Source organism: Crassostrea angulata, chromosome 4, assembly GCF_025612915.1.
Source record: "Crassostrea angulata isolate pt1a10 chromosome 4, ASM2561291v2, whole genome shotgun sequence".
Classification (NCBI taxonomy): Eukaryota; Metazoa; Mollusca; class Bivalvia; order Ostreida; family Ostreidae; genus Magallana; species Magallana angulata.
Genome location: NC_069114.1, coordinates 12,409,111 through 12,512,439, shown reverse-complemented (window position 1 = coordinate 12,512,439; position 103,329 = coordinate 12,409,111). Strand labels below are relative to the sequence as shown.

Below are 103,329 nucleotides of genomic sequence, written 5' to 3'. Positions count from 1 at the left end.
AATCAGCCATGGTTCTTAGAAACAAACAAGATTGTTCTGGCCCTTGAGCTAAGACTACGCAATCGATGCATAAATTCGTTTGAAACCGCGTCACTTTTAACATCTTATGACGCGAGGAATAGATTGCTACGCCCTACTGAAATTCCAAGGTCTTGTTAAAATTGTTCTTCTAGCTCCAATATGTTTTCAAATTAATGTTGACGGTCTTTTTGTTGGCCCGTCTTTTCAGGTTAATGTCTTCTTCCTAATTCACAAATTATCTCAAAAGTAGTTTCACTAGAATAGTTTCAAGTAAATACAATTTTTAAGCTGTTGACAAAAGATCCCGAGCATGCATGTAAGTTTCAGGAATCCTCCCTCTCCAATTTTGTCTGATTATATAAATGATTTATGATAAAGAGTTAGAACTTACTATCCTGTTATTAAACGGTGTATATAACTAAGATGACGACCATTTGTTCTGAGTGGGGGGAGGGGGGTATAGTACCTATATGGACATAGTATTTATTTCCATTCCATCTTGGGTCTAAATTCTTATTTTAAGTTGAAAATAAACACTAATCATAGGCGTCGGTACCGGGGGGGGGGGGTAGCCCCCCCCCCCCACTTTTTTTTCGCAAAGTTAGACCTAACTATTAGGCACATAGCATCATAGAGGGTTCAGCTTTTTCTCGCAGCAAACATAATTGTTCATAAAGGATCTTTACCTTGAAAAGATTGAAATATTGAGAAGTTGGAGTCATAGGTGTACTAGACTAGCCTCCCCACCCCCATGGATTAGGATTTTCATGATTTTGGGAATTAGGTTTTTTGTTATTGCTTGTCAAGATTTTTAAAGATAAGTCTACCCCCCCCCCACTTCCAATTTGCTTCCGACGCCACTGCTAATTGATAATAGCCTTTGTCTTTTTTGTCATATTTTGTTGCTAGCTAAAGATTTATTAATTCAAATGTACCAAAAAGGAAATACAAATACTGGCCCTTAAAAGAATAGCAAATCTAATTTGAAAGGCCCTTGTTTTACGTAAATTTGCCCAGTCTCAGTTTCTAGAGCTATGGCGATAATGTTTTATCGAGTTCTATGGATTCGAATTAGACTATTAAAATGAGCATTGCTTATATAACACACATATGATTGAATAACATTTCCGTTCATTTATAATTGGGCTAAAATATATAACTTGCTTGTGTAGATAAGTGATAGTTGGCCCATACGTTGAGAGTTACATGTATATCACAATATCTTGGTTTTATCAAAATAACAAATAAACACCTGTACTTGTTACTTTGATTAGCATCTAAAATTTATCAAAATTAATAACTTTTAATTGATAGTAAGATCTCTCTCTCTCTCTCTCTCTCTCTCTCTCTCTCTCTCTCTCTCTCGGCACTTTCAAATGGAAACCATAATACGCATTTCATGTTTTGACAATGTGCCGTTATAAATACTTCAACTTGGACAATGGCTTCTATGACTGTCACCACAACCAGCTAACTGTTGTTTGAAGAATTTAAGGATTAAAGATTTTGGAATATTGTTTACAAAATAATAGCGGTAGGTGTAATCATGTGCATGTATTCTAAAAGTATTGAACAGAATAAAACAAAACTACATGTATAATTATAAATTAACATAATATATATTTCCAAAGTGATATTGTTCATAAAAAGTGTGTGTGTGGGGGGGGGGGGCGATTGTTATTGCATAACATTTATGAGTCAACTTTATCAGATAGAACATACAATATGCACTATATAGATAGTGCGGAGGTTGACAATGGGTTTTAGGCGTTTCAATTTCAACTGTTACTCTCCCAAACGGGCACTATTCGTTTTTTATACTGAATGTCTTGATTTTAAGAAAAAAACATTTTTGATAGGAATGATCTGAATTTTACGGCGAACCTTACGCGCTTAATTTACGTGCATGTAACAATTCGTTATGTTACCCTTGCCAAGTAAGTTGCTGAGGATAATAGAACGGATTATTAACTTCGTCTTAACCAATCAGATTCAGTATTTTAAAAAAAATGAAAGTTTAATAAATAAATAAAGATGGTTCACCCCTACCAACCCCGCACGACGAGCTTAAATTCCTACTGTCATCGACATCCACATCTATCAAAACATTCACATTTTGGGCAATTCAGTAACATATGAGAATCATGTGGTGTCACAAGGTAAAAGCTTGACTATGTATGATCGTATAAATTAAGAAAAGTCAACCTAATTATTGTTAATGTACATGTATATCAGTACGTGAGATAAACGAAAGAGAATCAAGAACCGAATCTTCTTGAAATGAAGTTTTGATCTGACATCATCATGACTATTTCGTTGAAGGTTTCAACCGATCAATAAACGGGACGTGTAGTCCTGTCTGTTTTTACAGAGCTATGAATTACAATCAATTTCCGAAAGAAATATAGGGAATCATACGTGGTGGATGTAAAAATATATTGCAATATAGTTTTGTTTTAACACAGTGGCGTCAGAAGATAATTGAAGGGGGGGGGGGGTGACTAATCATCAGAAATCTTGACAAGCCAAAAAAAGGCTGATTCCCTAAATCATAAAATTCCTAATCCGTGGTGGTGATGGTGGTGGTGGGGGGGGGGGGGTAAGCGTACTATACCTATTACTCCAAAAAAAATCTTATACACCCACAAAAAACTTAATATTCCCAAAATCATAAAATTCCTAATCCGTGGTGGTGGTGGTGGGTGGTGGTGGTGTAAGCGTACTTTACCTATTACTCCAAAAAAAATAAATCTTATACACCTACAAAAAACTTAATATTACCAAAATCATACAATTCCAAATCCGTAATGGGGGGGGGGATTTCCAATATCAATCTTAATATTTCCTTATTTTCATTTCAATTCGCAAATGTCAGAGCTGAGCCATTCTCGATGCTATGGTTAAACTTTGACAAAAAATGGGGGCGAGCCCCCCCCCCCCCCCGTTCCTACGCCTATGTAACACATTATAGTAAATAATAAACATGTATATGCATGGTGTTTGAACTTAACTTGAAATACTTTTCAATGTAAAAAACACACGTTTATTTCAAACCTGCTGGTAAATTAGAACATTGATAACACAGACTAAGGCAACTATTTGTGTATTTTTTTTTCAGCACAGTTTGGGTTCTAATAAACTTTGAATTTTAATGCTGTGGTTTATTTTTTCAAATGGCATTAATGCGTTGCATTTCAAGTTTTTAATTTGGGGTCCTTTCTTGGAATTTTAGCAACTTAATAATCATATACATGTAGTTATATAATCAAAATGCGTTGAAAATATTTTTATTAATACAATTTATTTTTTTCATTCGGGCGTGCAAATGTAACCTCAAAGAATATTTAGAAGTAAGATGGCGAAACTGCCCATTTGGTTTAATAGTAAAATACAATTTCAAATTTTAATTTTTTTAAAATTAAATATATGTGATATGTTATAATACAAGTTTACAAAAGGGTAATTTCTTACTATATTTAATTTGAAATTTTTCAAAAAACGATAAGAAAAAAATAATAAATCCCTAAGTTTTGGCGGTATCGAACCCACAACTTAAAAAAAAAAACAAGTTCTATAAAGCTCTAACCACTAAGCCATTTTATTCACAACAAAGTGCGTTGTTAAAATGATGAGACGTAAGTCACAAATTTACGGACTTGTATAAATTTTCTAAAATGTTCAATTGTTGGGTTACAAATATTTTTAAAGTATAGCTGGTCATCTCTCCACATTTTTGTTGATTAAAATTGGTTGAAATTCCATTAAACCGCATATAGACTATGACAAAAATATGGAGCTTTCGCATAGACCCACTCTATAAAAGAAAAGGCATTGAAGTTATAAAAATGACACTATTTGGAGGTTCTGACACGCATACGCCAATTTAAAGCAACCTATTGCAAGTACTTAAAATATTAAAGTGTTACAAACCGATGTTACGTTAATTATACATAATTGTTTTTAATTATTTTTTTTAAAGTATCAGATAAAATGATGTTTTAATTTTGTAGTATCTACTAGTAATCATTCCTCGAATGGGCATTTTACAAGCCGTATTCACCCATCTTCTTTATATCATGATACACAACATGCAAGCACCTGCCGTTATAAAATTTTCTCCGAATAAAAAAAAACCCCAATATCTAATAATAAACAAGTGTATTATTATACTCTGTCCCGAGTTTTTGCTTCCACCACTTGTCGCTTGATATTTCGATGATAAAAAATACCTTTGTGCTCAAACTTTGTTCATCCATTAATATGAAAAATGTTCAGATTATCTGTTTTGAAACACCCCCTCTATCGCTTCAGGTTTCATTACACATCCCAAAATAGAAAGTCTACGGGGATTTTGCATTGCATCAGCCATTAATAAGCCCGGATGATAACGTTGAAAAATTGCGCAAGGTGTCCCGAGTACTTCCGAATTTTGATGAGTGAAAAGGGATAATTTGTCAATGATGATATCTTAGGTATTTTCCATTTCATTGATCGCTACTGTACTTCTTTCTCTAAAAAGAGCCGTTTCTTATTTATGGCAAATGTTGATAGGACGGTAGCTGTGAAATCATTGGACCATGACATGTCCATCTTCCTCCTCTTCTTCTGAGTCACGCCTGACTTGTTGCATCTCCTGAGCTTTGATCATGGCGTATTCGTAGTAAACGTTTGCCGCCAGGCGCAGACGTAGAGAGTACCGGAAAGAATGTCGACCGGAAGTGTGCGCCATTCGGTATCGTCTGCTGGCGGAGGAAAGGTTCTCGTTGAGCATCACAATCTGGAGGCAGGCTTTCTTAAAGTAAATCTCGGAGTGGTCCAATCTCTTAGCTAACTGCATCACGTTGGCGGAAGACATTCTGCTATTGTTGTCAATTCTTTGGGGAATAATATGTTTTTTTTGTGTGTCGATACGGTTTTTAAAGATTTTTTCGGGGTTCCTTTGATAAGGCTTCCCCCAACGAGCAGTTTGAAGTACCGCGACAAATGGCGCCGGTGTCGGCATTGCGCGCCGTATCAAAGGCGCTATCTTATCTGTGAAACGCTTTTAAAAATTCTTAAGCAATGCCAGTCTTGAGATACAGTACTTATTGTATATTCAAGATATGGCCGAGAAAGTTATTTCAAAGTGAAAACCATATAAAATATTATTTTTAAGAACAAAAATTAAAACAAGGATGAAGATATGGTCTAAAAAATTGAAACAATCGAAATAATTGAAAATTTGCAATTTAGATCTGTTTAAATTGTCAAGTGTTATGAAAGAACCAGTTTTCATAATTGGATTCTTTTTGTTTATAAGACTATAAATTATACTTTTCATATTACATGTAATTTACATAAGTAGTTCCATTGATTTCTATATGTTTTTAGTTTGAAAATATATTTCATACGTATTTTTAAAACAACTTCTTTTACAATTATGCAACAAGAAAGTTAATTCTATTGTCATAAAAGCAAAATTTTAAGAATTGATTTTTCATTATATTTTTTATATTTCCATAGTAAATCAGTAACAAACCTAAAAGTCCTAATAACTTTAATCGATTTTCAAAGGAAATAGACCAGAAATGTACTTGTGGGTTTTATATATATAAATCAAACCTGTTTTTTTAGCGATGCTGCTCAAGTGTATGTATTTTTTTTCCCCACATGTTTACTCAGCAAAAAAACACCGGATGTTTGGTTTTTTTCAAAACATTGTACCTTGTCTACGGCAAATCTTATTTCTAGGTCTTTTCCCGTGCTGTAACGTTTACGCTATACGCGTATAGCTTGCCTTATATTTCATATTTTGGAAAGAAAGATAAATGATGGGGGACGTAATCAATTTCAATGATGTACTGGTAATTGAACTGTATATCTTTAACCCCCCCCCACCCAAACACCACCCCCCGTTGTCAACAAAGGCGGTAAATCATATTCATTAGTATTTTTTAAAAAGGGTTTTCAACGGACTTAATTTTTTTTTCAAAATGCGTTGTTTTCATGAAACTCAGTTGCAACCGAGTTAATTATCTGGGCAGAAAACCCCATCCCTCCTCTGTGTAACATTGACGTTCGGGACTTTTTGTTTTTTTTAATCACCCCAAATTAAATATTTCCATTGTACCTTACAAATTACCAAAAACAAACTACGTCTAAAATCACTTTAATTGTTCTTTATAAATGTAACTTTTAGTAGCCATGGGCATGCGCGGATCTAGATGAGAGTCCCCCCCCCCCCTCCTGAAAAAGTCAACCTTATTAAATTCACAAAGTAAAATATCGACGAAACGAGGTATAGGATCCTTCTCCAAACAAAGACCCCCCCCCCCGCCCTGGGAAGTCCCTGGGAAGTTATCTGAACCCACAAATGAGGATTATCATTCCAGGGGCGTCGGAAGGCATTTCATATTGCATGGGGCGGCGAATTTTAAAGAAAATAAGTTGGGGCGGGGAGTGAACCGGATTTGACTTGATATGAAGATATCCTATGATATGTACCTTATATAAAATTGTAATATAATTAACATATTATGTTAAAGTTATAATTGTAGTAGATAAATACCTTTAAATAGTTTCAGCATTTTTTACAATAATTAATATGCTCATACATTGTAATATTCTCCTTAGCGTAGCCTAGTCACGGTAGAATTATTTGTTCTATAGCTTAAGGGGGTTAAGGGTGATGGACCGCCTTCCCTGTTCCGACAACCTTGCGGGGGGGGGGGGTTACATTTCAAGTCGGGTTCGTAATACAGACATCAGTCGTCTGGATAATGCTGGTGGTAATTTTTTCTTAGTATGCTTAGTATGAGTCCCATTCTTGTTAGAAGCCTCTGCCTTTCCATGCAGGTCATATCGAATTTAGGATATCACTGTCAGCCGTCACTCATTACTGCACTTGCTTAGAGAGAGCCTCATACCCCATTTCTGCACTGACCACAGACAGGCAGTATAACTAATCTGTTTCAACGAAAACAAATTGGTACCGGTACTTATATGTACAAACTTTGTACTTTTATTTGATAAATATAATTCCTCTCCCTCTTTTGAATTAAATTACTTGTAAGCATGACAATTGGACAATTGCTGACCTTGCAGGCGCCACACTTCTGACGCCATCGTGTGGTTAATGTTGATTTAAAAGGCGAGTTGCTGATAACAATACATTGATTTCTTTGTTTAAAGTTTTATTAAAAAAACAAATTATCATCAATCATTCATAAGCAGTATCATGTATAGTTATGTCAATATACTCATTATCTAAATACATTTTTAGAATCTTGTAAGGAGTTCTGCAAAATCTTTCAGATAAAAACAACAAGGGAAAAAATATCCCACACAAAACGATTCTATTAAGTTAGAACAAAAGATACAAGATTAGCAGTAAATCAAAAATCTACTCTAATTCTAAAGGTTTAAAGGTAAGTCAAAACAGTTGTCTCATTGGATATGAATTTTGATTAGGTTGATATACTGGTATCACTCCTCTATATAAGTAAAATGGCCTCAGTCCCTTTGTGGCCTCGCTCCATTGCTGGTAAAGAACTGAGTGCTACCTGTCTGTTAACCCATTTTGTGTAATTAAAACATGACACACAGAGTTTGCTGATTACCACATGTAACAAATACAGTCCATTCATTCTAATGTAATGAAAACAGATTATAGGCACAGTAAAAACAGTCACTTTATATACATCTAATAGAAAAAGGAGTTTGTCTATCTATAATATACATGTACATGTATGGTCAATTGATATACATATGATACATAAACACAAACAGTTTGTTTACATATAAATTATAAACATCGTCTGTTTTCTTGAGATGTAACATCAATTTAAATGAACAATTTGTTTACATACAAACATATGATATCAAAACAAATAAGGTTAAAGGAAAGGAATGATTAAACTCATGTAAACAGATACAGATAAACAGTCTGTTTACATCTTGTAGACACGGTCAGTTTATGTGTGATACATTAAATTATCCACACACAGCGTGTTTATATCTTATACAAATCAAATGATGACATGTAATGTGTATAGTTTGTTTACATTATGTTTACACACAGTATGTAATGTATACTTCACACGCTTTGTTTACATATAATTGATACAGTTAGTTGATTTACATGTAATATTGTATTTTCTTCACTTTACCTGTGTGCTCCTCAGCCACAAAGAGGTTGTCTCTGGTGTCCACGCATAAACCCCATGGATACTGTAAATGACAGTTGTCAATGTAGCGGAGGAACTGTCCGTCCTGATCCAGGATGTGGATACAGTGGTTGTACCAGTCTACTGTCAGAACCCGACCCTGGCTGTCTGTTGCGATGCCGCGTGGATTAAATGATCCCTTTTTATCAGAGGGAGAACCGTTGTAGGTAAACCGGAGTTTCCCGGCCTGATTGACCACTACTACTGCACGGGCGTCACAGTCTGACACACAGATATCCAGGTTCCTGTTCTCACTGATGTATTTAGTGTCACCAGATGAATAAAGAGGTTGTCCTTTGTCATTGAACTGAAGACTTTGTTTTTCTGTGGAGCCCGAGTAGCGCACAACTTTTGTTGGTTTATCATCATCACTGACCATGACAACCAGGATGTCACCAGAGGAGGCACTACAGACACCAAGAGGTCTCCACTCCAGTAGTCTGATCACTGTCTGTATCTGTGTATTTTTCACTATGTTAACAGTTCTATAACCCATATCAGTATAAACTAGATCCCCGTTTGTTGTCACTACTATGTCTTTTGGAGCATTCCCTGACTTGGTTATGATAGATTCAACTAGTTTACCCTCCATGTTGAAGAGTTTCATCATTCTGTACATACCACGCATCCAGATCTTTGTATCATTCAGACACGTTACACCATATACTCTATACTCATGCCCTGTGGCTATAGCTGTGATTACCCGGGGTTCATCCATCAATGACCGGTCTGAGGGAGAGGACTCGGCTCCCAGGGGCGGCATGCTGTAGTCTTGTTCATCTGTTGTAAAAGATAATGCTGACAGAGAACCAAACTGTTCAATCAGCTGATCTGTGTGGATTTTCTGAGGCCTAAAGTTTGGTAAGGATATTTTGAGTTTAGGAGGCAATCTTCTGAATTCAGCATTCCTGGATTTGTACTCGAAGAGAAGGTAGACATCTTTGGAGTTCAGTAACTTCTTCAGTTCAGCAATGGTCTGTGTGATTTCAGAAATGGTGCGTGTGATTTCATCTTCCTGCTTATTTAGGATGTCCAGATGTTTGGATTCCATTCCCTCCACGTTAGATTTCAGGTTTGTGATAATGGTGTCTATTTCTCTGTGCCAGACTTCTCCTTGTTTGTCAATTGCTGTTGTCAATTTCTTGGAGTTTTTACATAAATCAGCTTTCTGCACTGGGATGTTGGATGCAATCTCTTTGTATTTAAGGTAAATGGATTTTTCTAATTCTTGCAAATCTTTTTGTAAAATTTCTGTTTTACTTTCAAAGCTTTGGAAAATGTCAACTATTTTATGTCCTGAATGCTTTTCTGAGGAAATACACTTTGCACAAATAGGAATGTTACATTGTTCACAATGGAGTTCACATAGTTTGGTGGGGTGTTTCCTACATTTAGGATTGTTCAAAGTGGTTAGATATTGTTTAAGTGGCACCACATTATGAACTTTAGAGGAATCAGAGAAATGTTTCTCTACACAGTCTTTACACAGATGTATATGACAAACTTCACAGTACATAGGGGCCACAGAGTCCTGACACAGGGTGCAGCGTACAACATCCTGGGCACTGTTCCTGGGGTCCATGGTTAGTGAACCCTTGTAACTATAGGGGAACTAAACCTGGAAAGTAAATTCAGTATCATCTTGCTTTGATTAACATGTACTTATATATAAGATATATTCCATTTCATTTAGAGTCATAGTGTAGATTCATACTAGTGCTTTGTTATTTTCTATAAATGATTACAAAAAAAATGAATTCAAGCATAAAAAATATTTGTCCAAATAATTTTTGACTACCGGTATAAAGAAAACACAATAAGTAAGTGGATTATAAAACTTACCTAACGTTACCCCATTGGTAATCTTCAGGTCTTCATGATCCAACATGGCGGGTGTCAGGTGTTTATTCTTCCTGGTCGGTTGCTACATGTTCATGTGCAAAATCACGTGAATGAATTTAATGCCAGGTTGTAATTTGTGCTTCTATATGTGTTGGTTTAATATCGGGGTTACCCATTGTTGGAAGGTTTAAATAGACCTGACATTTTTATCACTATAAGGTAAAGGACTTATATTTTTATTATAAGAAAAATGTATAATGTCAGGTGCCTGTATGCTGAACATATTCAATTCAGCTTTAAACTGTAGGCTATTTTTAATTTTAAAGAAATAGATTTTGTTTCGTATGACTAGAGATCCTCTTCTTAAAACGACATTTGTCTTGAAAAGCTGGTGTGGAGTAATGGTGCACACACTCCTTTGGGAACGAAGAGTGGGTTCAAATCCCATCATCAGCATACAAATATAGAGATTGATATAAATGATTGTTAGATGTGTAATGGTCTTAATGTAGAAAAAAATACAGTAAGGATTGCATGGTTATGTATGTTTCTAATCTAGCAGATGCGTCCTAATTATCACCGTCAATTATTTGGGTAGAGACTTCCAATACAACAAAATAACAAGTCTATCTGATTCCTGCATACAGCACAGAAGTCAGTGTAAACATACATGTATCTCTAAAAATACATGTACCTCTAAAAAAGTGGGAAGGGGGACTAACCCCCCCAACCCCCCCCCCCCTCGAACCCCCAAATCCCCGGTTCCGCTGCCTATTTACTTAGGGGTCATCTGAGTCACTTGGTAGACATATGTTGCTATATCTCTTTATATCCATTAATGCTGTTTGATAGGTTTGCCATCATTTGTGCATTCTTTGCTAAATTGCAACAAAATGGAAAATTCTTGTCCAAAATTAGTATAATATGTATGTTACCTGAGGATCAAGAGAAGGGGAGGAGAGTCATGGGCACCTAAAACTCCCAACCCCATCCCCCACTCCCTATCTTCTCGTAAAACAAATAATTTGTTTCTAGACACACATTTTTGAAAATTTTGACGATATTATTTTTACACAATGTATGATTTATACTGTTATCATGGAACTGTCTGTTTGTGAAGAAAGGTGAGTTTTTCAAAGTAACTTATTGCTTACAACTACATTTATTTACAGGTACAAAATAATTCATTTAACAAGTGATACAGGGAAGCGCATTTGTTGACAAGGTCTTTTCATTAACCTCCTCATAATGAGTACCTCATGCATCCCTTCTATCTGTACAGAAAATACACCATCTAATAGCCTCTAGATCTGGTACCTCTTCCTGGTATAATATGAATACAACGCTGTCATTTTGTTGTTTTTAGCAATAAAACAAGGTACACCCTGCATAACACATGATTAAGTACCTTTGAGTATAAATGATTATTAACATGTTTATTATAAATACAATGCAGATAATTTAAGGAAAAAAATAATGTGGTTAAAAATCTAACTTATTTCCTCCTTGATTTTATAGTTAATTTATTTATTATATTACATGAAAACATAAACACTTAACTTAAGATAAACAATAACAAAGTGCCAAATTCACCAGATGTCGACTTGTTAGACATTGTTAAAAATATCAACATTATGCAAATTTTACCCATATTAAAAACATTTTATAATATCATGATAATTTAATTATAGAATACAGATTATTTTTAAAATTAAATAAAGTTGCAATTTTGTCTAATAAACTGTTCAAGTAATACTAAAATTAAATTTTAATAATTCCAAACTCGAAGACATTACTTGAGGTATGGTAGAGAGCAGAAATTTAGATTCCGACAGGGACTCATATACTAAGTATATACGTCCCTGATTCCGAAACAGTGATTATAAATAAGTAAAAATAAATCGGGAGAGGGCTACATTATTGCAGTTATCGCCCATTGGCCTCTGGTTTCCGGAACTTTTCAATCCACTCGGTAGGTTTTTTTTTCTACACAGTCCAAAGATGGCGACTTACATTGAAAACATGCGAAAACATTTTCAGCAAAACAAGAGAATACGAGAGCACACATGCACTACGTGGCGTGGAGCTGTGACGAACGGCGCCTGGCCTCGGGGTCCTTTGACAAAACTGTCAGCGTTTTCCAGCTAGACAATGACAGAGACCGAATGGTAGGCTGCTGGACATAGCGACAGTGTTGACTAGCTGTGTTGGCATCCAAAGAATCCGGATCAGTTGGTGACAGCTAGTGGAGACAAAACAATACGAATCTGGGACGCCCAGACCAATCGTGCTGTGGCCACTGTCAATACTAAAGGTAAAAACAACGGTTGATTCTGTGATCCAGGAATAATTGAGCTGCAGAAACTGTCAATCCTTACTTTGAGATAAAACAGCTTTTAACATGGTTAATACAAATGTACAGGGACTTTTGGACACTTCTAATATGTAAACGGTGTGACCGTTGGACCGAGCGCAGATTTAACACAGTGTAGTTTGATTTGTATAATAAAATATATTTAAAACGCACAAAGTAGGATCCGCCAGTATGGTTGCCTACTCAAATCATTCGTCAAAGTTAAACTAAACGTCGCGTGCTCAGTCCTCATTATGACCTCATATTTCAGAGGTAAAACGTTCAAGTTTTGTCTTCGGAAATAGCCGAAGAGAGTTACGTGATTCCGAATTTTTTTTTATTTTTTCTTTCATTGTTCATCAATTTAATTCATATGAATGTCAATGTAATAAAATTGAATACTTTATTCAGAATCTAAAAGATCAGTTCCTTGACGTCTATGGTTTTATTTTCCATCTGATAATTGATAAGACATACATAGAACAAGTCGTGTTTCTTGATTGAAGCACTATTGAAACTTATCTGGTTTCCTTTTCAATTTCTTTTAATTCAAATTACCTTCTATTGAAACACTGGAACTTATTTAATCGAGTTTAGGGGCAATAAACATCGATAAGTACCAGTCAATCAATGATCAAACTAACTTTTTAAAAACAAAATGGCTGCCAATATGGCGGCGCCCAGGGCTGGAAGAATTTTTTTTTGGCCTTAGTACCCCTGATTCAGCGACCCAAATGCGACCCAAATGGACCCAAACGGCGACCCAAATGGCGATTAAAGTGGAAAACAATTATAATAAAATCCTTATTACTAATATTATTACTTGTTTTAGTCATTTCATGGGGTTGTTTGCCGTTATTCAGACAAGTTAAAAATGAATCATGATTAACTTGTCTATTTAATAACGTTGCCAAGCTCTTGCCACGAGGAGGCCACCCCAATAAAGAGCCATAATTTAGGGAAATTTGGAAAAATAAAAGCCGAAGGTCCAAAACAATAATTTAAATTAATCAGTATATCTTTAAAAATTGTTTTTGAAAAATGAAGATGAGCATTTTATCTCGATTTGTAAAAGGATAAAATGTATGTAATTATATTCAAATAATATAAATATATTATATAAAAATAAAACAACTGCTAAGGCCAAAATTAAAATAAGTGTTTAACGGGAAAACAATCAAATTAAATATTCATTGTTTGCTAACGCATTTTGCCCAAATAGATAACAGTTGAATCACATGTTGAATAAACAAATTAAATTAACTTAACTAATATATATCACGTTGGGTATATACACAAATTATCTTACTTAAGACCAAACTGAACATGCGCTAATGATATGAAGCCAAGTATCACAATTTACAATCATACTTTAAATTACTAAAACCAGCACTAATCTAACAAAAGCGACAACAAGTAAAAGAAAATATAATTGAAATGAGAAAACTGTTCTTATCGAGTTTTGTGAAACCCGACGCCCTACCAGGGCCCAGACTCAGTTTCTCGTACAATCGTACTTAAAATTACTAAAACCAGCACTAATCTAACAAAAGCGACTACAAGTAAAAAAAAATATAATTGAAATGAGAAAACTGTTCTTATCGAGTTTTGTGAAACCCGACGCCCTACCAGGGCCCAGACTCAGTTTCTCGTACAATCATACTTAAAATTACTAAAACCAGCACTAATCTAACAAAAGCAACTACGAATATATGTAACAGTAGCTTAAAATATCTATACTCTAAATATATACATATGTACATTTAGAATGCATTCTTCTAAAAAATTCCACATATCTCATTTAACCACAACACAATACATCTTTTGTCAAGTCCGAGATACTGTCACATTCCAGCAATGTTTTAGTCATTGGCAATTAATTTAAAATTTCGTCAAGTCCGGGATATCGTCATAATCGGTATTTCGAACTCACAATCACTAATCACAGTTTTGTCCCATTATCGCCTTGTCCGCTCAGCTCCTGGTCTTCTTCGCTGATGAGGCTTTTGGGCTATCTTGGCTGTAGGTGGGACCTGCACAATGAGAGAAGATCGTTAATTGATTAGATTGAAACAGATGATTATATAAGAGACGTCATTACGTTACATTATATTTAAAGTAGTAAAAGGATTTTCCCTTAAAACTGCACTTTGTAGAAATGATGTGGTTTCTTCTATCAGGATCCACCGGCTTCTGTGTCAGGAGTTTCCAGGTTCGTTTCTGTTTTTCGCTCTAGCTCATTTTTACCCATACGTCTGGAGACACATGATGGCGTTTCACTGTGTCATCCAAGATATAGTTACCATTACCTTGGATGGCTCGGCGAAGGTCATAAGTTGAAATGAGCTGATTTCATTTAATTTATGAATGAGATCAGGAAGCTTTTGTGGTTTCCAGTTGGTCGATTGTTTTAATCTGTTGTTAAGAGACTCGGAGTTGGTATTAGTCCACAGCTCGTTCACAGTTCCATTTTGAAGAGGAAGGAAAACATGGTCGTATAGTAGTGGTTTCAAACGTTTCTGGAAGTGGTTTTGAACATTTGGAAATTTGGCAAGAACACTATCCATATCCGCGAATTTCGATTCAAAAGAAAACGAATCATCACTATCTAAAAGTCCATCGTGGCCGAAAATTGATTTTACTATAGTCTCTCTTCGCCCTGCAGCCATCCTTGTCTTTGAGATAACGCCTGACATTGTCTTTTAGATGTTTGGTGCACAGAAGGTGACATGGTTTGTGAAAGGATTGATTTCTGGCATTTCTGATGGCTTTTTTCCTCGTCACTTCCCACTTTAAGTCCGGATGGAAAACCTAACTTTGAATTTAGATGACACAAAAACTTAAAATAACTGTTAGTTTCACCGTCCCATTGAAGAAATATTGGTCCCAGGAAAATTGGATTTTGTAATGTTTCGCGTTTGAGAATTTTGACATTTTTGTACGTTGTTGTTGTCACAAAACATGGCCCAAGATTGAAAGTTCTGTCTATTCCGATGACACTCCCGTTTGGTCCTATGCAGTTGGATTTCATATCCTCTAGTTGCTCATCTGAATACACAATAACGCTGGGAGGTTTGTTCGGTGTTAGAAATATTTCTCTCACATTATTTTCACCGTTTTGGCACATGTTTATCACGCAAAGTACTTCGTCGGCAATATTGTGAAGTGGAAATTTTTCATTGTCTGTCTTCTTGGTTTCTCGGTATACTTTGTCTCTTATTTGTTTGGCACGGGGAGCGTTGATCAAATCATTTTGCATCATTTGTTGACAGGTTGTCATTGGCATTTGGTGATGTTGCTTTGTGATGTGGGCTGCTTCTCGGAGAATGGCTGGATCTGTGCGGCGGTAGGGGACCGATGCCTTGGTGCAGTTGCCATGCGGTAGTTTTGGTGACTCCCAGGAACCTTGGTATTCCACCACTGCAATGTCTTGTTTGTCTTTGTTAGATGATGGTAATTTTGTAAAAATTGTCACTCTCCGTTTAAATTGATCCGAGCTCTTGAGTTTAGAGTAATATCGGTGGCATTTTACTACACTGTCATCGGCGGTTTGGGGCACTATCGGAACGTATTGCCGTACGTTTTGCACTTTCCTCTCGACACAGATTTGGCTATCCCTCACAACCACTGTCTTCAATTTGCCGTCTTTTTCTATGAATGTTGAATTCACAGTTGTCCCAGCACGCCCCCACACTCCACAGTCGTCTGAAAATTCTTGTTTGCTGTTGGTGGTCGTCTTAACAAGAATGTATATGTTTTCTTTGGGCCCAGTCGGTATTTTGTCTTCAATGTTTGACGGAGTTGACGCTTTTATTAGTTGGTAGGCGGCATCAATGTTCAGGAATTGGTTGTTTGGGAGTGGGTTCAATACTGGAGTGTCCTTTACATCATCATCCTCGTCAGCACAGTCCTCGTCAACACAGTCTTTATCATCTTCAAGCACAGAAAAGCGATTGGACAAACTCAGCGTAGAATTGAAGGTGGAATTTGGTGATGATATTGGTGATATACTGTGTCTCTTTTTGGGGTCAGGAGACGGAGTTTCGTCAAAGCCACGTAGTTTTTTGCACTTTGGTGATGGTGTTAAATGGATCTTCCTTTTCTGTCTCTTTTAAGGCTCAGGAGGCGGAATTTCGTCAAGGACACATTGTCGTTTTTTGCACTCTGGTGATGGGGTTAAGCTGACACCACGTGGTCTTTTCTTGAAGGTAACTGACGGTACGAATGGCGATGATGTTGGTGTGGAAGAAGCCGATGATGGTGATGTACACGGAGAAAGTGGTTGATGATCCACTATCTTTTCTTGTCGTTTCGAATGAACGGGCGTTGACTTTTTCTTCTGATGAAACATGAAGCTAAAGTTGATGTCAGGCAAGGAATTGGTGTGGGTGCAGCTATGAGACACAACAGGCACAAGATGATTGGGTGTCCACCATTTTTTGGGTCTTGGCTCAAATGTGCTGGACCACATAATCCGGATTGGGTCGTTGCTGAAGGGATTGTTTGGTCAAATTGACATATTATATTTTCTGAACGCTAAATCCTTTGTGCCATTTACCGCTGGCCCCATTATGCTCGTATACCATCCACGTGAAAACAATATCGCCTAGCCTATATGCAGAATAGCTACACAATAATCCTAATTTGTTCAAACATAAAAATTATTCATTGTTAATTCAGTCAGTGTTTGTAATTAAAGTAATCACAATTTAAGTTCGAATTTTGTCAAGTGAAATTAACCATGATAAATGGTAAGGTTAACCGCATAGAGGGCCCTGAGTTAACTCTCGCATATGACAAGCTTATTTACCAACATTTACTCACAAAATGATTTTTAGTGTAACACATTCATGCACATTAGCTTGAACAGTATATTTGTAAGGAAATAGGTTATATGTTTGTATTGATGATATTTTAGCACATATAGTTCATAACATGAAGAATTAATCTTTTATTCACTATCAATAACTGATAATGTTGATTCTCTGTACTGTGAAAACATTTGAACAGCTGACTGATATTCACCTTTATTGAACTGTAAAAATCAAAGTACAGTTGAAAGAAAAATAAGTATATCGTATACTTATAGAAAATATACCCTTTTCCGCCCTGTGCGATATAAACCAAAAATTTGCCTAGGGGTGTGATATAAACCCTAGGGGTGTGATATAAATCACACCCCTCTCCGGCAATCATCGGATGTTATATCACACCCCTTTCCGTTAATCATTGGTTATTATGACGTAGTGTTCGATATGCGTCGTTCAACTCCGATCTCCGAGTATGACGTCAAAAAGTTATGTTGACGTCAACCTAGTATACAAACATCTGGCGCAAAAATTTCATGGAAGTTTATCAAATATATAGACACGGAGCGATTTGTTAACAATAGTCATTCATCACATGATGTTTTTACTGTCTCTTTAATATTTTCTATAATTATATGATATAAAAATCATAACATGGCAATTTTTATATTGCTTTCTATATTAGCCCTCGGTCGCGGTATATCAGCCCTCGAGCCTGACGGCTCTCGGGCTGATATACCGCGACCTCGGGCTAATATAGGATGCGATATAAAAATTGCCATGTAATAATCTATATATATCATGGTTTATCGGTTGATAGAATTGCTCACATCATATTTAGATTTCATGTGATGTGTTCATTATTGTTACAAATTCTTATTTTTTTCCCATTATTTTCAAATCATGAAAAGATAAGATTTCTTAATACACACAGTTATATAAGATATGAAATTAAGTAACATTAATTTAAATTTTCAAGATGAGAATAAAATGTTGACAAGTTTCACCGGATATCAAATTTTTATTTAGAATAATCGATTTATATAAGGTTCTGTCTGTCTATGTTGCATACACTTTCATACTATGCCTATATGAATTTTATTTTTCCACATGTAGCTTCTTAAAATCATCCTTTCATAGGAGTCCTTCTTATATGTTATAAGTAATAGTACCAGTAATATCAGTTTGTTTTTTTAATACAGACTTTTAAAACCTCCAAGAGATGAGAACATCACTGGTATGTGTAAACGAGGTCATTCCTAATACAAGACACAATGCGGAAAATATAAGACTAATGTAAAGAACTGAAACCATGAGTGATGAAGAGGAGAGCTGATAATCAGATTATTGTTTCTCTTATGTTCATCCTGATAAAGCCTTTCCCGATTGATGACCTGGATCATTTATTTGGTCATTTAAGGATGACAATATTTATTTGAACATTTATGATATAATATTAAGACAATTAATAAGCAACACAACATATCCTGAAATATGAAACTGGACCAAACCAGTGATAATCTACCATTTATGATTTATTACATTTACTTGGATTTGAAAACCATTTCTGAAACTCCAAGAGTCATGAATAATTTGGACATATAATGCATACAATTGAGAATTAGTATTGTAAAAGAATATATATTATGATAATGCATATGCTATAAGAAATACAATTGAAAGATATCAGAAGTTGTTTATACTGACCAAGTGCAGTAATGAAGTTTGTAATGGCTATATACTGTTTACTGTTCATGTGGAGAAACTGGTTTTTAAAATATATGTCTTAATAAGACATAATTATAAACATAATATGTTTATAATTATGTTTAATTTGATGATTGCATAGTATATCAAATCATCATTTCTGTCTGTTAGTATCAGTCTGTCCATCTATTTATCTGTCTGAAGTCTGTTTTATTTTAAAACCCTGATGAGGTTACTGATGTAGATCAAGTTGAGATCATCATTATGACACTTATATACAACAAGCCTCACAGAAAATATCAGTCCTCTTAAATTACAGAGTTTTTGAATGAGTTATGAATGTATGGTTGAGTAAAATTTTTAATTTTAAATATTTTTTGAAATGATTTTTGTGAATAAGAATATTTTTTGTTATATATACTGGTATAGATAACTTATCTATATTTTTATAATTTTTGCATGAAAAAAATATACATATCCTAGTTAGGCCACACCAATATAATTCCTTCCTTGTCGGACATTAAGTGGAAAAGGGTACAAGCGGGCGAGCAATAAAATAATAAGATTATTATTTTTTGTAGCCGAAATTTTTAGGCGGTACATAATGATATGATTTGTAAAGTTTTATTTAAACACGAGCATGCAGGATCCGATGAAAAAGAAATTTAATTGGTGTGGCCTTCCACATTTTCTATTTTTTAGTTCAAATTGAGGCTGAACCATTGTAATATATTACCCTGTATAATCATTCTGATAAAGTCTAAATCATACATTATAAATAGCATCAAGACCAATATGGGGACCAAGGAAGGGTTCAAGTTCAAAGGAATTATAGGATTGCATACAATCATGTATATACATTAGGACAAATCATAAATCATTTCAGAATCTGCAGTGTTGTTTAGTCCAATCAGATAATATGATTTAAAGAATTATCAGGATTAAGTATCAAATATCATTTTATACCTGTAATCATTTGAAAGATTCTCCATTTTCCGACACCCATTTTAATGCAATACCTTGTAAATCAGACAAATCTTTTAAAGATTGATAGAGGAAATTCAAACTAATTACAATCAGTATATGATTTTTATGAAACCTCTGATTTATTTGGTTTGATTGTATTTTAAATCTTTCAACAAAGGCTTAATAAAGATTGTGTGTATGAAAGTTTTCATGCATGTTTTTTTTTATGTACAGAGACTAGAGTTTCTTGATTATATCAGATACACAACTATGACACTCTGTTAATTACCATTAAAATAAACTATGTAGGAAGTGAAAAAATTGTGAATTTAAAGAATCATTTTCTCTATATATGATTGGTTTTTAGAAATACAACCATTCATGGCAGTATTGACTTTCATGAAGCGCAAAGAGGGATTTTTTGTAAAAGTCAGATCAGAGAAAATTCGGATTTTCAGCCTTTTTTATTCAATTAATTTTAGTATTTGCGACACAACTCCATTAATTTTGTTCTACAAGAACTTATGCAGGTTCACAGTATAACTAGTTGAAAGAAATTGCCATTTAAAACTGAATTATGCGTCTTTTCTAACAGCATGTAGGGTTTGTAGCATTTATTTCAATAGAGGTCAGAGGAAATTCAGACGTTATTATTTTTTTTTCCAATTCACCAACATGCCAATTATTTATTATTAATTTTTTGCTATTTATCATTTCTTCAAAATTACATTAAAAAAATAAGAGTGTAATTATAGGAAATAGCATTTTTTGCCATTTTTCTAGCTCTGGTCACGTCAAAAAATGTCACTTTTTTAGTGGTCAGAGGAAATTCAAACTAAAATAGCGGATTAAATAAAAGGAATTCTTATATTCCATTTTCAGATAAATAGAGTATTTTATTAACCTTTTTAATATTTTGGTGAGAAAAGTTTTCTAGTTAATTGTAAATATGTCTTTTATGACATTTTTAATTTGCATTTAAGTTTTTTTTTCTCGTTCTAATTTTTTGAACATGGGTAAGTTTGAAGGTCGTTGCCATGGAAACGAACTCATTTACATATGCTTAAAATGTCTTTTTTGACAAAAACGAATCGATTAGAGTCTGTTTAAACAATTTTTTTCAATTATTCAATTAGTTTCATGTCAGGTTCACATATCCTTAACTAATATGTTTACGGTGTGACCGTTGGGACAAGCGCAGAAAGAACTACAGATTTCTCATCATTGTTAAATGCAACCTGTGGACTTTCCCAACCAAAAACTTTGGCTTTGTCTCGAACACCTTTACCACCACAATGAACCCGTGGTTGTCAAACATTTATTCCAATATGTCCCATCCTAGGCTAATACACTCACACAAACTACATGTATCAATGAGCATTGATAAAATGTTAAACAGACTTATTGAAATATCTTGATGTAAAATACAAAGCCGTTTTAGTTTTTTTATGTAAATATAATTATGTTTTATTTAGCATTCCTTTGCTTTTTATTAATGATCATTAAATCAGTAAACAATAAATTACGTGTCTGTGTTATTTTTCATTTTTGCCCTTGTTCTTATCTGTGTTTTAATTATTTTCCTCTGTAACATCAGTTTTGTTTTTATCTTTTTAAATTTGTTGTATGCTATATATGCGTTGTAGACATTTGTCCTCACCCTTTTTAGTGTGTGATATCCAATATTATTTAAAGATTTGGCCACATATTTAACAGTTTATTTTTTCTCATTGTTGTTTTATTCATTTATTACAAAATGACGTGGCCGCACGTAGATCTGATAATTTTCTTTTTTAATATTTTTTTATCATCTACCTAACCGTAACGTATGCATATATGATTGGATCAATATACAGTAAATTAAGCATGGAACTTGCATGGTTATTTACTAACCAAAAACAAATATCAAAACAAAACTAATCAGCTAAAAAGTCGCAATTAACACTGATACCGAGTACTTCCTACATCATGTAAAGATGCTTGATCCACATCAAGCGCGAGATCACTTTGACGTCATACTTAGCTTTCTTGCTCTCGACAGTTTTCGTAAATGTTCGGATAAATTCGGGAAAGGAAATGCCGTCATATGTCAACAAAGGTTCAGATAGGTACAGTTCTTTACATAAGCAAATGTGTTGTTTACTTCAGTGTTTTTAAAAGGATTTTTTGTTGTTAAATGAAAATGATGTATGCAATTTAGAGTTAAGAATTTTTCGTAGAAACGCTTCCTGTTCCACCATGTTGCTATGCACCGCCAAGGATTATTGGGATATGTAGAACTTTTTCACGTGGCCTCATAAAAATTTCTTTGAACAATGTGCAGATTTCAACTCGAATTTTCTCCGGATCCGCTCCTACACGTTGTCTATGGAGCTGGCTACGCGAGCGGCGCTTCGCACCGCCTCGCTGCGCTCGCTATAAATCAAAATTTAAGGTGAAAACATAAACATCTGCTGGTCACCAGATGGCAGCACTTTGGCCGTGAACAATAAGGATGACCTAATTACTTTTATTGATGTCAGAAGTCAGAGGTCAAAGGCCAAGGAAAAGTTTAAGATTGAGGTCAATGGGATCTCTTGGAACAACGACGGGAACCTGTTCTTCTAGACGAGTGGGCAAGGCAGCATAAACATACTGAGGTGGTTTTTAGACAGATCATTAGATGGAGCACGATACATTGCAGTATAACGAAGCATCAGTGAACAAATGGTTAGGTAATTGATTGTTATTACAGCTCAATGTAACGCAAAATTTTTCATATTAATTGTGTATATTTATTTTACTCAATATCTTGTGCAGCAATTTGATAATTTTAAATGCATTGAACTGTATGCAAATAGAACACCTTGTCATTGACAGCTACCCAGATTTAAAACTCCAGCACACCCTGAATGCTCACCCTGCTAGCTGCATCTGTATCGAGTTTGACCCCAAGGGAAAGTACTTTGCCACCGGTAGTGCAGACGTCTTGGTCAGTATTTGGGACGAAGCAGAGCTAGCCTGTATTAAAACCCTCTCCACGTAGTAAGAGTTGTGCACAATATATTACATTTAAGATTCACTTCACAAGTGCTGCACATTTTGTTGCATAGAAAATACACATGTACACTCATAATGGTCTCAAAAACTTACCAGATAATTTTTTTTCTTGTTTTAAAAATGGTGTAATTTCAGATCTACTACCAGCAAAATGTATCTGTATATACATTTATGTATGATAAGATCTAGAAAATTTATAGGTTTTTGATTTCTAAAGCTTAATAAAGATTCACTGATGTCAAGTTTAATATGTAGTTTATGCATTTTATATGACATTGTTCAACATGCCCAAGAAGTCATATATAAGCCATGATATTTGGTCTATGTTTCTTAAGAATAATTTATAAGAATTGCAACCATCTTTTTATCATATAAACTCTACTTATTAGGGATCTCTTATTTTTGGTCGAATGGTATTTCTGTTTTATTGCAATTACTGAAAAAACAGAGACATGGACATTTAATGTGTTGATTTCAGGTTAGGGTGGCCAGTCAGAACTCTGAGCTTCAGCCATGACGGTACAATGTTGGCCTCAGCATCAGAAGATCTAATTATAGACATAGCAGAGGTCGACTCAGGTAAAATTGTTATAGTAGATGTTATATGTGTGGTATGTTTATGTGTAACGCCATTTAACGTGCTTGAGTAAGTCATATCAGTGTAAAAAAAATGTAAATCCATACATGTACCAGTAATAGTATTCATCAATTAACATCATGAATACATGTACTTGGTGTTTTATAAAAGTTAAAAAAAAACCCAAACCAAATAACATTCTGCAAATTGCAATAATAAGCACTAGTTATCAGCTGGGTCTATCAGTCCTCCTGATGTTGAAATATTCATGCAAATTCCTGACTTGAACATGCATGCTAATGCATAGAGAGAGGCTCAAAATGCTTAGGTGTATTGCAAGTAGACTCAAAATCCCCTTTATATCATTTTTTTATTTCTCATATTTTAAAAGCCATATACACTCTAATACAGTTTTAATTGATGGCTGCATTATTCTTTACTTTCTAAAAAAATTCATCATTTTCTCTTTTTATTGATACATAGATATTGTAACAAGAGAGAGAGTGAGAGAGAGAGAGAGAGAGAGAGAGAGAGAGAGAGAGAGAGAGAGAGAGAGAGGGCTTACAGATAATAGCAATTGTCTTTTAATAGTTTATTGATAGTTAGTTTCATATTAAGCATATCTACATTGTGATCTATTTCTATATGTGTGTTTACAGTGTCACTGGTGGAAGCCGTTTACCTGGAATAAGCCTTTCTACTGGTCAACCTAGGACTGAGGGCACCTGCCGAGTTCTACTGCCAGAAAGCCGGTGATAAGGGGAGGCAATTCAAAGAGGAAGTTCGCATTCTCTTTAACTAAAATGTGTACCATGTCTGTGAATGATGGAAAGACAAGACATAAATGTATGAACTGTCAATGATTAAGAGAAAGTGAAATGATTGTCCATGTTAATTGACAGGGATACAGAGAATATTTTCAATGAACGGTAAAAAGGAACAGGTAAAAAGATGGCATTGTTTTGAACTTTTATTGCAGTGAACACAATGAAAAGACGCGAAACAATTTGTATGCATGTATTCTTGATTTATTATTTCTTCAAAGCTTCAAAAACGACAATGAATTGATCATTTAGTTATTATCTTTTCATTTAATTGCAATTACTATTTACAACAGTCTCTTAAAGAAAGGAAATGGTATGATTACCTTAAATTCCTTCCATCATAGTATTTTAATGATATTGTTATTTAATGTAATATCAAATCATGTTATAAAATTGTAATAACTTTTTGCTTTATTAATTATATCTAACCTACTAAATATATATGTTTAAATTATTTGAATATTCATGTTAAACCAAATTTAATGGTTTATATTTAAGTTTTTTTTTCTTAATTACATCTTACCACCTTAGGTCCAGGGGATGTTCTATTGATACACGAGTCGAAATGATATTTGAATCTATGAGAATATTATAGCAAAACAGTTTTAAATAAACATTTCTCTGCATTATACACATAACTCTGAGACTAATTGTAAAAACAATTAAATACACCTGTAATTGCCATGATGTAGCTTAGTTCAAGAAGGCCACTAGCAACCATTCAAACTGACTGTATTTAGCCAAAATTACCCAAACTCTCTGATAACATCACTGTTGACTACCTGGCTTCTGATTTCATGGATGAGGAGTTTGACAGTGGATATCACAGCTTCAGTGACAATGCCTCCATCAATTCCAGTGGCTCCATTTCTCCCAACTCCAGTGCCATGGACCAACTGCAACAGAAGTTTCTTGAGGATTCCAGCATGAAAAACGAGTGTTCTAATTTTGATGATCTGGTGTATGTACGAGTCCATCATGGATAGTTGTTCAAAAACCTGTGACGTTTTAGAGGCCAAGACCGTGTCGTCTGCTTTCATTGTGTCATCTGCCGTCAAGTTTAAGTACTCCAAGCACCAGTGTCCTGTGTGCGGGAAGACCTACAGAGGAAACACCAACTTGAACTATCACATGGCTACCCACACCGGCATCCGGCCTCACAAATGTTCCATCTGCGGCAAGGCCTTTACCCAGAAGTCCACTCTGCGCACACACTTCCGGATTCACACAGGCGATAAACCGTACAAGTGCAAGACCAGCACTCGTGCATTTGCGGACTACTCCACCTGCATGAAGCACGAGCGGACCCACAGCGTGGAGAAGCCTTACGCATGCCCAGAGTGTGGAAAGTGTTTCGCCCAATCCGGAAATATGCTCCGACATCGGAGACACACAGGAAAAACTGAAATTCCACAATAAAGTGCTTATACATTATAGAATAAATTCAAGAGAGTGTCAATATTTACATTCTGAATTCCTTGTGTTGTTTTTGAAAGAGATTGTTATTACTGCATGAAATCAGTATTGTTCATTATTTCAATGTACCGTAAATGTATTGCATTATGTTTCATGTATTTTAACATGTGGAATGTTTATGTAAATGTATGCAGTACTTGTAATTGTGTTTGAATGTTGTGTATTTTGTAAAAAAAAAAAAAACATCATTTCAAGATTTTCATTTATTAAAGAAATAAATATTCTATTCATACATTAATAGTTGTTGGTTTATTTTGTAAAACAGAAACACTTTTTTTGAAACAACATTCAATTAAAACGGATATTTTATTTTCCCAAAAGATTTTTAAAAGACCTAAAAAATTATATTTTCAATATCAATGAATATATCAAAATTAAAAATTAAGAGAAATTGTTTTAAAAAGTCCATTATTAGAATGAAACAAAAATTCATTTGAATGTGACATTTTCCATACAGATCTCTCCTCTGCCAAAAATTATCCACAGACCCACTACAGGTTCACTGCCCACTGTGGGGTTGTTATACCATTGTACTTTTGTGCAGTCAATCTTCGAGTTATCCGCCCTTTAATGTATAGTAATTTAATATGCGGTCTTCAAGGTTAATGTTTAAAAAATTATAGGACTATATGTGATATGGGCCTTTAATGGCCCTATAAAATGAACATCAATTTACAGTGGGTTAATCTTGCTTCCTTTGTCAAATATACATGTGAAATATTTTCATAATTTTTTCATTTAAATCATAAGCCCACAATTTTCAAAAATTACATAAAAGATTTTCCTTTTCCCACCATTTTTGCATTTTAGCGTTAAGCGGCTTGTTTTCAAACAGTTTTGTCTTACTGAAGACATTGAACGATTGCTTGAACAATAGTATTGTCATAATTATATAGTTCTTTGACAAAAAGAAACATAATACATGACTGTGTATATGTAACCATGGCAGGATCGGTATTTTTTTTTATTTTTTTTTATGGGGGGGGGGGGTTCAATACATGTAAATGCTTTCTGTTTCCAGAATGAAGGGGGAGGGGTGGGGTCGGCGCATACGTTTTTCAAAATGTACATGGAAAAGAAACTAGAATTTATTTTAAAATAAGTAATGGTACTCCCTTGATGTTTCTACCGCGTCTGCTATATATGTGTTTATAACGTTTTAGTGCGTTGTCAGCCACCGGACACAAACTATAGGACTGTCAAGTATTACAGGAGATACCTGCATGTAAGCGGGTATGACAATTCTGATGTGTTTGCAAATATTCGAATCGAAGACTCTTTACATGACGTAATATTTACATTGAGTGTATTTTTCCCCATTCGATTGAATTTGAAATCTGCAACGTGCAATAATTTCTTGTGAATACACATATCCTTTTCATGCGCCAGGAGCATAAATTTAAACGTCATCAAGTGTATTGATTATATTTATTATTGTAAAATTAAATGAAATATTCAAACTTACATAATATCCAATTTGACATGTACAAATGGAAAAAATTCGTGAAATAAAATCTAATGCGGCATTCAATTTTTCTGCACCGCTTGGTTTGTTCGAGGACCGACAACATCCAAAAATTTAAGTGCGTGCCGTTTTTTCTGATGTTGGAACCATTTTAACGAGAGCTTGGACTTTGGGTAATTCTGTCAAACAGCAATGTGACGTAGGCCTGTCTATTTCATTGCTGGACAATCAGCCATGGTTCTTAGATTTTAACAAGATTGTTCTGGCCTTTCTACACAATCGATGCATAGATTCGTTTGAAACCGCGTCATTTTTTAACTTGTTATGATGTAAGGAATAGATAACTTCGCCCTACCGAAATTCCAAGGTCTTGTTAAAATTGTTCTACTAGCTCCAATCTGCTTTCAAATTAATGTTAACGGTCTTTTTGTGGGCCCCGTCTTTTCAGCTTAATGTCTTCTTCCTAATTCACAAATTCTCTGAAAGGTAGTTTCACTAAATAGTTTCAAGTAAATACAATTTTTAAGCTCTTGAAAAAAGATCCCAAGTATAAATGTAAGTTTCAGGAATCCTCCCTCTCCAATTTTGTCTGATTATATAAATGATTTATGATAAAGAGTTAGAACTTACTATCCTGTTATTAAACGGTGTATATAACCAAGATGACGACCATTTGATTCTGAGTAGGGGGGGGGGGGTAGTACCTATATGGACATAGCATTTATTCTATTCCCTCTTGGGTCTAAATTCTTATTTCAAGTTGAAAATAGACACTATCAGATAATATTCAGTGGTTTTTTTTGTCAGATTTTGTTGCTAGCTAAAGATTTATTTATTCAAATGTACCAAAATGGAAATAAAATACTGGCCCTTAAAAGAATAGCAAATTGAATTTGAAGGGCCCTTGTTTTACGTACATTTGCCCAATCTCAGTTTCTAGAGCTATGGCGATAATGTTTTTATCCTGTTCTATGGATTCGAATTAGACTATTAAATGAGCATTGCTTTTATAACACACATATGATCGAATAACATTTCCGTTCATTTAAAATTGAAATTAAAATTGGCTATAGAAATAACTTGCTTGTTTAGATAAGTGATAGTTGATACGTTGAAAGTTAAATGTATATCACAATATCTTGGTTTTATCAAACTAACATATAAACACCTTTACGTGTTACTTTAATTAGCATCTAGAGTTTATCAAAATTAATAACTTTAAGTTGATTGTTAAATTTCTCTCTCTCTCTCTTTCTCTTTCTCTTTTTCTCTCTCTCTCTCTCTTTCTCTCTCTCTCTCTCTCTCTCTCTCTCTCTCTCTCTCTCTCTCTCTGTTCGGCACTATCAAATGGCATCAAATTTCATTTGATGTTTTGACAATGTGCCGTTATAAATGCTTAAACTTGGACAATGGCTTCAATGACATTTTACAAACCTTATTCACCGAAAGCTTCTTTAAATTATGATACACAACATGCAAGCACCTGCCGTTATAAAATGATCTCCTTATAAAACAAACCCATATATATAATAATAAACAAGTGTATTATTATACTCTGTCCCGAGTTTTTGCTTTCACCACTTTTCGCTTGATATTTCGATAATAATAAATACCTTTGTGCTCAAACTATGTTCATCCATTAACATGAAAAATGTCCTGATTATCTGTTTTGAAACGCGCCATCTATCGCTTCAGGTTTCAATACACATCCCAAAATAGAAAGTATACGGGGATTTTGCATTGCATCAGCCATTAATAAGCCCGGATGATAACGTTGAAAAATTGCTTGAGGTGTCCCGAGTATTTCCGAATGGAAAAAAGATGGAGGAAAGTTTCTCGTTGAGCATCACAATCTGGAGGCAGGCTTTCTTAAAGTAAATCTCGGAGTGGTCTACTCTCTTGGCTAACTGCATCACGTTGGCGGAAGACATTCTGCTATTGTTGTCAACTCTTTGGGGAATAAAATGGTTTTTTGTGTCGATACGGTTTTTATAAGGATTTTTTTGTTGGGGTTCCTTTGATAAGGCTTCCCACAACGAGTGGTTTGAAGTACCGCGACAAATGGCGCCGGTGTCGGCATTGCGCACCGTATCAAAGGCGCTATCTTATCTGTGAAACGCTTTTAGAAAAATTTAAGCAATGCCAAGTTCTTCAGATACAGAACTTAATGTATATTCAAGGTATGGTCGAGAAAGTTATTTCAAAGTAAAACCATATCAAATATTATTTTTAAGAGCAAAAATTAAAACAAGGTGGAAGATATGGTCTTAAATTGAAACCATCGAATTAATTGAAAATTTGCAATTTATATTTGTAAAAATTGTCAAGTGTTATGAAAGAACCAATTTTCATAATTGGATTCTTTTTGTTTATAAGATTATAAATTATACTTTTCATATTACATGTAGTTTACATAAGAAGTTCCATTGATTTCTATATGTTTTTAGTTTAAAAATATATTTCATACGTATTTTTAAAACAACTTCTTTTACAATTATGCAACAAGAAAGTTAATTCTATTGTCATAAAAGCAAAACTTTAAGACTTTATTTTTCATTTTTTTTTTATATTTCCATAGAAAATCAGTAACAAACCTAAAGAGTCCTAATAATCGATTTTCATAAGAAATAGAGCAGAAAATACTAGTGAATTTTTAATCAATAAAATGCTTTTTTTGGTGATTCATTCGGGATATGAAGGTAGGGACATTGCAGAAAAATTACAAAACCCGCGTTAGCGGATTATGAAAATTTTTTATGCAATGATCACTACCTTCATATCCCGAATGAATGAATCATCAAAGAAAACCTTTTATTGTTTATATTAACATCTTTCTTTAAACTAATTGATAAATTGATTAGGAAAAGCAAGTAATATTCATTAAATTACTGTTGATGTACGTAAGTAGGTTAGCTAAAAGAAACAGCCAAATCGTCTCCTGTGAGACTTTGAGTCTGACATCGTCATGATAATTTCGTGCAGTCCGTGATTTTTCCTAGGTCGCTATAGGTTTGGACCAATCGATAAACAGGGCGTGTCGATATCTACCCTGTAATTTTCTTGTCAGTTTCAGCCGCTGTAGATTTCGACCAATCGATAAATGGGGCGTGTAGATTTCAGTATGGCTGTTTCTTTAGAACTATGAATTGACCATAAGTTTCCTTAAGAAATAGAGGGAAGAATACTTGGGAGATATAAAAAAATATATATAAATCAAACCTGGGTTTTTTTAGCGATGCTGCTTAAATTAATTTTTTTTTTATTTTCCACAGGTTAACTGAGTAAAATAAACACCGTATATTGAAGGGGCGTACTTTACATTGATAAAATATCGATAGTTTTTTTTTTGTTATACTTATTAGTTCTTATACAAATGTAGTTACATTCAATTACGGTCTTCATATATTCCACGGGAGAAACTATTTTTTTTTGGGGGGGGGGGAGGGGGCAGTTTGGTTTTTTTCTTTTTCAATATCATTGTACCTTGTCTACGGCAAATCTTATTTCTAGGCCTTTTTCCATTATGTAACGTTTACGTTACACGCGTATAGCTTACTTTGTATTTAATATTTTGGAAAGAAAGATAATTGATGGGGGACCTTCAAAAATCCTCCTGTAATTAATTTCAATGATGCACTGGTAATTGAACTGGATATCTTTAACCACCCCCCCCCCCGTTGTCAACAAAGGCGGTAAATCACATTCATTAGTATTTTTTAAGAGGGTTTTCAACAGATTTAATTTTTGAGTTTTTAACGCACTTTAATTTTTTTTTCAAAATGCTTTGCCCCAGAGGTTCTGTTTTGTTTTCATCAAACCCAGTTGTAACCGAGTTAATCACCTGGGCAGAACACCCCAACCCTCCTCTGTGTAACATTGTTGTTCGGGCCTTTTTTTTTTTTAATCTCCCCAAATAAAATATTTCAATTGTACCTTACAAATTACCAAAAAACAAACTACGTCTAAAATCATTTTAATTGTTCTTTATAAATGTACCTTTTAGTAGCCATGGACATGCGCGAATCTAGATGAGAGTCGGAGCCCACCCCCCCCCCCCCCCCCTGAAAAATTCAACCTTATTAAATTCACATTGTGCATTTCAAGTCGGGTTCGTAATACAGAGACCAGTCGTCTGGATGATGCTGGTGGTAATTTTTTCTTAGTATGCAAAGATGATCTGCATTTGTTTCTACTTCCTTGAAGGGGTTGTAATGGTCGAATGTGAAGGTACACACAGTATTCTTGAGTCCCGTTCTTTCAATGCAGGTCAGCGATCCAGTGCAGCCTCTGCTCCTGATGTCTCCAATCTGAAGACATTTCAGCTCTTTTGCAAAATTCAAGTAGTCTGTTGGAAGCTTTCTCTCAGTCTGCTCTACAGTATGTAAGAATTGTTCACATAGCCTAAGATGCTGTTTAAATGATGAAGTTGCCTCCCTTTGACTAGATGAACATTAAGTAGATTTTTTAATAATGATGTAATTTTTAAATTTTACATACATAAACTAGCTTAATTCCAATTATCTTGACACAAGTTAGGTGCATGGATTTTAATATATGTTTCACAATCCAAAATTGAATGTAGTGAATTAATTGTAGTTATTAATGAATGGTCTCAATTTTGCAAAAGTTGAGCATAAATTAATTTTTTTTAAATGTTAATTTACAAAAATTGACTTTTGGTCTTCCTGATGTTTTGTTTCACTTTAATAAGGTTCCCTTACCATGAAGATAATGGTGCCCCCAGTCTTTAGACTATTTCTTCCTCTCTGATGCTGACGGTGGATTGTTGACCATTTTCGTCATTTCAGGAGACAATATTTTGTATGCACAAGGTATAATTCAAAAAGCTAGCTTTAATGCAACCTTATTGTGCAGCAGAGTATTTGGTTTAAAGCCATAGGAATGCCCTTTCTCAAATATTTGCATGATTCAAATAGAGCAAATTATCTCACAATTATATCAACTGCGGGGGTTAAGAGAAATGGAATAATAAATTATTTGTTTAATCAACATTTTTCCATATTCAAATTAATATAGAATATATATTCTTGCTAGTGTACTCTATCGAGAATTAATAATTTTGCATCTTAAATTGACATTTCATGATCAGTCATTTCAGCGCCTTTACTTGAAATCTGGGTAGAATCCAGCCTTTTTTTTTTGAAAGTTCAAGTATTCTAAAACAAACAATTTTTTCATATTTCATATTTGCATATATTACATGTATTTTACTTGTTACAGTCATCAAATAGCAGTCAAATCATCTCAGATATCGCTGTCAGCCCACACTCATAACTGCACTTGCTGAGAGAGAGAGAGAGAGAGAGAGAGAGAGAGAGAGAGAGAGAGAGAGAGAGAGAGAGAGAGAGAGAGCCTCATACCTCACTGCTCCACTGACCACAAATAGGCGTTATTATTACCGCTTCAACAAAGACAAATTGGTACCAATACTTATATGTACAAACCTTTTTTTATATAATATAATTCCCCTTATCTCTTTTAAGTAAAACTATAAGATAGCATGACAATTGGATAATTGCTGACTCTGCAGGCGCCATGCACTGTTCTGACGCCATCGTGTGGTTGATGTCAAATTTAAAAGGCTAGTTGGTGATGAACAATACATTGATTTCTTTGTTTAAAGTTTTATTTAAAAACAAATTATCATCAATCATTCATAAGCAGTATTATATAAATCTATGTCAATATACTCATTGTCTAAATACATTTTCAGAATCTTTAAATCAGTTCTGCAAAAACTCCTAGATAAAAACACAAAGGGACAACATATTCCACACAAGGATTCTATTAAGTTAGAACAGAAGATACAAGATTAGCAGGAACATCTACTCTAGTTCTAAAGGTTTAAATGTAAGTCACATCAATTGGCTCATTGGATATGAATTCTGAATGGGATAAAATACAAGTATCACTCCTCTATATAAGTAATGGGTCTCAGTCCCTTTGTGGCCTCGCTCCAGGGCTGGTAAAGAATTGAGTGCTACCTGTCTGTTAATCCATTATGTGTAATTAAAACATGTCACACAGAGTTTGCTGATAACCACATGTAACAAATACAGTCCATTCATTCTAATGTAACAAACACAGATTATAGACACAATCAAAACAGTCACTTTATATATGTATCTAATAGAAAAAGGAGTTTGTTTATATTTAATATACATGCACATAGAATCACGTGATGATACACATGTGATACAAGAACACACACAGTTTTTTTTACATATAATATATAAACATGGTCGGTTTTCTTGAGATGTAATATCAATATTAAAGAACAATTTGTTTACGGTACATACAAACATAATTATGATATATAAACAAACAAATATTGAAAAAATGGAATGATTAAACTCATGAAAACCTAAAACAGATACAGTTAGACAGTCTGTTTACATCTTGTAGACACGGTCAGTGTATGTGTGATACAATAAATTATCTACACTCAGCGTGTTTACATCTGATACACACCATATGATGACATGTAATGTTAATAGTTTGTTAACATTATATTTACACACAGTATGTAATATATACTTATACGCTTTGTTTACATATAATTTAAAGAGTTCATTGATTTACATGTAATATTGGATTTTCTTCACTTTACCTGTGTCACACTCAGCCACAAAGAGGTTGTCTGTGGTGTCCACACATAAACCACACGGAAGCTGTAAATCACAGTTGTCAATGTAGCGGAGGAACTGTCCGTCCTGATCCAGGATGTGGATACAGTCGTTGTTAAAGTCTGCTGTCAGGATCCGACCCTGGCTGTCTGTTGTGATGCCGCGTGGACTAAATGATCCCTTGGTAGTAGAGGGAGGACCAGTGTAGGTAAACCGGAATTTCCCGTCCTGATTGACCACCACTACTGCACGCACGGGCTCCACGGTCTGACACACAGATATCTAGATTCCTGTTCTCGCTGATGTGTTTAATGTACCCACCAGATGAATAGAGAGGTTGTCCTTTGTCATTGTACTGAATACTTTGTTTCTCTGTGGAGCCAGAGTAACGCACAACTTTTGTTTGTTTATCATCATCACTATCACTATCACTATTATCTATTTCAACACTGTCCATGACAACCAGGAGGTCACCAGAGGAGGTACTACAGACACCGAGAGGTTTCCTACCCTGTGGTCTGATCTTTGTCTCTACCTGTGTATTCTTCACTATGTTCACAGTTCTCTCACAATAATCAGTATAAACTAGATCCCCACTCCTTGTCACTGCTATGTCCTGTGGACTGTTCCCTGATTTGGTTTGGATGGACTCCACAAGATCTCCTTGCAGGTTGTAGAGTTTCATCATGATGTCACCATAACCACGCGTCCATACTTCTGTATCATTAAGACACGTCACACCGTATAGAAATTCATACCCTGTGTCTATAGCTGTGATGACCCTAGGTTCATCAATCAGTGACCGGTCTGGGGAAGAGGACTCGGCTCCCTGGGGCGGCATGTGGTAGACTTGTTCCTCTGTTGTAAAAGATAATGCTGACAGAGAACCAAACTGTTTAATCAGCTGATCTGTGTGGATTTCCTGAGGCCTAAAGTTTGGTAAGGACACTTTGAGTTTAGGAGGCAATCTTCTGAATTCAGCGTTTCTGGATTTGTACTCAGAGAGAAGGCTGACATCTTTGGAGTTCAGTAATTTCTTTAGTTCAGCAATGGTCTGTGTGATTTCAGAAATGGTGTGTGTGATTCCATCTTCCTGTTTATTCAGGACGACCAGGTGTTTAGATTCCATTTCCACCACGTTAGATTTCAGGTTTGTGATAATGGTGTCTATTTCTCTGTGCCAGACTTTTCCTTGTTTGTCAATTGCTGTTGTTAATTTCCTGGAGTTTTTACTCAGATCAGCTTTCTGCACTGGGATGTTAGATGTCATCTCTTTGTATTTAGGATAAATGAATTTTTCTAATTCTTGCAAATCTTTTGCTAAACTTTTTGTTTTAATTTCAAAACTTTGGAAAATGTCAATGTTTTTATGTCCTGAATGTTTTCCAGAGGAAATACACTTTGCACAGATAGGAATGTCACATTGTTCACAATGGAGTTCACAATTTTTGGCGGGGTGTTTTCTACATTTAGGATTGCTCAAAGAGGTTAGATATTGTTTTAGCGACACAACTTTATGAACTTTAGAAGAATCAGATAAATGTTTCTCTACACAGTCTTTACATAAATATATATGACAAACTTCACAGTACATGGGGGCCACAGAGTCCTGACACAGGGTGCAGCGTACAAGATCCTGGGCGCTGTTTCTGGGGTCCATGGTTAGGGATCCCTTGTAACTATATGGGAACTAAACCTGGAAATTAAATAAATTCAGTTTGTATTTATGATGTATACATGTATTATCTTGCTTTGATTAACATGAACTTATATGTAAGGTTCAGATATGTTCCATTTCATGGATAAAATTTACATTTGTGTAGAGTCATACATGTACAAGTATAATTTTTTTTAATGACTGATTACAAAAAAAGAATGAATTCAAACATAAGAAATATTTGTCTTAATGATATTTTTGACGATTAAGAAAACACAATAAGAAAGCGGATTATAAAACTTACCTAACGTTACCCGATTGGTAAACTTCAGGTCTTCACGATCCAACATGGCGGGTGTCAGGTGTTTCTTCTTCCTAGTCGGTTGCTTCTTGTGGAAGATCACGTGAATGAATTGAAGTAATTTGTGTCTGTGTATGTGTTGGTTTAAAATCGGGGTCACCCTTTGTTGGGAGTTTAAAGCAGATATGACAATTCTATCACTATTAGGTAAAGGGTTTATATTTTTATTATGAGAAAAATATTTAACGTCTGGTACCCGTGAGCTGAACATATTCAATTCAGCTTTAAAATGTAGGCTATTTTTAGTTTTAAAGAAGTAGATTTTGTTTTTTATGACCAGAGATCCTCTTCCTAAATCGACATTTCTCTATAAAAGCTGATGTGGTTTAATATTGCACACATTTCTTTGGGAATGAAGAGTGGGTTCAAATCCCATCATCAGCATACAAATGTAGAGACTGATACAAATGCATGTCATATGTGTGATTTAAAAGTAGGGAAAAAAATACAGTAAAGATTGCATGGTTATGAAAATGTTTAATCTAGTAGTATGGCACGCCAAATTCACAAAAATGAGCTAAACATAATTTCACAGTCGATAAACTAGGTTTATCGACTGTTAACTATAGTTTACGGATCGTAAACTATAGTTACCGACGTTAATCTATATTTCACATCTGTAAACTATAGTTTATGAATGCAAATTTATGTTTTTCTGTCTGGAAATACACGTTAACAATAGATTTTGCTGATAAATATAGATTTACATCTGTAAACTATAGTTTACATTAGTAAACTATAGTATAGATTTGATAAATATAGTTTCACGATGGAGAAACTTTATTTATCAGATTAACTATGTTTCACAATCGTTAATTATAATTTTCGGTTCTTAACTATAGTTAACTGTCATTTATACCATGCTTTACAAACGTAAAACTATGTTTATCACATTTTTGTGAATTTGGTGCCTTAATGTCTAATTAATTTGCATTCGTGAACTATGGTTTAGAGTTGTTCATCGTAGTTTCACAATGGTGAAACTATATTTATCAGATAAACTTTGTTTAACAATGTTATCGTAAATGATTGTTTTCAGTGTTAACTGTAGTTAACAGATGTGAAAAAAAGATTAACGTCGTTAACTATAGTTTTCGATCCGTAAACTACAGTGAACAGTCAATAAACTAAGTTTATCGACTGTGATAAATCTGTTTAGCTCATTTTTTTTTTAATTTGTCTTATAAATGTTGTTTCACGATTTGTGAAACTATAATTAACAACTCTTAACAATAGTTTACGATTGTAAATTATAATTAACAAATGTGAATCTATATTTATCAGCAAAATCTATGGTTATCCTTTTTTACAAATAGATAAACTGTGAATGTCATTCGTAAACTATAGTTTACATTCGTTAAATATAATTTCACAGATGTAAACTATAGTTAACGAATCGTTAACTATAGTTTAGGATCCGTAAACTATAGTTAACAGCTGATAAAACAAGTTTATCGTCTGTGAAACTATGTTTAGCTCATGTTTGTGAATTTGGCATGCCATAAGCAGATGATTCTTATTATCACTAAACTATTATTGGAGTGGAGACTTCCAATACAACAAAATAACATAAGTCTATCTGATTCTTGCATACAGCACAGAAGTCAGTGTAAACATACTTCAATCACGATGGAAGCAAATTGATAGGGGGAGGGAGGGGGGGCTAGACTTATCAGAAATCTACAAACCAGAAGTTATGTCTAACTTGCAACAAAAATGGAAAAAAATTATCAACATTATGCAAATTTGCATTACCCATATTAAATAAAGCTTTTATAAAATCATGATAATTTAATGATAGAAAACATATTATTTTTGAAATTAAATACAATTGCAATTTTGTCTAATTATCTGTTCTAGTACATGTAATACTAAAAGTATTTTCAATAGTGCCAGAATTGATGACTTTAGATTCTGAAACACAGTAATTATAAAGAAATTAAAACAACGGTAAGACTTCAACAAGACTTTCATTAGAAATTGTTAAGTCAGCGATATATCACGTGGGCCTCTGGTTTCTGGAACTTTTCAATCCACTCGGTAGGTTTTTATTCTACAAAATCAAAAGATGGCGACTTACATTGAAAACATGCGAAATCATTTTCAGCAAAACAAGAGAATACGAGAGCATACGGCGCACGACTCCAAAGTTCACTCCGTGGCGTGGAGCTGTGACGGACGGCGCCTGGCCTCGGGGTCCTTTGACAAACCTGTCAGCGTTTTCCAGCTAGACAATGACAGAGACCGAATGGTAGGCTGGAGCTGGAGTGTTGCACTGTAAAAGATAAATTCTTAGGTGTCATAATTCAGTATTTCACTGAACGTTCACGTCAAAACATGGCTGAGGCAAAGTAATTCCGGAATTCCCCTTTGAATTTGGGGCGTTTCCGCACTTCACAGGAGCTGATTTTTTAATGAGATGAAAAACAATGTGAAAGAGGTCTAACTATCCCAGTTTTGTAATAAATCGAGGTTATTTAATTTAATTTTGATGCATGTTGTTTCCGGAGGGGGGTGAAATGGCCTGAGCTTGATTTTCAAGCACATGTGTAACTTCCGAGGTAAACAAAGTATCACGCCTTGCGGGATGCTCGTGTGTGTTTTGCTAGAAAATTGTAAATGAAGTGTTGTTTAAAAAGATGTCAAGGGGATTTTTCCCAGAAATTTGTTTTGAAATTTGAATCTGTATCTAAAGTTGTGCATTTTTGGTAAGAATATATTAGTAAAATTTAATCTTGTAGTGATACCAATAGGCCTATATTCTTTTTAAATGAGGATGTTTTGATTTATTTTGACATGCTTGTTGCATAGTATAACATAAAAATCAACTTAATAATTTTTGTCATTTTGAGATAGTAAGGTCACAAAAACTCAAATACATGTATATCCGTTTTACAAATATACTGCCTTTTTATCTTCATCGTTGAAAACGTAATTTCTGAAGCTGTATCGGGTTGTTTTAGCATGATGTCAATTATATACGAGGATATATCATGCTCAAAGTTAATGTTGGAAAACAACTTAAAGATCTGTTCATGCTTCTAAACTATTTAAATTAAGGTTGTATGGGACACCTCCATATTATGACGTATTGTTTATTGAAATAAACAATAAAATGAAGTGTAATTATATAAGTAATTCCTTTCCAAATATTGTCACCTAACAGCGTAGCTCAGTGGTTTAGATGGTTTACTACAAATCTGTAAGTCATGATTTCATATCCCGCTGGGTGTGTTACATGTTTTACCTCTCCGAATACAATATATTTTCAAAAGCTATTTTAAAATTCTAAGCTGGTGAAAGTATTCTTTTTAGAATTATACTATATTTTTATCCACATTGATATTGACAGGTGTCCCATACCACCTTAATATTTTTCAAACATTGATTAGTCTGACAATTATTTTTGGATCTGTCTACAAACTCTTTAGGTTAAAGATTGCACATTTCGTGGACATAGCGACAGTGTTGACCAGCTGTGTTGGCATCCAAAGAATTCAGATCAGTTGGTGACAGCTAGTTGAGACAAGACAATACGAATCTGGGACGCCAGGACCAATTGTTCCGTGGCCACTGTCAATACTAAAGGTAAAACAACGGTTGATTCTGTGATCCAGGAATAAGTTAGCTGCAGAAACTGTCAATCCTTACTTTGAGATAAAACAGCTTTTAACATGGTTAATACAAATGTACAGGGACTTTTGGACATTTCAATAAATGTATGTGAAATTCCATTTTTGATACTATTGTTATACATTAACTATAAATCAAAATTAAAGGTGAAAACATAAACATCTGCTGGTCACCAGATGGCAGCACTATAGCTGTGGGCAACAAGGACGACCTAATTACATTTATTGATGTCAGAAGTCACAGGTCAAAGGCCGAGGAACAGTTTAAGATTGAGGTCAATGAGATCTCTTGGAACAATGACGGGGACCTGTTCTTCTTGACGAGTTGGCAAAGCAGCATAAACATACTGAGGTAGTTTTTAGACAGATCATTAGATGGATCACGATACATTGCAGTATAACGAAGCATTAGTGAACAAATGGTTAGGTAATTGATTGCTATTACAGCTCAATGTAACGCAAACTTTTTCATATTAATTGTGCATATTTATTTTACTCAATATCTTGTGCAGCAATTTGATAATTTTAAATGCATTGAACTGTATGCAAATAGAACACCTTGTCATTGACAGCTACCCAGATTTAAAACTCCAGCACACCCTGAATGCTCACCCTGCTAACTGTATCTGTATCGAGTTTGACCCCAAGGGAAAGTACTTTGCCACCGGTACGTAGTGCGGACGCCTTGGTCAGTATTTGGGACGTAGCAGAGCTAGCCTGTATTAGGACCTTCTCCACGTATTAAGAGTTGTGCACAATACATGTATATTACATGTATGATTCACTACACAAGTACTGTACATTTTGTTGCATAGAAACTACACATGTACACTCATAATGGTCTCAAAAACTTACCAGATAATTTTTTTTCTTGTTTTAAAAATGGTGTTATTTCAGATCTACTACCAGCAAAATGTCTCTGTATATATATTTATGTATGATAAGATTTAGAAAATTTATAGCTTTTTTAATTCTAAAGCTTAATAAAGATTCACTGATGTCAAGTTTAATATGTAGTTTATGCATTTTATATGACATTGTTAAAACATGCCCAAGAAATCATATACCGGTATAAGGAATGAAATTTGGTCTCTGTTTCTTAAGAAGAATTAATAAGAATTGCAACCATCTTTTTATCATATAAACTCTACTTATTAAGGATCTCTTACTTTTGGTCGAATGATATTTCTGTTTTATTGCAATTACTGAAAAAAACAGAGTCATGGACATTTGATGTGCTGATTTCAGATTAAGGGGGCAGTCAGAACTCTGAGCTTCAGCCATGACGGCAAAATGCTGGCCTCAGCATCAGAAGATCTGATAATAGACATAGCAGAGGTCGACTCAGGTACGAATGTTATAATAGATGTAATATGTGTGGTATGTTTATGTGTAACGCCATTTTACGTGCTTGAGTAAGTCATATCAGTGTAAAAAAAAATTGTAAATCCATACATGTACCATTTATCAATTAACATCATGAATACATGTACTTGGTGTTTTATAAAAGTTTTAAAAAACACCAAATAATATTCTGCAATCTGCAATAATAATTACTAGTTATCAGCTGGGTCTATCAGTCATTCTGCTGTTGAAATATTCATACAAATACCTGACTTGAACATCCATGCTTATGCATAGAGAAAGGCTCAAAATGCTTAGGTGTATTGCAATTAGAGTCAAAATCCCCTTTATATCATTTTTTATTTCTCATATTTTAAAAGCCATATACACTCTAATACAGTCTTAATTGATGGCTGCATTATTCTTTACTTTCTAAAAAATTCATCATTTTCTCTTTTTATTGATACATAGATATTGTAACAAGAGAGAGAGAGAGAGAGAGAGAGAGAGAGAGAGAGAGAGGCTTACAGATAAAAGCAATTGTCTATTAATAGTTTATAGATACACATGCAGTTAGTTTCATAGAAAGCATGCTTACACTGTGGTCTATTTCTATCTGTGTGTGGTTACAGTGTCACTGGTGGAGGCCGTTTACCTGGAATACACCAGTCTACTGGTCAACCTAGGACTGAGGGCACCTGTCGAGTTCTACTGCCAGAAAGCCGGTGATAAGAGGAGGCAATTCAAAGAGGAAGTTCGCATTCTCTTTAACTAAAATGTGTACAATGTCTGTGAATGATGGAAAGACGAGACATAAATGTATAAACTGTCAATGATTAAGAGAAAGTGAAATGATTGTCCATGTTAATTGACAGGGATACAGAGAATATTTTCAATGAACGGTAAAAAAAGAACAGGTAAAATGATGGCATTGTTTTTAACTTTTATTGCAGTGAACACAATGAAAAGACGTGGAACAATTTGTATGCATGTATTTTTGATTTATTATTTCTTCAAAGCTACAAAAAAGATAATAAATTGATCATTTAGTCATTATCTTTTCATTTAATTGCAATTACTATTTACAACAGTCTCTATAAGAAAAGAAAGGGTATGATTACCTTAAATTCCTTCCATCATAGTATTGCTAATAATATTGTTACTTAATGTAATATGAAATGTTATAAAATTTTAAGAAATTTCTGCTTTATTAATTACATCTAACCTACTAGATATCTTTATTTGAATATTCATGATAAACCAAATTTAATGGTTTTATATTTATGTGGGTTTTTTTTAAATTACATCTTACCACCTAAGGTCAAGGTGCAGGGGATGTTCTATTGAAACAAGAGTCAAATGATGTTTGAAGTTATGAGAATATCATAGCAAAATGGTTTTAAGTTTTAAATATTTTTCTGCATCATACACATATTTTAACTCTGAGACTAATTGTAAAGACAAGTAAATATATCTGTAATTGCCATGATGTAGCTTAGAAGTCAGGCACGTAGCATCGTTTTTGAAAGTGGGGGGGCCAGACCCATCCAAAAAATCTTGACAAGCAAAAAAAAAAAACTTCCAAAAAAATTCTTCCCTACCAAAAAATTTTTCCTCCAAATCTTGAAATTCCTAATCCGTGGGGGGGGGGGGGGGGGGGGGGGGGGTAGTAACCTTTCCTTACTTTCATATCAATTTTTTACTAACTTCCAAAAAAGTGGGGGGGCCAACTCCATTATGATTCATTTTTTTAAATGTACATTTTAAAAAATTTGTTCCGGCGAGAAAAAGTGGGGGGGCCAGGCCCCCCCTGGCCCCCCCCTGATGCTACGTGCCTGGAAGTTCAAGAAGGCCACTAGCAACCATTCAAACTGACTGTATTTAGCCAAAATTACCCCAACTCTCTGATAACATCACTGTTGACTACCTGGCTTCTGATTTCATGGATGAGGAGTTTGACAGTGGATACCACAGCTTTAGGGACAATGCCTCCATCAGTTCCAGTGGCCCCATTTCCCCTAACTCCACTGCTATTGAACAACTGCAACAGAAGTATTTTGAGGAATCCCGAATGAAAAAGAATGTTCTAACTTTGATGATCCGGTGTGTGTATGAGTCCATCATGGATAGTTGTTCAAAACCCTGTGACGTTTTAGAGGCCAGGAACGTGTCGTCTGCTGAAATTGTGTCATCTGCTGTCAAGATTAAACCCACCAAACACCAGTGTCATGTGTGCGGGGAGACTTACAGAGAAACTATCACATTGCTACCCACACCGGCATCCGGCCTCACAAATGTTCCATCTGCGGCAAGGCCTTTACCCAGAAGTCCACTCTGCGCACGTACTTCCGGATTCACACTGGCGAGAAACCGTACAAGTGCCGAACCTGCACTCGTGCATTTGCGGACTACTCCACCTGCATGAAGCACGAGCGGACCCACAGCGGGGAGAAGCCTTACGCATGCCCAGAGTGTGAAAAATGTTTCGCCCAATCCGGAAAAATGCTCCGACATCGACAGACACACAGGAAAAACTGAAATTCCACAAAAAGTGCATTACAATACATTATTGAATACATTCAAGAAAGTGCCAATATTTACATTCTGAATCCTTTGTGTTGTTTTTAGAGAGTTTGTTATTACTGCATGAAATAAGTATAATTGTTCATTATTTCAATGTATACAATAGACCCCTTCACGATAACTGCGGTACTGCTATCTTGCAGGGCAAAATGATATACTTTGCCGAAATTTCAGTAGATAGATAATTAAATGACGTAAATGAAACAATTGACGTTACGTTATATTTCACCAAACTATGTCATTTTGCCCTGCAAAAGAGCAGTACCGTATGGAGGGTAATCGTGTTCAAAAATCCAGACATGTAAACTTGTAAATCCGAATATGATGTGTGAGCCTGAGTATGAATATGTGTAATTCTGATCGTGTAACCTATAAAACTCGGGCATAAACACGTGTAAGATTGACACAGTTCCTTCGCATGATACACATTTTGCAACTTTATTGTTTACATAAGTTAATTAAACCTTCAACTTTGCACACTTTCAATCCGTAGTTTCTGCATTTGTAACTTCAGGCTCGGCAAAAGCACATCTAACATGATACAAATTGACAAATGTAAAGTCTACAAGTTTGTCGAATTTTGACATGACCTTATATGGTAACTGCCTTGCTGCGGGAAAAGGCATGCCGTAACCGCCGGAATGGACGAAAAATAAACATAATATTTAGCTAAACTGTTGCAATAAGCTTTTAATGAACGACACCTTTTCTATTGAAACTGGACCAAACAAGAAGCGGTTCATGTAGAAAAAAAATCGTTGCCGATGTGACGAATGCGCTAATTTCCGCAATATAATTCTCATGGTATTATAAAAGGAAATGCCTTATATCTTATTTCTCTAAAAAAAAATCTGACATGTTATTTAAACTGGAATATACGTTAATGCGTACTCTTTTCTAGAAATGAGACGGATCAAGATATTTCCTAAGGGGGTAAATATATTTTGAGCGGCATGGGGTTAGAAGACCGCCGTGAGGTCCCATGTAACTCCATTGCTTCTAAATTCTAAGAATTTTGAGAGATAATTTTTAACTGGGTTTCCGATTATTGAAATAGTAAAAATGGCGGGGGGGGGGGGGGCGAGTGGCTGTCAAAAAGGTACCCTTATTGTACCGATAACTCCTCGAACAGTTTTCAAAGTAGGAAGTTGTTCTTTTGCAGATCAATTATACATATATCAGAGGTATGCAAATTGCTAGAATTTTGATTTCTGATAATTTATGAAAAAATATCAGTTGTTGAACTTTTGGGCAATAACATTGCATAAATAGTACTCCATTTCTTTGGATAGGTAGTATTTATCAATTCAGGATTGACAAATGGATTATGGATACTGTTCACACAAAAGAAAACCCGGTTTGCTGTCACATTGACAGCTTTACTCTTGTTAATTTTCTGAATTAGTTAGAATAAACGCCCTGCAAAGATTTGGTAATTTTTCGCGGAAAAATTTATGTTACTTTACATGTATTTATAAATGTACTTTCTTTGTGTTGTGTAAGTGAAAGATAAATAATAACACAATCTTCAATAATACTAAAAAAAAAACTAGCGCATATTTTTTGTGCGCCGTAAATTGAAGTTTTACTATGGGAGGCACTGTAGCTCCCAGGTCGTCCATCTGAAGTTTTTTCAGACCGGGAGCTACAGACCTGCAGCTAGCTAGTTCACAAGTGGCTGTAAAGCTGTATTATAAAAGCTCTCCAAAAAATTTTTATCAACCAACTTCACAAAGTGAGTACTTGAACCGACATTCAGGACGCCATACTCATATCCCGTAATAATTGCTTGAAATAATAAAAAAAAAATGCCAATTTTTACCTTCATGATAGGCTTTTTTCCCTATATATTGACGACAATGCAAAGAAACATTTCTTAAAATATCTATACACATTTTAATTTCACGACAGTTAACCTTATCTTTGGAATTTTTATCCATTTTTTTAAAGAGGGTGTCGCTACTTATGTCTCATATTAATCACAATCTCAAAACCAATGTCTTTAAATAATTTGTTTTTCTTATCGATAACTTTGCAACTCAGCTGGCCGACTCCGTGTAATTTTTCGCAGGTGTGTGTGTGTGTGTGTGTGGGGGGGGGGGGGGTCTTGTCACAACTTTGTGGTAGCGATAAGGATGCATTTGGAGATATTTTCTTAATTCAGCCGAGGCCTATACTTTAACAATTTGTTGCATGTACTCTAATAACAGTGGCGTCGGAAGCAACTTGAAAGGGGGGGGGCTAAACTAATCATAAAAAATCTTGACACGAATTCCTAAAATCATAAAAATCCTAATCCGGGGGGGGGGGGGGTATACCTATAACTCCAATCTTACCTGCCCAATTTTTCCCCCCAAATCATGAAATTCCTAATCCGTGGTGGTGGGGTTTAGTATGTACCTACTATGATTCCAATTTTCAATATCACTATTAATATTTCATTCCCTTTAATGTCTTTTAATGAACAATTTTGTTTGTTGCGAGGAAAAAGTGGGGGGGGGGAGGTGGGCTGAACCCTACCTGTTACTATGTCTCTAATGGTTAGGTCTAACTTGGCAAAAAAAAATGTGTGGGGGGGGGGGGTTTAGCCCCCCTAGCCCCCCCCCCTCCACCGGTTCCGACGCCTATGAATAAAAATGCGTATATATCTTTATACACGTTTATTCAAACAAAGTCATTAAATGTAATTTTTTTCAGTTATAATAGGATATCTGAAGCCGATCGAATTGTTTTCTCGCATCTTTAATACATTCTCTTGATAAAATGTACACCAATATCATAATTTAATTTTCCGATAAATAATACTTTCTATGAAATGTTGTTATCCGGAGATAATATGATTATAGGCCTACTTAATATTTTTTTTTATTATTCCGTCCCTATTCCGGCGATTACGGCATGCCTTTACCTGCAGCTAGCCGTTTTCTATCAGTGATGTCACTGTTTCCATATATGGTCATGTCAAAATTTAACTTTGTGGTAGCGATAAGGATGCATTTGGAGATATTTTCTTAATTCAGCCGAGGCCTATACTTTAACAATTTGTTGCATGTACTCTAATAACAGTGGCGTCGGAAGCAACTTGAAAGGGGGGGGGGGGCTAAACTAATCATAAAAAATCTTGACACGAATTCCTAAAATCATAAAAATCCTAATCCGGGGGGGGGGGGGGGGGTATACCTATAACTCCAATCTTACCTGCCCAATTTTTCCCCCCAAATCATGAAATTCCTAATCCGTGGTGGTGGGGTTTAGTATGTACCTACTATGATTCCAATTTTCAATATCACTATTAATATTTCATTCCCTTTAATGTCTTTTAATGAACAATTTTGTTTGTTGCGAGGAAAAAGTGGGGGGGGGAGGTGGGCTGAACCCTACCTGTTACTATGTCTCTAATGGTTAGGTCTAACTTGGCAAAAAAAAATGTGTGGGGGGGGGGGGGGGGTTTAGCCCCCCTAGCCCCCCCCCCCTCCACCGGTTCCGACGCCTATGAATAAAAATGCGTATATATCTTTATACACGTTTATTCAAACAAAGTCATTAAATGTAATTTTTTTCAGTTATAATAGGATATCTGAAGCCGATCGAATTGTTTTCTCGCATCTTTAATACATTCTCTTGATAAAATGTACACCAATATCATAATTTAATTTTCCGATAAATAATACTTTCTATGAAATGTTGTTATCCGGAGATAATATGATTATAGGCCTACTTAATATTTTTTTTTATTATTCCGTCCCTATTCCGGCGATTACGGCATGCCTTTACCTGCAGCTAGCCGTTTTCTATCAGTGATGTCACTGTTTCCATATATGGTCATGTCAAAATTCGACAAACTTGTAGACTTTACATTTGTTGATTTGCAACATGTCAGCCATGATATTTCAGAAAACGGAAATACAAATGCAGAGACTACAGATGGAAAGTGTGTATTATAGTGGCAGGTTACATGTAAATAACCAACAGTAACAGCTGCAATTAGCATATGTAGGAAAAATTGGATGGAAGGCCTGCAGGGTTAACTCTAAAGGGTTTATCCCTGAGTTGTATAGGTAACACGATCAGATTACACATATTCATACTCAGACTCACACACCAACACGATTACATATTCGGATTAACAAGTTTGCATGTCTGGATTTTTGAACACGATTACCCTCCATAGTACCGCAGTTACCGTGAAGGGGTTAATTGCATTATGTTTTATGTACAGCGCTATAGCAAAAGTATTCGCGATTTTTCAAAATGGCGGCCGTAAACAAGGACGCGCTTCAAAATATAAAACTATTAAAAAGGTATGCAAAACTGACTTACTTTTCTCAATATTTCGTGAGATGACCTTTGGATCTTATAACAGCTTTGATCCGACGGGGAATTGATAGGTACAGGATTTTAACGTATTCAGGGGCGATGTTTTGCCAAATGTCAAGTAAAACATTAAAAAGTTCATCCTGGGTAGTGATGTCTCTGGCCATGCTTTGGAGTGAGCGCTTTATTTTCAACCAAATGTTTTCAATTATATTAATGTCCGGGGACTGTGCCGGCCATGTAATGGAAGGAATGTTGTTATTAACCTTATATTCACAAGTAATCCTGGCTCTGTGCACGGGTGCATTGTCATCTTGGAAAAGGTAAGGTTTATCAGAAAAATGCCTCGCTATAACTGGCCACAAGTGTTAGTCGAGTATGTCAATATACTTAAGAGCAATTATGTTGCCATCAACAAGACACAAAGTCCCAACACCATCATAAGTTATGCATCCCCACACCATAACTGCAACTCGACGCTTACGAGGGGGGCACATGCACTTATGTAGATACGCTTCATTTGCCTTCCTCCAGACATAAACTCTGTGATTTTCACTTGGCTTTCGTCAGAAAATATTACTTTGTTCCAATGTTGGTCTACTGTTAATCGTCGTTTCTCTAAACACCAAGATAATCGCTTTTTTCGGTTCATTTCACGAACAACCATACATTTTCGCACAACTTTTCGTTTATATCCCTGTTCTTTGAGAAATCTCTGGACTGTACATTTATGTACAGTTTCTGTACGATGTTTCCCCTCGTTAAAATTCAGTGTAATTTCATTTAAGGTCCTGTACCTGTTACTTTTGACCGCACGCAATATCCAGTTTTCATCTCTGTGTGACAACTTTCGAGGTCTACCAACTCGAGGTAAATTTTCCACATTTCCTCGTATGATATACTTATTCCAAACAGATCGATCGGTAGATTCACTAATATTCAACAGCCGAACAGTTTCACAAGTTTTGTGATTTTCAATTTTCAAAGATACGATTAGATTGTTAACCTCATTGGTAAGTTCACCAGATTTTCGATCCATTGTTAAACTCCGTATGTTTACAATCACAAAGCAAGGTGCAGACGACAGTAAATATAAAATAACGTCACTTCCTACCTAAACATAACTCAGTAAAAAAATGAACGGATAACTATAACTCTTCGTAGAGTTATCGCTCTTTTCCCAATCGTATTTTAACATGTGGAATGTTCATGTATATAGTACATGTACTGGTAATTGTGTTTGACTGTTATGCATTTTGTAAAAAAAACGGCATTTCAAGATTTTCATTTATTAAAAAAATAAATGTTCTATTCATACATTAACAGTTGTTGGTTTTTTTGTAAAGCATGCAGAAACACTTTTTTGAAACAACATTTAAATGGGAAGGAAACTAAAAATATGTTGTACAATAAATCAATTACCGGTAATTATCATCTACTATAATTGTAAATCGTTTTTATTTTCATTAAAAACCCCGGAACAATGAATAAATCAAGAAAATCGATCGCTTAATTTAAATTTCCCGCCGCCATAGGGGCTGCCATTGAACTTTAATCTATGACGTCACACCATCTATTCCGGTTTGTCTTATCAACATAACAGTAATATGTTTTACGGTGCGACCGTTGGGGCGAGCACAGCATGTGATCAAACAATGAATTATAATAAATTAACAAAATAAAATTAATAACGTGAAATTTGAATGCCAAAAAATAAAACATACCTATTTTTCAGTAAATTTTCATTATTCATAGTTTATAAGATTTGTTATAATTTATTTATTTATATGTAGAACAATAGTTTAATCTCAGATACAATGTTGTTAAATAATAAAGATTTTAATATATAAATATTCATTGCACTGCATCTCCTCTTTTAAAGTGATTGTGATTATGATTGATTGATTGATTTCCCCCTTTTTTTGCAGTAGACATTTTTTCTTAAACTTACATATAAAACTTGACTCATCATAGACCGCTCCCCCCATGCTAAATTTTTTTTCATTTTTGTTAATTTATACATAGAAAATCGACTTACCATGGATTTGCCCCTCCACTTAAAAAAAAATAATTAATGTTTAATTTTATTTTTAATTTACGCTTAAAAATATTTGCTTATCATGTTAAAAGAACATGGTGTTGTTCCCCCCCCCCCCCCCGCATGTAATTAATGGAAGTGAAAATAAAGAAACCATTGAACTGCTAAAGAGCTGAAGGATTAGAATTTTCATGATTTATTTTTCTTTTTGCTTGCAAAGATTTTTTGGATGAGGCTGCCATCCACCCATCCACCCCCTTTAAAAAAAGGCGCTGCTACGTATAACGTTACGTTTCAGGAAATTACCGTAATTATAGTGAATAAAATATTTGTGAGCATTCATCCAAATTAGTGCAATTTACAACTGTTTCCTGTATCTGAAGAAATGTCCTTATTCGTCAGCTGTTCTTTATCTTAGCCTTTGCAAGATTTTAAGAGGATTTTGGTCATTTCAGCAGATTTACAATAACTTCAATTAGAGTAATTTCCCCTTATCAGTGCTCATTGTGACGTCAAAGCTGACGTTGGTTAAGTGTCGTCTTACTCTTTAAAACTCCCCTGAGAAATAAAAGTATCCGAAGTATACTGTTTTATTTACTTAAAAAGCAATATGTTCTTAAAATTACACATCTTATAAGCTTTTCAAAGGTTTTACTTTGATTCTCGGGAGAACGTGATGTTGGAACGTGAGGTTGGAAACCATTGGTACTATGAATTGTGGGTCAAAATTTACTGACTCCGAAAAAATATATCGGATCAATGTGTAAACGTTTGTGACGTCACACGATTATTTTTGATTGAAAGTGTACTGAGGTGAACTTTAGAGGTAACATTGATTGTTATACCCCTGTAAAACAGTTACTATATAACTCTATACGAAAAAAAGTCCAGCATTTTGACTGTTGGACTGGAACTGTTAGATAGAACTGTTAAAATCGACTGTTAAAAAAGACTGTTGACCGGTGACGTCACATTCCGGGAAAACGTGTTATTGATTAGAAGGGGTATAACAAAACAGTTGTTGACTGTGTCTCGGGCAACAGTAGATCTGTCGGACCGGCTCGCAAACTGTTGCCCGCGGCCTTCGGCCTTGGGCAACAGTTTGCGAGCCGGTCCGACAGATCAACTGTTGCCCTCGACCCCAGTCAACAACTGTATACTGTATGTCGCTTACATCGTTATTGTTTTTACTGTCTAAATGTGTCTTGCTGATTCTCGTGAGAGTGTGAAGTGATAAAAATTGCCATGATTACAGGGAACTACTGGGACGATTAAAACGATGCATTACTGGTCTGATTTACTGACGCCAAAAAAATCCGTTGAATGAATGTGCAACTAGTCCGAATTTTCTATTCACACACGCCTTGCCGGTAGAGCTCGCTTCGCGCCGGCGCTGGGCGCCGGCAAGCTGCGCTCGCTAATATGTAAACGGTGTGACCGTTGGACCGAGCGCAGATTTAACACTGTTCAGTTTGATTTTTGTAGAACAAATTCAATTTATTTAAACGCACACAGTAGGATCCGCCTGGTTGCCTACTCAAATCATTAGCCAAAGTTTAACTAAACTTCGCGTGCTCAGTCTACATTATGACGTCATGTTTCAGACGTAAACCGTACACGTTTTGTCTTCGAAGAGAGTTACGTTTATCCGAACTTTTTTTTTATTTCTTCTTTCATTGTTTATCAATTTGATTCATATAAATGCCGCGGTAATAAAACTGAATACTTTATTCAGTATCTAAAAGATCAGTTCCTTGATGTTAATGTGTTTATTTTCCATCTGATAATTTGATAACTAAAGGCATACATAGAACTAGTCGTGTTTTTTTTATTTAAACACTATTGAAACTTATCTGGCGCCCTTTTTTATTTCTTTTAATTCAAATTGACTTCTATGGAAACACTGGAACTTATTTTAATCGAGTTCAGGGGTATTAAACATGGATAAGTACCAGTCAATCGATGATCGAACTAACTTTTGAAAAACAAAATGGCTGCCAATATGGCGGCGCCCAGGGCTGGAAGAAATTTTTTTTGGCCTTAGTATCCCCGATTCAACTTTCATTTTTCACTGATTTTCTTATATATACGTGTTACCATTAATCCTTGCTTCGCGAGGCGGGCTTCGCCCGCCTCTCGCTGCGCTCGGTATTAGTAAATCAGATATTCGCTGTAAATGACAAGTTCTGGAAAATTTGAAACAAAATTGATTTGAGACCGTACTTTTACCTTTGCAAACTACAAACTAACGTCAAATGGAGCATGTTCGTTGAAATCTAAAAGCGGAGGTTAGTGTCAGAGAAATCTCCGCGTAAATGTGGAAATTGTCAACAGATGCCAAGTACAGTATAATAGAAAATGTCTGCCGTCGTTATTTCAACATGGTAATTCCGACTTTAAAGAATGAAATTTAAACATCCCGATTACAATTATAACATTTATTCAGTTAGCGAAGAACTTGACTTGGAATAAAAAATTTAATCGAGGTCGTTTTTAACTTTGAATGATAGCAGATTAACAGCTTTCATTTACTTATGAAAATGCATATATTTATGCATACAATGATACATGTGTTTATTCTTTAGATTGACGTGTGAACTCAAACATTATCAATTTTGTTAAGTCGATTATTTGAGTAACAGAAAGGCATAAACCAGCGTTAATTATATTCAGAGCACTGTGTACATTCATTTGTATATGTAAACCAAACCGGAATAGATGGTGTGACGTCAAAATAATTATTTTTTTTGGTTTTTAATACAAAAGATTTCTACATCATGTCAGCCTCCAGTAAATACGATTTCTCCAACTTCAAACGTTCATTAAAGCTTGATAACGTATTTTATTTTCAAAACAGCATGACAACATGTGATAATTTACACCACTTTATTAAAAAAAATAAATTATGTTTTTGACTTTCCTTCCCCTTTAAGTAAAACGGATATTTATTTTTACAAAATAAATTAAAACCTTAAAAATGTACATTTTCAATATCAATGAACATTTTAAAAGTAAAAATTATGAGAAATTTTGAAAAAAAATCCATTATTAGAATGAAACAAAAATTCATTTGAATGTGACATTTTTCCATACAGATCTCCCCTTGGCCAAGGATTATCCCTTGACCCTCTACAGGTTCACTGCACACTGAGGGGTTCTTATACCATTGTACTTTTGTGCAGTCAATCTTCGAGTTATCTGCCCTTTAACGTATAGTAATTTAATATGCGGTCTTCAAGGTTAATGTTTAAAAAAATTATAGGACTATATGTGATATGGGTCTTTAATGGCCCTATAAAATGAACATTATCAATTTACAGTGGGTTAATCTTTGCTTCCTCTGTCAGATATACATTTGAAATATTTTCATAATTTTCATTTGGATTCATAAGCCAACAATTTTAAAAAAAAAACATGTAAAATTTTCTTTTCCAAAGTTATATTTGCATTTTAGCGTAAAACGGCTTGTTTTCAAACAGTTTTGTTTTACTGAAGACATTGAGCGATTGCTTGAACAATAGTATTATCATATACAATGTATAGTTCTTTGACAAAAAGAAACTTAATACATGACTGTGTATATATGTTACCATGGGAGGATTTGTATTTTTTTTATTTTTTTATTTTTTTTTTTTATTTTTTTTTTATTTTTTTTATTTTATTTTTTTTTGGGGGGGGGGGGGTTCAATACATGTAAATGCTTTCTGTTTCCAGAAGGGGGGGGGGGGGTCTGCGCGTACCAATGTAATTAAAATTAGTCTTGTAATTCCGCTCCTCTACGATACTCATACAAGTCTTATTTTTATTAGATTAGGCGCGTCCGTTTTTCAAATTGTACATGTAAAAGGAACTTGAATCTATTTTAAAATAAGTTATGGTATTCCCTTGATGTTTCTGCCACGTCTGTTATATACATGTATGTGTTTATAACGTTTTTAGTGCGTTGTCAGCCAGCGGACACAAACTATAGGACTGTCGTGTATTACAGGAGATACCTGCATGTAAGCGGGTATGACAATTCTGTTGTGTTTGCAAATATTCGAAGACTCTTTACATGACGTAATATTTACATTGAGTGCATAGTTCCCCTTACGATTGAATTGGAAATCTGCAACATTCCTTCATGGGTCTAAATTCTTATTTTAAGTTGAAAATAGACACTTATCATAGGCGTCGGAACCGGGGGGGGGGGGGCTAGCCCCCCACTTTTTTTGCAAAGTTAGACCTAACCATTAGGCACATAGCATCATAGAGGGTTCAGCCCCCCCCCCCCCCCCACTTTTTCTCGCAGCAAACATAATTGTGCCTTAAGGATCTTTACCTTGAAAAGATTGAAATATTGAGAAGTTGGAGTCATAGGTATACTAGACTAACCCCCCCCCCCCCCCAATGGATTAGGATTTTCATGATTTTTGGAATTAGTTTTTTTTTGTTTTTGCTTGACAAGATTTCTGAGGATTAGTCTACCCCCCACTTCCAATTTGCTTCCCGACGCCACTGCTAATTGATAATATGCATTGTCTTTTTTGTCATATTTTGTTGCTATCTAATGATTTATTTATTCAAATGTACCAAAACGGAAATAAAATACTAGCCCTTAAAAGAATAGCAAATCTAATTTGAAAGGCCCTTGTTTTACGTACATTTGCCCAGTCTCAGTTTCTAGAGCTATGGCGATAATGTTTTATCGAGTTCTATGAATTCGAATTAGACTATTAAAATGAGCATTGCTTTTATAACACACATATGATCGAATAACATTTCCGTTTATTTAAAATTGGGCTAAAGAAATAATTTGCTTGTGTAGATAAGTGATAGTTGGCCCATACGTTGAAAGTTACATGTATATTACAATATCTTGGTTTTATCAAACTAACAAATAAACACCTGTACGTGTTACTTTGATTAGCATCTAGAATTTATCAAAATTAATAACTTTAAATTGATTGTACAATCTCAATCTCTCTCTCTCTCTCTCTCTCTCTCTCTCTCTCTCTCTCTCTCTCTCTCTCTTCGGTACTTTCAAATGGAAACCATAATACGCATTTGATGTTTTGACAATGTGCCGTTATAAATACTTAAACTCGGACAATGGCTTTAATGACTGTCAAGTGGGAACTGAAAATTTCAGAATGTTGGCTAAGTGGGAATAAACCACCACAGCCAGCTAACTGTTGTTTTAAGAATCTAAGGATTAAAGATTTTGGAATATTGTTTACAAAATAATAGCGGTATGTGTAATCATGTGCATGTATTTCTAAAAGTATTGAACAGAATTAAAAAAAACTATATTTATAAATTAACATAATATCTATTTCCAAAGTGATATTGTTCATAAAATAGTGGGGGTGGGTTAATTAAGTTCACTTAATAAATTACGGTATATCACATGTGCACAATAATCATAGTGCTTATAGTTGTTGTAAGACAATTGTTATTGCATTACATTTATGAGTCAACTTTATCAGATAGAACATACAACACTATACACGTATAAATAGTGCCTGTTTGGGAGGGTAACAGTTGAAAATGACACCCCTCAATAACCATTGTTGACAATGGGTTTTAGGCGTTTCAATGTCAACTGTTACTCTCCCAAACAGGCACTATTCATTTTATTATACTGAATGTCTTGATTAAAAATTTGAATTTTACGGCGAACCCTGCGTGCTTAATTTACGCGCATGTAACAATTCGTTAAGTTACCCCTTGCGAAGTAAGTTGCTGAGGGTAACAGAACGGGTTATTAACTTCGTCTAAAGCAATCACATTCAGTATTTTAAAAAAAATGAAATTATAATAATTAAATAAAGATCGCCTCTACCAACCCCGCACGACGAGCTAAAATTCCTACTGTTATTGACATCTACATCTATAAAACATTCACATTTTGGGCAATTCAGCAACATATGAGAATCATTTGATGGCACAAGGTAAAAGCTTGACTATGTATGATCGTATAAATTAAGAAACGTCAACCAAATTATTGTTAATGTACATGTACATCAGTACGTGAGATAAACGAAAGAGGCTCAGGAGCCGAATCTTCTTGAAATGAAGTTTGGGTCTGACATCATCATCATGACTATTTCGTTTAAAGTTTCAATCGATCGATAAACGGGACGTGTAGTCCTGTCTGTTTTTACAGAGCTATGAATTACAATCAATTTCCGTAAGAAATATAGAGAATCATACGTGGTGGATGTAAAAATATATTGGAATATAGTTTTGTTTTAACACAGTGGCGTCAGAAGAAAATTGAAAGGGGGGGGGGGGGGGGTGACTAATCATCAGAAATCTTGACAAGCCAAAAAAAAGGGCTGATTCCCTAAATCATAAAATTCCTAATCAGTGGTGGTGGTGGTGGTTGGGGGGGGTGGCGTACTATACCTATTACTCCAAAAAAAAAATCTTATACACCTACCAAGGCGGGGGAGGGGGGGGGGGGTTCAATATCACTCCTAGTATTTTCTTATTTTCATTTCAATTCGGAAATGTCGGGGCTGACCCAATCTTGATGCTATGTGCCTTGCGGTTAGGTTTAACTTTGCAAAAAAAAGGCCCCCCCCCCCGGTTCCGTCGCCTATGTAACACATAATAGTAAATAAAAACATGTATGTGCATGGTGACTTAACTTGAAATACTTTTTTGAAGAAAAAACACACTTTTATTTCAAACCTGCTGGTGAATAAGAACATTGATAACACACACTTTCATAAGGTAACTATTTGTATTTTTTTTTTTAGCACAGTTTGGGTTCTAATAAACTTGGCTTTTTAATGCTGTGGGTTTTTTTTCAAATGGCATTAATGCGTTGCATTTCAAGTTTTTTAATTTGGGGTTTTTCTTGGAATTTTAGCAACTTAATAATTATATACATTGTACATGTAGTTATATAATCAAAATGCGTTGATATTACTTTTATCAATACAATTCATTTTTTCATTCGGGTCTGCAAATTTAACCTCAAAGAATATTGGGTAATAAGATGGCACAACTGCCCATTTCGTTAAATCGTAAAATACAATTTTAAATTTAAACTTTTCTATAATAAAATATATGTTATATGTTATAATACAAGTTTACAAAAGGGTAATTTCTAACTATAACTATATTCAATTTGAAATATTTGTTTTGGTTATTAAGTTTTGGTGGTATTGAACCCACAACCTAAAAGATAAGTTCTATAACGCTCTAACAACTGAGCCATTTCATTCAAAACAAAGTGCGTTGTTTAAATGCTGTATAAGACGTAAGCCACAAATTTACGGACTTGTTTTAATTTTCTAAAATGTTCAATTGTATGGTTACAAAACGACATTTTAAAAGAATAGTGGGTCATCTCTCCACATTTTTTTGATTAAAATCGGTTGAAATTCCATTAAATCTCATTTAGACTGTGACAAAAATATGGAGCTTAGACCCACTTTATAAAAGAAAAGGCATTGAAGTTATAAAAATGACACTGTTTGGAGGTTTTGACACGCATACGCCAATTTAAAGCAACCTATTGCAAGTATTTCAAATATTTAAGGGTTACAAACCGATGTTACGTTAAATATACATTGTTTTTAATTTTTTTTTTAAGAAATGAAGATAATAATTTTTCTATTGATCGACGTATCAAAGAAAAAATTGACCGGAAAACTTCATCAATGCGCGTAGCGCATTGATGAAAAAGTTTTCCGGTCAATTTTTTCTTTGATACGTCGATCAATAGAAAAATTATTATCTTCATTTCTTATCATTTAATAAAACATTTTCAAATAAAAAGATGTGAAGTGTCATTGATGAAAAATGTAAATAATGTAAATGAAGCGGCGCGTATGAATACAAAACAACAACAGCAACAATATTCAAAATGGATGCGCCTTCAGCTGATGCAGAGCTATTGAGCTGAATTAAAGGATTAAACACAAATAGTGAGTTAAAATCTGAACCGGCTGAATTGAAAACGAAAGGAAAATACATGCGATAGCTTGTGATATTATTCACTGTGCAGAAAAACTCGTAATAAAACTAGTTTTCATGTGAGATCGCTGGAATATGCAACTGGACATAACCATCCAAGAAAAGGCGATCGTGGATGAAAATAGCTGATATGTCGACAGAGAATAGTATGTATAAGCGACTTTTGTAAACGTTGTGGTAACTAGATAGCCAGTGATGTACTTAAATGGTATTTCTGCCGCTTGCAATGCGCCGAAGGAGTTGATGCATTACTCATAGCTTTTCTTTACGACGCTTATTCTGATGACAGATGGTGTATGTGTGTAAATTCAAAAATCATCGTTACAAAATTTGAACAGAAGTGTTACCGTGAAAGTTTAAAGGCCTATATGTTCGTTATAATATTCCTGGAAAAGGAACAGCCAGCCTCGCTGTAAATGTTGATCGATCTCAAGCAGACGAAATCGTGAGAAGACGCTTAATTCTCTATTTCGTGAATCAAATAATGTGTTTTGTTTATTTTTGAAGGTTAAACTTTCATGTTTTTATATTCACAAGGTTGCATTTTGTTTGCTGACAATAAAACAGACACAACTTTACATTTTGTTGACAGTGTTTATCTTGGAAATTCCCGTTCTATAAATAGTGTTAGATCAGAACAGTTGAGAAAAGTAGATCCGGCAAAAATTTTATTGATGCAGGTATCAAAGAAATTTTTCGACCAATCAGAAGCGCCGATATCTCATCAAATGAATAAATATTAAATGATTAAAGTATCAGACTAAATGATATTTCAATTTTGCTGTATCTACAAGTAATTATTCCTCATATGGGCATTTTACACGCCTTATTCAGACATCTTCTTTAACTTATGATACACAACATGCGAGCACCTGCCGTTATAAAATTTTCTCCTAATACCCCCCCCCCCCCCCCCCAGTATCTAACAAAGAACAAGTGTATGATTAGAATTGGGGTATTTATTAGGAGAAAACTTTTATGACGTCAGGTGGCTGTGTTAAACATATCTTTAGTGAATGTGTACTGTAAACACTTTTACCTTGTTCAGAGTGTGTAATAGAGACATTCTTTTCGAATAATTTGAGTGGCTCTGAAAAGAGCCGTTTCTTATTTATGGCAAATGTTGATAGGACGGTAGTTGTGAAATCATTGGACCATGACATGTCCTTCTTCCTCCTCTTCTTCTGAGTCACGCCTTACTTGTTGCATCTCCTGAGCTTTGATCATGGCGTATTCGTAGTAAACGTTGCGTAGACCCTCGATTGCCGCCAGGCGCAGACGTAGAGAGTACCGGAAAGAACGTCGACCGGAGGCATTTCTGCTGGCGGAGGAAAGTTTCTCGTTGAGCATCACAATCTGGAGGCAGGCTTTCTTAAAGTAAATCTCGGAGCGGTCCAATCTCTTGGTTAACTGCATCACGATGGCGGAAGACATTCTGCTATTGTTGTCAACTCTTTGGGGAATAATATGGATTTTTGTGTCGATACAGTTTTTATAAGGATTTTGTCGGGGTTCCTGTGATAAGGCTTCTCCCAACGAGCGGTTTGAAGTACCGCGACAAATGGCGCCGGTGTCGGCATTGCGCGCCTTATCAAAGGCGCTATTTTATCTGTGAAACGCTTTTAAAAAATTTTAAGCAATGTCACATTCTTGGGATACAGAACTTAATGTATATTCAAGATATGGCCGAGAAAGTTATTTCAAAGTGAAACCATATAAAATATTATTTTTAAGAACAAGAATTAAAACAAGGATGAAGATATGGTCTAAAAAATTGAAACCATCGAATTAATTGAAAATTTGCAATTTATTTCTGTAAAAATTGTCAAGTGTTATAAAAGAACCAATTTTCATAAATGGATTCTTTTTGTTTATAAGACTATAAATTATACTTTTCATATTACATGTGATTTACAAAAGTAGTTCCATTGATTTCTATACATGTATGTTTTTAGTTTGGAAATTTATTTCATACGTATTTTTAAAACAACTTTTGTTTACAGTCATGCAACAAGAAAGTTAATTCTATTGTTTTAAGAACTTATTTTTCATTATATTTTTTATATTTCCATAGAAAATCGGTAACAAACCTAAAAAGTCCAAATAACTGTAATCGTTTTTCATAAGAAATAGAGGAGAAAATTCTAGTGAATTTTATTATATATAAATTAAACCCAATTTTTTTTTAAGCGAAACTGCTTAGGTTTATGTATTTTTTCATTTTCTATATGTTAACTCAGTAAAATAAACACCGTATATTGAAGGGGAGTACTTTACTTTGATAAAATATCGATAGTTTTTTTGTTGTTATACTTAGTAATTCTAATACAAATGTAGTTACATTCAATTACGGTCTTCATATATTCCACGGGAGAAACTTTTTTTTGGGAGGGGGGGGGGGCCAGTTTTTTTTTCCAATAACATCTTGTCTTCGGCACATCTTATTTCTAAGTCTTTCCCGTTCTGTAACGTTTACGCTAAACGCGTATATCTTGCTTTATATTTCATATTTTGGAAAGAAAGATAAATGATGGGGACCTTAAAAAATCCTCCTGTAATCAATTATTTCAATGATGTACTAGTAAATGAACTGTATATCGTTAACAACCCCCCCCCCCCCCCCGTTGTCAACAAAGGCGGTAAATCACATTCATTACTTTTTTTAAAAAGGGGTTTTCAACGGACTTGATTTCTTTTTTCAAAATGCTTTGCCACAGAGGTTCTGTTTTGTTTTCATCTAACCCAGTTACAACCGAGTTAATCACCTGGGCAGAACACCCCAACCCTCCTGTGTGTGACATTGATGTTCAGGACTTTTGTTTGTTTTTTAATCACCCCAAAATAAATATTTCCTTTGTACCTTACAAATTACCAAAAAAACAAACTACGTCTAAAATCACTTTAAATAGGCATGCGCGGATCTAGATGAGAGTCAACCCCCCCCACCCTGAAAAATTCAACCTTATTAAATTCACAAAGTAAAATAAACTAAATAGACTAAACCAGGTCTAGGATCCTTCTCCAAACAAAGACCACCCCCTCCCCCACTTCCCCCGCCCTGGGAAATTGTAGTAGATACTTGAATACTTAAATAGTTTAAGCACTTTTTACTTAAATGAATATGTTCATACATTGTAATATTCTCCTGAGCGTAGCCTAGTAGTTCCATTCTAAAAATGTATGTATTATTTCAAAAAATCCTAGGGGTACTAAATGGTCGAATTTGGTTCCTTTTATGGCATGGATGGAAAGGAGAAGGTTTGGAAAAAAAATGCAGGCAGGAAATTTTTTAGAAAAAGTATCTTTACATGCGCAATAGAAAGGGTGTAAAGAGGCCAATGTTTACACAAATTCCAAAGTGAAAGTGAATTTTTCATGGTAGGGGTTATTTTAGTGGCCATATCTCAGTCCCCTCTCGATTGATTTTCCTGTAGTTTGGATATGTTGTTGGACTAGTGTCATTTTATAGGTATGCTGTATTTGAACTCATTTGAGCCGGTGGAATTTTTTATATGATTTATTTTTGTATAAAGGAATAAGAGGGAAAAATAATTGTGGTCTGTGTCCTCTTAGTATGCAAAGCTAAGATGATATGCATTTGTTTCTACTTCCTTGAAGGGGTTGTAATGGTCGAATGTGAAGATACACACAGCACTCTTGAGTCCCGTTCTTGTTGGAAGCCTCTGCCTTTCCATGCAGGTCAGCGATCCAGTGCAGCCTCTGCTCCTGATGACTCCAAAAGACATTTCAGCTGTTTTGCGAAATTCAAGTCTGTGGGAATCTTTCTGTCAGTTTGCTCTACAGTATGTAAGAAGGGTTCACTTAGTATAGGTTGTTTAAATGATGAAGTTGCCTCCCTTTGACTAGATGAACATTTAGTAGAATTTTTAATAATGTCGGATGTAATTTTTAAATTTTACATACATACTGACTTTAAGCTATTCCAGTTATGTAGGTGCATGGATTTTAATAAATGTTTCATAAGCCCAGATTACACGTAGTGAATTAAATGTAGTTATTGATAAATAGTCTCAATTTTGCAAAAGTTGGGCATAAATTAATTTTTTTATTAATGTCAGTTTACAAAATGTTTTTTTTTCACTTTTAGGTGCCCCCTACCAAGAAGATAATGGTGCCCCCAGTCGCTAGACTGTTTCTTCCTCTCTGATGCTGACGGTGGGTTGTTGACCAGTTCCGTCATTTCAGGAAACAAGATTTTGTATGCACAAGGTATAATTCACAAAGCTTGCTTTAATGCAGCCTTATTGTGCGGCAGAGTATTTGGTTTAAAGCCATAGGAATGCCCTTTCTCAAATATTTGCATGATTCAAATAGAGTGTAAAAATTATCTCCCAATTATATCAACTGCAGGGGTTAAAAGAAATGGAATAAATTATTTGTTTATTATAATCATCATCTTTCCATATTCAAATTAATTCATTAGAATATATTCTTGCTAAATAAATGTACTCAATTGAGAATTATTTAATTTTGCATCTTAAATTGACATTTCATGATCAGTCATTTCAGCACCTTTACTTGAAATCAGGGTAGAATCCAGTTGTTTTTTTTTTGAAAGCTGAAGTGTCTTAAAAAACAAACAGTTTTTAGCTCACCGAGCTGAAAGCTCAAGTGAGCTATTCTGATCACATTTTGTCTGTCGTCCGTCTGTCTGTCCGTCTGTCTGTCTGTCCGTCTGTCTGTAAACTTTTCACATTTTCAACATCTTCTCAAGAACCACTGGGCCAATTTTAACCAAACTTGGCGCAAAGCATCCTTAGCCTAAGGGGATTCAAAGTTGTGAAAATTAAGGACCACGCTTTTTTGCAAAAGGAGATAATTAGGAATTTATGAAAATTTTCGAGAAATTTTCAAAAATCTTCTTCTCATGAACCATAAGACCAGGAAAGCTGAAACTTATTTGAAAGCATCCTCAGGTAGTGTAGATACAAATTTGTGAAAATCATGACCCCTGGGGGTAGGGTGGGGCCACAATGGGGGGGGGGGGTCGAAGTTTAACATAGGAATATATATAGAGTAAATCTTTAAAAATCTTCTTCTCTGAAACTAATCAGCCAGGAAAGCTAACACTTGTGTGGAAGCATCCTCAGGTAATGTAGATTCAAAGTTGTGAAAATCATGACCCCTGGGGGTAGGGTGGGACCACAATGGGGGGTTGAAGTTTAACATAGGAATATATAGAGTAAATCTTTAAAAATCTTCTTCTCAGAAACTAATCAGCCAGGAAAGCTGAAACTTATGTTGAAGCATTCTCAGGTAGTGTAGATTCAAAGTTGTGAAAATCAAGACCCCTGGGGGTAGGGTGGGGCCACAATGGGGGTTCGAAGTTTTACATAGGAATATCGAGTAAATCTTTAAAAATCTTCTTCTCAGAAACTAATTAGCCAGGAAAGCTGAAACTTGTGTGAAAGCATCCTCTGGTAATGTAGATTCAAAGATGTGAAAATCATGATCCCCGGGGATAGGGTGGGGCCACAATGGGGGGTCGAACTTTTACAAAGGAATATACATAGTAATTCTTTAAAAATCTTCTTCTCATGAACCATAAGATCAGGAAAGCTGAAACTTGTGTGGAAGCATCCTCAGGTAGTGTAGATACAATGTTGTGAAAATCATGACCCCCGGGGTAGGATGGGGCCACAATGGGGGGGGGGGGGGTCAAACTTTTACATAGGTCTGGAATATATAGAGTAAATCTTTAAAAATCTTCTTCTCAGAAACTAATCAGCCAGGAAAGCTGAAACTTGTGTGGAAGCATCTTCAGGTAGTGTAGATACAAATTTGTGAAAATCATGACCCCCGCGGGTAGGGTTGGCCACAATTGGGGGTTGAAATTAAACATAGGAATATATAGAGTAAATCTTTAAAAATCTTCTTCTCAGAAACTAATCAGCCAGATGATTCTTTATAATTGTTAAGACTTTGGCCCCAGGACAATTCTTTGGCTTTACAAGAAGGTTCAGAGTTTGATGTAGGTTTATATCCCATATATAAACTATTGTTAAGGATCTTTTTGAGAACTGCAATACTCAACATATGATATGACTATAAAATCATCCTGTTAGAAAAGGGACTATTGATTATAAACACAAGAATATCCAGGGGAAAAATGGATTTTATTTATACAGGATCTACATGTATTATTGTACAATGTCCAGATATTATGTATTAATTATGACTCCATTAAGCTGATTTTTATTATACATATTGTTCCTTAGGTGAGCGATGTGGCCCATGGGCCTCTTGTTTCATATTTCACACATATTTAACTTGTTACAGTCATCAAATAGCAGTCAAATCATCTCAGATATTGCTGTCAGCCCACACTCATAACTGCACTCGCTGAGAGAGAGAGTCTCATACCTCACTGCTCCACAATTAGGCGTTATTATTGCCACTTCAACGAAGATAAATTGGTACCAGTACTTAAATGTACAAACTTTGTACTTTTATTTTATGTAATATAATTCCCCTTCTCTTTTAAATAAAACTATAAGTTAGCATGACAATTGGACAATTACTGACCCTGCAGGCGCCACAGTTCTCACGCCATCATGTTGTTGATGTCAAATTTAAAAGGCTAGGTGCTGGTGATCAATACATTGATTTCTTTGTTTAAAGTTTTATTTAAAAACAAATTATCATCAATCATTCATAAGCAGTATCATGTATATCCATGTCAATATACTGATTGTCTAAATACATTTTTAAAATCTTCTAATCAGTTAAGAAAAATCTCCCGGATAAAAACACCAATGGACAGAATATTCCACACAAGGATTTTATTAAGTTAGAACAGAAGATACAAGATTAGCAGGAAATCAAACATCTACTCTAATTCTAAAGAGTTAAAGGTAAGTCACAACAATTGTCTCATTGGATATGAATTCTGATTGGGTTGATATACAGGTATCACTCCTCTATATAAGTAATGGGCCTCAGTCCCTTTGTGGCCTCACTCCATTGCTGGTAAAGAATTGAGTGCTGTCTGTCTGTTAACCCATTTTGTGTAATTAAAACAAGTCACACAGAGTTTGCTGATATAAACCACATGTAACAAATACAGTCCATTCATTCTAATGTAACAAACACAGATTATAGACACAGTAAAACAGTCACTTTATATATACATCTAATAGAAAAAGGAGTTTGTCTATATGTAATATACATGTACATAGAATCACTTGATATATACATGTGATACATAAACACAGTTTGTTTACATACAGTATATAAACAATGTCAGTTGTTTTGAGATGTAATATCGATATTAAAGAACAATTTGTTTACATACAAACATATGATATATAAACAAATAAAGATTGAAGAAATGGAATGATTGACTCATGACAACCTAACACAGATACAGTTGAACAGTCTGTTTACATCTTGTAGACACGGTCAGTGTATGTGTGATACATTAAATTATCCACACACAGCGTGTTTACATCTGATACACACCGTATGATGACATACAGTAATGTGTATAGTTTGTTTACATTATATCTACACACAGTATGTAATATATACTTATACGCTTTGTTTACATATAATTGGTAGAGTTAATTGATTTACATGTAATATTGGATTTTCTTCACTTTACCTGTGTCATACTCAGCCACAAAGAGGTTGTCTCTGGTGTCCACACACAAACCCCATGGAGCCTGTAAATCACAGTTGTCAATGTAGCGGAGGAACTGTCCGTCCTGATCCAGGATGTGGATACGGTGGTTGTACTGGTCTGCTGTCAGGATCCGACCCTGGCTGTCTGTTGTGATGCCGTATGGATAGAATGATTTCTCGGTAGTAGAGGGAGGATCAGTGTAGGTAAACCGGAGTTTCCCGGCCTGATTGACCACCACTAATGCACGGGCGTCACGGTCTGACATACAGATATCTAGGTTCCTGTTCTCACTGATGTATTTAGTGTTAAATAATCCACCAGTTGAATAGAGAAGTTGTCCTTTGTCATCGTATTGAATACTTTGTTTTTCTGTGGAGCCAGAGTAACGCACAATTTTTGTTTGTTTACGATCATCGTCATCACTGTCACTCTCATCACTATCATCTTTATCATCACTGACCATGACAACCAGGAGGTCACCAGAGGAGGTACTACAGACACCGTAAGGTATCCACCCCTGTAGTCCGATCACTGTCTGTATCTGTGTATTCTTCACTATGTTCACAGTTAATTCATCGTAATCAGTATAAACTAGATCCCCACTCCTTGTCACTGCTATGTCGTATGGATACTTCCCTGACTTGGTTTGGTTGGACTTCACTAGTTCCCCTTGGAGGTTGTAGAGGTTCATCATGCTGTCCTTACCACATGTCCATATCTCTGTATCATTCACACACATCACACCATATATTCCATACCTATACTCTGTGTCTATAGCTGTGATGACCCGGGGTACATCCATCAGTGACCGGTCTGGGGGAGAGGACTCGGCTCCCTGGGGCGGCATGCTGTAGTCTTGTTCCTGTGTTGTAAAAGATAATGCTGACAGAGAACCAAACTGTTCAATCAGCTGATCTGTGTGGATTTCCTGAGGCCTAAACTTTGGTAAGGACACTTTGAGTTTAGGAGGCAATCTTCTGAATTCAGCGTTCCTGGATTTGTACTCAGAGACAAGGCTGACATTTTTGGAGTTCAGTAACTTCTTCAGTTCAGCAATGGTCTGTGTGATTTCAGAAATGGCACGTGTGATTTCATCTTCCTGTTTATTTAGGATGGGCAGGTGTTTGGATTCCATTTCCTCCACGTTAGATTTCAGGTTTGTGATAGTGGTGTCTATTTCTCTGTGCCAGACTTCTCCTTGTTTGTCGATTGCTGTTGACAATTTCTGGGAGTTTTGACTCAGATCAGCTTTCTGCGCTTGGATGTTGGATGCAATCTCTTTGTATTTAAGATAAATGGATTTTTCTAATTCTTGCAAATCTTTTTGTAAAATTTCTGTTTTGTTTTCAAACCTTTGGAACATGTCGACTTGTTTATGTCCTAAATGTTTTCCAGATGATATACACTCTGCACAAATAGGAATGTCACATTGTTCACAGTGGAGTTCACATTGTTTGGTGGGGTGTTTCCTACATTTAGGATTGTTCAAAGTGGTTAGATCTTGTTTAAGTGACACCACTTCATGAACTTTAGAGGAATCAGAGAAATGTTCCTCCACACAGTCTTTACACAGATGTGTATGACAAACTTCACAGTACATTGGGGCCACAGATTCCTGACACAGGGTGCAGCGTACAACATCATGGGCGCTGTTCCACGGATCCATGTTTAGAGAACCTTTGTAACTATAGGGAATAAGTGAAATATAAAACTTACCTGACGTTACCCCATTGGTAAATTTCAGGTCTTCACGATCCAACATGGCGGGCGTCAGGTGTTTATTCTTTCTGGTCGGTTGCTACCTGTGCAAGATCACGTGAATGAATTTAATGCCAGGTAGTAATTTGTGCTTGTGTATGTGTTGGTTCAAAATCCAGGTCACCCATTGTTGGGAGGTTTAAATAGTTCTGACAATTTTATCATTATAAGGTACAGAGGTTTTATTTTTATTATGAGAAAAATATTTAACGTCTGGTGCCTGTGTGCTGAACATATTCAAATCAGCTTTAAAATGTAGGCTATTTTTAGTTTTAAAGAAATAGCATTTTGTTTTTTATGACTAGAATTCCCCTATTTCTCTATAAAAGCTGGTGTGGTGTAATGTTGCACACATTCCTTTGGGAATGAAGAGTGGGTTCAAATCCCATCATCAGCATACAAATGTAGAGACTGATACAAATGCATGTTAAATGTGTAATGGTTGAATAATTAATGTAGAAAAAAATACAGTTATTAAAGGTTGCATGGTCATGAATTTTTTAATCTACATGTAGCAGTACGATCATGCGTCCCAATTATCACTGTACAATTATTTGGGGGGGGGGGGGGGCTAGACTTATCAGAAATCTAGAAAACAGAAGTTATGTCTAACTTGCAACAAAAATGGAAAAAATTGATCAACATTATGCAAATTTGCATTACCCATATTAAAAAAAGCATTTATAAAATCATGATAATTTGATTACAGAAAACAGATTATTTTTTAAATTAAATACAGTTGCAATTTTGTCTAATTATCTGTTCCAGTAATACTAAAATTAATTTTCAATAATGCCAGAATTGATGATTTTACTTTAGGTATGGTAGAGCGCAGAAATTTAGATTCTGAAACACAGTAATTATAAAGAAATTAAAACAACGGTAAGACTTCAGCAAGACTTTCATTAGAAATTGTTATGTCAGCGATATGTCATGTGGGCCTCTGGTTTCCGGAACTTTTGAATCCACTCGGTAGGATTTTATTCTACAAAATCCAAAGATGGCGACTTACATTGAAAACATGCGAAAACATTTTCAGCAAAACAAGAGAATACGAGAGCACACGGCGCACGACTCCAAAGTTCACTCCGTGGCGTGGAGCTGTGACGGACGGCGCCTGGCCTCGGGGTCCTTTGACAAAACTGTCAGCGTTTTCCAGCTAGACAATGACAGAGACCGAATGGTAGGCTGCTGGAGTGTTGCACTGTAAAACAGAAATTTATAGGTGTCAAAACATGGCTGAGACAAACTAATTCTCGAATTCCCCTTTAAATTTGGGGCGTTTCCGCACGCGAAAGAAGTTGATTTTTTTTTATCATATGAAAAACAGTGTGTAAGATGTCTATCCCAGTTTTTTGCTGCGTGTTGTTTCCCGGGGGGGGGGGGGGGGGGGAGGGAAGGTGGGGATGAAAAGGCCCGGGCTTGATTTTCAAGTACATGTGTAACTTCGAAGTAAACAAAGTCTCACGCCTTGCTGGATGCACGTGTGTATTTTGCTAGAAAATTGTAAATGAAGTGTTGTTTAAAAAGATGTCGAGAGGATTTTTTTCCAGAAGTTCGTTTTGAATGTTTAATCTGTATCTAAAGTTGTGCAGATGATTATGATTTATACAATTCGCCGTAAAAATTACAAATTGATCGTTCACTAATTGAAAAGTATCTTAAATTTCCTTGATCATAGCATAATTTGCAAAAAACTACATATGTTATGAGTTAAATTTGGCCTCCATAATTCACCATTTTTTTTTTGTGTTTCAGGTACAATAAAATGTTATGTTATGTTATATTTTAGAAGAGCTAATGTATAATCTATTTGTCACCTATTTATTTGATTTATTTGCACTCACTGGCAGTATATGATGTCAGAAATGACGCTATTTCTATAATTAAATCAAGATCAGTCAAAAATTGACATTTTTCTTATCTTTTTATGAATGGGGAATACATGTATAAAGCGCATGCTTGAACAAGGACATTTTTTTGCCACCTATTAGCCTTGTGTCCTTTACAAAAATTTAGATTATGGATAATCAAAATTTGTACATGACATTACCGACAATAAAATTAGCACCACCAATAAGGACCACTGTACAACTCGATCGACACTCGGCTGTACTATAACCCGATCAACACTCGGGTGGTAGCCCTCAATTTGGTAAAAGTAACCGGGGAAAGTCCAATCAGCGTTTCAACATTTATTAAGGACCTGACAGTAATTTTGATACAGATCGGTGATATCGGGACGGCTGTCCGATTCCGACTATTGTACAAAAGAATTTCAACAGTATATAAAACAAAAATTATGTAACATGTGTAAAACGATAAATGAATAATAGCTCAGACTATGACACCTGAGTTAATCCATAAGTAAATTACCTAGCCAATTAATTCCCTTTGAAGTATATAATGCCTGTAAATGCTTTTAGCAAAATAAAGATGACAGGTGAGGAAATTCAATTATCTAAAACTCTAAGACATTTGACGTTTTTACTATCATGAATTTAGATAAACGAGTAAATGAGATTAACCATCATTTGAACCTAACAAAAGCTTTTTCCGAACAATATAGCCATATTCAAACCCTGAGAAAGTATTTTGATTAAAATCGCGCTAAAATTTATAAGAAAAACAAAATAAACAGAAGTAAAATCTTCGACACGATAACCTGTCCTTTACAAAAATTTAGATTATGGATAATCAAAATTTGTACATGACACTTGGCTAGATTCATCTCTGATTTAAATATTTTGTTTGTTCAAGCATGCGCTCTATGTTTCCGGAAAGAAAAACTACTTGAAAACAAGCTGTTTTATGCTGAAAATGCAAACAATGGTGGGGAAAGGTTGTCTTTATGATTTTATATTTCTAAATTGTGGGCAGTTGAATCAAAATGAACATTATGTAAAAACATCACATATATATCTGTACAAAGAAAACAAAGAATTTCAATAAAATGATGATGTTCATTTCAGGGGGCCATTTTAGGTCCTTATCATATATAGTCCTTTATATGATATTAGATTTTATTGAATTGTAATAATTTAATTCATTACATCTTACCTTCAAAATACCATGACAGAATTTATTTAAAAATTAATGGAAGACCAAATGTAACATTTTATAACTTATGAGCTTATGATATAAGAAGTCAAAATCAGGACAAATCCTATATGTGAATACATGAAAATATCATATCCACAAAATGGTTTTTGAATTACAAGTACTGAAAAGATATAATAATAATAATGATAATATAAATCATCTGCTTCATTAACAGAAGTCTGGAACGTCATGAATGAAACTACCTATAATTGTCATCACATAGCAACCATTCAGACAGCCTGTACCAAGCTTCAATAACTTCCAAGTTCCCTGCATGATGACATCACCGTCGACAACTTGGCTTCTGATTTCATGGATGAGGAGTTTGACAGTGGATACTACAGCTTCAGTGACAATGCCTCCATCAATTCCAGTGGCTCCATTTCTCCTTACTCTAGTGCCATGGACCAACTGCAACAGAAGTTTCTTGAGGATTCCAGCCTGAAAAATGAGTGTTCTAACTTTGATGATCTGTGTGTGTACGAGTCCATCATGGATAGTTGTTCAAAACCCTGTGATGTTTTAGAGGCCAGGAACGTGTCGTCTGCTGTCATTGTGTCATCTGCCGTCAAGTTTAAGCACTCCAAACACCAGTGTCCTGTGTGCGGGAAGACCTACAGAGGAAACACCAACTTGAACTATCACATGGCTACCCACACCGGCATCCGGCCTCACAAGTGTTCCATCTGCGGCAAGGCCTTTACCCAGAAGTCCACTCTGCGCACACACTTCCGGATTCACACAGGCGAGAAACCGAAAAAGTGCCGGACCTGCACCCGTGCATTTGCGGACTACTCCACCTGCATGGAGCATGAACGGACCCACAGTGGGGAGAAGCCATACGCATGCCCAGAGTGTGGAAAGTGTTTCGCCCAATCCGGAAATATGCTCCGACATCGGCAGACACACAGGAAAAACTGAAATTCCACAAAAAGTGCTTATACATTACAGAATACATTCAAGAAAGTGCCAATATTTACATTCTGAATCCCTTGTGTTGTTTTTTAGAGAGTTTGTTATTACTGCATGAAATCAATCAGTATTATTCATTTTTCAATGTATATGTATTGCATTATGTTTTATGTATTTTAACATGTGGAATGTTCATGTAAATGTATATAGTACATTGTACTTGTAATTGTGTTTGACTGTTATGTATTTTGTAAAAAAAAAAAAACAACAAAAACGTCATTTCAAGATTTTTAAATGGCTATTTATTTTTTCAAAAGAAATTGAGACCTAAATATGTACATTTTCAATACCAATGAACATTTTAAAAGTAAAAATTATGAGAAATTTAAAAAAAAAAGTCCATTATTAGAATGAAACAAAAATTCATTTGAATGTGACATTTTCCCATACAGATATACCCTCAGCCAAGAATTATCCCTAGACCCTCTACAGGTTCACTGCACACTGAGGGGTTCTTATACCATTGTACTTTTGTGCAGTCAATCTTCGAGTTATCCGCCCTTTAATGTATAGTAAAATATTATGCGGTCTTCTAAGTTGATCTTTAAAAAAAATTTAAAGAACTATTAGTGATAAGAGCCTTTAATGGCATTAGAAAATGAACATCATCAATTAACAATATGTTAATCTTGCTTTCTTTGTCAGATAAACATGTGAAATGTTTTCATGATTTTCATTTTGATTTATAGGCCAACAATTTTGAAAAATGAGGTGAAAAATGTTGTTTTCCCACCAATTTTTCAATTTAGCGTAAAACCGCTTGATTCGGGAGGGGGAGGGGAGGGGGAGGGGGTGTCGATCTTTCAATATATGTAAATGTTTCTGTTTCCAGATGGGGGGGGGGGGTGCGTATGTTTTTCAAAATGTACATGTAAAAGTCACTTGAATCTACTTTAAAATCAATTATGGTACTACTCTGGTGTTTCTACCACGTCTGTTATGTGTTTTTAGCGTATTTAGTGCGTTGGCAGCCAGCAGACCCAAACTATAGGACTGTCTTGTATTACAGCAGATACCTGCATGTAAGCGGGTATGACAATTCTGTTGAGTTTTGAAATATTCTAAGACTTTTAACATGACGTAATATTTACATTGAGTGTATAGTTTCCCTTCCGATTGAATTGAAAATCTGCAACGTTCAATATTTCTTGTGAATACACATAGCCTATTCATGCGCCATGAGCACAAATTTAAACGTCATCACGTATTTTGAGAATATTTATTATTGTAATATTAATTGAAATATTCAAAATTACATGAACAATTTGACATGTACCAAAGGAAAATGATCGTTTGATAAAATCTAACGCGCATTATATTCAATTTGTCTGCACCGCTTGGTGTGTTATAGGACCGACAATATCCAAAAATTTAAGTGCATGCCGTTTTTTCAGACGTTACTTGCTCCTATATATTAACGGTCTTTTTGTGGGCTCCGTCTTTTCAGGTTAATGTCCTCTTCCTAATTTACAAATTATCTCACCAATAATTCCACTGAAATAGTTTTAAGTAAATACAATTTTGAAGCTGTTAAATATGATCCCGAGTATAAGTTTTAGGAATCCTCCCTCTCCAATTTTCATTTTTTTCTGATTATATATATAAATGATTTATGATAAATAGTTAGAACTCATTTTTCTCTTATTAAACGGTGTAAAAAAGTAAGATGACGACCATTAAATTCTGAGTGGGTGGGGGGGGGGGGGGGTAATAGTAAAAGTGCCTAAAGATTATTCAAATGTACCATCACGGAAACAAATACTGGCCCTTAAAATAATAACAAATCTAATTTGAAAAGCCTTGTTTTACGTACATTTGCTCAGTCTCAGAGGAATGAATAATGGTAAATTTGTGTCTAGAGCTATGGCGATAATGATTTTAATGAGTTCTATGGATTCCAATTAGACTATATATTAAAATGAGCATTGCTTTTATAAAACACATATGATCGAATAACATTTCCGTTCATTTAAAATTGGGCTAAAGAAATAACTTGCTTGTATAGATAGTGATAGTTGGCCCATACGTTGAAAGTTACATGTATCTCACAATATCTTGGTTTTATCAAAATAATAAATAAAAACCTGTACGTGTTACTTTGATTAGCATCTAGAATTTATCAAAATTAATAACTTTAAATTGATTGTAAAATCTCTCTCTCTCTCTCTCTCTCTCTCTCTCTCTCTCTCTCTCTCTCTCTCTCTCTCTCTCTCTCTCTCTCTCTCTCTCTCTCTCTCTGTTCGGCACTTTCAAATGGAAACCATAATACGCATTTGATGTTTTGACAATGTGCCGTTATAAATACCTTAACTTGGACAGTGGCTTCAATGACTGTCACCACAACCAGCTTACTGTTGTTTTAAGGATTCAAGGATTAAAGATTTTGGAATATTGTTTACATAATAATAGCGGTAGTTGTAATCATGTGCATGTATTTCTAATAGTATTGAACTGAATAAAAAAAATATAATTATAAATTAACATACATGTAATATCTATTTCCAAAGTGATATTGTTCATACAATAGTTGGGGGAGGGAGGGGGTGTAATTAAGTTCACTTAATAATTACGGTATATCACAATAATCCTAGTGCTTATAGTTGTTGTAAGACAATTGTTATTTCATAACATTTATAACTTTATCAGATAGAACAAACAACACTATATAAATAGTGCCTCTTTGGGAGGGTAACAGTTGTAATTGACACCCCTCAATAACCATTGTCAAGCCACGCGAAGCGGAGGTTGACAATGGGTTTTAGGCGTTTCAATTTCAACTGTTACTCTCCCAAACAGGCACTATTCATTTTATTATACTGAATGTTTTGATATAAAAAAAAAATATTTTTGGTAAATTAAGATGGTTCACCCCTACCAACCCCGCACGACGAGCTAAAATTCCAACTGGCATTGACATCCACATCTATCAAAACATTCACATTTTGGGCAATTCAGTAACATATGAGAATCATTTGATGGCACAAGGTTAAAGCTTGACTATGTTTGATCGTATAAATTAAGAAAAGTCAATTAAATTATTGTTAATGTACATGTACACCAGTACGTGAGTTAAACGAAAGAGGCTCAAGAACCGAATCTTCTTGAAATGAAGTTTGGGTCTGACATCATGATGACTATTTCGTTTAAAGTTTTAATCGATCGATAAACGGGACGTGTAGTCCTGTCCGTTTTTACAGAGCTATGAATTACAATCAATTTCCGTAAGAAATATAGGGATTCGTACGTGGTGGATGTAAAAATATATTGCAATATAGTTTTGTTTTAACACAGTGGCGTCAGAAGAAAATTGAGGGGGGGGGGCTTGACTAATCATCAGAAATCTTGACAAGGCAAAAAAAGGCTGATTCCCTAAATGATAAAATTCCTAATCCGTGGTGGTGGTGGTGGTGGGGGGGGGGGGGTGGTGGGGTAAGCGTACTATACCTATTACTCCAAAAAAAAAATCTTAAACACCTACCAAAAACTTAATATTACCAAAATCATAAAATTCCTAATCCGTAGTGGGTGGGGGTGGAGGATTTTCAATATAACTCTTAATATTTCTGTATTTTCATTTCAATTCGGAAATGTCGGGGCTGACCCATTCTCGATGCTATGTGCCTTTTGGTTAGGTTTAATTTTGTAAGAAAAAAAAGGGTGGCAGCCCCCCCCCCCCCCGGTTCCGACGCCTATGTAACACATAATAGTAAATAATGAACATGTATGTGCATGGTGTTTGAACTTAATTTGAAATACATGTACATTTAATGAAAAAAAAACCCACTTTTATTTGAAACCTGCTGGAATTAGAACATTGATAACACAGACTATCATAAGGTACCTATTTATATTTTTTTTCAGCACAGTTTGGGTTCTAATAAACTTGGCATTTTAATGCTGTGGGTTTTTTTTTCAAATGGCATTAATGCGTTGCATTTCAAGTTTTTATTTTTGGGTCCTTTCTTGGAATATTTAGCAACTTAATAATTATATACATGTAGTTATATAATCAAAATGCGTTGATATTATTTTTATCAATACAATTCATTTTTTTCATTCGGGCGTGCAAATGTAACCTCAAAGAATATTGGGGAATAAGATGGCGAAACTGCCCATTTGGTTTAATCGTAAAATACAATTTCAAATTTAACATTTTTTAAATTAAATATATGTGATATGTTATAATATAAGTTTACAAAAGGGTAATTTCTAACTATATTCAATTTGAAATATTTCAAAAAACGATAAGAAAAAAATAATAAATCCCTAAGTTTTGGTGGTATCGAACTCCCAACCTAAAAAGACAAGTTCTATAAAGCTCTAACCACTGAGCCATTTCATTCACAACAAAGTGCGTTGTTTAAATGCTATATGAGACGTAAGCCACACATTTACGGACTTGTATTAATTTTTTAAAATGTTCAATTGTTGGGTTACAAAATTACATTTTTAAAGTAAAATGGGTCATCTCTCTACATTTTTGTTGATTAAAATTGGTTGAAATTCCATTAAAACGCATATATATAGCTTATGACAAAAATATGGAGCTTACGCGTAGACCCACTCTAGAGAAGTTATAAAAATGACACTATTTGGAGGTTTTGACACGCATACGCCAGTTTAAATCAATCTATTGCAAGTATCTAAAATATTTAAGGGTTACAAACCGATGTTACGTTAAATATACATTGTTTTTACTTATTTTTTTAAAAAAAAGTATCAGATTAAATGATATTTTAAATTGCAGTATCTACTAGTAATCATTCCTCGTATGGGCATTTAACAAGCCATATTCACCCATCTTCTTTAAACTATTATACACAACATGCAAGCACCTGCCGTTATAGAATTTTCTCCTTATAACAAAAACCCTATATCTAATAATAAACAAGTGTATTAATATACTCTGTCCCGAGTTTTTGCTTCCACCACTTTTCGATTGATATTTCAATAATAATAAATACCTTTGTGCTCAAACTATGTTCATCCATTAATATGAAAAATGTCCTGATTATCTGTTTTGAAACGCCCCCTCTATCGCTTCAGGTTTCAATACACACCCCAAAATAGAAAGTCTACGGGGATTTTGCATTGCATCAGCCATTAATAGGCCCGGATGATAACGTTGAAAATTTGCACGAGGTGTCCCGAGTACTTCCGAATGGAGAAAAGATGTAAACATTTCCAATTATAAATCTCCATAAAAAATTTGTTTTCGTTTCTGTGAAATTTTATGAGTGAACAGGGATAATTTGTCAATGAAGATATCTTGGGATATTTTCTATTTCATTGATTTCAACTGTACTTCTTTCACAGGTATGTGTATTTTTTATTAAAAATCATCAAAAAGTGATGGAAGCAATAACTTAGGAAAGACTATAGATATGGGGTATTTATTAGGAGAAAACTTTTATAACGTCAGATGGCTGTGTTACACATATCTTTAGTGAATGTGTACACTTTTACCTTGTTCAGAGTGTGTAATAGAGACATTCTTTTCGAATAATTCATGTGGCTCTGAAAAGAGCCGTTTCTTATTTATGGCAAATGTTGATAGGACGGTAGCTGTGAAATCATTGGACCATGACATCTCCATCCTCTTCCTCTTCTTCTGAGTCACGCCTGACTTGTTGCATCTCCTGAGCTTTGATCATGGCGTACTCGTAGTAAACGTTGCGTAGACCCTCGATTGCCGCCAGGCGCAGACGTAGAGAGTACCGGAAAGAACGTCGACCGGAGGCGTGCGCCATTCGGTATCGTCTGCTGGCGGAGGAAAGTTTCTCGTTGAGCATCACAATCTGGAGGCAGGCTTTCCTAAAGTAAATCTCGGAGTGGTCTAATCTCTTGGCTAACTGCATCACGTTGGCGGAAGACATTCTGCTATTGTTGTCAACTCTCTGTGGAATAATATGGTTTTTTGTGTCGACGGTTTTTATAAGGATTTTGTCGGGATTCCTTTGATAAGGCTTCCTCTTATGAGCGGTCTGAAATACCGCGACAAATGGCGCCGATGTCGGCATTGCGTTCCGTATCAAAGCCGCTATCTTATCTGTCTCGGAAACACTTTTAAAAAGGGTTTTTAACAATGTCACAATGAACCGCCACAATCTTGAGATAAATTCTGATTTTTAGGGTAAAAAATGGTAAAGCAAGTTCTCAATGTATATTCATTCAGGATATGACCGAAAAAGTTATTTCAAAGTGAAACCATATAAAGTATTATTTTTAAGAACAAAAATCAAAACAAGGACTGAAGATATGGCCTAAAATTTGAACCATCGAAATAATTTAAATTTTGCAAGCTAGATCTGTAAAAATTGTCAAGTGTTATATAGAACCAATTTTCTTAAATTGGATTCTGTATAAGATTATGAATTATACTTTTAATATTACATGTAATTTACATAAGTAGTTCCATTGATTTCTATATAAGTTTTAAGTTTGAAAATATATTTCATACGTGTTGTTAAAACAACTTGTTTTACAATTATGCAACAAGAAAGTTCTAATTCTGTTGTTATGAAAGCAAAATTTTAAGAATAAATTTTTCATTTTATTTGTTATATTTCCATACAAAATCAGTAACAGACATAAAAAGTCCCTAATAAACTTAATCGATTTTCCTAAGAAATAGAAAAAAATACTAATGTATTTTACCATGTATAAACTTGTTTTTTTTTTAGCGATACTGCTTAAGTTTATGTATTTTTTTTCATTTTCCACATGTTTACTCAGTAAAATAAACACTGAATGTTGAAAGGGACTACTTTACATTGATAAAATATCGATAGATTTTTTTAAATGCTTAGTAGTTCTAATACAAATGTAGTTACATTCAATTACGGTCTTCATATATTCCACGGGAGAAACTTTTTTTTTGGGGGGGGGGGGGGGTTAGGGGCAGTTCGGTTTTTTCTTTCAAAACATTGTACCTTGTCTACGGCAAATCTTATTCTAGGCCTGTTCCCGTTCTGTAACGTTTACGCTATATACGCGTATAGCTTGCTTTATATTTCATATTTTGGAAAGAAAGATAAATGATGGGGGACCTTAAAAAATATCAATCCACCCGTAATCAAATTCAATGATGTACAGGTAATTGAACTGTATATCTTTAACCGCCCCCCCCCCCACCCATCAAACCCAGTTACAACCGAGTTAATCATCTGGGCAGAACACCCCAACCCTCCTCTGTGTAACATTGATGTTCGGGACTTTTTTTTTTTAACCCCCCCCCCCCCCCAATTAAATATTTCCGTTGTACCCTACAAATTACCAAAAAAACAAACTACGTCTAAAATCACTTTAATTGTTCTTTATTTAATTATAAAGGTATAGGATCCTTTTCCAAACAAAGAACCCCCCCCTTCCCCCGCCCTGGGAAATTTTAGTAGATAAATACCTAAATAGTTTCAGCACTTTTTGCTATAATTAATATGCTCATACATTGTAATATTCTCCTGAACGTAGCCTAGTCACGGTAGAATTATTCTCTCTATAGCCTAAGGGGGTTAAGGGTGAGGGACCGCCTTCCCTGTTCCGACAACCTTGCGGGTGGAGGGGGTTGTACATTTCAAGTCGGGTTCGTAATACAGAGACCAGTCGTCTGGATGATGCTGGTGGTAATTTTTTCTTAGTATGCAAAGATGATCTGCATTTGTTTCTACTTCCTTGAAGGGTTTGTAATGGTCGAATGTGAAGGTACACACAGCACTCTTGAGTCCCGTTCTTGTTGGAAGCCTCTGCCTTTCCATGCAGGTCACAGCCTCTGCTCCTGATGACTCCGAAAGACATTTCAGCTGTTTTGCCCAATTGATTGAAGTAGTCTGTGGGAAGCTTTCTCTCTGTCTGCTCTACTGCAGTACAGTATGTAAAAACTGTTCACTTAGCACATGAATGACAATATCCATGTTGTTTAAGTGATAAAGTTGCCTCCCTTTGACTAGATGAACATTTAGTAGATTTTTTAATATGATGTAATTTTTAAATTTTACATACATACTGGCTTATAAATCATTCCAATTATTTTGATACAAGTTAAGTGCATGGATTTTAACCTATGTTTCATAATCCCAGAATACACATAGTGAATTAAATGTAGTTATTAATAAATGATCTGAATTTTGCAAAAGTAATTGAGCATAATTTTTTTTTAATAATGTCAGTTTACAAAATGCTTTGTTTCACTCTAAGGTGCCCACAACCAAGAAGATAATGGTGCCCCCAGTCACTAGACTGTTTCTTCCTCTCTGATGCTGACGGTGGATTGTTGACCAGTTCCGTCATTTCAGGAGATCAGATTTTGTATGCACAAGGTATAATTCACAAAGCTTGCATTAATGCAGCCTTGTTGTGCGGCAGAGAATTTGGTTTAAAGCCATAGGAATGCCCTTTCTCAAATGTTTGCATGATTCAAATAGAGTGTAAAAATTATCTCCCAATTATTTCAACAGCAGGGGTTTAGAGAAATGGAAATATTAGTAAATTATTTGTTTAATCATCATCCTTCCATAATCCATTTAATTCATTAGAATATATTCTTGCTAATTAATCTACTCAATCCAGAATTAATAATTTTGCATCTTAAATTGACATTTAATGATCAGTCATTTTAGCATCTCTATATACCTGAAATTTGGGTAAAATCCAGCCTTTTTTAAAAGCTTATGTAGCTTAAAACAAGCACCTTTTTTCATATTTCACATGTATTTTACTTGTTACAGTCATCAAATAGCAGTCAAATCATCTCGGATATCGCTGTCAGCCCACACTTATTACTGGACGTGCTGAGAGGGGAGAGAGAGCGTCATACTTCACTGCTCCACTGACCACAAATAGGCAGTATAACTGCTGCTTCAACAAAGACAAATTGGTACCGGTACTTATATGTACAAACTCTGTACTTTTATTTGATATATAATATAATTCCTCTCCCTCTTTTAAATTAAATTACTTGTTAGCATGACAATTGGATAATTGCTGACCTTGTAGGCGCCACAGTTCTGACGCCATCTTGTGGTTAATGTCAATTTAAAAGGCGAGTTGCTGATAAACAATACATTGATTTCTTTGTTTAAAGTTTTATTTTAAAAAATAATCATAAAGCATTCATAAGGAGTGTCATGTATATCTATGTCAATATACTCATTGTCTAAATACATTTTTAGAATCTTTAAATCAGTTCTGCAAAATATTTCAGATAAAAACACCAAAGGAAGGAATATTCCACACAAGGATTCTAGCTATTAAGTTAGAACAGAAGATACAAGATTAGCAGGAAATCAAACATCTACTCTAATTCTAAAGGTTTAAAGGTAAGTCAAAACAGTTGTCTCATTGGATGTGAATTCTGATTGGGTTAATATACTGGTATCACTCCTCTATATAAGTAATGGACCTCAGTCCCTTTGTGGCCTCGCTCCATTGCTGGTAAAGAATTGAGTGCTACCTGTCTGTTAACTCATTATGTGTAATTAAAACATGTCACACAGAGTTTGCTGATAACCACATGTAACAAATACAGTCCATTCATTCTAATGTAACAAACACAGATTATAGACACAGTAAAACAGTCACTTTATATATACATCTAATAGAAAAAGGAGTTTGTCTATATGTAATATACATGTACATCAGAGTCACTTGATATATACATGTGATACATAAACACAGTTTGTTTACATACAATATATAAACATGGTCTGCTTTGTTGAGATTTGATATGCAATATTAAAGAACAATTTGTTTACATACAAACATATGATATATAAACAAATAAAGATTGAAGAAATGTAATGATTAACTCATGACAACCTAACACAGATACAGTTAGACAGAATGTTTACATCTTGTAGACACGGTCAGTTTATGTGTGATACGTTAAATTATCCACACACAGCGTGTTTACATCTGATACACACCGTATGATGACATGTAATGTGTATAGTTTGTTTACATTATATTGCACACAGTATGTAATATATACTTATACGCTTTGTTTACATATAATATATACAGTTAATTGGTTTACATGTAATATTGGATTTTCTTCACTTTACCTGTGTCATACTCAGCCACAAAGAGGTTGTCTCTGGTGTCCACACATAAACCCCATGGATCCTGTAAATGACAGTTGTCAATGTTGCGGAGGAACTGTCCGTCCTGATCCAGGATGTGGATACAGTCGTTGTCATAGTCTGCTGTCAGGATCCGACCCTGGCTGTCTGTTGTGATGCCGCGTGGATAGAATGATTCCTTGGTAGTAGAGGGAGGACCAGTGTAGGTAAAGCGGAGTTTCCCGGCCTGATTGACCACCACTACTGCATGGGCGTCACGGTCTGACACACAGATATCTAGGTTCCTGTTCTCAGTGATGTATTTAGTGCCACCAGATGAATAGAGAGGTTGTCCTTTGTCATCGTACTGAATACTTTGTTTCTCTGTGGAGCCAGAGTAACGCACAACTTTTGTTTGTTTTCTATCATCACTTACCATGACAACCAGGAGGTCACCAGAGGAGGTACTACAGACACTGTCAGGTTTCCGACCCCGTAGTCTGATCACTGTCTGTATCTGTGTATTCTTCACTATGTTCACAGTTCTATCTTTGGTATCAGTATAAACTAGATCCCCACTCCTTGTCACTGCTATGTCCCATGGAGTGTTCCCTGACTTGGTTTGGATGGACTTTACTAGTTCCCCTTGGAGGTTGAAGAGTTTCATCATGATGTCATTACCATATGTCCAGATCTCTGTATCATTCAGACACGTCACACCACATAATCCATAATCATACTCTGTGTCTATAGCTGTGATGACCCGGGGTACATCCATCAGTGACCGGTCTGGGGGAGAGGACTCGGCTCCCTGGGCTGGCATGCTGTAGTCTGGTTCCTCTGTTGTAAAAGATAATGCTGACAGAGAACCAAACTGTTCAATCAGCTGATCTGTGTGGATTTCCTGAGGCCTAAAGTTTGGTAACGACACTTTGAGTTTAGGAGGCAATCTTCTATATTCAGCGTTCCTGGATTTGTACTCAGAGACAAGGCAGACATCTTTGGAGTTCAGTAACTTCTTCAGTTCAGCAATGGTCTGTGTGATTTCAGAAATGGTGTGTGTGATTTCATCTTCCTGTTTATTTAGGATGGGCAGGTGTTTGGATTCCATTTCCTCCACGTTAGATTTCAGGTTTGTGATAATGGTGTCTATTTCTCTGTGCCAGACTTCTCCTTGTTTGTCAATTGCTGTTGTCAATTTCCGGGAGTTTTTACTCAGATCAGCTTTCTGCACTGGGATGTTGGATGCAATCTCTTTGTATTTAGGATAAATGAATTTTTCTAATTCTTGCAAATCTTTTTTTAAAATTTCTGTTTTAATTTCAAAGCTTTGGAAAATGTCAACTATTTTATGTCCTGAATGTTTTGCAGAGGAAATACACTTTGCACAAATAGGAATGTCACATTGTTCACAATGGAGTTCACATTGTTTGGTGGGGTGTTTCCTACATTTAGGATTGTTCAAAGTGGTTAGATATTGTTTAAGTGATACCACTTTATGAACTTTAGAAGAATCAGATAAATGTGTCTCTACACAGTCTTTACACAGATGTATATGACAAACTTCACAGTACATGGGGGCCACAGAGTCCTGACACAGGGTGCAGCGTACAACATCCTGGGCGCTGTTCCAGGGGTCCATGGTCAGGGAACCCTTGTAACTATAGGGGAACTAAACCTGAAAAGTAAATTCAGTATGTATATGATGTATACATGTATTATCTTGGTTTGATTAATGTGTTATTATATTTAAGATTCAGATATATTCCATTTCATGGATAAAATTTATATCTGTGTAGAGTCATGCATTTATAAGTATTTTTTTTTATTTTTCATGACTGATTACAAAAAAAGAATGAATTTAAACATAAGAAAATATTAGTCCAAAGATTTTAGATTATCAAGAAAAAACAATAAGAAAGTGGATTATAAAACTTACCTAACGTTATCCCATTAGTAAACTTCAGGTCTTCACGATCCAACATGGCGGGCGTCAGGTGTTTATTCTTCCTGGTGGGTTGCTACCTGTGCAAGATCACGTGAATGAATTTAATGCCAGGTAGTAATTTGTGCTTGTGTATGTGTTGGTTCAGAATTCAGGTCACCCATTGTTGGGAAGTTTAAATAGATCTGACATTTTTATAACTATTAGGTAAAGGGTAATATATTAATTTTTATTATGAGAAAAATATAAAACGTCTGGTGCCTGTGTGCTGAAGATATTAAAATCAGCTTTAAAATGTAGGCTATTTTTAGTTTCAAAGAAATAGATTTTGTTTCTTATGATCTTTTTCTTAAATCGACATTTCTGTAAAAGCTGGTGTGGTGTAATGGTGCACACATTCCTTTGGGAGTGAAGAGTGGGTTCAAATCCCATCATCAGCATACAAATGTAGAGACTTATATAAATTCATGTTAAATTAATGTTTAATGGTTGAATAATTAATGTAGCAAAAAATACAGTAATTAAAGGTTGCATGGTCATGATTTTTTTTAAATCTACATGTAGCAGTACGATGCGTCCTAATTATCACCGTACAATTATTTGGGGGGGGGGGGGCTAGACTTATCAGAAATCTAGAAACCAGAAGTTATGTCTAACTTTCAACAAAAATGGAAAAAATGATCAACATTATGCAAATTTGCATTACCCATATTTTAAAAAAGCATTTTTAAAATCATGATAATTTACTTATAGAAAACAGATTATTTTTGAAATTAAATACAGTTGAAATTTTGTCTAATTATCTGTTCTATTCATGCTATAGTACATGTATTATAATACTAAAATTAATTTTCAATAATGCCAGAATTGATGACTTTACTATGGTAGAGAGCAGAAATTTAGAATCTGAAACACAGTAATTATAAAGAAATTAAAACAACGGTAAGACTTCAGCAAGACTTTCATTAGGAATTGTTAAGTCAGCGATATGGGTAGACGGACATCTCGGCCCAACGACACCTCGGCCAAGGGCGTTTGACACCTCGGCCCAGACGGGTCGGCCCAAATTTATTGACACGTCGGCCCGCTTAAAAGACACCTCGGCCCAATGAAACTTTAGGTTCTACTAAAAATAAATATAAAAAAAATAGGGGCAGATAATTACTTTATATATTCATTGATTTCTTCTTTCTATCTCTTTTTTGAAGATAATGACCAACGACATGAAATATTGAATTGGTGCTAAATGTGATAAAATTGTCAGATGGTATTTAGCATCAAAATGTTCGTACAAGACGCGCACATGATCATTATATTTAATTTCTATTGTTTTTAAATTTACATCGATATGTACATTAATAAGCGCGCATAACTTCGGACATCGGGTCACACTTGCATACATGTATGACTAAACCTGTCAATCAAACTCTGTGAATTTGTTTTATTGGATGGTCACGCGTCTCATTTTTTTTTGTCAACAGCCAATAGAAAGTTGATGACTTTAAGGTTGTCGAAATCTTATTACTTAACTTTTTACACTACAATAATAATACAATATGTGAATTTTGTAGATCGGAAATTTCAGGAATTGATGACACACTTAAAATATATATTAGTGTTAAATCTAGGATTTAAAGATTGCAGTATTTAGATATTTTCATTTTATTAAATCTACAAAGATTGACCAGAAAGTGGACACAATAAAAATATTTTACATAATAATGAAATGAAATGTCATGATGTGTTGTTTCTCTGACGATTTTGTAAATCTGATATGGGGTGGTAATCATTGAAAGGATATATATGGACTTCGGTGTTTATCGTCTTATAATTAACTGCTCGTAATTTAAAAATCTTCATTGTCACCCGTGACACGCGTTTGCGACTCCAAAGGAAAGTGCTGCATCCTCTTGTTTGTTTAAATATTAGTGTCATTGTCGTTGTCGAAATTGTCGTCTTTTTCTTAATTTTACTTTCTTGTTTGCTTAACAATTAGAACTAAATGGTCTCATTTTTTTTTTAGTAATTCAATTTCTTTTACACGTCTTTGATATGTAATATTTTGATAAAATATATATGTTAATAAAATAAAAACATTTAAATCAAATATTTTTGTTTCAATTTTGCTTGAACCGAGATGTCTTTTACGTGAGCCGAGGTGTCTCAAATTTTGGGCCGACCCGTCTGGGCCGAGGTGTCCTGGGGCCGAAGTGTCGTTGGGCCGAGGTGTCGTTGGGCCGACATGTCTGACATTCGCGGCGATATGGCACGTGGGCCTCTGGTTTCCGGAACTTTTCAATCCACTCGGTAGGTTTTTATTTTACGAAATCCAAAGATGGCGACTTACATTGAAAACATGCGAAAACATTTTCAGCAAAACAAGAGAATACGAGAGCACACGGCGCACGACTCCAAAGTTCACTCCGTGGCGTGGAGCTGTGACGGACGGCGCCTGGCCTCGGGGTCCTTTGACAAAACTGTTAGCGTTTTCCAGCTAGACAATGACAGAGACCGAATGGTAGGCTGCTGGAGTGTTTCACTGTAAACATGGCTTAGGTAAAATAATTCCGAATTATAGGTGTCATAACACCGTATTTCACTGAAAGTTCACGTCAAAAAATGGCTGATGCAAAATAATTCCGGAATTCTCCTTTGAATTTGGGCCGTATGACTATCCGCACGTCACAGGAGCTGATTTTTATGAGATGAAAAACAATGTGTAAGAGGTCTAACTATCCCAGTTTTGTAATAAATCGAGGTCATTTAATTTAACTTTGATGCGTGTTGTTCCGGAGGGGGGTGAAAAGGCCCGGGCTTGATGTTCAAGCACATGTGTAACTTCGAGGTAAACAAAGTCTCACGCCTTGCGGGATGCACGTGTGTATTTTGCAAGAAAATTGTAAACGAAGTGTTGTTTAGAAAGATGTCAAGGGGATTTTCCCGATAAATTCGTTTTGAATTTTTAATCTGTATCTTAAGTTGTGCAATTTTGGTAAGAATATATTAGTAAAATTTAATACCGAGCGCAGCGAGAGGCGGGCGAAGCCCGCCTCGCGAAGCGAGGATTAATGGTAACACGTATATATAAGAAAATCATTGAAAAATGAAAGTTGAATCAGGGGTACTAAGGCCAAAAAAAATTTCTTCCAGCCATGGGCGCCGCCATATTGGCAGCCATTTTGTTTTTAAAAAGTTAATTCGATCATTGTTTGACTGGTACTTATCGATGTTTGTTGCCCCTAAACTCGATTAAAATGTTCCAGTATTTAAATAGAAGGTAATCTGAATCAAAAGAAATAAAAGAGGACACCGAATAAGTTTCAATAGTGCTTCAGTCAAGAAAAACGACTAGTTTTATGTATGTCTTATCAAATTATCAGATGGAAAATAAAAACATTAATATCAAGGAACTGACCTTTATATACTGAATAAAGTATTCAATTTTATTACCGCGGCATTTATATGAATTAAATTGATAAACAATGAAAGAAGAAATTAAAAAAAAGTTCGGAATAACGGAACTCTCTTCGGCTATTTCCGAAGATAAAACGTGTATTACGTTTGAAATGATGTCATAATGTAGACTGAGCACGCAACGTTTCGTTAAACTTTGGCTAATGCTTTGAGTAGTCAACCAGGCGGATCCTACTGTGTGCATTTCAAATAAATTTTATTCGACAAAAATCAAACTGCACTGTGTTAAATCTGCGCTCGGTCCAACGGTCACACCGTTTACATATTACTGTAGTGACACCTATAGGCCTATGTTCTTTTTAAATGAGGATGTTTTTTGTTTTGTTTTTTTGACATGCTTGTTGCATAGTTTAACACAAAAATCTACTGATCAGTATGATTTTTGTCAATTTTGAGATAGCAAGGTGACAAAAAATCTGTTTATGCATCTAAACTATTTAAATTAAGGTTGTATGGGACACCTCCATATTGTGATGTATTGTTTATCGAAATAAACAATAAAATGAAGTGTAATTATATAAGTAATTTCTTTCTCAATATTGTAACTAGCTTACAGGGTAGCTCAGTGGGTAAGAGGGTTTACTACAAATCTGTTGGTCATGAGTTCAAATTCTGCTGGGGATGTTACATTTTTTACCTCTCCAAATATTTTCAAAAGCTATTTTTTGGTTTAATATTGTAAAATTTGAAAACTCTAAACCGGTGAAAGTACTCTAATTATAATGTACTTTAATCCACATTCATATCGACAGATGAGCCATACCACCTTAATATTTTTTCAAAACATTGATTAGTCTGACAATTTTTTTTGGATCTGTCTTCAAACTCTTTAGGTCAAAGATTGCACATTTCGTGGACATAGTGACAGTGTTGACCAGCTGTGTTGGCATCCAAAGAATCCGGATCAGTTGGTGACAGCTAGTGGAGACAAGACAATACGAATCTGGGACGCCCGGACCAATCGTTCTGTGGCCACTGTCAATACTAAAGGTAAAACAACGGTTTATTCCATGACCCAGGAATAATTGATCTATAGACATTGACAATACTTACTTTGAGATAAAACAGCTGTTAACGTGGTTAATACAAATGTACAGGGACTTTTGGACACTTCAATAAATGTATGTGAAATTCCATTTTTGATACTATTGTTATACATTAACTGTACGGTAAATCAATATTTAAGGTGAAAACATAAACATCTGCTGGTCACCAGATGGCAGCACTATAGCTGTGGGCAACAAGGACGACCTAATTACATTTATTGATGTCAGAAGTCACAGGTCAAAGGCCGAGGAACAGTTTAAGTTTGAGGTCAATGAGATCTCGTGGAACAATGACGGGGACCTGTTCTTCTTGACGAGTGGGCAAGGCAGCATAAACATACTGAGGTACATGTAGTTTATAGATAGATGAAGTATGAAACATTGCAGTATAATGAAGCATTAATGAACAAATGGTTAGGCAATTGATGGCTATGACAGCTCAATGTAATGCAAAGTTTTTCATAATTGTGCATATTTATTTTACCCAATACCTTGTACAGCATTTTGATAATTTTGAAAAAATTGAATTGTATGCAAATAAAACACATTGTTATCAACAGCTACCCAGATTTAAAACTCCAGCACACCCTGAATGCTCACCCTGCTAACTGTATCTGTATCGAGTTTGACCCCAAGGGAAAGTACTTTGCCACCGGTAGTGCGGACGCCTTGGTCAGTATTTGGGATGTAGCAGAGCTAGCCTGTATTAGGACCCTCTCCAGGTAGTAAGAGTTGTGCACAATGTATTCACATGTATGATTCACTACACAAGTACTGTACCTTTCTTTGCATAGAAACTACACATGTACACTCATAATGGTCTCAAAAACTTATTAGATAATTTTATTTTCCCTGTAAAATGGTGCTATTTGAGATCTACTAACTGCAAAAGGTTTCTGAGTATTTGTGTACTGATAATATTTTGAAAATTTAAAGCCTTTTAAATTCTAAAGCTTAATCAAGTTTACTGATATCAAGTTTAATGTGTAGCTCATGCATTTTATATGATATTGTATAATATGCCCAAGAAATCCAAGATATAAGCAATGAGATTTTGGTCTGTTTCTTTAGAAGATTTTATTAGAACTGAACCATCTTTATATCATATTATAACTCTACTAAGTAGGGAATTCTGATTTTTTGTTTGAAGTATTTTTCTGTTTTATTGCATTCACTGAAAAACCGAGTCATGGACATTTAATGTGTTGATTTCAGGTTAGAGTGGCCAGTCAGAACTCTAAGCTTCAGCCATGATGGCAAAATGTTGGCCTCAGCATCAGAAGATCTGATTATAGACATAGCAGAGGTCGACTCAGGTACGAATGTTATAGTAGATGTTTTATGTATGTTACGTTTGCGTAGGGCTCTGCAACTAGCATGGAAAATGTAATCCAGTTGCTTTAGCCTCATTCAGAATTGATATTATTGGTAAAGGCAAATCCTGGTGCATGATGAATGGTAAAAGGTTAGAAACCCGACACATACACTTAGTTGACTGGTATCACAGGTAGGGGGTGCCCACTTTGTTCTAGTCAGGGTAGCGAGGTGTTTACCCTGGGTGGAGTGAGCAGGGTACACAGAACAGGTGTTAGTACACAGACTGGTCAAGTGGAAAGAGAACACCTGGACATTTGAGACAGACACACAGACAGGTAACAGTAATGCAGCCCCCACCTGTGTAGCCACAAAGACTAGGGGGTGTTGGGTTGATGCTAACAACTGCTTTCTGAAACCAAGAACTGTCACATTTTGTACATGTATACAGTCGAGCTGAAAATATGTAATAGGATTTACTGAAATTTAAAAATTATTTTAAGTTATTTTTAATATCAATATTTTTATCAACCATAATGAAGGATTTGCTTTTGTGTTTGCAAAGTCTAGTACAAGGTCACAAACAACTTGGCCAAGAGACCTTTTGATTTTTTAAGGGGGAACAGGACACGTATCACGTGACGATCATAGCAATGATGCTTTGGTATATGCTAACTCTATTATGATGTCGTAGTTGATAAGATTGTATATTGATATGATGTCATTTATTCATTATGGCGTCATACAAGATTTGATAGATCTTTTTCCCGTACTTAATGGCTCTAAATTAGTCTTTGTCAAAATATGAGCTGATGGAAAATTAAAATTTTTAATTTTAGAAATGTTAATGGACAAAATAATTAGCGGTTAATATAATCAAATATCTATTCTGATAATGTTCTGTTCATGATAATTAATAAATCTAAATAATGCATTACTTTTTGATGGTTCCTGCTTCCAAACAGAATTTGTCACAAAAGGTCATAATTCCAGAATAAGGGATGGGGGTGATTCTTATTGTAGTATCTCTTTATATGTCAAGAAAGTTAACATGAAAACTTTGTAAGTTATAAAGCAAATGTTAAGGCTGATCTTTTAGGTGTCATCACATTTCGTTCAAATTTAGAATCAAAAACTTCAAAATTGAAGTGCTGATTTTAGCAATATATTGATAAAATTATGATATTGCTATGAAAAAAAAAAGCCAATGTTGTAAACAATTTTGAAATTTGTTTATGTTCTCAAAATTAATGAATATGATTTGTAAATAAACTCCATCAAATGAAAAAATTATTGCAGAAACTTCAAATTGTTAAAAAAAATCATAATGCCAGTAAAGGGGGATAATTCCTATTAAAATATCTTCCTTTTGTAAGGTAAGAAATAGTCGTGAAAATGATATATGTTGTACTGGACGTCTTTATGTAAATGTGTTTAAAAAAACAATTAAAATTCATTGACAAATAATTTTACACTGCAACACCCTTTTCCCCCTTAAGTCCAAGTATTTCTGAATTCTGGTATGGATTAGAGTTTAAATTGGATCAACTACGTGGATTCATTTAAATTCACAGAGGCCAATTTTCATGGATTGTGGTTTTTTTGCTCATTCGTGGGGATGTAATTTTGTGGATGTGTCGATTTTCAGTGTTACGTTTGACAAATTCCCCTTTCATAATTTATTTTCATTGAGGATATTATTTCGTTGGGAAGGGTAACTCGCGCATACCATGAAATATTTAACCATTATGAATTCTAATGAATCCCAGTACTGGCATATACTTGTGACACAAAATGCATACGTTTTAGATTTTTGTAACTGAAGATTTTTCATTCTCAGTAATCTCTTTACTTTTAAAGTAATTTTTAAATATCTGGGAATAAATTGCTCATTACTGGTTCATAAGTTTGTCTTTTATGTTTGAAAGTGTATAATATATACCAGGTACTCCTTATATTTTTAACAGGTAAAAAAGTCACAGAAATAACATGCGAGGCCCTACTTTAACAGTTGCCTGGCATCCAAGTCGCCCCCTACTGGTTTACGCCTGCGACGATCGTGACACGAACGACAGAAATCGGGATGCAGGGACCGTGAAAGTGTTTGGATTACCCAGCGATAACATTTGAATGTTTTAACTTGGTACTTCACTCAATGAGAGTTGAAGTGAGAAATGTCATGCTCGGAAGTGTATAAAGGTGGAAAGTGGACAGAAAATAACCAAAGTGAAGAGAAAGTTACATAACAGAACTTATGGTGATTTTCATGTGATGAACAAAGCACCTGGTTTATGGCTACTGGCAGTTATATTATTGTATAAGACACCATTAATAGATGGATGAAAGGTATAGCATATATTCTGCTTTTGTACTGTAAATGTTTTAAATAATGAAACATTTTTTCCATCTTATTATGAAATCTGATTTTGATACATGTATCTTTACAAATGAACACACCAATGAAATTATGTTAATTTTATTCATTTAGTTAGAATTTTAAAAGCTTGAGTTATATTTGTAATAGATATCTATATATATTGGCTTATAACAAGGTAGTGCATACTACTATCATGCATGCACAATGTACATGCAATGACATTTTACATCCTTGAGCAAGTCATATCAGTGTAAAAAAAACAAAACATTGTAAATCCATGCATGGAACAGTATATATCAATTAATGTCATGAATACATGTACTTGATGTTTTATGACAGTTTAGAAAAAAACAAATAACATTCTTCAATCTGCAATATTAATTACTACTCATCAGTTGGATCTATAAGCACTCCTTCTGTTGAAATATTTATACAAATTACTGACTTGTACATGTATGCTTATACATAGAGAGAGGCTCAAAATGCATAGATGTATTGCAATTAGAGTCTCTCATATTTTAAGGTAGTCCTATACTCGGCACTTAATGGGCTCAATCATTAAAAGCTTAGCTTTAAATGATAAATATACATTCTAGCAATACATATACAAAAGAAAATATGTATGTTTACATGCTAGTTTGTATGTTATCACCTCTCAGACGGGTGTACCCCCTTGCGAAAATTATTGACAATTATGAAATTTGCCAGACGTCCGTTTTTCATAAAAATAATTAAAAATTTTGGGAAAATTAGAACTGAACATATAAAATAGAGTATAAATATTTATTTAAGCCATATCTCATCAATAATTTTGCCCAAATTTTTGTAAGTAAATACGCTTTATAGACCTGATGTATAAAAATAGAATACAAAAAATGCAATGCTAGTATCACGTTTGGTAATTTTTTTACTATTTTATGGACTCAAACTTAAATTTATGGTGTTTATTCTATAGATTGACATCTTAGAAAAAAAGATATGGTAAAATAAATTATATGTTGACGGATTACTTTTCACGCTATAAGCTCTAAACCAAGTAGATCCTGACGAAAAAATCCGTAAAAGTCACATTTTGCTACAGTTTTCTGCCTAGATCTGTCAACAATGTTAGATATCATTTAAACATTAATTAATTGACGATTGATTAAATTCGAAATAGCTTCTGTCTCTAAATTTAAACCGGTTTTAGTAAAAGAAAAAGAAAAATTCGGGGGGGGGGGTCAAAACAAAGAAGATATAAGTATACCTGAGATTCTGGTTAATCAGAAACTTCGTTTTTAGCACAGGTGAGCTAAAAACGAAGTTTCTGATTAACCAGAATCTCAGGTATACTTATAGACCCCCCCCCCCCGAATTTTTCTTTTTCTCAAGTGAGCTATTCTGATCACATTTTGTCTGTCTGTCTGTCTGTCTGTCTGTCTGTCTGTCTGTCTGTCCGTCCGTCTGTCTGTAAACTGTTCACATTTTCAACATCTTCTCAAGAACCACTGGGCCAATTTCAACCAAACTTGGCACAAAGCATCCTTAGCCTAAGGGGATTTAAAGTTGTGAAAATTAAGGACCACGCCCTTTTGCAAAGTGAGATAATTAGGAATTTATGAAAATTTTCGAGACATTTTCAAAAATCTTCTTCTCATGAACCATAAAACCAGGAAAGCTGCAACTTGTGTGGAAGCATCCTCAGGTAGTGTAGATTCTAATTTGTGAAATTCATGACCCCCCGGGGGTAGGGTGGGGCCACAATGGGGGGTCAAAGTTTTACATAGGAATATACAGAGTAAATCTTTAAAAATCTTCTTCTCATGAACCATAAGACCAGGAAAGCTGAAACTTGTGTGGAAGCATCCTTAGGTAGTGTAGATTCTAATTTGTGAAATTCATGACCCCCGGGGGTAGGGTGGGGCCACAATGGGGGGTCGAAATTTAACATAGGAATATATAGAGTAAATCTTAAAAAATCTTCTTCTCATGAACCATAAAACCAGTAAAGCTGAAACTTGTGTGGAAGCATTCTCAGGTAGTGTAGATTCTAATTTGTGAAATTCATGACCCCCGGGGGTAGGGTGGGGCCACAATGGAAGGTCGAAGTTTTACATAGGAATATACAGAGTAAATCTTTAAAAATCTTCTTCTCATAAACCATTAGACCAGGAAAGCTGAAACTTGTGTGGAAGCATCCTCAGGTAGTGTAGATTCATAGTTGTGAAAATCATAACCCCCGAGGGTAGGCTGGGGCCTTATTGGTTGGTTGAAGTTATACATAGGAATATATAGAGTAAATCTTTGAAAATCTTCTTCTCAGAAACTAATCAGCCAGGAAAGCTGAATCTTGTGTGAAAGCATCCTCAGGTAGTGTAGATACAAAGTTGTGAAAATCATGATCCCTGGGGGTAGGGTGGGGCCACAATGGGGTGTCGAAGTTTAACATAGGAGTATATAAAGTAAATCTTTAAAAATCTTCTTCTCAGAAACTAATCAGCCAGGAAAGCTGAAACTTGTGTGGAAGCATCATCAGGTAGTGTAGATTCATTGTTGTGAAAATCATGACCCCCGAGGGTAGGGTGGGGCCACAATGGAAGGTCGAAGTTTTACGTAGGAATATATAGAGTAAATCTTTAAAAATCTTCTTCTCAGAAACTAATCAGCCAGGTAAGCTGAAACTTATGTGAACCATCCTCAGGTAGTGTAAATTCAAAGTTGTGAAAATCATGATCCCCGGGGGTAGGGTGGGGCCACAATGGGGGGTCAAAGTTTAACAAAGGAATATATATGGTAAATCTTTAAAAATCTTCTTCTCAAAAACTAATCAGCCAGATGATTCTTTATAATTGTTAAGACTTTGGCCCAAGGACAATTCTTTGGCCTCACAAGAAGGTACGTTCAGAGTTTGATGTATGTTTATATCCCATATATAAACAATTGTTAAGGATCTTTTTGAGAACTGCAATGCTCAACATATGATATGACTATATAATCATCCTGTTAGAAAAGGGACTAATGATTATAAACATAAGAATATCCAGGGGAAAAATGGATTTTATTTATACAGGATCTACATGTATTATCGTACATTGTCCAGATAGGTTGTATTATGACTCCATTAATCTGATTTTATCATACTTATTGTTCCTCAGGTGAGCGATGTGGCCCATGGGCCTCTTGTTCATTTTACTTTCACAGAATAGAGTTTTTCAACATTAATCATTTCTATCTCTCATAGAATACATATATTACCGTTCTAATTGCTTATTATTGCCATTGTTTACAACAGCGATGTACAGCCAAATCAATACCGGGTATCAAAAATGCTGTGTAAAAGTCGAACCAATATGGTAAAATCCGTATTATGACGTAGTGCGATACTAGGACTACTTTAAGTGCCATATACACTCCAATACGGTCTTAAGTGATGGATGCATTATTCTACAAAACTCATAATTTTCTCTTTCTATTGATACGTTGATATTGTATCAAGTCTTAATTTGATATTGAAAAGAATGTACATATTTTTTGTAGATCTTGCTGCCGGTCAGAGTAAGATCTAGACCCCATAGTGCCACAGGTGACCATCATATACAGTGTAGTTCAGCTGCTCTGCCTGATTGACAATGGAATGGACGCCTGTCGATATCTCCAGACCTACGGAATGTGGGACCAGGCTGGCTAAGGTATATCTGTCATAGAAAAGACATTATTTAGTTTACACTGTACTCAGATGGGTCTCATGATGTCTTATTTCTTGTTTGTAATAGGCAACATTAATGAATACAAAACGGTCAGTTTTTAGCTCACCTGAGCTGAAAGCTCAAGTGAGCTATTCTGCTAACATTTTGTCTGTCGTCTGTCTGTCTGTAAACTTTTCACATTTTCAACATCTTCTCAAGAACCATGGAAGCTATTTCAACCAAACTTGACACAAAGCATCCTTAGGCTAATGGGATTCAAAGTTGTGAAAATTAAGGATCACACCCTTTTGCAAAGTGAGATAATTAGGAATTATTGAAAATTTTCGAGAAATTTTCAAAAATCTTCTTCTCATGAACCATAAGGCCAGGAAATCTGAAACTTTTGTGGAAGCATCCTCAGGTAGTGTAGATTTACAGTTGTGAAAAGCATGACCCTCAGGGAAAGGGGGGGGGGGGGGCACATTGGGGAGGTCGACTTTTTACATAGGAATACATGTATATAGAGTAAATCTTTAAAAATATTCTTCTCAAGAACAATTTGGCAAGGAAAGTTGAAACTTATGTGGAAGCATCCTCAGCTGGCGTAAAGTCAAGTTTGTAAAAATCATGACCCTCGGGGTTAGGATGGGGCCACAATGGGGGGTCAAATTTTTACATAAGAATACATAGAGTAAATCTTAAAAATTCTTCTTCTCAAAACCATTAGGCCAGGAAAGCTGAAACTTGTATAGAAGCATCCTCAGGTAGTGTAGATTCAAAGTTGTGAAAATCATGACCGTAGGAATATATAGAGTGAATCTTTAAAACACATCTTCTCAAGACCAATTTGGGGAGGAAAGCTGAAACTTGTTTGGAAGCATCGTCAGGTAGTGAGATTTCAAGTTTATTCAAATCATGTTTCCCGGGGGTAGGATGGGGTCACAAGGGGGGGGGGGCAAATTTTTACATAGGAATATAGAGAAAAATATCTTTAGATTTAAAATAAAAAACAAAAACATTTGCCTAGAACAGCTGTTACTTTAGTGAAAGCAACTTCAGATAGTGTATATTCATTTTTTTTAAAATCACAATCTTTAGGAGTAGTGTGGGGCCACATCACATTGGGGATTCAGTTGTACAAAGGAAAACATTTTAGTTATTCACAAAACTGAAATATTAATTTATATGCTATAACTTACATGCAAGAATTTTTATATATTGCTGATTCTTTAAAATTGTTTAAACTTTGGCCCCTGGACGATTCTTGTGCCTCACAAGGGGTTGAGAGTTTGATGTAGGTTTATATTCTGTATATAAACAATTGTTAAGGGTTTTTTTGAGAGCTGCAATGCTGACTGTGATATGACTATAAAATCCTGTTGGAAAAGGGACTTGATTATAAATATAAGAATATCCAGAGGGAAACATTTTTTTTTTCTACATGTATTATACCATATTGTCCAAATATTTTGTATAATGATTCCATAAGCTGATTTTATCATGCCTATTGTTGCTGAGGTGAGCGATGTGGCCCGTGGGCCTCTTGTTTTGAGTTATTGTTATAATGAACCCTGATCTGCTCTTGGAAGATTTGATACTTTGACACTTTTTTTAGTTTGAGAGAGAGAGGGGGAGAGAGATGAAGACATAGATAAATATAACAATATTCTGCTGATAGTTTATTGATAGTTAAATGATTACAGTTCTCCTTACTGTAGTTTTATAGAAAGCATGCCTTCACTGTGGTCTATTTCTATCTGTGTGTGTTTACAGTGTCACTGGTGGAGGCCGTTTACCTGGAATACGCCCGTCTGCTGGTCAACCTAGGTCTGAGCGCACCTGCCGAGTTCTATTGATAGAAAGCCGGCGATAAGGGGAGGCAATTCAAAGAGGAAGTCATTCTCTTTACCTAAAAATTGTACCATGTCTGTCATTGATGCAGAGATAGTGACATGATGGTCCTTGTTAACTGACAGTAATAGAGAGAATATTTTCTAACGAACGGTTAAAGATGAACAGGTAAAATGATGGCATTACTACTATCTGTCATTACAGTTAACTCATTGAAAAGATGTGGTACATGTATTATCATGTGATATATTTCATATGCATGTATTTTTGATTTATTATTTATACAATTTGTCGTACAAATTACAAATGGATCATTCACTAATTGAAAAATATGTTAAATTTCCTTGATCATAGCATAATTTGTAAATTTATATAATATTAGATTTTATTAAGTTGTAATAACTTTTAATTCAATACATCTTACCTTCAAAATACAATGAAAGAATTTATTTAAAAATTAATGGAAGAACAAATGTAAACTTTTTATAACTTATGAGTTATGTTATAAGTGGTAAAAAATCAGGACAAATCCGATATATGAATACATGAAAATATCATATCCACAAAAAGGTTTTTGAATTACAAGTACGTAAAAGATATAATAATAACAAGCATTCTGAGAGTATTGCATAAGCAATACACGTCCCCTACCGGTTTGTATTATTCTATGAAAGCTTCCAAGCACACAACTATTTCAGAGCTATTGTAAACGAGATATCATGCTTTAATCAGAGATAAAAGAACAGAGGAAATTAAAACTATATAGTTGATATAGAAATTGAATAGGAAATAGGTAAAATAATACTCTTTATTTCATCTCCTGTAATTTCGCAAAGTCTATTCTGTATTCGCTGGTAAAAATTTGTGAAAACAATGCACTGTTATGCACAATATCATTTCTTACCGTCTTCTGTACCCCGAATCAAACCAAACAGTTAAACAGCCCAACCCGACAACGAACCCGATTGTAATAATAATACAAAAAAAACCTGCCGATTAAATTTACAACACAATGGTTGACACTATTTTATAGAATTCATTTGTTTGTTAGAAATGATAAAAGGAATGGTACAGGAAAAGGAATGGTACAAGTAACGCACAGTATACTGACTACATACTGACCTCGTTTTTTCAGTTACACACCGAACCCAATAACGAACCCGAACATTAAAAAAATTGGAATATAAAAAATTAATTTTCTCGAAAATATGTCAATCAGACGCTACAAAAGTGTAAACTTGATCTGTAGTTTGACATTTTGAAGCTGTTCAGCAAGTTTCATATTATTCATCAAATGCATAAAGAAAAAAAGTGTGGAAAACTGAAGTGGGACAGACAGACGGACTGACGGACGGACAAACGGACGGACGGACGGACGGACAGACGGACTGACGGACGCAGAGGAAAGCTATAGTCCCCTCCGGTGAAACCGGTAGGGGACTAATAATATAAATCATCTTCTTCACTAACTAAGTTTGGAAATTCATGAATGAAAGTACCTATAATTGTCATCACATAGCAACAGTTCAGCCAGCCTGTACCAAGCTTCAATAACTTCCAAGTTCTCTGCATGATGACATCACCGTCGACAACTTGGCTTCTGATTTCATGGATGTGGTATTTGAAATCGGATACCACAGCCTCAGTGACAATGCCGCCATCAATTCCAGTGGCTCCGTTTCTCCCAACTCCAGTGCTACGGAGCAACTGAAACAGAGGTTTGTTGAGAATTCCAGCATGAAAAACGAGTGTTCTAACTTTGACGATCTGTGTGTGTACGAGTCCATTATGGATAGTTGTTCAAAACCCTGTGACATTTAAGAGGCCAATAACGTGTTGTCTGCTGTCATTGTGTCATCTGCCGTCAAGTTTAAACCCACCAAACACCAGTGTCCTGTGAGCGGGAAGACCTACAGAGGAAACACCAACTTGAACTATCACATGGCTACCCAAACCGGCATCCGGCCTCACAAATGTTCCATCTGCGGCAAGTCCTTTACCCAGAAGTCCACTCTGCGCACACACTTCCAAATTCACACTGGCGAGAAACCTTACAAGTGCAGGACCTGTACCGTGCATTTGCGGACTGCTCCACCTGCATGAAGCACGAGCGGACCCACAGCGGGGAGAAGCCTTTCGCATGCCCAGAGTGTGGAAAGTGTTTCGCCCAATCCGGAAATATGCTCCGACATCGGCAGACACACAGGAAAAACTGAAATTCCACAAAAAGTGCTTATATATTATAGAATACATTAAAAAAGTGCCAATATTCACATTCTGAATTCCTTGTGTTGTTTTTTATAAAGTTTGTTATTACTGCATTAAATCGGTATTGTTCATTATTTCAATGTATATGTATTGCATTCTGTTTCATGTATTTTAACATGTGGAATGTTCATGTAAATGTATATTAGTACATTGTACTGTACTGTTATGTATTTTGTAAAAAAAACACCATCATTTCAACATTTTCATTTACCGGTATTAAAAAAATAAAAATAAATGTTCTATTCATACATTAACAGTTGTTGGTTTCTTTGTAAAGCATGCAGAAACACTTTTTTGAAACAACATTCAAGTAAAACGGATATTTATTTTTACAAAAGAAATTAAGACTTAAAAAATGTACATTTTCAATATTAGTGAACATTTTAAATAAAAGTAAAAACTATGAGAAATTTTGAAAAAAAAATCCATTATTAGAATGAAACAAATTCATTTGAATGTGACATTTATCCATACAGATCTACCCTCGGCCAAGAATTATACCTAGACCCTCTACGGGTTCACTGCACACTGAGGGGTTCTTATACCATTGTACTTTTGTGCAGTCAATCTTCGAGTTATGCGCCCTTTAATGTATAGTAATTTAATATGCGGTCTTCAAGATTAATGTTTGAAAACATTAAAGGCCTATATTTGATATGGGCCTTTAATGGCCCTATAAAATGAACATCATCAATTTACAGTGTGATGATCTTTGCTTCCTTTGTCAGATATACATGTGAAGTATTTTCATAATTTTCATTTTGATTCATAAGATCCGTATTTTGAAAAATGACATAAAAGATTTTTCTTTTCCCACCATTTTTGCATTTTAGCGTTAAACGGCTTTTTTTTCAAGCAGTGTTGTTTTACTGAAGACATCGAGCGATTGCTTGAAAAATAGTATTATCATAATTATATAGTTCTTTGACAAAAAGAAACTTAATACATGACTGTGTATATATATTACTGTGGGAGGATCCGTATTTGGGGGGGCGGGTGGCGTCGATCTTTCAATATATGTAAATGCTTTCTGTTTCAGATCGGGGGTGGGGGGGTGGAGGCGTTCGTTTTTCAAAATGTCAAAGAAGTAAATTGAATTTATTTTAAAATAAATTATGGTACTCCCTTGGTGTTTCTACCGCGTCTGTTATGTGTTTATAACACTTTTAGTGCGTTGACAGCCATCGGACACAACTATATACAAATATAACTGTCTATAACAGCAGAAACCTGCATGTAAGCGGGTATGACAATTCTGTTGTGTTTGCAAATATTCTAAGACTTTACATGACGTGATATTTACATTGAGTGTATAATTTCCCTTACGATTGAAATGGAGATCTGCGGTGTTCATTTTGTCTGCACCGCTTGGCGTGTTTTAGGACCGACAACATTTGAAATAAAAAAAAATTGAAGTGCGTGCCATTTTTTTCTGATGTTACCAGCTCGTAAATAATTTCAAATTAATGTTAACGGTCTTTTTGTGATCCAACCTTTATAGAGTAATGTCTTGAAATAAACAGTGAAATTGAAGTTAAAGGTGTACTTCGCTTGAAACCTCGTCATTTTTAACTTGTTATGACGCAAGGAATAAATAGCTACGCTCTATACTGAAATTCCAAGGTCTTGTTTAAATTATCCTACTTCCTGACCTCTTATATGTTTTTAAATTAATGTTAACGGTCCTTTTGTGGGCCCGTATTTTCAGGTTAATGTCTTCTTCTAAATTCACGAATTATCTCTAAAGTAGTTTTACTAAAATCGTTTGAAATAAATACAATTTTTTTCAAGCTGTTGAAAAGTGATCCCGAGTATAAGTTTCAGGAATTCTCTCTCTTCAATTTTAAGTTTTGCTTGATAACATTAATGATTTATGATAAAGGGTACATTGTAAGAACTCAGTATCCTGTTATCAAACCAGTGGCGTAAGAAGCAAATTGAAAGTGGAGGGGGGGGGGGGGCTAGACTAATCCTCAGAAATCTTGAAAAGCAAAAAACAAAAAAACTTATTCCCAAAACCATGAAAAATTAATCCTAATCCGTGGGGGGGGGGGGGGGTAGTTTACCTATAGGCCTAGTTCACCAAAAAAATTTTACCTGCCAAATTGGGGGGGGGGGGGCGGCCTGGTATACTTATGACTCCAACTTCTTCTCAATATTTTCATCTTTTCAAGGTAAATTTAGGAACATTTCTCTTTGCTGCGAGAAAAAGTAGGGGGGGGGGGGGCTGAACCCTCTCTGATGCTATGTGTCTAATGCTTAGGGCTAAGCCCCCCCCCCCCCAGTTCCGACGCCTATGCAAACGGTGTAAATAAAACTAAGATGACGACCATTTGATTCTGGGGGGGGGGGGGGGGGTTAGTATTTATATAGACAAGCATTTACTTCCATTTATTCTTGGGTCTAAATTCTGAATAAATAAGTTAACAAGAGACATTCACAGAGAATTCAGTGTCCTTTCTGTCAGATGTTGTTCCTACATGTAGCTAAAGATTATTCAAATGTACCAGAACGGAATACATATACACTGTACTGGTCCTTAAAAAAAATAACATATCTAATTTGAACAGCCCCTGTTTTACGTACATTTGCTCAGTCTCAGAGGAATGAATAATTATAAATTCTCTCATGTTTCTAGAGCTATGGCGATAATGTTTTTAATGAGTTCTGTGAATTCGAATTAGACTATTAAAATGAACATTGCATTTAAAACACACATATGATTGAATAACATTTTCGTTTGTTTAAAGTTCGACTATAGAAATAACTTGCTTGTGTAGATAAGTGATATTTGGCCCATACGTTGAAAGTTACATGTATATCACAATATCTTGGTTTTATCGCAATAACAAATTTAAACCTGTACGCATTACTTTGATTATCATCTAAAAATCAACATAAATAACTTTAAATTGATTGTAAAATATCTCTCTCTGTCTGTCTCAATTAACAAAATGTCTGCATACTCTCTCTCTCTCTCTCTCTCTCTCTCTCTCTCTCTCTCTCTCTCTCTCTCTCTCTCTCTCTCTCTGTTCGGTACTTTCAAATGGAGACGATATCATAATACGCATTTGATGTTTTGACAATGTGCCGTTATTATAGCATTGAATCATGATTTTTTGAAGTATACACTCTCATAACTGCCGCGGTGTGTGCATACAAATTGAGTAACGCGCGTTAGCGCGTTATGAAAATTTGTATGCACACACCGCGGCAGTTATGAGAGTGTATACTTCAAAAAATCATGATTTAATGCTTATATTTACATTTGTTAAGTTCTTGCCTTGTCTGCAAATGTGAATTATACCTTAATATTCCGATCTTATCCTAAGGGTAAGTTAATATAAATGGAAGAGCCACAGTAACAGCCACAAGCGTGAACTTTGATTTTCACTTGTGACGTTGCAGTTTACAGCGTTCAACGTTTGTGACGTCATAAGAAAACTAGTCAATTTGACCTTTGACTACTTGTTGCATTTAGAGGCATTTGAACGTCACAGAATTTAATGGAAAAACACAGTAGAATGTAAATATAAATACTTAAACTTGGACAATTAATGGCTTCTATGACTGTCACCACAACCAGCTAACTGTTGTTTTAAGAATTTAAGGATGAAAGATTTGGGGATATTGTTTGCAAAATAATAGCGGTTGGTATAATCATTTATTTCTAAAAGTATTGAACAGGAAAAAAACCCAATGATTGTAAATCAACATCATATCTATTTCGAAAGTAGAATTGTTCATAAAATAGGGGGGTGGGAGTTTTAATTAGGTTCACATAATAAATAATATAATAATCATAGTGCTTACAGCTATTGCACCACAATCGTTATTGCATTACATTAATGAGTAAACTTAATCAGATAGAACATACAACACTATATAAATAGTGCTTGTTTGGGAGGGTAACAGTTGAAATTGACACCCCTCCAAAACCATTGTCAAGCGTTTAAGATATACTACATTTTTATAGGAATGACTTGAATTTTACAGCGTACCTTACGCGCTTAATTTACGCGCATGTA

General features: G+C 35.0%; 5 protein-coding genes and 6 pseudogenes across 5 annotated transcripts; 7 read left to right on the top strand and 4 right to left on the bottom strand.

Moving 5' to 3' along the window:
* Nucleotides 1-7,185: 7,185 nt before the first annotated feature.
* LOC128180771 (E3 ubiquitin-protein ligase TRIM71-like) lies at nt 7,186-9,839 on the bottom strand. The gene has a single exon (XM_052848923.1). The coding sequence runs from the start codon at nt 9,805-9,807 to the stop codon at nt 8,137-8,139; it is 1,671 nt and encodes a 556-aa protein (XP_052704883.1). The 5' UTR covers nt 9,808-9,839; the 3' UTR covers nt 7,186-8,136.
* A 2,229-nt stretch (nt 9,840-12,068) lies between these two features.
* On the top strand, nt 12,069-24,608 carry LOC128180777 (THO complex subunit 3-like; annotated as a pseudogene).
* A 161-nt stretch (nt 24,609-24,769) lies between these two features.
* Nucleotides 24,770-25,635, top strand: LOC128180780 (zinc finger protein 354A-like; annotated as a pseudogene).
* Nucleotides 25,636-33,258: 7,623 nt separating this feature from the next.
* Nucleotides 33,259-35,948, bottom strand: LOC128180767 (uncharacterized; annotated as a pseudogene).
* Nucleotides 35,949-38,015: 2,067 nt separating this feature from the next.
* On the top strand, nt 38,016-42,029 carry LOC128180776 (THO complex subunit 3-like; annotated as a pseudogene).
* Nucleotides 42,030-42,865: 836 nt separating this feature from the next.
* Nucleotides 42,866-43,348, top strand: LOC128180700 (uncharacterized). Its single transcript, XM_052848829.1, has one exon. It carries the CDS (start codon nt 42,866-42,868, stop codon nt 43,346-43,348), a length of 483 nt encoding a protein of 160 aa, XP_052704789.1.
* A 21,018-nt stretch (nt 43,349-64,366) lies between these two features.
* LOC128180766 (E3 ubiquitin-protein ligase TRIM71-like) lies at nt 64,367-67,160 on the bottom strand. The gene has a single exon (XM_052848919.1). The coding sequence runs from the start codon at nt 67,138-67,140 to the stop codon at nt 65,422-65,424; it is 1,719 nt and encodes a 572-aa protein (XP_052704879.1). The 5' UTR covers nt 67,141-67,160; the 3' UTR covers nt 64,367-65,421.
* A 3,470-nt stretch (nt 67,161-70,630) lies between these two features.
* LOC128180779 (zinc finger protein 391-like) lies at nt 70,631-71,374 on the top strand. The gene has a single exon (XM_052848927.1). The coding sequence runs from the start codon at nt 70,647-70,649 to the stop codon at nt 71,253-71,255; it is 609 nt and encodes a 202-aa protein (XP_052704887.1). The 5' UTR covers nt 70,631-70,646; the 3' UTR covers nt 71,256-71,374.
* A 9,005-nt stretch (nt 71,375-80,379) lies between these two features.
* Nucleotides 80,380-83,035, bottom strand: LOC128180772 (uncharacterized). Its single transcript, XM_052848924.1, has one exon. It carries the CDS (start codon nt 83,001-83,003, stop codon nt 81,333-81,335), a length of 1,671 nt encoding a protein of 556 aa, XP_052704884.1. The 5' UTR covers nt 83,004-83,035; the 3' UTR covers nt 80,380-81,332.
* A 2,578-nt stretch (nt 83,036-85,613) lies between these two features.
* Nucleotides 85,614-91,492, top strand: LOC128180775 (THO complex subunit 3-like; annotated as a pseudogene).
* Nucleotides 91,493-98,641: 7,149 nt separating this feature from the next.
* LOC128180782 (zinc finger protein 235-like) lies at nt 98,642-99,136 on the top strand (annotated as a pseudogene).
* The last annotated feature ends 4,193 nt before the right edge of the window (nt 99,137-103,329 follow it).

Bases quoted from the DNA above. Each gene is read 5' to 3' on its own strand.
- LOC128180771 (XM_052848923.1), bottom strand. From the start codon at position 9,807: ATGGACCCCAGGAACAGTGCCCAGGATGTTGTACGCTGCACCCTGTGT.
- LOC128180700 (XM_052848829.1), top strand. From the start codon at position 42,866: ATGGATGAGGAGTTTGACAGTGGATACCACAGCTTTAGGGACAATGCC.
- LOC128180766 (XM_052848919.1), bottom strand. From the start codon at position 67,140: ATGGATCCGTGGAACAGCGCCCATGATGTTGTACGCTGCACCCTGTGT.
- LOC128180779 (XM_052848927.1), top strand. From the start codon at position 70,647: ATGGATGAGGAGTTTGACAGTGGATACTACAGCTTCAGTGACAATGCC.
- LOC128180772 (XM_052848924.1), bottom strand. From the start codon at position 83,003: ATGGACCCCTGGAACAGCGCCCAGGATGTTGTACGCTGCACCCTGTGT.